The 117,483-nt window shown below is 41.7% G+C and overlaps 1 protein-coding gene across 1 annotated transcript; it reads right to left on the reverse strand.

Moving 5' to 3' along the window:
- Positions 1 to 36,142: 36,142 nt before the first annotated feature.
- On the reverse strand, positions 36,143 to 94,154 carry LOC124595833 (brachyurin-like). Its single transcript, XM_047134730.1, has 7 exons — positions 94,041 to 94,154; positions 91,032 to 91,098; positions 82,471 to 82,639; positions 72,678 to 72,823; positions 53,582 to 53,680; positions 42,103 to 42,239; positions 36,143 to 36,406 (listed from the first exon to the last, which is right to left on the reverse strand). Exons 1-7 carry the CDS (start codon positions 94,086 to 94,088, stop codon positions 36,236 to 36,238), a joined length of 837 nt encoding a protein of 278 aa, XP_046990686.1. The 5' UTR covers positions 94,089 to 94,154; the 3' UTR covers positions 36,143 to 36,235.
- Positions 94,155 to 117,483: the final 23,329 nt, after the last annotated feature.

A 117,483-nucleotide genomic window follows, 5' to 3' on the forward strand; every position in this document is an offset into this window, starting at 1 on the left:
TGTGATCATTGCTTGTACAGCCCTCTCGCAGTGTCCGGAGCAAGTATGGTGGGTCTGACACACCGGTGTCAATGTGTTCTTTTTTCCATTTCCAGGAGTGTATATTTATGCATTTATGTCGGTTTGTTTTGTGAATATTATTTGTATTTATACGCTGGGTCTGGCCTAGGGAAAACTATGCTATCGAACGAATACATCGATAGGTCGTGTGGTGAACCAAAGTGTTTAGGATATTTGGTAGTGTTAACTCTGTCGCGTGGAGCGCGGCCAGATGGTGAGTCTGCCTGGAGTAGCGAGTGGAGCAGGTGTGTTGTGGGACGCTCCCGCGAGTTGCCGCGCTTTCTGGGTTTGGCAGCATGTAATTGCGCTCGACTTGCGATGATAGTTTCTGACATGGTGTCGCGGACGGGAAGCATTAGCTGGCGCACATCAAGAGCCCGTTTCGTCTGGTGACCGTGTCGAGAAGAAGGCGCGCCAACATCCAGCGTCTGCAACAGCGACGGCCGACAATGAGTGACTGTCGCCACCTCCTCGATCGACGGCTTCAATCCTTCGATCAACCAACAAGGAAGACTGGAAGCACGTAAAGTTTTAGAACTGTATGGCAGACCTCAGCTTTTCAAACTTTTAAAATTGTTGCATCACAAAATTACAGCAACTTAGCATGAACGTTTGTTGCTCATTGTCCCAATTGCATTACCAAGCAGGGTCCCTTCCTTTTCCGGAATGAACCCGAGTGTCGTTGAAATTCAAACGCCAGCACCTTTCGATTTCACTGCTTTAATTTCAACGTTCAGTTAAGGTATTCATAGCTAGCTACAATATTTAGATTACACAAGCACAAATTAAGAGTGCGAGTTTTGTTACCGTCTTTTAGCTTACCTGTGACTACAGCTCAGCTTGGTACGTACTAAATTTTACTATTGTTAATTGTTCAGAATCATTTAATTCAAGATCAAAGTTAAATCTCTTATTTCTAAATTGCGTAGATTCAAGTAGCTTTTGAAATGATTGTTGAGGTAGTCCAAGACTAACCGTATTTTACTGAATTTCGATGTGCTTCAGAAAGAAAGCTCACTATTAACTTCAGTCACTAAACTAACTTTCAATTTTCCGGTTTTATTAATTCTCTTGCTAAATTAAGTCAGAGTGTAGCGAAATTTATTACTTCTGACAAACTTTCAATTTTCACACTACACGTGTCAACCTTCAGTTGCCACGCTTCTAGTGCTAATTATATGTGTAATAATCTTTCTTTTTCAGTTACTATAGTAATTGTCCTTAGGACTGGCGACCGTAATTTCCCCCAAATCTCAGATATGTAATTACCGCTAGTTAATTGTTAACGTAATGGCCGCACATTTATTTTCTTTATAAACTTTACCCCTTTTCAAAATTAATTTCCACCAGTTTCTTTTGCATTTTTCCTTTCATTTAGATGTAACCCTTTCCTCCCTCTTTACCAACAGATTAACTTCGGTGACGATTGCTTTTCCGAAATTTCCATCAGGTACACGCGGTTTAATTTTTCACTGTCATTAAGGACAGTCAGTGTCAGACAACAGCCCTCAGTTCCTCAAATGAATTTCAAATATTCTGTGAACACAGTGGCATACAGCATCTAATTAGTGCAATGTTCCAGCCACAGTCAAACGGCGCAGCTGAACAGTTTGTCAGAACATTCAAGCAGCAGAAGGCCAAACTTAGCATTGCACACACCACGGATCAGGCATTGCAACGGTTTCTTACCTTTCATTCATCGTTCGCATCCACGAGAGGGGCCATCGCCGGAGGAATTTCTTCACGGCCACCGCCATCGGACACTGCTCCGCCTGTAACCCCCCCCCCCCTCATTTATCGACCTTAATGACAGTGAAAAATTAAACCGCGTGCACCTGATGGAAATTTGGGAAAAGCAATCGTCACCGTAGTTAATCTGTCGGTAAAGAGGGAGGAAAGGGTTACATCTAAATGAAAGGAAAAATGCAAAAGAAACTGGTGGAAATTAATTTTGAAAAGGGGTAAAGTTTATAAAGAAAGTAAATGTGCGGCCATTACGTTAACAATTAACTAGCGGTAATTACATATCTGAGATTTGGGGGAAATTACGGTCGCCAGTCCTAAGGACAATTACTATAGTAACTGAAAAAGAAAGATTATTACACATATAATTAGCACTAGAAGCGTGGCAACTGAAGGTTGACACGTGTAGTGTGAAAATTGAAAGTTTGTCAGAAGTAATAAATTTCGCTACACTCTGACTTAATTTAGCAAAAGAATTAATAAAACCGGAAAATCGAAAGTTAGTTTAGTGACTGAAGTTAATAGTGAGCTTTCTTTCTGAAGCACATCGAAATTCAGTAAAATACGGTTAGTCTTGGACTACCTCAACAATCATTTCAAAAGCTACTCGAATCTACGCAATTTAGAAATAAGAGATTTAACTTTGATCTTGAATTAAATGATTCTGAACAATTAACAATAGTAAAATTTAGTACGTACCAAGCTGAGCTCTGACCTCTGACACAGGTAAGCTAAAAGACGGTAACAAAACTCGCACTCTTAATTTGTGCTTGTGTAATCTAAATATTGTAGCTAGCTATGAATACCTTAACTGAACTTTGAAATTAAAGCAGTGAAATCGAAAGGTGCTGGCGTTTGAATTTCAACGACACTTGGGTTCATTCCGGAAAAGGAAGGGACCCTGCTTGGTAATGCAATTGGGACAATGAGCAACAAACGTTCATGCTAAGTTGCTGTAATTTTGTGATGCAACAATTTTAAAAGTTTGAAAAGCTGAGGTCTGCCATACAGTTCTAGAACTTTACGTGCTTCCAGTCTTCCTTGTTGGTTGATCGATGGATTGAAGCCGTCGATCGAGGAGGTGGCGACAGTCACTCATTGTCGGCCGTCGCTGTTGCAGACGCTGGATGTTGGCGCGCCTTCTTCTCGACACGGTCACCAGACGAAACGGGCTCTTGATGTGCGCCAGCTAATGCTTCCCGTCCGCGACACCATGTCAGAAACTATCATCGCAAGTCGAGCGCAATTACATGCTGCCAAACCCAGAAAGCGCGGCAACTCGCGGGAGCGTCCCACAACACACCTGCTCCACTCGCTACTCCAGGCAGACTCACCATCTGGCCGCGCTCCACGCGACAGAGTTAACACTACCAAATATCCTAAACACTTTGGTTCACCACACGACCTATCGATGTATTCGTTCGATAGCATAGTTTTCCCTAGGCCAGACCCAGCGTATAAATACAAATAATATTCACAAAACAAACCAACATAAATGCATAAATATATATATACAAATAGTAAAACAATTACAATATATAAAGAGACAGAAATGTCATATCTTCAGGTGACAAAATAAGGAAAAAAATTTGCACTGCAATAGATGGAAATAGGAGGATATGCATTTCCGGCGTTACACGTGCCCCACATTGTCTGAGGATGTTCGTGTAACCTAAACAGACTCAGAAAATGTCCCAAAAAAGAAACAGCGGAAATGCATATGCTCAAAACATCAACAAAATTTAGCATTCGTCTAATTAACCATGAATCAATTTTCAGACCATAATAAATGAGTGGAGACACTCCTAATCTTATTCTACTCTGTCATCCTTCACAAAATAAAGCAGGTTGACAGCATATTAAAATTCATAGAAAACATTGGAAATGGTTCAGCTATTCAAAAAATCAAAATTCTTAATAGTATCAAGAAATGTACTACTATTTACAAAATTAATCAGAGTACATGGTCATAAAAAACAGGTATATCAAAATTCGCAAATCAATAATTAATTACATAGAATACGTATTTTATATACTTTTCATAAGTAATATTCTCGTCATGAGAGTCCACTTAACACTAAACAAGAAAATAATATACAGCAGATCGACAAAAAGTGGTGGGAGGGAGGGGTGGGGGGGAGGGGGGGGGGGGGGAAGGGGAGGAATGTTCCGGTGAAACGAACGTCAAGTGCCGGCACGTCGGCCAGGGACGTTACAGCAGAGAAGGCTGTGACCCGTCAGCCAATAGTACGCTGACGGACCCCTCTGTAGGACAACAGAGACAGGATTGGCCTCTACACGAAGAGAATATAAGCACCGCTCCGCCTGGTCGCGGTCCGAGTTGAAGACGAACCGTCTCCCGAACACTACGAACACACTTACGAACTGTATTGCTTGTATTGGAGTTGTATACACCGAAGGACATTGATTGATTGCTTGTCGCCCTTTGCTTGCGATACACCTCTGTGAATATGCGAAGTATTGTCATTTATCTTACTGTAATAAACTTTATTAATACGATTTGCTTGAATTGTTGTCTAGCGATCCGAGAAAACAGGTTTCCTAGGCACCCTATATTAGGCGAGTGGGCAGAACACAAGTCACAAACTCGTATTCATGCAGATATCGACGGAAAAAGCAAAATTGTGAACTTTGGAGGCCGATGGATGAATGTGTGACGTTGCGGGACAGTTTCACCACACAGCTGGCAGAGATAGTAAACAGGAGACAATTTGATATCAGTCCATAAAGACCTTGCTAATTTCATTGCATGTACCCAGCTGGACAGTACTATGCCTCGCAGACAGGGGTGTGAACAATGTATGCTGGTGTCAGCATTTGAGGGAGGACGTGTAGTTAGGCTCGTAGAAGCCAGCTGGAGTAATAGGGGAATCGCTCGACAGTTGCATAGGAGCGACGACACTATTCAACGATGTTGGAAGAAATGAGTAAACCATAGCCGAACACAGCATCAAGAAGGAAGCAGTCGACATAGAGAGACCACTGAACACGAACGCTGAGCGATCCCCAGAGAGACATTCAGAGCCCTGGATTCATCATTGTCATCGATCCGACTGAGCACGAGGACCATTAATAGGCGGCTCACACAAAGGGGCTGAGATCACGACGCCCCTTCCGCCGACTACCTTTGAACTCTATGCACCAACAAGCCAGTTTGCACTAGTGGTGGCCACATTTCGGCATGGAATCTCATGAGCGAAGTAGGATAGTTTTCAGCGATAAGACCCACTTCGAACTGAGCCCAGGTTACTAGCGAAGACGTGTCCGGAGACGCCCCAGGCAGTGATGGGATACCAACTTGACATTCGCCCGCCGTACGGCTCGACAACCAGGGACGATGGTCTGGGAAGCACTTCATGTCATAGGAGGTCCCCTGTCAGTGTCACCGCGGCGCCCTTAAAGCGCAGCGGTTTGTAGACGGTATTCTACTTTCCGTTTTGTTCCGATTCACGGCAAGTCATCCAGGACTTACATGTCAGTAAGCTAATGCCCGTCCTGGGACAGGGCGGGAACTTATACTGCTTCCCTTAGTGCTTGCCAAACCCTACATTGGTCAGATAGGTCCCCACTTGATAACATTAGGAGCATTATGCAAGGCCCCGCAGCCAGTTTGGGATTTTGACGATCCAACGCGCCAGTTGGGCAGAAATTGGCACGATAGCCCTCAGGAGGACATCCAAAAACTCTGTCGATTAATGCCAAGCTGAATAATTGCTTGAATGTGGGCCACAGGTGGACCAATGCGTTATTGGCTTTCTCAGTCCGACAAGCTCTTTCTCTTAATTAAATCATCCAGTATTTCTGAAACTGGAAGCATTTGTTTCTCTGTACATGTACATCACATCACCGATTTCCGTCCCATTCGGATAGTTTCGGCGTGGTGCGTCTTTCTGTTTTCCTCTCTTACGAGTTGTTCCGAGCCTCTCAAAATTAATATTCTGTTTTCAGTATTCGAAGATATTGATCGAAGAACAGTAAAGAAGGTCGAATGCAAAATTAGAAGCGAGGCGGTTAAATTAGAGACACGGAGCAAGCCTACATAATGTATGTTTAACGAACAGCAAAATAGTAGCTGCGAGAGAATAATCCGATAGTCGCGGAGGACGTAAATTACGTCACAATAAGACATCGCAGATTTTGATAGGGAACATTTGGGAGAGACAGTTACCGATTATACAAACGAGGTTTAAGCAAAAACTGAATAATTACACAATAAGGTATATGGTTGATGCACGATAATGTAGATATTTGAAACAGTGAGTACTGAATTGGCATATTCTTTAATGAAGCAGACAGAAAACACTAACATGTAAAACAATTTATTGAGCAGTTAACTTAATGTTAAGACCGATTCTCAGGACAAATTTGTGAACAATGAGATGAATAGTAAAATTAGATTCTCTGGATAAATAAATAAGCAGCAGACGATTTAAAGAAATTAGTGGATAATAAACTAGATTCTTTGAACAAATTAGTGGGCAGTAAAGTTAAGGAAACAAAAAAGAAAGCGTAGTCATATAGAAAGCCCGAAGAAGCTGTTTGTCATAACATTGAGAAGTTAATAGATCGTGAAAAACTAAAAATAGTAAGTAATGAAAATAGTTCTCAACTGAATTAGTCTGTAGATATTCTAAATGGACTGATTGTGCAAGTTAGACTAACACAAAGACGCTGTTACAAGATTTAGAAAAAGCAGTAGGTAACAAGCTGGTCGATACTCTAACAGCAATTATTGCAGTTCGCACAATGAAAACAAAAGCTTGGAGACTAAGATAAGCTAGCAAATCGCGGAGCTTAGTTATAAAGAGAAAGCAGCTTGAAATCCGCAACGAACTGAAAATAAGGAACGTATTGAAATTAACGAAAGTTAAAAGTTTAGGAAGTGTTAATAGGTTGGCCGCTACATTCAAATCAGGAGGGCATGACATTGAAAAAAGTGATTGCCGAATTGGAGAAGTTCAACCAGAAAGGAATGATCCGTCCTGTAACGTTCATGTATACTTTTAGAAAAGTGAGGAGAACCTGAGGAGAACCACGTATTCATGGCGGAAAGAAAACTCATCTCCGCACATATTTTGGGAGGTCACTCCACGTAAGGTTGAACACTCAATAACAATTTTTGAATATATGTGAAAACTAATTCTGATTACACAGTAAGCAGAGCAAAATGTTTCAGAAATTTCTGAACGCTTCTCCGTACTGACCCGGCAGAAATAAGCGTATGAGATCTGTGAGGGGATGTGCAGCAAAGATGATCACATAAAAGGTATCTTACCAGAAGAACATCTGGTACACGTGTTGCACAGGGAATCATCTTGGAACGGTTATATAGTATAGGAGAACGCGTCTGAGCAGGAAGGCGTGCCAGTGCCTGGCACGAATCTGCCAGCCAGTCTGTGGATGGATTTTAAGGCGGCGTTCCACCTACTTCGGCGAATGCGAGATGGTTCCCCTTACTCCGCCTCAGTTACACTGTGTCGGCGATTACTGCGCAAGCACCGTTTCCACGTACGCGTAGACCATAATTATTCTACCACGCAAACATTTGGGGTCACACTCGTCTGATATGAGACGTTCCCGGGAGGTGGTCAGGGGGGGGGGGGGGGGCACCATGAGCCGAACCGCACAATAAACCTGGGTTCGGTGAGGGGCGGCGATGGGGTGGGTGGACTGCTGTGGCCTATTGTGGTGCTATGGATCACTGAGGGCTATGACGGGACGAAGGCCCTTCGTCGTTTCTAGGTCTTCTGTTTAATACATACATACATAGGAGAATGCGGCAGAGCCACATTTCTGACAAGAATAGGCGCATTCGATGTCTGACATCGAGCAAACGGTATCCGATATAATAATAATAATGGCAATCATACTTAACAACAACAGAAAGACCTAATATGGTGTCAGATTTGCAATAGTATATAGAGATAGAGGAGGAGGAAGAGGCTCTGACCCTAGAAGGGGAAGCCATAACAGGCAATTTCAGAAGATAACTGTTCAGAAAAGGGAGATTCGCAGCAGTTGGGGGCCGGACTGGATCGGACAGATACTAGCGGCCCATCAAAAACGGCAATGTTGTTACTGCGATAACAATACGGCAATTAGCAACAAGAGAGATGATGAGATTACACGTGAAGAGCTTCACGCGCAAATAAATTTACGTTAAGATCAGTGTAGAGATAACAGATCTCGTATACCGTAAGATTAGATGTGGTATCGAAGACAGATTTAGGAGTTGTAGAAGCAAACACCGAACTGTGGTGCAGAAATGTTGCAGGTACGCCAATAACATTACAGTATCAGATAGCGACAGAGTAAGCTGCCAAAAAATAACGATGGATCGCTAGAAGTTAGAGGGTAGCAAAATATAACTTGGTCAGATACATTAAGGCTATAATAATGGATTTAGTAGAGACGGCGGTCAGAATATGGCGTTTCTCAACAAATGTGAAATTTGTTAAGTAAAGGAGCGAGAAGTTTGAAAGAGAGACGCTACACCACCACAATTAAATTGTGGAGTTTAGGAAGGTGGAGGATGAACACGAGGTACAGATGATTCTGCAAATGATTAATGCCACTCTCGTACGTAAGGAAGTTAATGATAATGTGCAGACAGGCAGAATCAGTAACATGCGACAAAAAAATGCAATCTTCGATAATCACGTCAAATTCATAAAAGGAAACGAAGATTAGTGTATACGAATTCGTAGCAGTCGCTGCTTATGTTTAGTTTCTATTTGTATAACTGAGGTGTTACGCCCTGTAAGCCTTCACTCCGCTGGAGGTATGGCGTGACATAGGATACTTATTACCTGAATCTAATGTATGTTATTCTTCAGAATAAAGATGGCTTTGAATCGAAGCACACAGCCAGCCTATATAATGTATATTTAACGGACAGCAAGGCATTAACTGCGAGAGAAATAATCCGATAGTCGCGGAGGACTAAATTACGTCACAATAAGACATCCCAGATTTCGATCGGGGACATTTGGGTGAGACAGTTACCGATTATACAAGCGAGGTTTAAGCAAAAACTGAATCATTAGACAATAAGGTATGTGGATGATGCACGATAATGTAGATATTTGAAACGGTGAATACTGAATTGGCATATTCTTTAATGAAGCAGACAGAAAATATGCAAATGTAAGATTAACAATTAATTGAGTAGTGAACTTAATGTTAAGACCGATTCTCTGGACAAATCGGTGAACAATGAGATGAATAGTAAAATTAGATTCTTCGGATAATAAATAAGAAATGGCTAATAAGCTAGATTCTTTGAAGAAATCAGTGGGCAGTGAAGTTAATGAGACAAACAAGAAACATTAGTCATATACAAAGCCAGAAGAAGCTGTTTGTCATAACCTTGAAAAGTTAATAGATAGTGAAAACTAAACAAAGTAAGTAATGAATTTCGTTCTGAACTGATTTAATCTGGAGATATTCTAAAAGGGCAGACTGTGCAAGTTAGACTAACACAAAGACGCTGTTACAAGATTTCGAAAAAGCTGTTGGTAACAAACTAATCGATACTCTAACAGGAAATAATGCAGATGTTCACAGTGAAAACAAAAGCTTGGAGACTAACATAAGCTAACCAATCGTGGAGCTTAGATACAAAGAGAAAGCAAGCTTGAAATCCGCAACGAACTGAAAATAACAAACGTATTGAAATTAACGAAAGTTAAAAGTTTAGGAACTGTCAATAGGTTGGCCGCTGCATTCACATTAGTGGGGAATGACATAACCTAAGCGATTGCCGAATTGGAGAAGTTCAACCAGAATGGAAAAAACCCGTTCTGTGACATTCGTGTACACGTTTAGAAAAGTGATTTCCTGGAACCCCCTGAGGAGAACCATGTGCTCTTTGCGAAAATTAAACTCACCTGAGTCGCACATATTTGGGCAGGTCGCTCCACGTAACGTTGAGACACTTTATAAGAATTTTTGTATGTTTGTGATAATTAATCCTGATTACACAATAAGCAGAGCAAAATATTTCAGTGCAAAATATTACCGACCGGGCAGAGATAAGCATACGAGAACTATGAGGGGATGTGCAGAAACTTTAATCACAAAAAAGGCATCTTGGCAGAATAACGTCTGGTACAAGTGCTGCACAAGGAATTATCTTGGAACGATTATATAGTATGGGAGAATGCGCCAGAGTTTTACGGCTGTTTTCCATCTACATCGGCGAATGCCTCGGTTACACTATGTCGGCGATTGCTGCGCAAACACCGTATCCACGTTCACATACACCATAATTATTCTACCACGTAAACATTTGGGGCTACACTCGTCTGATATGATACGTTCGCGGGGGGCCCACTGGGGGCCGAACTGCACAAAAAACCTGGGTACTGTGTGGGGTGGCGGTTGGGTTGGTGGACTGCTGTCTCCTGTTGCGGTGTTGTGAACCATTGAAGACTATTGCGGGACGAAGCCTCTCCGTCGTCTCTAGGTCCCCGGTTAAATACATACATACTTAGGAGAATGCGGCACAGCCACATTTCTGGATTTCTGGGAATAGGCGCATTTAATGTTTGACATTGAGCAAACGGTATTCGATATCATAATAGGAATAATTAAAATAATGACAATCATACCTAACAACAACAGAAACACCTGATATGGTGTCAGATTTGGAAGAGTAGGTAGAAAAGGAGGACGAGACTATAACAGGCAATTTCAGAAGATAACTGTTTGGAAAACGGAGATACGCAGCAGTTGCGGGGCGGTCTGGAGGAAACAGAAGCGAGCGGCCCATCAAAAAGGCCAATGTTATGAACTGCGATAACAATACGACAATTAGCAGCCAGAGAGATGATGGGTTTAATCATGAAGAGCTTCACTTGGAAATGTACATTAAGATTAGTGTAGAGATAACCAATCTCGTATATCGAAAGTCTAGATGTGGTGTCGAAGACAGATTTAGGAGTTGTAAACGCAAACACCAACCTGTCGTACAGAAATGGTGCCGGTACGCCAATAACATTACAGTATCAGATAGCGACAGAGTAAGCTGCCAAAAAATAACGATGGATCGGCAGAAGTTAGAGGGTGGCAAAATATAACTTGGTCAGCTACGTGAAAAGTTAGAATAACAGATAAAGAGAGAAGATTCAGTAGGGACGGCGGTCAGAATATGGCGTGTCTCAACAAATGTGAAGTTTGTAAAAGTAAAGGAGCGAGCAGTTTGAAAGACAGACGCTACACCACCACAATTAAATTGTGGAGTATAGGAAGGTGGACGATGAACACGAGGTACAGATGATTCTGCAAATGTTAAATGCCACTCTCGTACGTAAGGAAGTTAATGATAACGTTCAGTCAAGCGGAATCAGTAATATGCGACAAAAAAATTCAACCTTCGATAATCACGCCAAATTCATAAAAGGAAACGTAGATTAGTGTATACGAAATCGTAGCAGTCGGTGCACGTTCGAACTTGAGTGAGGAGGAATGTGAAAATAGTGCTGCTAATGTACAGCCGGTAACAGAATTTGGGAGACCCCTCACCCTGTCGGCACAGCTTTACTGTCTGTAACACAGCATGACATGCGAAAATACAACTGCTACCAACATGTTGCCTAAGTCATAAAACACCCGAGCATGGTCGGACTGTTTAGATGATTGACAGACTATATTACTGCTGATAAATTTATCTTTTATATTTATCTCTTGTGTTCAAAAGACTAACGAAAAACGATGTTTAGCTGTACTGTCCTAATACCAACTGAGTCAGCAATCTTTGCCTCCGCTGGTCCTTGGCGATATTTTCGCGCCTTGCTGTCTCTCTGCTGCGGTCGAGACACTCACGGATGACTAGAGGCGCCACGTTGTGTTCCCGGCGGTTAAGGCCCAAAGCTTGCTACAGGTGCCGCTACTGTCGGTCCGCCGTGTGTATGTGTGTGTGTGTGTGTGTGTGTGTGTGTCAAGTAATTGGAGACGTCTACGGATATCAGTTGTTGTAGGGAGGTCACTACACTCATGCGAGTGGTGGTCGAATCCTGCTGGTGCCGTATCAGCACTGCGAGGTGCGTTTATGCGGATGAGCCATCGTTCTGTTATACACATCAGATCTGAATGCTCACCAATCGGATCTACCAAAAAGCAGTGAGAAATTGGTCTATATTGAGAAACTAGCTCTTAGCGCCCTCTTAAATGGTATTTATGTGAAATCTCCGAAAGGTTCATTAATTACTTACGTAAGTGCCCAGTGTTCTAACTAGTGCTTAATTTTATAGTGACTTGGTTGCCGGTCACGTTATTTGTTGTTCTATTACAAACATATCAGTTGTGAATACAGCAGTACAGATAACTTAAGATCCTGTTTTAAACACTGGAGACGCCTGTAGATATCAATTGTAGAAGGGGCAGTCTTCACTGGTGCAAATGGTGGTCCAATACTGGTGTGCTCTGTCAATGCACCTTGGATGTTTTTGTGTACAGCTATCTGCTTGTAGTAATTGATTTAAGTCACAGGAGTTTGGTTATATACCTGTTTTTCTCTGTTGAAAATTTTGCATATTTAGGCTGAGCTGTAGGAAAAGTGAAAGACTCGCATGATGGTGGCCACTTTGACAGAGGAAGCCTCTTGTACTACGAATGGCTGAATAGGACACCGTCTGGGTAAGTTGAGTAATTTGTTTATTCTCTTCTTCGTTTATTCTCCTGCGAACTGCCTCAGTTCGAGAGGAGGTGTGAAAGAGGGAGGGTGTGGGAGAGGGGGGTGAAGAGTGGGAAAGAGGGGGGGGGAGAGATAGAACATACATCAGCACACATATAGTTACAGAAAAAACAATTGAAAGCAAAACCTTAGAAGGTTGGCAACACTTACAAAATCAAATGACACTATACACACAGAAAATGTGTGTATGTTGAAAACAGTGCACAAAAGGAAAACTGTAAACTTTCAACCAGTTTGTCACATGAAAGAAAGTTATTTAGCTTAATGATAATGAATCAGACGATCTCTTGTAGGTACTTTTCCATTTTATTATAAAAATATCGAAGAGCTGTTCTAAATTTATGACCTTTTTGTTCAAAAGGGAGACCTGTAACGCACAACAAAAAAGTTCCATAATTTTTCAGGACACTGAAATATTACACTGAAGATGCCTTGTAAAAAAGGCGAAACGCATGTGCGTGCACAAGATACATAAAAACATTAATATGCAGCATCCAGAAGGCACTTTTTCTTTTCTCTACTGCAGTTTATGTCTTTCAGAGATTTAAGCTAAGTGTGTAAATTTAAATTTGGTGTAGCTGAACAGCACACTCTTGAATTATTATTAGTTCAGGCTTTTATCAAAAATCGTAAAATCTAGAAATTTTACATAACTACAATTAAAATTAAGATTGGTTTTATAGAAACACATTTAAGTTTTAAGAGAATTTCATGATTTATTGATGGTCCATTAGTTTTCCATGCTGTGGTCTTAAGATCCACTCTGTGGTTGGTAACATTAAATTGGTTTTAATTTTTTATTTACTTTCTGAAAACTCCGTGTGGAGTTTGCTGGTCTCCCATCGGACGCCTCCCCAGGTGGCGGACAGGGGAATGCTCAGCAGATATGGTGGGTACTGAGGAAATAAGATACCCGGGGTGGACCAAAACTAGCAACTGCTGCCTTGTAGTATGATATTGGCTTATCAAAGGCTAAAAAAAGAAAACCTTCAGTAAAAATTACCTGATCCTCCGGGTTGGGGGTTGTGCAGTGGGCTAGCTCCTCACTCACATAAAAACATAAAAATGCTATAAAACCTAATAATATGACTCGGAAAATTGGGAACTTTGGACGACGAACTGGCGACGAGAAACGGAAAGTGATGTTTGGATGCTGGAATGTGCAAGGTATTTCCACTAAAAGAAATTTACTACCTGCAGAACTTGACATGTTCAACATGGATGTTGTCGTACTCTCTGAAACAAAGTAGAAGCCAAGGAGAAGAAGAACTGGATAATTATGTACATATCTGGAGTGTTGTATCAAAAGCAGTAAGAGCCAAAGCACGAGTCTCCATTATGATAAAGAAATCATGGAAAGAAAGAATCACAAATTGGACATTCATCAATCAACGTATTATAACTGCTGAAATGACATTATTTGCTAGGGAAGTTGTGATTATTGGCATATATGCACCCACGAACGACACAAAAGATAAGGAGAAAGATACATTCTGGGCCACCCTTAGGGAGACTAGAAAAAATCCCAAGAAGAATGGAGCTGATCATCATGGGAGATCTGAATGGAAGGGTAGGAATTAGAGAATCCTGTAGAATAGTAGGAAAACATGGAGAGGACGAATATAATGACAATGGGGAACGATTGATTGCAATTTGTGAACAATTTGATCTAAAAATTACCAACACATTTTTCAAACATAAGGACATTCATAAATATACTTGGCAACAGAACACTGAAGAACTTCGTTCTATGATAGATTATATTATCACTAGGCAAACAATTAGTTTCAAGGCAGTAGACGTCAGATCTTATAGAGGATCCCAGTGTGGATCAGACTACTATCTAGTAAAAATGAAGTCTTTCTGGCCATGGAAGAATACAAGGAATTATACAAGTAACATAAATAAAACAAACCAGACTGAGAAAGATGAAAATCTACCTTTTAATACTGACAGCCTACAAGACGAAAGTATCAGAACACTCTTTGCGGCTAGGATGGAAAGGAAAATGATGAATCATTTGAAGGAAGTACAGAGGAAATATATGACTACATAAAAACTAATGTGAAAATCATAGCAACAGAGGTGTTGGGTAAAAAACATAGCTACCACATCGGTGCAGCAGAGTGATGGTCAGAGGAACTAGAGGTCCTCGTTAGAGAAAAACGAAATTCGTTCCTAGAGTGGTTGAATGATAAACCAGAAGAAACAAGATCAATATACAAGGAAAAGAAGAATGAAGTGATAAAAAAAATGATGGCAAAAAATGAAGCATGGGAAAGAAAATGTGCCAAGGTGAATAGCAAATTAGGATTTGGGAGAGCAAACGAAGCATGGTCAGTATTAAAAGGGCTTCGACAGGATACAAGACGCAAAACTAATCTTCAGCTGATAACACAAAAGGAATGGGAAGAGTATTTCGAAAAATTATTAAATGAGGGCAGAGAAGAATATCTAGAACAAGGAAAAGTGGAAGAAAAAGGACATGAAGGTGATCAGATCCAGATTTTAGAAAGTGAAGTACTTCAGGCGTTGAGAACAGGAAACAATGGTAAATCACCAGCACCAGGCAATATCAATCTGGAGTGTCTGAAATATGGTGGTGACAAAATTGTGAAACTGATAACACAGCTCTTCAACAAAATGATACATGGAGGTTCAATACCCAACGAGATAAAGCTAGGTTACATACAATATTTAAGAAAGGGGATCGCAAAATTTGTTCAAACTATCGAAGAATTTGTGTTACAAACACATTAATGAGAATTTTTATGAAAGTAACTAAAAACAGAATGGAAAAAAAATTTAGAACCCAAGAAGAACAATGTGGATTCACAGCTGGTAGATCATGTGTAGACCATATTTTCACAATACGGCAGCTTTTGGAGAAACATAGGGAAAAATCAAAAAAATATAGAATTAATTTTCATAGATCTAGAAAAAGCGTATGATACTGTTCCAAGAAAATTACTTTGGAGAGCACTACATATGGCAAACATAAACCCTTCCTTGATTAAAATAATACAACAAATGTATAAAGATAACATTTGCCAAGTGAAAGTTGGTAATAAATTTTCACAGAAATTTAGAACAAGCAAAGGCCTTTCACAGGGTTGTCCCATGTCACCATCATTATTTAAAATCTATATAGATATTAGTCTTATAACATGGTCTCGTAAATATCATAGTATGGGATTAGAAATAAGAAATGGAGTTTACCTACTGTGGTGTCACCGCCAGACACCACACTTGCTAGGTGGTAGCTTTAAATCGGCCGCGGTCCATTAGTACATGTCGGACCCGCGTGTCGCCACTGTGTGATCGCAGACCGAGCGCCACCACAAGGCGGGTCTCGAGATACGGACTAGCACTCGCCCCAGTTGTACGGACGACGTAGCTAGCGACTACACTGACGAAGCCTCGCTCCTTTGCCGAGCAGATACTTAGAATAGCCTTCAGCTAAGTCAATGGCTACGACCTAGCAAGGCGCCATTAGTAACATTGCATGTATCTATGGAGTCTCACTTATATCGTCAATAGCAATGTACCAAGGATGGATTAAAGTTAAGTATTCCAGAAGCTACGTACTATTCTTTATAGCATTCATTACGTATCCTGTTACAGACCTATCTCTTGCCTGCGTGAACTAAACGCGTGCCTTTTGGCTACTTCCGTGGCGTGGCTGTCTTGCTACGCCACAACACCTACATCATTTATTGTTTGCTGATGATCAAGTAGTCGTAGGAAAAGATGGGGAGGATGCTAACTATATGTGCAATCAACTAGCAGCAGCATACAAAACTTGGAGTTTGAAGATTAATTACCAAAAAACAGAATACTTGACTAATGATTCAGATGAGCTATACAATGAAGGAAATAAAATCAAAAAGATAAACACTTTCTGTTATTTCGGATCCATTTTAGAAATCGAGGGAAAATCAGAGTCAGAAATCAATAAAAGAATTAGTAGCGGACGGAGGGTCATTGGGATGCTTAACTCAGTCTTATGGAGCAGGAATGTAATGAGCACAACCAAAAAATTAATATACAAATCCGTATTAGAGAGTGTGGTTCTGTATTGAACGGAGACCTGGACAATTAACATGAAGCACATTAAAAAATTACAAGCTCTACAGATGGACTTCTGGAGAAGATCGGCAAGAATCTCCAGGAAAGAAAAGATAAGGAACACCGAAATAGTAAGGAGGATGGAAATAAAAGAAAGAATATATGACGTAATGGATAGGAAGAAATTACAGTGCTACGGGCATGTACGACGAATGGAGAAAACCAGGATACCCAAATTGATACTGGAGTGGGAACCGGAGGGGAGAAGAAGAAGAGGACGACCTATGACCACCTGGCTCCAAAATGTACAGCACACAATGAGGAGAATGGGCCCAGAGGAAGAGGACACACAAGATGGAAACAGCTGGAGGAATATTTTGAAAATATAGTTTACGAACGTTGATTGTTTGTATTGTAATTTCCAAGTAAATTGTTATGTTGGAGATATGCCTCTACAATGAGAAAAAGCTCAAAATAATAAAAAATAAAACTTACTTACCTAAGAATAGTGTCCAAGTTTAACTTTGTACGGAAAATAACTTTAATGTTGAGGTCAGTGGTTACAATAGTCTTTGATCATTTTATGCAACTGTTTAGACCTCTCATCTTATAAGTTTCAGTAATTTCTTTGTTGTACTTTGAAACTGAATGTAATAAAATCTTTGTCAAAACGAATCATTTAATTTCGGCTCACCATCTTACCACTCCCTGCCCGCTCCGTACCACTACAAAAACAATGTTTTTTAATAAAACAAATTATCACGAGTTAGCAGGATAATACACACTTTCAGCTATGAAACGGTGTGTATATGTTCAGTTTGAAGCAGTGTTACAGGAAGAACTGCCAAAAGGTATGAAAAATGTAGCAGTAGGAGTAGATACATATCAAAATAGTTAAAAAATCATTCACAGTCACAATTAAGTCAATACAACTGACAAGAAGCAGAAAAGGCAGGCATTAACAAGTGTGCTGTCCTGCAAGTTTTCTCGCCTGTAGATCTTGCCGTTTCAGAATCAAAGTAGCGTCGGAACTTATAGAGGAGAAGTTGTTTTCAGATTTTTTTCCTGATAGTCGATCTGCCTGCTGGTAGTTCTTTCACAGAACAGGTAAAAATCTTGTCACCAGCGAGACTAGAACCGAAATCTAACGCAACGTTTCCCATGAAGACCGAACACTTTATCGCTAAGTTATCGTACAACTATAGCCGACATCACTCCCTTGTTATCACACAGTGGATAATACGGAGGGCTCGTATATGATGAAGTAAGCTGCAGATTCTGTTGCAACAAACTTGTTGGATTCAAAAACATGAAGATGCTACAACTGCGTCAACCATTTAGTAAGACTCATTCAGGATACTTAATTCAAATGTCAAAACAAAACTGAGGGAATTGGCCAGGATAATTCTGAATCGCTCCTGGAAGTAAAACAACAGTTATAGCTGCCAAGCTTATTCTAGAATGTTCCCAAATCAATGTCAGACTAGTGACAGGCAGAATACAGTTCCTCAGCTCATGTCTTGCTTGAGGTGTCTACTACTGGGAACTCTCGCGCTCAAAGACACGTTGACGCTGGATGAAATATAGCGAAGACTGCAAGGTGTTTCTCTCAGACTCGTTTCTCTTATGCATTACATTGATATTGGTGAAAAATTAAAGGGGAGAGAAATTCAAGTAACCTGCTGGCAAAGTAACTGTTAGTGCCAAAAGGACAAAACCGACCACTTTCCTCAGTGGAATAAGACTAGAGGAATATGCAAAATTTGCAGAAACAGAACACTTTTGTTTTATCTGTGTTTCAGAAGATTCCACTATTAAAAGAAATGTTTGTGAATAAATTGTCACATTATTAAATTTACTTTTGTAAGAAACTGATTCAGAACGCAGAAATATTATTATACGTTTGTTGCCATGCTGATACTGTTACCTCGAATCAAAATGTTACACATGTGTAACATATTGTAAAAAAGACTTAAAATTAAAAACAATTGTTCATTTGTCCTTAAATCAATAGATAAATCCTTAAATCGAAAGATGACTGTCTATAATACTTTGCTAACTACAACCTACAATGAATATTAATTTTTGTGGGCCTTGTCACGCTGGTATCCATTCATATCTAAGCCTGCAGTTAGAAAAACTCTATTACATGAGCAATGCAAGCTATAACATCCTAATTCATTGTCCAGTTTCAAATATATTTCCCATAAAAGGGTTTCGAAAGCAAGGAGCATCGGTAACCTACTCCATGCATATACAACTCTATAATTTTCTTTCCAAAAGCAAGATTGTGTAATCTCGAGCACCACTGAGTTTCTATTTATGTTATCTCGAAATATCTCTGTCGCATCCACTTCACAGTGAAGGCCACATCCACTTCACAGTGAAGGCCGGTTTCGTTATCACAACTTATGAGTTACTGGAAGTTCCAGTAAAACGATTAGGCTTGGGACCATCCAGAGTGATATATACTGGTGCATATATTAAATGTTTTAATTTTTGTCTTTTCATTCCTGTAAGCTACTAAAAATGTTAGCATATCTTAATGCTACTAAAACTAGTTTGGTCTTCGTATTTTTATGCTATTTTTATCATCAGATGGATTACTGGCACGTCGTCATACCCGTATTTAGGTTCCTAGCAAGCTATGCCATGAAAACGTCCACTCAGAAGTAATTGAGAATATCGACTGTCTGTCATTAACATGGCCAAAATCGGCATTACTAAGTGCAGTTTTCTGTTTTTCTTCCTACCGGCCATTTTTGTCACCATGGCAACCCAGCAACAGCATCCCGACTAGTGCTCCAAGTATCACTACAACATGGTATGTACCAGTTCCACAGCGTTCTGTAAAATGTATATTTCCGTTTTAGTACCTATTTTATCATTATATTTTATGCGCATTATTACGCCAACTCTTCAGCCATACGCCGCCATGTGGTAACGATAATTTCCAGCTCTTCCAACTACCTATATTATGAGTTGTCCGCACAATCGTCGTTGAAGACATCGACCTGGATCGTTACCACGACTACAGTCGGCGTCCCCGTGTGTACTTCTTTGGTTTCTGAGCTCCCATATTGGCTTCTACGTTACCATGGCTGTTTTCCTACTAACAATGTTGTCTAAATTTTAAGTAGTGGTAATAACGTACGTTCACTCGCAGTATCAACAGTAAAGAGACCGAGGGCGCGTGTTAGTGAAACTCACTTTATTTGAAATTTCTATCTCTACGAAGCTGATGGCGCTGGCAAGGGGTGTTTAATGTCATTCATTGTTTTACGATTATTTATTTATTTTGGGACAATAATTCAATTTGTTTTTCTGTAACTGTAACTAATTTTGGATATGAATATTACAAATAAGTTTAAACAACACTTAAAGATTGTCAGTATCTCTAATTTTGTACTTTTAAACATCGAGACTAACGTTTGTTAATGTCTTTTTCAGAAGGTAGATATATCATCTCCAATTCTGACAATGCAATATGTAGCATACACTTGTGAAATAATAAGGGATTTAAATACGATTCTTTGAAATAACCAATGCTGGTTAAGTCTAATTTTAAATACAGATTTTGAACTGGTGTTATGATCTATTTACATATTCATGATCACTTCATCATGTGTCAGGTCGCACATATTACATTCGCCTACGCTCTCTGGCAGTGGTAATGACAACCATCAAAAACGTTTTATATGTATTACTTCGAGATGTGGCAATGGCATGCTTCTCCACCGTCCACACTCTCTGGGCTCATCGTCTATGACTGGGTAAATTAAAATAAATGGTCCAAATGGCTCTGACCACTATGGGACTTAATATCTGAGGTCATCAGTGCCCTAGAACTTAGAACTACTGAAACCTAACTAACCAAAGGACATCACACACATCCGTGCCTGAGACAGGATTCGAACCTGCGGCCATAGCGGTCCCGCAGTTCCAGACTGAAGCGCCTAGAACGGCATGGCCACACCGGCTGACATTAAAATAAAGAGCTGAGCAGGTGCAAGCATACCTAGCACTATAGAAAACTTTGTTAAAGCTCGCGAAGGCCGCAACGTGATCCAAGTAACGGATCGTGAGATATTTAGGTTTCAGTTCAACTGGTCTATCTTTCACGAGTGGCCGACGCAAGCAGGCTCCGGCAGTGTCGCAAAGCGGGCCAGTGTTGGCTGACCATCGCAAGTCGTGTGGGCGCGGTCGCAGCCAGGGCTTCTGCATGGGACGAAGGCTGGCGGATGGATAGACATGTGTCACAAACTAAAATACTGCGTAGTTTTCAGCAGTGGACTCCCCCTCTTCCTCAACGGTTGGACGAGTTCAGAGTAACATAAAAAGTCGGAGACAAAGTAGCACCTGATGATCTACACATCTGTACTCTGCAAACCACCGTGATGTGCACGGCAGAGGGTACATCCCATTGCACCAGCTACTTGGGTTTATTTCCGTTGGATCGCGGGTAGAATGCTTGGTTGAATGGCTCTGTAATTACTCTAATCTTATTCTCACAGTCCGTATGTGAGCGGATCGTAGAGGGTTGCAGTACATTCCTAAAGTCATTGTCTAAACCCGGTTCTTGGAACTTTGCCATTAGTTTACGTCTATCATCAAGAATCTGCGAGTTCAGTTTCTTCATTATCTCTGCGACGCTCTCGCGTGGGTCACACAAACCTATGACCATTCCTGCTGCCATTCTCTGTATACGTTCAACATCACCTGTTAGTCCTATTTGGTACGTGTCTGATGCAGTTGAGCAGTTTTCTAGGACGGGTTGCATAAGTGCTTTGTAGGCAATCTCTTTTGAAGAACGATTTCATTCCGGCAGTATTCTACCTATAAACCAAGGTCTACCACCTTTTGTACCCACAACTGAAACAATCTGGTCATTCCATTTCATACCCCTACAAAGTGTTGCACCAAGAAGTTTGCTAACCGAATCCAGCTGTGACTCATTAATACTGTAGTCATAGGATACTGTGTTTTTTCGTTTGGTGAAGTGCACAAGTCAATTTTATGGACATTTAAAGCAAGTTACCAAACTTTTCACCATTTGGAAATCTTCTCAAAATCTGACTGAATATTTATGCAGTTTCTTTCAGGCAGTAGTTCATTATAGATAATTGCATCATCTTCCAAGACTGAGGTTATTGTTAATACATTCTGCAAGGGCATTAACATAGGCTACAACATGAACAGTAAGCGTTCCACACACTTCCCTCGGGCACACAAGAAGTTACCTCTCCATCTGACGTTAAATCTCCATCCAAGATAACACGCTGCATACTCCATATCAAAAATCCTCAATCCAGACACAAATTTCTCTTGATAGCCCAATGGTCTTATTTTTGACAATAAGCGTAAAGGTGGTACTGAGTCTCTGACACGTTCCGGAAATCAAGAAAACTGCATCTGACTTACTGCCTTGATCCAAAGCTTTCAGTATGTCATGTGAGAGAAATGCGAGTTGGGTTTCATACGATCGCTGTTTTCGGAATCCATGCTTGTTGTCATGGAGGAGGTCGTTCTGATCGACATACCTCATTATGTTTGAGCTCAGAATCTATTCTAAGATTCTACGAGTTCACCTCAGGAACATTGAACGGTAGTTTTGTGGGTCACTTCTACTAACCATCTTGTAGGCGACTGATACCTGTGCTTTTTCCCAACAGCTGGGCATAGGTTTTTGTTCGAGCGATCTGCGATAGATTATGGCTAGAAGAGGGACTAACTCAGCCGCAAGTTCAGTTCTGAATCTGATAGCGATGCAATCGGACCCCGTAACTTTGTTCAACTTTAACAAATTCAGTTGGTTCTCAACACCACTGACATTAATACTTGTTTCAGTCATATTTTTATTGGCACGAAGATTAAATTGAGGCAATTCTTTGTAAAAGGAATATTTGAAAATGTTGTGGATCGTAATAGTTAGGAGAGAGGTAAAATTCTTGTGGATATCATTCTGCAAGCATCTAACTTGGGGTATCGATGGGATGTATTCTAATATCAACCCAGTTGGGCAGCAGAGAGGAGGACGCGCCATTGTTTCAGGAGAACGTGACTCGAGCCTGGAGCTCATATACGTATAGAGCCGGTTCCGCAGTTATGGCAAAATAAGCTTTGTTTTTGTACACATTACATAAATAATGTTGTCGAAAGTCAAGTCGCGTAGGGAGTGAATTTGTTTGCTGATTACGAGTGTTTCTGCTTGGTGATATACGGACAGACCCAGAAAAGTCAGACAATGTGCAAAGCTTATGCCAGTCGAGTTGCTACAATCTAAATTCGTTGTCCTTACTGTTCCGATGAGTGCCATCTTAGTGTGGTGAAATTCTTATCGCTGATGACCATTTGGTTGTCGCAGGAAGATATTTCAGTCACTTTGTGTTCGTTGTGAAAGTGCCAGCTTTACTAAAACTGTGCTGGCGGTGTGTATGAGATGGCAAGACTCGCGTTGTTCCAAACAGAGTAGAATGGGTGGGAGGCAGTTACTGTGTGTTGTGGTTTCGGTAACTTCTCTTGTGTATCGGTAATGTCTGCCCACAGGCAAAAGCTACCTTTTCGACAGTACGGTGAATTCTGATAGATGCAGCTGGAACTGAGTTCCACCGCTTTAGCGTATGTACCCATACGAAATTGGAGGACACTGGACCCCGACAAAATATCAAGACTTTACCAAATTTGCCCGTCGTTTATTTACGAGGTTAAATACATCCCCAGAGTATTATTCTCGTTGTACGTTCGTATTCATAATTCACAGGCTGGTGTGCAACGTGCAGTTAGCCTGTGGCTAATGCAGGTACGTTTGACCCCTGTAGATGGCGCTTTTGGACTTAAAATTTGCAGAACGACATCGGTAAGTCTGCTAAGTAGTTCATCCAAGAAGCTGTGTTAGACTATAGCGAACTGATATAGGCAGTCGAGGTGAAACATGTGGCTAGTTAGAGTTTGCATCGTCACTGTTTCCTCCCACCACAAGTTGATGTTTCGTTTCACGAAAAAGAAAACAATCACGTAAAATACGAGAGAGAAGATCGAATAGGTTACAACATGTAGTTTGTCAGCTGATAGATAATTTTCGAACGCCATCTTTTCAGGTATGCCCTAGTTTCCCTTTTTTCGAACATAACGTATACATTTTGCAATATCATACGTCAGTAATCAGTATAATAAACTCAAGGTGATAATAGAAAAGCAAAGTACATGTAACTAAAACACGACAAGTGATGTTTGTTTTTGGTCTATGAAAGCGATAACATTATTAACGTTGAGCCAATCCTAAGTCTGAAGCTGATTGGCCTCCTGTATTGTCTTTGGCGTCGTACTTTGTGCAAGTAATTAATACTATTGAAATAATAATCGACTTGTTAAATATGTATCGTGTTACTGATTTAAAGTTACCCTCCACGTCACTAGAATGATTTTCTGAATAAATGTAAATGAGGCCGTTTTCATAAACGGTATCAATTCGTAATTTTAACGAAGTCATTGTTGAGCGCCAATTTGCTCCATTTTTACTTTCTTAGTACAGGGTGGGGCAAATAAAAGTGGCCCGAAGCACAGAATTCCAGGGTACAAAGGAAATACAGTACTAACCTGACTATAGCAGATGCTGAAAGTGATCACCATTCATCTCTTAGCTTTTTTAGGCCCTAGTCAGCAAGTTGCTGAAGGCGGATCGAAGATGGACTGGTGGAATTGCTGAAGTCTCATCCGAAATATTCTGCAGCAATTCTTGAAGACTGAGGGTTCTTGCTGTGACCCTAGACTTGAGGGCTCCCCACACAAAATAATAGCACACTGACAGATCAGGTGACCTGGGTGGCCAGCTACGGCAAAGATCAGACTGCCCTCTGCTAAAGACTCTGTCAGGAGTGACGATTGTGTAAATGTTCTCAAAATATCGGCTGGCTGTATGAGCAGTTGCTCCATCCTGTTGGAAGTAACTGTAGATGTTTTCTCCTCCGTTAACACTGCCACAAATGGTTTCAAAATGTTGGCAGTGCAACGCGCTGACGTCTGATGAAAGATGATGGGACCAAAAATGCGACGTGCAGACACTGCACTCTAAACTCCAACCTTCTGGTTATGCAGTGGCGTATCGTGGAAGTTACGTGTATACTCTGCTGCCTGGAATATCTGACTCTGTGAGTTATAATCACTCAGGTGAGACCAGGCTTCATCAGACATAAAGAACAGTGTAAGTAGGCTGTTTAGGTTTTCTTATTGGTAACGCCACGTAGCGTTCTGTATGAAAATCACTGGCTGTGCTGTGTGCAGTCTGTGGCTAGTTTGCATTGTTGTCTGCCATTGTAGTGTTGGGCAGCTGGATGTTAACAGCGCGTAGCGTTGCGCAGTTAGGGGTGAGCCGCCAGCAGTGGTGGATGTGGGGCAGTGAGATGGCGGATTTTTGAGAGCGGATGATCTGGACAGAGACAGTAAATTTGGAAGACTGGATGTCATGAACTGCTATATATATTATGACCTTTGAACACTATTAAGGTAAATACATTGTTTGTTCTCTATCAAAATCTTTCATTTGCTAACTATGCCTATCAGTAGTTAGGGCCTTCAGTAGTTTGAATCTTTTATTTAGCTGGCAGTAGTGGCGCTCGCTGTATTGCAGTAGTTCGAGTAACGAAGATTTTTTGTGAGGTAAGTGATTTGTGAAAGGTATAGGTTAATGATAGTCAGGGCCATTCTTTTGTAGGGATTTTTGAAAGTTTAGATTGCGTTGCGCTAAAAATATTGTGTGTCAGTTTAAGCACAGCTATGTATAATTTTTCTAAGGGGACGTTTCATACGTCGACCCTTAGCCGAGGATATCTCACTGGAATCTTCTGATTTTTTCTTGTAGTTTGTGTAATTAGTGCAGCCTTTGTTTATTGCTAGCGCGTAATTGTAGAGAGAATTTCCTTTGTAGTTGTGGTTTTTCATTCTTGTACAGTAAAACAGTTGTGGCATGTATGTAGATTTGCACCAAGTATTTCACAGCTGCGCTTGCAATTAACGAGATATTATTTTCAATGGTATGTTAATGTTTTTTCTTATTTTGCTCTTCAAATTGTGCTTTTCTGTGTTGTCGTGTGAAATATTGTGACAATAATGGCGTGTGAAAAACGTAATACTAGGCTCCAAAGTAAACTGAGAAATGACAGCGAAGACGAAAGCAGTGTGTTAGCGCCGCCGAGTAATGAATTAACTAATGTTCAAAGTAGTAATTTGGTAATTGTGCATAGGGAAATGGAGCGGGCTGCAAATAATGGTGTAGGCAGTGAAACAATTAGTGGACAGGGAAGCATTATCGATCGATCGGTTGGCAACAGCTTGCCTCAGGAATCCGAAATGACAGGTCACAATCTTGCAAATACTGTAGACTCAGGTTTTGCGTCCTCGCCGTTTTCTCAAATAAGTCAAGACACATTTTCTGCTTTTCAAAATGCGAATATTGCCGGTTCAAATGCATTGCCGAATACCACTGAGGAACATGTTTCAGACACCAGTGCATTGTTATTACAATTAATGCAACAAATGGGACAAAAGCTTCAAAAGTTAGACACAATGGAACAACACCAGAGACAAACACAGCAACAGTTAGACACAATGGAACAAAATCAGAGACAAACACAGCAAAAGCTTCAAAAGTTAGACACAATGGAACAAAATCTTCGGAAGTTAGACACCACACTTGAACAAACACGTAAAGATTTAACTACTGAGTTACATAACATTGAATCGAAATGTCAATAAGTCTGTAATGGTGTAAAAACACAAATTTGTGAGCATTTTCAACCAATTTTTTCGCGGCATGAAAATGCATTACAGAATCACGAAGCAGCCATAAAAGAACTGCAAACCATTGTCCATGAAAATCATAAGACCTTGTGGGCTAAAATTGACTCAGTTGCATCTACCGATTCGGTTACACAACTTGCAAAAACTCAGGAAAACTTAAAGGACACAGTAGATTCGATTTCAACACAAATGGACACTCTGAAACTTGGTTCAGAAAAACACACTGAGGAAATGTGTTCACTATCGGAGAAAGTAGTTGAACTTTCGGATCAGTTCACTAACTTATCTACAAAGGTAGACGATGATCTGAATGACACAAGACCTGTAACCTTCACTGACACAGAAGAGTATGAACAAATTAGAAAATTCAAACAAAATCAAAATCAAATCAATACACAGTACAAAAGAGAAATCCGGGAAGTACAAGATCAGTTGACACAGGTAATAAAAGAATTACATATTTCAGAGGACACTCGCGCTCCAATACAGGAAGAGGAACATAGAAATACGGAACAGCCACAAAATAATAACACGAGTCACTTCGGAAATTATGAAAGAAATTGGCAAGGTACACCGAATTTTGAGATGGAACCGCCGAAACGAAGTAACAATGACCGATATGCGACTTGCTGACATGATGATTTTGACTATAAGCTGTTCATTACTACATGTAAATTCAAAACATTTAATAATTCTGGCAACGACATTCATCCACAAGCGTGGCTCCATCAATTCTCTCATTGTTTTCCTCCCGACTTGTCATTAGAGCACAGATTAGAATTTATGTGTGGCTATTTAGAGAATGAACCAGCTGAAAGAATGCAATCGGTCATTCACGAATGTCACAGTGAAGGAGAATTATATCATGCCTTCCTCTCAGCATATTGGTCTCAAGCTACACAAGACCGAGTAAAACATAGCATCATAATGATGAAACATTTCGAACAATCTGTATTTTCCAGTCTTGTGAAATATTTTGAAGACATGTTGCACAAGAATCAGTACCTGTCAAACCCATACAGCCCCTCAGAACTCATCCTCATTTGCTTAATCAAATTACCTGAATATTTACGACATATTATTTTGGCAGGACGTTGCAAAGACGACATTGAAGCTTTTCAGGGACTCTTACAAGAATTAGAAATTGACACTGACAATCGTGGAACGCGAAAACAGGAACATAACAATTACAGGACACATCCGTCACAATTCCGCGATGACAGAAATAATAAATGGACACGACAAGGCTATTCTTACAACGCAAATCGTGACCGAAACAGACACCACACGTATGACAACCGTTGGCAGAGAAAAAATAGTTACAGAGAAAGATCGCATTTCCGTAGTAATGAATGTGACAGAGACAACCATAGAAACAGACAATATGGGAACCAAAACTATTATTATCAAGGGAGACAGAATAACTTCAGACGCAACAGTCTACCATGCAGTTACGATTCAGGGAGAAATTCTCCACCACGTGACCGACAAGAAAGAAACTGTCGAATCTACCGACATGACGACAGACGATATAATCGTAACGACAGACCGGAATTTCATCATAACTGGCGGAATTCAAACAGGGTAGGGCCCTCTCGACAAGGTGAATTTGTAGATGTTAGGTCTTCTAATCCCAGTAACGATGCGCGCCAACAAAGAGACAGACAATGACTCACACCACAGGCAGCCACGTGCTCCGGCTGGCTCAGAGAAAAATAACATAGACGCTAACCCTGAGAAAAATTTTAGCATTCCTTACCGATGTATACCGCATGATAATTGCATTCAAGTTCAAACTGAGAGTACTATGAAGAGTAAAGGATTGCACCACATTTCACATGTAAAACCGTTTATTGAAGATAATCTGCTTTTTAACTTTGTCTTTGCCATATAACTTTTCACTTTACATTACTAGTATGCTTTGTCAGACTTAGAATCTGTTAACATGCAACAATGTTTGAAGTTAAATATCCAGTCAAGAACCAAGAGAACTTATTTAAACAGAAATTACGAATGCATTGTTATTGTGAACAGACCTCACAGTGTTATTGTGTGTGTACATTCTTGCTTGTTAGTTGCACGATTACGTAACGACTATAAGGCTCACATACTTAGAACATTTACCAGTACTGCTAATGAGATTTTAATGCAACATTTTGGTTTGCTTGAAAATACATTCTGGATTTAAAGTACTTTCTGTGAGATACCAGATGACACAGTGGTTAGTTTATGTGACAGCTACACGATTTTATCACGATGCTACTAATGAGCGACAATTTACAATGTTGCTTTTGCGGTGTTTCTGTTTCATATTGGCACAAATTTTTCTCAATTCTTCTGGAAAGTAAAACATGTTTTAGTAGTAACTTTTATGGTATAGCTACAATGAGACAGCCTTTTTCCTAGCACAGCAATAAATTACAGTATAGTACTTTCTTGATCACGTAATAACTAAGATATCTCTACGCATAGCATTTCACTTTTGGTTATTACGATGTAAGTACATTGACTTCTACAGAACTTTGGTTACGGACGACGATAATTACTACACTTGGCACATTTTTACCGTTAAGTAATGACAGAGATTATCTTACAACAAGACGCACAGTTTAGCGCTACAGTACACGTATTTGAGTGATTATTTTTGTGCTTAAAACATTTATTTTTAAAGATATTTGAAGTACAATGATACAAAGGTTTTCCGTGATACATTTCATTCCATTGCTGTAATCTGTAACACCTGAGGGTATAATTACATAAATCCTCGGGGGGGTACAAGTTCACTTTGTGTACCATGTGTCTGGCAAACACAAGGAGCCCTAGCTAATATGGTATTTGCTTATACAACTTTACACATCGGTACCATATTTCTCTAACACATAAATTACACAGCTGTCTGATCATTTAACTGAGAGAGACAAACATTTTTTTTTACTACGTCAGTAACAGATGTTTACGTAATTACACAGCTGGATAACTTCACACTTATGAAATTGTATTTTGTCTGTACTGTGTGAACCCTTCATATTTTTCGGAACCATTGTGATACTATGAGAGCTTTGAATGATGTATTTGGTATGGGATCATGATTTTTAAAGTACGTTTGAGGTAGATAACAATATTGAAATGAGCAGAGAATTTTTTTTAGGTTTTGAAATTGTTGGAGGAAGCTACGACGATTTTGAGAATTGACTGAGATGTTATAATATTGTTACGACGGCGATGTGTATTATGCTGTTGAGATATGTTTATGATCAATAAGATGATGCAACTGTATATGAGGAATTTGATTATGCTACGTATTTCTTATGATGAAATATTGAAGAAGTGTCGACGAATATGTATATGTATAATAAGGTAAGGAATAATGAGTAGTGGTTAGGGACACTGATTTGCCGAAAAAGATGTTGGAAACCAAGAGTCGTACTTTAAGAATTATGAAATGTGTGTACATGCATGAATGTATTACAATGCTGTCGAAAATTTTTTGGATGCTGTTATATTTATAGGATTTTGTTTCTACACATTTGCAATGCAAATTCTCGACCTGTGAAATTTTTTATATGAGACTGTCACTGTAGTGCAAACTGATGTCGTAAATATTTCGGTAAGGAAGGTAGGTCACTGTAAGCACCCAGCTGCACGGCAGTCGCCTGGGAAAAAAGCCATTAGTGTGTGCCTTTCAGAGGCACAGGTGGAGAAAAAAAAGAGGCCATTTTCCTCGCTATTGACATTTCTTTGTAGAAAGCATCATAAATACGACATCATCAAACTTGAAAACACATGATTACACTGTGGAGCTCTTAATTTATGATATTTACAGAAATGTCTAGTTAAATGACAAGAAATATTTTTATGTCTATACACCTGATTATGACTACTGTCTTTCTAGTTGAGAGATTTTTTTACAACCTTATGAAATGCCATATGGCTAATGAATGATGTTTCATGCCTTCCTTTGTACATAATTGCTCATTTTCTTTAATATCTAGTTTCTAGCTGTACTGCAGCATTGGTAAAAATGAAATTTAATAGATGTACTAATATCACTATTTTCTGTCTACAGACCCAGTAAAGAATAATTTTATGATGTACTTTCGCAGAAAAGAGAGCACAAATAGACATTTCCCTTCACAGGAATTGCATAATTAATTTTTTTAATGACTTGGTAACTTTTTTGCAGAGTAAGTTTTTGTGAAGCATCACAAGCAAGATGTGACATAGGTATTAAACATGGTCATTTTTACTGTAATATTTTTTCTGCTTGAGCTTTGTCATGTTTAGATATAAGTTATTGCATTTGCTGCTGCTGTTTGCCAGGCATAATGTTACTGAATTTGACTTTCTATTACTCTGTTAAGCCAGTTTTACTACGGATTTATTTTCCCTTGTTTGCTGAACTTTGCCTTAGATTAGTTGTAATATTGCATTTGCTTTGCTAATTTATGCTGCTTGCTTTGCCAATTTGCATTTTTTATCATTGCTGTTTGTGTTAATTGTTTTGCACTGCTGCATTACCTCGTTCCTTAGTTTAGCATCTGAGCTCAGTAGTTTTAAGTTAGCTTAAGATGGGGTAGGCTATATAAGAGAACGAGTTGTGATGAATGGAAAGAAATGCATTGAGAAGCTATAAGAAAATGGTTTGGCCAAAAAAGTATTTAAAAGAGGATATGAACAAAAAAGTAGGATTTAGGGACAACAGGTTTAGGTCGGATTTTCTTGGAAATAAATGATGAGGTAAGATAATGGAAAATAAATAATGAGGTAAGAAATGTGTGAACATATAAATACAGACAGCACGCTTAGATAGAATTTTTTTGGTGGGAACAAATGATGAAATAAGAGGAAAGATATATGGAATGAAGTTTTGGGGTGGACTGCAGTACCAAATGTTACACTGAAAACAAACCCTGCCCTTTCCTCTTGTGTTATCCCACTATGTGTTTGTGTACCATTAGGTATTTGTGTTCTTCCTGTCTTTATGTGTTTATCTGATGAGAGCTACGTTGTGGAATTTTTCTGATAATATGTTATTTACTTTGTAAAGATGTTGAAAGGTGGCTGCACTGTGCCACTGCGCCAGAGATTGCGCCAAAGAGTACTATTAAGCCGCCTTCAGAGTGCTTGTTGGGAGTTCGTAGCAGGCAGTGTGTGTTTAGAGTCCATGGCAGTCAGTGCTTTTGAAGAGATCGTAGAAGTCTGTGCCTGTTGAGAGCTCATTGAAGACAGTGTGTGTTAAGAGCTCGTGGTTGTCGTGAAGTTGGAGTAAGATGTTGTAGTAAAGAGTGTTGTTCCATGTTTTATGCAGTTATTTGATGGGAGAGATAGCAGATGTTATTGTGTGCATTTCGTCAATATATATGAAGGTAAAAAAATACAATGTTCTTTTATTGATTGTGTGTCTGAAATAATGCGTCACTACAGGTTCAGTCAACAAAGCATCTGGCTTGTGTTCTTGTATTAGAGTGAATTTTGGTTTTCTTGCGTAATTATAGTTTTTCTAAATTTCTTTTGTCACGTCAGTATAGTTGGTATTTAGGAATTCTTGTCTTGTTGGAAAAGAACCGTGCCAGATGCGTACGTTGAGTCACACTCCACATACAGAACAGTTACATTTGTGCTTGGATTTTGTAGGTTTTATAGTTGCTGGGGACTTAATTAATTAACTGTGTTTACGAAAATCTTCTTACATTGTTTGTTGCAGTCAGATAGCGTAATAATACTAGTCAGGGCCAGCCGATTACGAGACACTGCGTAATCGGACATACAGCTACATAAATCATTTTCAATCAAATTTATTTAATTAAGCCCCCATGCACAGGGTCGCCACGTGCATGGGGGCTTAATTAAATAAATTTGATTGAAAATGATTTATGTAGCTGTATGTCCGATTACGCAGTGTCTCGTAATCGGCTGGCCCTGACTAGTATTATTACGCTATCTGACTGCAACAAACAATGTAAGAAGATTTTCGTAAACACAGTTAATTAATTAAGTCCCCAGCAACTATAAAACCTACAAAATCCAAGCACAAATGTAACTGTTCTGTATGTGGAGTGTGACTCAACGTACGCATCTGGCACGGTTCTTTTCCAACAAGACAAGAATTCTTAAATACCAACTATACTGACGTGACAAAAGAAATTTAGAAAAACTATAATTACGCAAGAAAACCAAAATTCACTCTAATACAAGAACACAAGCCAGATGCTTTGTTGACTGAACCTGTAGTGACGCATTATTTCAGACACACAATCAATAAAAGAACATTGTATTTTTTTACCTTCATATATATTGACGAAATGCACACAATAACATCTGCTATCTCTCCCATCAAATAACTGCATAAAACATGGAACAACACTCTTTACTACAACATCTTACTCCAACTTCACGACAACCACGAGCTCTTAACACACACTGTCTTCAACGAGCTCTCAACAGGCACAGACTTCTACGATCTCTTCACAAGCACTGACTGCCATGGACTCTAAACACACACTGCCTGCTACGAACTCCCAACAAGCACTCTGAAGGCGGCTTAATAGTACTCTTTGGCGCAATCTCTGGCGCAGTGGCACAGTGCAGCCACCATTCAATGTTTAGACATTATTTATTCTGTTTTGTTACTCATATGTGAAGGTGATGTTTCAAAAGTTATTCTGATCTTTATGTATGTACTTATGTCATAATTCCTGTAACACTGATGTATATGTTAGTTCAATTCTTTTGTAAAGCCCGTATTACCACAAATGTTATCTGTATGGTTATGTTCTTTAATGATATATTTTGTACCTTTGTTATTGTATTCTCATGTTATAATATTGTAATTGACACCAGTTCAGCAAATTAAGTAACTTGTAAGCATTCATTTCACTGCAAACATTTCTGTTGGTCATAGTATATGCACAATATGTTAAAAAAAAAAAAGAGGACTGTTAGTGCTCCCATGTGTGTTGATAAGTCAGCAAGGGACTGGTTAACAGAATTGCTGGTTCTAAGGACAATTCCAAAAACTTTGTGAGTACACAAGTGGTGGTTTATGGACTTACTATATTCTCTGCAAGACTCTTCGATGGTGACTGTGCAGCTGCACAGTCGCAACAGTTAGCTGCTGGCCGTCTCTACAAGGACTACAGTGGGTCTGCGTCTTTGGTGACTCACCAATACCATTATTTCTACAAGGACTGCACTGGGGCTGCACCTTTGATGACTCACCAATACCATACTCTCTACCAGAACTACAGTGGGTCTGCTCTTTGATGACCTACCTACCAATATTCTTCAAAACTTCGACTGACTCTGCTGTGGGTTTGCTCTGTTGTGGCCCATTACCTGTCTGCATGTCAAGAGACAGCACTGTCTTTCCGTTTGAAGGACAACACTACTTCTTCAAGACTGCATGGAAATCCACTACTACTGTGTGCATTTTCTTTTACTGCTCAGACTTTGAGAAAAAAAAAACACTGCAGTTTTACTGTGATGAATGATCAGGACTGTCTTTATGGACTGTGAGAAAATTTTAGCTTTTGACCAACATTGTATCAATAAGTGTGTGCATTTGATTTCTTTGTTATTGTAATTATGAAAAATTTTATCAAATCATTATTGGCCACTGCCCAAAACAATTTGTAAAATTTTTTGTGGGAAGCATGGGGGCTATGTAAGTAGGCTGTTTAGGTTTTTATATTGGTAATGCCACATAGCGCTCTGTATGAAAATCACTGGCTGTGCTGTGTGCTGTCTTTGGCTGGTTTGCATTGTTGTTGGCTATTGTAGTGTTGGGCAGCTGGATGTTAACAGCGCATAGCATTGCGCAGTTGGGGGTGAGCCGCCAGCACTGCTGGATGTGGGGAGAGAAATGGCAGAGTTTTGAAATTTGTAAGACTGGATGTCATGAACTGCTATATATTTATGACTTTTGAACACTATTAAGCTGGCAGTAGTGGCGCTCGCTGTATTGCAGTAGTTCTAGTAACAAAAATTTTTGGTGTGGTAAGTAGGGATTTTTGAAAGTCAGATTGCGTTGTGCTCAAAATATTGTGTGTCAGTTTAAGCACAGTCATGTATAATTTTTCTAAGGGGACGTTACAACATATACGAGGGTATTTCAGAAAGTAAAGATACACCGTACACCAGAGGAAAATAAGTGTTTTGGCGAGCAAGTTGGCAACTCTGGTGTTAACCTTGAACCGTTAGCTTTCTCCTCGCGGTCGTTTGGCAGTTGAACATTTCTTCTGGTTGGAGTACGTGGTGTTTAAAATGGCTGCGCCGATTCAGAATCCCACCAAATGCAAAGTGCGCTCCGTCATACGTTTTCTTCATGCAAAAGGTCAGCGACCAGTGGATATTCACAAAGAAATTATTTCTGTTTATGGGAACATTATGAATCGACAAAATGTAACGAAATGGTGTCGTCATTTCTCTGAAGGTAGGACCGATGTTCATGACGAACAAAGAACATGTCGACCATCTGTGATACCTGATACCGTTCTTCGGAGAACGGAGGAAGCAATTCGTGCGAATAGACGTCTGACATTGAAAGAATTGCATCAGATCATACCAGATGTGTCAATGACAACTCTTTATGATGTTGTGACTGTCAAGTTAGAGTACAGGAAATTGTGTGCCCGCTGGGTTCCAAACTTTTAACGGAAGAACACAAAAAGAAAAGGATGGGCTTTGCACTCGACTTCCTCACACGCTATGCTGAAGCAGGTGACGAGTTCCTTGATCACATTGTGACAGGTGACGAGACGTGGGTTTATCACCATACACCTTAAGCCAAGCAACAATCAATGCAATGGCGCCCTTCGAGTTCACCAAAAGCCAAGAAATGCAAAACGTCGATTTCAGCGAAGAAAGTCATGGCTTCTGTTTTTTGGGACAGACAAGGCATTCTTCTGTTGGAAATTATGCCTCCTGGAACGACAATTAATGCCGCTGCATATTGCCAGACTTTGAAACGTCTTCGAAGGGCAATTCAAAACAAATGCAGGGAAATGCTGACATGTGCAGTGCGCTTGCTTCATGATAACGCTCGGCCTCACACAGCGCTCGTAACCAAAGCACTACTTAAACAATTCAAATGGGACGTATTGGACCATCTGCCTTACAGCCCGAACCTTACGCTCACCAACTTCCATGTCTTCCGTTACCTGAAGTCACATCCTGGTGGAAAATCATTCCACGACGATGAAGAGATCAAAGGTGAAGTTGAAATGTGGTTCCGACAACAGGCGACAACCTTCTATGACTGTGGGATACAAAAGCTTGTGCACCAACTTAACAAATGTTTGGATATCGGGGGTGATTATGTCGAAAAATAACAAATAATCCAGTTAATAAGATGTCACTGACGTTTTCTAAATAAATTTTCTATTTAAGGACTGCGAGTCATTGAATCTTTACTTTTCGAAATGCTCTCGTACAACAGCAACAAACAAAACCGTTTCACAGTACGTACTTCATTTACGAAACTAGCAGGGAAGTATTACAATCGAGTTGCTTCTGCCTGCATCCAAGATTAGCTGTGTGTGATTGGTAATGACGAATAGTGTAAGGACTCTTTTTTTTTTTTTGGCATAATTTGCAGCTTTGAAACAACATGGCTGCCTTCTTAACTGCCGTTATCTATATGTTTCGTACATGGAACTGAAATAATGGAACTCATAAAGAAGTTTACAGATGAACTGTGTGTGTAATTGACGCATTCACACTCTGGTTAATTAAGGATCAAGAAATTAATAAATAAGACACTTCATATACTGAATTATTTATTTGGGGCTCTGTATTGTTCACAGTTTCTTCTGTCGAGGAATTTGGAAATAGCTGGCGATGAATGTGCTGCCTTTACGGAATGGTGATGCCGGCGGTACTTGAGATCCAGTCGAGGAAGTAGGTGACCCTGGTGAAGCCGGCCGGGTCTCCGCTCGCACAGCCATTGCCCGAACCCCAGCTGACGATCCCGATCTGCGTGTAGCTTCCCTGTGAGCCGACCACCAGCGCGCCGCCGCTGTCGCCCTGAAACGTGACCACAGTATAATCTCTGGCTGGTGGGAGCCCCAATCAGGTATTCCCCAACATAGTAAAGTGCCACTCACTCAAGATGTAGCGCTGAAGGTAAACACATACATTCTAAAATAGTAACTCCATAATTTCTTGAAATCCTTTTCCTCGAATGCAACTGCTATTGTGGCGGATATTCGCTATCTGTTCAAAAGTACCCGAGCGTGTCCGCCATGTCTTGAAACTGTGCTGGCACACTTTCAGTCAGGTGTCTGAACGTATGTGGAGGAATGCTAGCCCAAAACTATAGGAGATTGTGCTGTAGGACGCTGCAGTTTGAAGTAATGGAAGTCGACCAATAAGTGTTCCATTGTGTTCAGGAATGCTACTGTCCACAATCTATTGCCTCACAGCTACACTTTTATTATAAGGTCCATCGTCATGCTGAGACACTCATCGTCTGCTAACTGTTCTCCTACTCTATGAAGTACACGATGCTATAAAATACACTGACGAAAGGAATACTGCAACACGAAGGTGTTCTGCGACATACACGAAAACTGGTAGTCGTGTTTTTTCATCTGAAAAACGATGGCTACTCAAATTTCGATTTATTCACATAAGAGCGCCGCTAGTAGCGTCACTGTGAGCATGCAATTCAGGTTTGCTTTAATTACACGCTGTAAAGGTTGTGAGACTTAGTTACCTTTGAGATTGAATGTGAGTTGATTGCAGTCAGGGATGCCTTTAAGGCGATAAAGACGCCATATTGAACAGGGTCGTATAATAGGGCTGCGATAAGCTGAATGTTGCTTCTGCGATACTGTAGAAAGACGTGGTAAGATTGTAGCCACTGTGCATGATTACTGCCAGCGGTGATCACGAGAATGTACAGTCGCGAGAAGACCGGACTTGGGACGGCCACGTGGCACTACCGGGAAGGAAGACCATCGTCTTCGGCGTATGGCTCTGGCTCATTGTACTGCTCATACAGCAGCAAACTGAGCAGCAGTTGGCACCACAGTGACTCTACGAACTGTTACACATCAGTTACTTCAAGAACAGCCCCGAACCAGACGCCTTGTAGCGTGCGTTCCACTGACCACAAACCGCTGCCATTTGCAACTTCATTGGTATCAAGCGAGAGCTCATTGGAAGGCAGAGTGAGGTATGTTGTGTTTTCTGGTGAAAGCCAGTTCTGCCTTGGTGCCGGTGATGGCGCTGTGTTGGATTGGAGGAGGCGTGTTAAGTGCCTGCAACCAACCTGTCTGTGTGCTAGATACACTGGACCTACACTTAGAATTATGGTCTGGGGTACGATTTCGTATGACAGTCGTTATCCCAAGCTCCCTGACTGCAAATTTGTAGATTAGTTTGGTGATTTGGCCTGTTGTGCTGTCATTCAAGAACAGCATTCCAGAGTGTGTTTCCCGACAAGATGACCCTCACGCACATTCCGCCGTTGAAACTGAACACGCTCTGCAGAGTGTCGACATGCTACCTTGGTCTACTCGATCAATAGATCTGTTTCCAATAGTGCACATGTGGAACATCATCAGACGACAACTCCAGCGACATCTACTAACAGCACTAACATCCTGGTATTGGACGAACAAGTGCAGCAGGCATGGAACTCCATCCCACAATCTGACGTGCAGCACCTGTACAACACAATGCATGCACGTTTCCATGCTTGTATTCAAAATTGTGGCAGTTACACCGGTTATTAATGCTCCAGAATTTCACATTTACAATGGCTTATCTTGTGCTTACATTAACCTGCAATCTTGCAGTACTAATCTCTTACAGCTACTACCTAGACAAATGTGCTAGAAAAATTTCATTACACTACATAATTTGTTGGTGTTGCGATTTTTTTCTTCTCAGCCTATGTTCATATCCTTCCTATCTAGTGTTTTCTTAAGCACAATACGGGCATCACACCCTAACAAGACTCCAATACCATAACGCCACTTTCTCCGCACTCCACTGTCGGCGCAGACAGGTAACATTCTCCACGCATTTCTCAAAATAAAATACTCTTTCATCTGTTTGCTCCAGGGTACAAAGTGATTCAAGCACTCGTTTCCATTCGTACACTGCCCAGTGGCATCGCTGTATGCACCTCCACAAGCGTTGGTTAGCAATAACTACAGAAATGTGTCGCTTCTGAGGAGCTGCTCGATAATTGTGTGCTCTGAGTTCGTGCAATTTTTTACATCCTCCACAATGCTCGACCGTTCCTGTCCGTCAGCTCAGTAGCTCTATCTGGTTTGGTTCAGTTGTGGCTCTACCGTCACGCTTCCACTTTACAATGACGTCAACGACATTCGACTTGGGCAACTGGAGAAGCGTTCAGTATCTCCAATGGATCTTCTCAGGCAACATCCAATGACTATTCCATGCTCGATGTAACAGAGGTATTCTGACTAACCCATTCGTCTGTCATTGTTTCTCTGCTGGTAACACGATACTCTCCACCTCCTTTTATACACTCGCATCCACCTGACATCCAGCAGTCAGTCCCGCATTACGGAGGGGTGTCCGCATAATTGTCATCTGATGATGTGGAACTGTGCCGAGTCAACGTTGCCCAAGCAAACACCTCATTTCCCTTTTCGCACCGCTGTCATATCAAACCGCGTTCACACTGACAATCGTTTGTCTCCATGTACCTGAATGCCTTTGCTTGAGCTAGATACTCATTCCTTATTGTGAAGTGTTATGGCAGTCTGTAAATATCCTCTACAGGTTCTGACTGTGATGATGGTACAGATTACCAGTGAAGGGGATATGTAAGAATACTCGCTTCTTTGTGCAACAAAGTGATGCCAGCACAGAATCTGGGAGACCCCAAATTGTTATCATCGTCAGCAGACCATAATTGGTAAAATGAAATTTGGCATTTACACTTACGTCTTTTTCCTTAGTTGTTTCCGTACCGAAGTCCAATACCTGAAATTGATACATTTCTCTTACTTTACCACAGCTAACAGTACGCATCCTCATCAAAGAAATACAACCTTCCCTATCGTTAACTCTTAGACGAGCTTATTATTATGGAAGATCTGCAGTACGTTTAGCTTCTCACACAGTGTAGCCCATAAGGCAGGGCAAACTCCTACTGTGAGTAATATTAGCTCGGCATCGTGCGAACAAAAGTGTATCAGATTCGGAAATGTTGTTAATATCTTTGGACACCGAGGGCGCAGCATCAGCTTTTCATGAACGATGAATGTTGTGAAGTATTCCGAGGATCGTTAGTAATTCGGTTTGTGAATCATTCGGTGGAGAGGAACGATCTACATGATTTCAGACCATGAGTATAGTACAGATACAGAGTGCACTGTCTCCACTACTGTTCATCACTTTTATGGGCGATGGAATAATGAACAACCAGAAAAGTTTTATTGAAATTAATGCAATTGGGTTTGTAGGTGATATCATGATCTGAGGCAAATCAGAAGAAGGAGTTCAGAACAGATTCAACGTGTGGAAATCAGCTCCTAGAATACCCTCATATCAGCGAGATCAAGGCAGAGGCGACAGCATTCAATGTAGACGAGCATCACGCGATTGTGAGACTAGGACATCATGAGCTACAGTTTGTGGACCGTTTCCCGCACCTACACTCCTGGAAATTGAAATAAGAACACTGTGAATTCTTTGTCCCAGGAAGGGGAAACTTTATTGACACATTCCTGGGGTCAGATACATCACATGATCACACTGACAGAACCACAGGCACATAGACACAGGCAACAGAGCATGCACAATGTCGGCACTAGTACAGTTTATATCCACCTTTCGCAGCAATGCAGGCTGCTATTCTCCCATGGAGACGATCGTAGAGATGCTGGATGTAGTCCTGTGGAACGGCTTGCCATGCCATTTCCACCTGGCGCCTCAGTTGGACCAGCGTTCGTGCTGGACGTGCAGACCGCGTGAGACGACGCTTCATCCAGTCCCAAACATGCTCAATGGGGGACAGATCCGGAGATCTTGCTGGCCAGGGTAGTTGACTTACACCTTCTAGAGCACGTTGGGTGGCACGGGATACATGCGGATGTGCATTGTCCTGTTGGAACACCAAGTTCCCTTGCCGGTCTAGGAATGGTAGAACGATGGGTTCGATGACGGTTTGGATGTACCGTGCACTATTCAGTGTCCCCTCGACGATCACCAGTGGTGTACGGCCAGTGTAGGAGATCCCTCCCCACACCATGATGCCGGGTGTTGGCCCTGTGTGCCTCGGTCGTATGCAGTCCTGATTGTGGCGCTCACCTGCACGGCGCCAAACACGCATACGACCATCATTGGCACCAAGGCAGAAGCGACTCTCATCGCTGAAGACGACACGTCTCCATTCGTCCCTCCATTCACGCCTGTCGCGACACCACTGGAGGCGGGCTGCACGATGTTGGGGCGTGAGCGGAAGACGGCCTAACGGTGTGCGGGACCGTAGCCCAGCTTCATGGAGACGGTTGCGAATGGTCCTCGCCGATACCCCAGGAGCAACAGTGTCCCTAATTTGCTGGGAAGTGCCGGTGCGGTCCCCTACGGCACTGCGTAGGATCCTACGGTCTTGGCGTGCATCCGTGCGTCGCTGCGGTCCGGTCCCAGGTCGACGGGCACGTGCACCTTCCGCCGACCACTGGCGACAACATCGATGTACTGTGGAGACCTCACGCCCCACGTGTTGAGCAATTCTGCGGTACGTCCACCCGGCCTAACGCATGCCCACTGTACGCCCTCGCTCAAAGTCCGTCAACTGCACATACGGTTCACGTCCACGCTGTCGCGGCATGCTACCAGTGTTAAAGACTGCGATGGAGCTCCGTATGCCACGGCAAACTGGCTGACACTGACGGCGGCGGTGCACAAATGCTGCGCAGCTAGCGCCATTCGACGGCCAACACCGCGGTTCCTGGTGTGTCCGCTGTGCCTTGCGTGTGATCATTGCTTGTACAGTCCTCTCGCAGTGTCCGGAGCAAGTATGGTGGGTCTGACACACCGGTGTCAATGTGTTCTTTTTTCCATTTCCAGGAGTGTATATAGCATAATCTCCAGGGATAATTCGATGGATAGAAGACTACGAACAAAGTTCAAAACGGTGCTGAGTTCTACCAACAATAAAAATTTCGCCATTGAAGCATGTGCCCTCACAAAGAAAGGCATCGAGGTCCCTGGCAGCGACAGCGACGCAACCTTCGCCGCCCAGCCACCGGACGTACGAGTGCCACGCACCCTGAGCTTAGGTGCCACCGGCGCCGAAGATCACGTTAGTAAGAGACTGCCCGACCGTAGCTCTAGCCAGTACCTGCTGGGTTGTAGTCCAGTTCTGGCATAGTTGTCACCCAGTTGTCGAATAGCTCGGGTTAGCAGCAGTCGAGGATAGATATAGTGCAGTCGTAACTTTCTCTACGAAAGTAGTGCATCAAACTGGCACCAAGACTTTCAGTACGTATGTTTCTATGTAGTGAACTATTAACGTGATAACTTGTCCCTGCTTTGCTAAAGAATTTTATATGGATTTCAAGAAGGACACTTTGTTCCAAAGTTAAGTGTTCACTAGTTCTTTTGATTTCTGTCCCAGAATCCGCGCACTGTCGCGACTGGACATGGTACTCTTGGTGGTCAGACTATTCGGCCACTTCAGTTACCGTATGGAATCAATATCTGTTGCAGTGACAATGGCGGTAGGTACTTACGTTGCAGGTGCTCTGTCCGCTGGAACCGACGGCGCAGAGTGTGAAGTCGTAGATGGGACCGCCGTAGTACTGGCTGCACTGTGTGTTGGACATGACGTTCAGTGTCGTGTACTGCAGCGTGTCTGGGATGACACCGTCTGAAAACAAACAACACGGCCTCGTGTACCCCTCAATGCTTCCATGAGTGACAGCTTCACTAAATGTGCTGATGTTCAGTTTCCAATAATGTTCTTTATCATGATACGTTACGGAATTACACAGATAATGTAATGCAACTAGTAGACCGAACATTAAACATATTCTGTGTATTTTGTATTACATGTTTCTCTTCTCTCTTCGTTGTAAACTTTTATTAGGGTAACAAGTGCCACATAATATGTACTTTTATTGAGGCATGTACAGGGTGACAATTATTGAACTATATGAAAGAAACCATGTCCCATTGACCTTCCCGTGGGTAGGGTGGCTTGCGTGCCTCAGTGATACAGATAGCTGTACCGTAGGTGCAACCACAACGGAAGGGTATTTGTTGAGAGGCCATGCAAACGTGTGGTTTCTGAAGAGGGGCTGCAATCTTTTCAGTAGTAGCAGAGGCAAGTCTGGATGATTGACTCATCTGGCCTTTTAACACTAACCAAAACGGCCTTGCTGTGCTGGTACTGCGAACGGCTGAAAGCAAGGGGAAACTACAGCCGTAATTTTTCCCGAGGGCATGCAGCTTTACTGTGTGGTTCAATGATGGCGTCCTCTTGGGTAAAATATTCCAGAGTTAAAATAGTCCCATATTCGGATCTCCGGGCGGGGACTACTCGGGAGGACGTTGTTATCAGGAGAAAGAAAACTGGCGTTCTACGGATCGGAGCGTGGAATGTCAGATCCCTTAATCGGGCAGGTAGGTTAGAAAATTAAAAAAGGGAAATGGATAGGTTAAAGTTAGATACAGAGGAAATTAGTGAAGTTCGGTGGCAGGTGGAACAAGACTTCCGGTCAGGTGAATACAGAGTTATAAACAGAAAATCAAATAGGGGTAATGCAGGAGTAGGTTTAATAATGAATAGGGAAATAGGAACGCGGGTAAGCTACTACAAAGAGCAAAGTGAACGCATTATTATGGCCAAGATTGATTTGAAGCTCACGCCTACCACAGTAGTACAAGTTTATACCCCAACTAGTTCCGCAAATGACGAAGCGATTGATGAAATGTATGATGAAATAAATGAATTTATTCAGATAGTGAAGGGAGACGAAAATTTAATAGTCATGGGAACCTGGAACTAGATAGTAGGAAAAGGAAGAGAAGGAAACGTAGTAGGTGAATATGGAATAGGATTAAGGAATGAAAGAGAAAGCTGCCTGGTAGAATATTGCACAGAGCATAACTTAATCATAGCTAACATTTGGTTCAAGAATCATAAAAGGTTGTATAAATGGAAGAAGCCTGCAGATACTGGAAGGTCTCGGATTATAAAATGGTAAGACAGAGATTCAGGAACCAGATTTAAATTTTAAGACATTTCCAGGGGCAGGTGTGGATTCTGACCACAATATACTGGTTATGAACTGTAGCTTAAAACTGAAGAAACTGCAAAAACGTGGGTATTCAAGGATATGTGACCTGGATAAACTGAAAGAACCAGAGGTTGCAGAGAGCTTCAGGGAGAGCATAAGGGAACGATTGACAGGAATGGGGGCTAGAAATACAGCAGAAGAAGAATGGGTAGCTTTGAGACATGAAATAGTGAAGTTAGCAGAGGACCAAATTGGTAAAAACACGAGGGCTAATGGAAATCACTGGCTAACAGATAAGATATTGAATTTAACTGATGAAAGGAGAAAATATAAAAATGCAGTAAATGAAGCAGGCAAAAAGTAATACAAACGTCTCAAAAATGAGATCGACAGGAAGTGCAAAATGGCCAAGCAGGGATGGCTAGAGGACAAATGTAAGGATGTATAGGCGCAGATCAGTAGGGGTAAGATAGATACTCGCTACAGGAAAATTAAAGAGAACTTTGGAGAAAAGAGAACCTCTTGCATGAATATGAAGAGCTCATGTGCACGCTCAGTTCTAAGCAAAGAAGGGAAAGCAGAAAGGTGGAAGGAGTATATAGAGGGTCTATACAAGGGCGATGTTCTTGAGGACAATAAATTTAAATGTCAGAAAACTTACTGACGGTTGACACGCGTTTGGTCTTATACTTGTGTCTATTGTTTTCAAAAGACATCCCACGAAAAAGAAAATTTGGCGCTCTCCACAAAAATATTTTGGTGAATTTCAACTGGAATACGTCGCAATAGCTAAACGCGATGTTAGGGAAATAGGGAATGTAGAAGTCAGGAAATGTGGCAGTTTTAACCTATCACTTTCTGCCGCGCGGTGTAGCCGGGTGGTCTAGGGATCCTTGCCAGTGTTTGCGCGCCTCCTCCCATTGGAGGTTCGAGTTCTCCCTCGGGCATGAGTGTGTGTGCTGTCCTTAGAGTAAGTTACTCGAAGTTAGATTAAGTAGTGTGTATGCCTAGGGACCGATGACCTTAGCAGTTTGGTCCCAAAGGAACTTACCACAAATTTCCACATTATCACTTCCTGACCCGTGTAAGGATAGACTTCTATCATTAAATAAGAAAACACTGCCTGAGAATAAAGTTATAAGAAACGACGCTGAAAACCTCAGCATAGCTAATTTTCAAAAGCTGCTACAGCAAAGGAAAACAAGGATCTAGCTTGATACCTGAAAAAATACGTGCCTACAGAAAAGGAAATAACAGCGTTACAAAGGAGATGTAAACATGCTAGGTGGACTGAAGACTGTGAAAGACAGTCTGCCGAATGATAGTAGCTTGTAAAACATTGGAAATTGACAAAACAAGAGATAAGGTCTCAGAAAACGAAGAAGTGCTGAAGCAGATAGCAAAAATCCTCCGTAAAGCCAAAACTTCAAGAGGGCGATGGGAATCTGGCGGTGAAGAATTAAGAAAACTGAAAGACATTGGCTGTGTAGTGATCTTGTGGATATTGCAGTTCTAATTTGGGTGCTGGAAGAAAAACTGGAGACGAATTCCGCGTTATTCAAGACACTGCTTTATAGTTTTTTTACCAAAAATGTTTCAGCACTTTTGTGCTATCTTCAGTGGATAATTGTTTATTTTCTTTCTGAAAAACTGTTGTTTCATATTAACCTCTCAGATGGATTATTTGAACTTCTGGTACAAATGTATTTGGATTTGTAAAAGGAACGATTGTTAAGTGTCAGAGTTGAGACATGCACACATCAAAATAAGTTTTGCATCACCCCGGTTCCTAGAACTCCTGAAGACAGACGTTAACTGTGGATATTGTATCACAGACAGTCCCTTTAACTGTTCAGAGACGTCTCTAAACCCGCCCAAAGATGTAAACAACCATGCATCAGCAGCACCTATTAGACGGAGTAGGATCGACAGCCGATAAGTTCCAGTCATTCCACCAGGAAGGAAGTACACGGCTCGTGTTGTCTGTAGTTCAACCACGCCTAGACGGTCAATACCGTGCGTGATTCGATCGCGTCCGCATAGTTGCTTTGTGACAGGAGGGGGTCTCAACAAGGGAAGTGTCCAGGTGTCTCGGAGCGAACCAAAGCGATGTTGTTCGGACATGGAGGAGATACAGAGAGACAGGAACTGTTGATGACATGCCTCGCTCAGGTCGCACAAGACCTACTACTGCAGTGGATGACCGCTACCTACGGATTATGGCTCGGAGAAACCCTGACAGCAACGCCACCAAGTTGAATAATGCTTTTTGTGCAGCCACAGGACGTAATGTTAGACTCAAACTTTGCGCAATAGGCTGCATGATGCACACCTTCACTTCCGACGTCCATGGTGAGGTCCATCTTTGTAACCACGACACCATACAGCGCGGTACAGATGGGCTCAGCAACATGCCGAATGGACCGCTCAGGATAGGCATCACGTGCTCTTCATCGATGACTGTCGCAAATGCCTTCAGCCAGACAATCGACGGAGACGCGTTTGGAGACAACGCGGTCAGGCTGAATGCCTTAGACACACTATCTAGCGAGTGCAGCAAGGTGGAATTTCGCTGCTGTTTTGGGGTGGCATTATGTGGGGTCGACGTACGCCGCTGGTGGTCATGGAAGGTGCCGTAACGGTTTGTACGTTACGTGAACGCCATCCTCAGATAGTGCAACCACATCGGCAGCATACTGGCAAGGCATTCGTCTTCATGGACGACAATTGGCGCCCGTATCATGCACATCTTGTGAATAACTTCCTTCGCGATAACGACATCGCTCGAGTAGAGTGGCCAGCATGTTCTCCAGGTATGAAACCTATCGAACGTGCCACGAATAAATTAGAAATGGCTGTTTATGGACGACGTGACCCAGCAACCGTTCTAAGGGATCTACGCCGAATCGCCGTTGAGGAGTGGGACAATCTGGACCAACAGTGCCTTGAGGAACATGTCGATAGTATGCCATAACGAATACTGGCGCGCATAATGCAAGTGGTCGTCCTACTGGGTATTATAGGTACTGGTGTGTGCAGGAATCTGGACCACCACATCTGGAAGTCGCGCTGCATGGTGGTACAACGTGCAGTGTGTGCTTTTCATTAACAATAACAAGGGCGGAAATGTTGTTTATGTCGAGCACTATTCCAATCTTCTGTACAGGTTCCGGAACTCTCGGAACCGAGGTGGTGCAAAACCTTTTTTGATGTATGTATATCACAGAGCTGAGACTTTAGGAGTTGTTCTTTTACCGTATGCCTAAAGATTTTAGTTTTATAGTAAATTTGGAAATAACACAAATATGTACATGTGTTTACATACCGTGAGAGAGAGAGAGAGAGAGAGAGAGGTGGATTTGAGAGACTTATGGAGAGCTAGTAGAGTGAATGGTGTTGACTATGCGTAAAAGAATTTAAATTTACAAGGTGAGCGTATATATCTGATATAATTTGCCTAAAAGATGAATCACACTCGCGTAGGAAAGAACTTTAGAATGACAAACACTATTCAACCACAAATACGAATCACCATTGAAACGCAAACAAATGAAAAGCTTAATGTCTTAAACCTCTCGATACACAAGAGAAACAATAAGGCTGAGGTCGAAATTTATACGATACCTATAAGCACCAGCGCAAGCCTTCAAGACCAATCCAATCACTACATAACTTACACAGACTGAACAGTACATCTATGAACAAACGTGAGTACACAGAAGAACTGATCGTGATAAAATGAACTGCACAGGAGAATCGGTACGATGCAAAGTCAGCAGACAAAAGAAACAAGAAAATACAAAAACGGTGAACACGTAACACTATAGACAGAAACACACACACACACACACACACACACACACACACCAAGTGAGAGAGGGAGGGAGACAGAGAGAGAGAGAGAGAGAGAGAGAGAGAGAGAGAGAGAGAGAGAGATGGTGTGGCGGGAGGGAGTGAAGGAGATAGGCTTCATTATTAACATACTGTCAGCAGATAGTAAGTAACAAAAGGCACTTAATGTATTACAGCAACTGAGTAGGCAATATGCTAAAGATACCGAAAAAAACATAATACAGAGGAGACTTGGAAGACGTAATACCGACGCTGATAAATATAGTCGGTCTGGTATGTATCGGTTAACATGCAATTACAATCAAACTGCACATGTGGGTCAAACGTGCAGGAAGTTTGGAACCAGATATACAGAACATGATTGCATTTGCAATTGTAGTGATGTTTTGGCGACTTTTGGTTACTGATTACACCTTCTGTCCAACCGCCCACGAGCGCAATGACCATTTGGGATCCGTGCGCGGCTTGCGCTGCAGTCACTAAGCATGGAGCATGTACAACCACAAATCCAGGGTTTTATGCGATTGCCACCACGGTTACTGCAGAGGCCCAGAACAATATTAGATTTAGTGCCGTACAGGACTGTTTGCACTCCTGCATATGTTTTTAACCACATTTTTTATGACATTGCAACTGGGCAACACAACTCTACAGCTGTCCTTGCGGATTCGTCGAAACAGGACACCGTTGGTTGCCCTGTAGATCGAGTCCTCTAGGTCCGGCAGCCTCGGGACTTAACTGCCTTCGACGGGGAATTTCATACGTTCTTGCGGGCACTGGAGCAGATAAGATGCTGCTTCAAGTGCAAAATTCCTTGTCTATTCAGTTTCTCTGAGCGACCGTCATTCTCTATAATGCTTGTACCCAGAAGTGAAAGTGGGACAGAATATACAAGACACCTCCATTAAGTACAATGGCTGTGGAGGGAGGTCTTTCTTCTTGGTACCAAGGCACATGAATATTGCGGGGAACGAAAGCGCAGATGTAGCAGCGAAGGAGGCATGTCGTGATCCTCAGTTATTTCACTGCGCCGTCCCCTTGCACACTGTCGCCTCGCTGTTGAGGTACAGAGTCATGCCGCGATGGGAGTAACTGGATGTGACAGGTAATACGCTGCGTCTAGTAAAGCGCACTACGCGGTGGTGTTCGAGCCACGAAGACAGGGTGAGCTTCTCCTTTCTCGTCTTCGCGTGAGCCACAGTCCTCTCGCGCCTGGCTTCTTGCTCCAGCGCGGCGGCCCTCCAATGTGTGGTGCTTATGGTGTACAGATCACTGTACGCCACATTCTGTTAGACTGTGTTTTATCTTCGGGCCAGAGGGCGACGGAAAATTTACCAGCAGTTCTGCCCTCCGTTTTAAGTGACAATGAAACGAATGTGGTTAGAGTTGTAACGTTTTGTGGTCTGTCCACCTTGTTTCCCCAAATTTTAGGGAGATGTTCTTAATGTGTTAACAGTTTGGTACTTTATTGTGGCGCTGTTCGTATTGAGAAGTTTTCATTTACGTTCGTGCACTAGAGACACACTTGTGTTCCTGGCCAGTGTAGGCAAGCAGACTGCAGAGTCTCGTAAATGTCTGCGATAACTGAGTGTCTTCAATCATAGGAGTTTTCCGACTCAGTAATACGTCCATAGTCTAGCCGTATTTATTTTCTGGACGTCACACTGCATCTCCACGGCGCCGCCAGTCTTCTACGACGCGGAAGATTGACACTTTTCTGATCACTTGGGTGATATTTGCGAATCGAAGTAATATAGGGAAGAGTAAATTCACATAATTGCAGTGCCACTAATTCGTCTCTTAGTTTTTCGTTGTCTACTCCACCTTAGGTGGTGGTTAGAGCTTACAAAAGGGCTACAACATCAACCTTTGCCGTGTTCTTAACGAACTTAACAAGGGACGCGTTAAGACCGCTAGGTGTTGTGCCAGTCTTGGATAGGGTAGATAGTAGGATTTATGATTGTATATTTGTTAGGTTTCCATGTTGTGTATTTTGCACTTTCATTCTTATTTTATAGTCAAATATTCATTAATAGAATTCTCTTTTTCTCGTTTAACTAGGTTTTGTCCCTATTCTCACTCTGAATACATTAGATAAGGAATAGAAATAAAAGGAAGGATCAGAGCAAGGAATGTCAGAGCGCTGAATCGGCAGGTACGTTAGATAATTTAAAAAGGAATCGGTTGAAGTTAGATATACCGGGAATAAGTGAAGTACGGTGACAGGAGGCACAAGAATTCTGGTACGTTGAATACAGGGTTATAAATAAAAAAGTGAAATAATGATAATGCAGGAGTGGGTTTCACAGTGAATACGATAGTAGGAATTCGGGTAAACTACTATGAGCAGCATAGTGGACGCATTATTGTATCCAAGATAAAATGGTTCAAATGACTCTGAGCGCTATGGGACTTAACTTCTGAGGTCATCAGTCCCTTAGAACTTAGAACTACTTAAACCTAACTAACCTAAAGACATCACACACATCCATGCCCGAGGCAGGATTCGAACCTGCGACCGTAGCGGTCTCGCGGCTCCAGACTGTAGGGCCTAGATACGCTCGGCGGGTATCCAAGATAGACACGAAGCCCACACTCACCACTGTAGAACTTGTTTCCATATCGACTAGCTCAGCAGAAGATGGAGAAATTGAAGAAGTGTATGACGACATAAAAGAAGTTATTCAGACGAAAATTTAATAGTGATGGGGTACTCGAATTTGGTCTGGACTGGGGAAAAGGAATGAAAGAAGAAGCCGTTTGGTAGAGTTTTGTACAGAGCATAATTTAATCGTCGCTAAGACTTGGTTTAAGAATCACAAAAGAAGATTATTTACGTTGAAGAGACCTGGAGACACCGGAAGTTTTCAGATTGAGTATGTAATGACAAGACAGATTTAGGAATCAGGTTTTAATCTGTAAAACTTTTCCAGTTGCAGATGTAGATTCTGACCACAATAAATTGGCTACGAACTGTAGATTAAAACTGAAGGTACTGGAAAAAGGTAGGAAATGAAGGAGATGGGACCTGAATAAATTGAAAAAACCAAAGGTTGCTGAGAGTTTCAGAGGGAGTATTAGGCGACGGATGACTAGATCAGGGGAAAGGAATACAGAAGAAGACGAATGGGTAACATTAAGAGATGAAATAGCAGCAGAGAATCAAATACGTAAAAAGACAAGCCCTAGTGAAATCCATGGATAACACAAGAGATATTGAATATAATCGCTGAAGAAGAAAATATAAAAATACGGAAAATGCAGAAGGCGAAAGGGAATACAAAAGTCTAACATATCAGATTGGCAGGAAGTGCAAAATGGCTAAGCAGGAATAGCTAGAGGACAAATGTAAATATTTAGAAGCGTATTTCATTACGGGAAAAATAGATACCGTCTACAGGAAAGTTAAAGATGCCATTACGGATAAAAAGAAGCAGCTGTTCGAATATCAAGAGCTCAGATGGGAAACCAGTGCTAAGCATAAAAGGGAATGCTGGAAGATTGGTGGGGTACATAGAAGGTCTGTACAAGGGAGATAAACTTGAATGCAATGTTACAGAAATGGAAGTGGACGTAGTTGAAGTTGAGATTGGAGATATGATACTGCGAGAACTTGACACAACTCTGAAAGCCCTAAGTCGAAACAAGACCCTGGGAGTAGACGATATTTCGTCAGAACTTCTGATAGCCTTGGGACAGTCATCCATTAAAAAACTCTTCCATCTAGTGTTAAAGATGCAGGAGACAGACTTCAAGAAGAATGTAATAATTTGAGAGAAAGCAGTTACTAACAGGTGTGAAAATAACCGACCTATCAGTTTCATGTCATGACTGCAAAATACTAACACAAATTCCTTACACAGTAATGGAAAAACTGGTAGAAGCAGACTTCTGGAAAGATCAGTTTCGATCCCGGAGAATGTGGGAACACGCGAGGCAATACTGACCCTATGACGTACAAGAAGGATTAAGGAAAGACGAACCTACGATTATAGTATTTGTAGACTGAGACAAAGCTTTTGACGACATTGACTGGAATACTCTTTGAAATTCTGCAGGTAGCAGGGATAAAATACTGGGAGCGAAAGGCTATTTAAAAAAAAAACAGAGGGCAGTAATAAGAGTAGAGGGGCATGAAAGGGTAGCAGTGGTTGAGAAGGAAGTGAGACTGTTTTTTAGCCTACCCCCGACGGTATTCAATCTGTATACTGATAAAGCAGTAAAGGAAATAAAAGAAAAAATTGGAATAGGAATTAATATCCAGGCAGATGAAACACAAACCCTGAAGTTTGCCAGTAACATTGTAATTCTATCAGAGACAGCAAATTACGTGACCAGTTGAACGGTGTGGACATTGTCTTGAAAGGAGAATATGAAATGAACATCAAGAAAAGCAAAACAAGGTTAATGAAATGTTGTCGAAGTAAACCACGTGATGCTAAGGAAATAGGACTAGTAGGTGAGTTTTGCTATTTGGGAAGCAAAATAACTGAGGAATGCAGAAGTAAAGAGGATATAAAGTATACACTGGAAATGCCAAGGACAGGATTTCTGAAGAAGAGAAGTTTATTAACATCGAGTGTAGATTTAAACATCAGGAAGCCTTTTCTGAAAGTACTTGCCTTGAGTGTTGCCATGTGTGGAAGTGAATCATGGACGATAAGCAGTTTAGACAAAGAATGAATAGAAGTTTTCGAAATGTGGCGCTACAGAAAATTATTGGATATTGGATGGGTAGATAACGCAACTAATGAGTAGGTACTGAATATAATTGGGGAAACAAGAAATTTTTGACACAACTTGACCGAAAGAAGAGATCGGTTGAGAGGACAGTTTCTGAGACATCAAGGCATCACCAGTTTAGTATAGAAGGGGAGTGTGGAGGATAAATATCGTAGAGGGAGACCAGTGTTGCCACTGAAGATTAAAACAACAATAAGTCACATTTTCTGGAATTTTCTCGAAGCGTTTCGAAATTAAGCATTACATATCAATTTTGCCTAGTGCCACCTCTACTTCTAGGAGTCAACTGTCACTGGAAGTGTCACCATTCGGAAATCCCGAAAACTATGGACTAGATACTAATATAGATCATTTTCGGTTTTTTTTAATGTCCTTCCGTTAACCACCTAAGGCTCTGCCCTAGGGGTGTCTTACCCCACAGCAAATTCTTCTAAATGATAAATCACATGTAGCAAATCTGGTTCGAACTTTTTGCAGACGATCCAGTGCTAAGCATATGTCTTCATATTCAGACGGTAGTTGTCCCGTTGTACTAACTCATATGTACTAAGTCTTTATAAAGCACTGCAGGCCTTCCAGAGCTATGCTCGAACTGGACACAAGCGCAGTATGTGAAATATCTCGTAGGACAAGACTGCCATCCACGAACCTCATAAATGACACCTATATATTCTTAATTGGAACTTGCATTGAGGTTCGTCTTTCCCTTATCCACAAAAAATTTATGCTGCAATGTTAATGAGCTGTAGCACTCTTTTACAAACTATTTAACTTCAGTTAGCTTTATTCGGTTTCGATAGATATTATACTTAAGCGTCTCCCCTGTATTACATTTGGTTATCTACATAATTCTGAATATCTTGTTCAAGTTGACACATGACGATTTTTTAAAGATAGATATTCAAATGTAAATTTCGAATAGCTCGTGACTATCACTACCTGACGGATATTCTTTTCTATTCTTCACTGGGTGCATCCAGTCAGCAACATATGAAATTGCCGTGCCTTGTTGATCATGTGGTAGCTCTTAGGGTTATCTGCTTTTAATTTCTGCCGCAGTATGAGTACATTGCTTTCCTGGAAGCCTGACGGCGCGTTTCATATCTCATACGCCACTGATTTTAGTGATCCAGAAGATACTTCCATGAAACGAGTTGCGTTGAGAAGATTACTCAGTTTACATTAAATTTACTCAGATCGTGCAAAATTTGACGTATTGTATGACGAGACAACCTATACAATAAATGCAGGCTCACATTTTCAAACGTATTACCGCTAACAACATTCGGTACCCTTACACCAACTTTCAGGATGAGACGGAATCAATAAAAAGCATAAAACGTAGTCACCACCTACGTAGAACGCGTGTACTTACTGTCGGTATTGAGGCCCCAGCCGCTGACCGTAGCGGTCTGGCCCTCGAAGCTGTTGCTCGCCTGTGAGCGAGAAGGCAGGTTCACCAGTCCGATGTAATCTGTAAAAATAGAAACATATTTTTATATTTCTCGTTATATCCTTGGAACAATCAAGACGTAGGACTCTCTCGAAGAATGAAGTCACAGAAGCAATGAAAATACTCTCTGAACTACGATTCTAGTAATCAAGATACATATGGACGCATTTAGTACGTAAATGAACGGACGTCTCTATAACATAGTTGATCGGGATAATTGAGATGACTTCGAAAATATGAGCACTCGACCTACGGTTTCTGAGAAACCAAGTGTACTTGGAGGTAAAATTAAGACAGTTATGTGCGAACCACTCTGTGCGGTCCCTATCCGTTTGTAGAGAACTGCTTTTGCCGAAAATTTACCAAGGCATTTACTCAGATATTGTCAGTGAATCACAGAATATTATCAACAAAGACAAATGATGCCCCCAACGGACATTCGTTTTGGTATTCCTTATGACCGATCTCACTGCTAAAAATCAACATGAATATTCTGTTCTAAAAAGTAGCTTCATGTTTAGAGAAATTTTGTATAAATGTCTTTGGTCAGTCAAATAATTCAGAAATCTGCGCATAGAAAAGAATTCCAATAAGCAAGACATTATGCTAAAAATAGCCGTGGGGGAAGTGCTCAAGCAGGGAAACCGAAACTAATCGTACTGTTCAATTATATTGAAAACGAGCCGTTAAAATCGTCTGAAATATACATTATGCTCTCTGTAACTGTAGTTAATAATTATCAGAACATGATGAATGAGAATTTCACGACATTGGTTCAATATTCCACAAGATTGTAGTGAAATCGATTTTCGGCTGTTACTCTAACGCCAGGTACACGCGTAAATACGTGTGGTTGTGAAATTACTGCGCGGTCAAATATTTGAAGCTTGGTGTATCTAGCGAGTATCTAAGTTTGTTTTCAAAGATGACAGTTGGTGATATGTGCTTTATCACTAAAAACAGAGTTTTTCAGTAAAATGCAATGTAAAACTATTTAGCTTAGGTAAAATATGTGACAAATGAAATGATAACTACACGATAAATTACAACAATTGTTCTAAGACAAAAATTAGCTGCACAAAATATATTATCCGTAATTACTTTATACTTCAGAATACTTTTCGTTAAATACTGCGATCAGAGAGCAAGCAATGTACCCGCTGCAACGTTCAGTCTCATCCCACTCCATTGGTCGGCGACTGGCAGCAGTCGCACTAGGGAATTCTTGTCCCATGTGTAGGCTGCCATTAACACCACAACACAGACGCCTCGGTTTTGGAGTGGTGTCATGACCGGGTATCATGGACTGCTGATGAATGACGCCTCATTATGTTCAGCGTCGCATTGTGGTCATCCACTACCCAAGACAACCATTGCCGGTGAGTATGATTTTGACCTGGGCAGGGGACCCATTCTTCCAACATACTGGGGAACAAAGTGGTTTTACTTCTAGCGTCATGATGCGGGGAGCAATCACGTATGATTTCAGGACTCAGATGGTAGAGATCGAGGGAACTCTGGCGGCACAACGGTACGTCATGGACGTGTGTTACCGCTCATGCGACCTTATCGTGATACCCTTTCTTGCAACAGGACAATGCTCGTTCATGCATAGCCCGTATCTGTATGAACTATCTCAGTGATGTTGGGGTACTCCCGCGACCACCAATATCCCCAGATCTTCCCCCGATAGAACAGGTATGGGACGATCTCGGACGTCCACTCCGACCCAGTGGATATCAAGGACGAGTTACACTATGTGATCAAAAGTATCCGATGCATTGTGCTGCCACATACTGCCAGGCACTCCATATCAGCGACCTCAGTAGTTAGTAGACATCGTGAGAAAGCAGAATGGGACGCTCCGCGGAACTCACGGAGTTCGAATGTGGGTGTCACTTGTGTCATACGTCTGTACCGGAGATTTCCACACTCCTAAACATCCCTAGGTTTCCGATGTGATAGTGAAGTGGAAACGTGAAGGCACATGTACAGCACAAGATCGTGCGGGCGAAGAGGATAGTAACGTGTAATAGGCAGACATCTATCCAGACCTGCACATAGGAATTCCAAACTACATCAGGATCCACTGAAAGTACTATGGCAGTTAGACAGGAAGTGAGAAAACTTGGATTTTATGGTCGAGCGGCTGCTCGTAAGCCACACATCCCGCCGGTAAATGCCAAACGACGTCTCACTTGGTGTAAGGAGCGTAAACATTGGACGATTGACAAGGGGTAAAAACATAGTGTCGAGTGACGAACTACGGTACACAATGTAGCGATCCTATGGCAGGGTGTGGATATGGCGAATGCCCGGTGAACGTCATCTGCCACCGTGTGTAGTGCCAATAGCAAAATTTGGAGGCAGTTTTGTCATGACGTGGTCGTGTTTTTCATGGAGGGGGCTTGCACCACTTCTTGTTTTGCGTGGCACTATCACAGCACAGGCCTACATTGATGTTTTAAGCACCTTCACATTCTTGCTTCCCACTGTTGAAGAGCGATTCGGGGAAGGCGATTGCATCTTTCAACACTACCGAGTACCTCTTCATAGTGCACGGCCTGTGGCAGAGTGGTTACACGACAATAACCTCCCTCTAATGGACAGGCCTGCACAGGATCCTGACCCTTGGGGATGTTTTGGAACGCCGACTTCCTGCCATGCCATACCGACAGACATCGATACCTCTAGTCAGTGCAGCACTCAGTGAGGAATGGGCTGCCATTCCCCAAGAAACCCTCCAGCACCTGACTGAACGTATGCCTACGAGAATGGAAGCTGTCATCAAGGCTAAGAGTGGGCCAACACCATACTGAATTCCAGCATTACCGATGGAGGGCGCCACGAACTTTTAAGTCATTTTCAGCCAGGTGTCCGGATACTTTTTATCACATAGTGTACATCAGTTATGGGCCAGCTTACCCCACGGGGGGATACAACGGCTTCCCAAATGAATGAATGTGTGCAACCAGGACAAAGTAGGTGCAGCGTCATACTGTTGCGTAGCCTCGCACTTCTAAGTTTCTTGAAGACATGACTATTTTGTAATCACCGAAATAACGTCACACACTCTCTCGACCCGTGATGATTCATTTCGTTTGATGCTCCCCTTCTGGATGCATCACTTTTTTTGTCAGACATTGTAATAAATGCTATAGAACATCACATCACTGTATTGGGTTATTCCATTTATAATGTGTAAAACTGTCGTGTCCTGATACAGGATAGTGGGAAGGCGGGGGTTTGAGGTCGGTCTGCAATTTCCGAGCTAATGCAGTAAGACAAATTACCTGTGAAGGCAGGTTGATGCCTTGGATAAGCGCCAAACACTATCGCAGGGTATCTACGAGAGACGCTTGTGTTGTAGCTCGACAGGATACTTACAGCGGGAGACTCATGGAATTCAGGGGTCTTATTAGCACTATTTATTTGCTATCATACTAACTACTACACCGAAGACTAATTCCAAAGATTAGAAAAAGCGAAGAAGGAAATTTGTTGCACAGCACAGTCAGTGTCTGAAGCTCACGGGGGTGAAACGTGGGGTGGGGGTGTGGGGGAGGGGAGAGTACTAACACAGCTATGGAATAGTAGCAGCAAGGCAAGTACAAACTCGAGAGCAGCACTACAAGTGAGAGAAAGACATGTCAGAGCTTACCGAGGCACGGAGTCGGCGCCCCAGCGATTTGACTGAGAACTCCCTCTAAATACAAAAACGAAGCTTTTAAAAGAATCGTGGAGGAGCGCCATTTCTTCCTTCCTGTAGTCGACCTACCAGTTCACCAGCACTTAAGAAGCTTTGGTCAGTCTGGTGAGTCGTTCGGCACCTCCAGGATGCCTCTGGCCAACCACTTTTAGATTCCTCCCTTTCTCCTACTCGGTAGGTAGGGATGCTTCTGGATTTTACATTAACATACTCCAAAATGGTTCAAATGGCTCTGAGCACTATGGGACTTAACATCTATGGTCATCAGTCCCCTAGAACTTAGAACTACTTAAACCTAACTAACCTAAGGACAGCACACAACACCCAGCCATCACGAGGCAGAGAAAATCCCTGACCCCGCCGGGAATCGAACCCGGGAACCCGGGCGTGGGAAGCGAGAACGCTACCGCACGACCACGAGATGCGGGCGAACATACTCCAAGTTTGGTGTCAACAGCGTTCAGCTGACAGCTAAACGTCATTGCCACCCTATTAAATCCAGCAACTACGCTGTTTTACGTTACGTGGCCCCGTCCCCCGCCATTCTTTGGGTGGTGACTGCTGTAGTAGCTATCTAACCTGTGTAAACCCTCTGACGTTGCAGTTCTCAGGAGAAAATATCAAGCTTGCTGCCTCTGGTAAGATGTGCCTGAAATGCCCTGCTTAACCCGCAAGAAAGGATATATACAATAAATTGTGGAAAGGGGCCAAACTAAGGAGCTGTCAGTTACACTCGAACATACAACTATATTATTTGATCAAACATTACAAGACCCCAAAAACTTTTTTATACACACAGCTTTAATATTTGGGACTTAATTACCGGCTGAAAGCCACTTCAATTTAAAAACGGCTGAGGCCAATATCTTAAAACGCAAGCATAATCAGAAATTTTAAAAGGCAAGCCATATCTTAAAACAATTCTTTAGTTAGTCTGAAGTAAACAAGTTTAATTCAAATCTGCTGAATGCCAAAGACTTAAAAATTCAAAAATATTTTAAAATGCCAAAGGGCTTACTTGAAACAGTACTGTAAACTAGGCTGAAGGCCTTAAGAGTAAAACAACTGTAATTTAAAACACAAAACCGGGTACAAGCCATACAAGTACCAACAATAAGAACAATGAAAAGAAATAGGGCAGCACACACAAGGGCACCCAGATGTTCGAGGGTCAGCCTATAATTCAAACACTAACGCTCGCTTGGATAAGACAGGCAGTCGGGCCAACCATTCACGATCCGACGACAAACCAACCGACTGAAAGTCAGCTGGCCCAACGACAAGATAACTTCCACTTCACCCGACCAGGGCACAACAGGGAGTTGAACGGAACAACGTGGAAGATATTGACGCCCACAACCAATCATCCACAGAGCTGTCAAACTACTCACGTGCTGGACAGCAATAACACGATGAGGAAACTAAACTGCTTGAAATTTATGTCAACGCCCAGGGCAGGTAACCGCTGGTGCACTTCAGTTCAAATAACCGAATATAGTGAAACTCCACAGGAGGGTGTCTAGAATTCTCCAACTTGAAAACCACGTTGTTGCTCGCGGGAATATCCCAACAGCCGACAACGAACTCCAAACGACACAATGTGGACAATCTTGACTTGCTAGTACGTTAAATCAAAAGTCAACTTCCGTGTTTAGGTTCGATGAGCCACGGACCTCGTAGCAATGGGAACCGCGCCACACTCTCCGACACCGCGTAGAGACCGCCAGCGGGCCCCGGCCAAACTACGCCCCGCCGAGAATTCCTCACATGGTCCGCGCAAAGCGACCGACTCCTCAGAGCCAGTACGTTGAAAGCATTTAAAGTAATTTGTCAGTCAAAATCACACCAACTACACACGGCTTCACGAACACTTGCACGATGAACTAGACAATACTAACGGCAGTGACTGTACAGTAACATGGACGAAACACGAGTCGGCACACACAGCCAACCAATAAGCTATCGCCGGCCAAATACACGTCGTCCGGCAAGACGACCCACCGTCGGCCCACCAAAGTCGTCCCCACTCCAATCATGTGTGTTGGCAAATGTCGGTCGAGTCCTGGCGGTCCGGACCTCACTGCTGCCGCACCCCGACTGAACTTGTGCCGCGTGCCAACTCAAACACTGCCATGTCCGAACTAACTCAAAACACACGACGACCGGGAAGTAATAGCAGTCCAGCAAAGATAATACGGCAGGGCCTATATTGATAAGCGCTGCTGCTGCCGCTCACGGGCAAGCAAGACAGCACCTCGGTGACACCAGTAATTGAAAAGTAACATAACGAGGTGGCAGTACGGAAAAAACAAGATGTAAAATAAGAAACGGCACGAACACCAGCCACGCACGGCTCAGTGCCTTTTCGTGGCGATCTGCTACAGTGGCGCCTTACGACAGCGACCTTGAGGTCGTGGATGAAGTTACCTCTTAATTCTCTGAAGTGAAACTTCTCCCCAGAAACAGTTGCAATTTGCCATAGTGTTACTATTTATCTCCGGAAACCTAAATGCTACCACTTTTGATTGTTCTCCACTTTGTGTCTTTGATTTCCTATCTTAGAATGCCCTTGATGTCTCCATACAGCCTTAAGCGTAACAGTGTACAAGTCATTATGTCGTCAATATATGACAAAATAGTCTACCGAGAACAAAGAACGGTCAGTTAATGCAATTTCTCAGAAACTATAAATGTTGTTCAAGCCAATGCATTATCAGACCATCAAAAATAAAAGGATTATACCTCAAACGTTGCATTTCACTGGTTATACAGAACGACGGGAACAAAGATGCCAGAATTTTTCTTCAAAAAGTGTTTTTGGAATTTTTACACAGTAAAAACACAATAACCTCTGTCTTTAACAATCTTCACGTTTTAAACACTGGGAAATTATACACGAAAGCTATATGTCCTGCTGATACTTACAAAACGGAAATGGGAGTACGCTTAAGTTTCATCCAACTGTGGACGCTGCCAGAGTGGCAGAACTGTTGTGTTAACGTTCGAGAAAGGGAGACGTGGATGTGTAAATCATATGTGCTCCGGTACAAGCAAACGATGAGCGCCGAAAAGCGCGAATCGAGAACTGAGCGCCGATGTAACTGCCTGACATCTGTAAAAATTCAAAATAGCCTTTTCTTCTCTTTGCTGCTCACTTAGTAGCCATTTTCTGTAAAATGTCACGCTTTTAGTCATCTTGAAATATGTATCTGTTTGCAGTCATCCGAGCACCTATTACTTCTGTGATTATCTTTCAGATATGAACCACTTGTTGTTTATGAAATCCTTGTTTTGTCATCAGTCAGAATTTGCATAATCCAGCAACAGTCTCACAATAATAAAATTTACCGCTATAGACTTGATACAGCGCCATTAAAAGCACACGGCGTCGCTGGTAGTGTTGTGACTATGAAAAATTATTTGGAAGACTGCAAATACGATCAGCTGCATTTCACAGTAGTGTGAATGTATTTGAAAAGTTCAGATACAATGATGCGAAAATGCTTAAACCTGAAAATCAGCTTAGTTACCATAAACTGACACTGAGTTGGCGACAAAGTACGAAATAATTTCGTACATTCTCTTAACTCGAAAAGTTAAATTTTTATGATATGCTGACAGACTGTCTTCCTGCAATCGTGAGACCCAAATTAATTGACTCTTAAAATGAAGATGGCGCTGCTTAAGGCAGTTGATGAAGAACGGAATTCGAAAACGTCTTGTTAAGGTAGTTATCAGCTTGTAAAAACTTAATAAAATGCATGACACACAAATGTTGGCTTATTTATATTTTACTCCAACGGTTTCGAACATAAACTACGTTCACAGTCGTCGAAAAACTAATCTGCAGTTTTTATATGTAATATTGAGTACAGATTAATTTTTCGACGACCATGAACTTGGTTTTTTTCCGGTTGAGCGCACAATTTCGAGTCAGAGACATGTATGAAGTGTAGACTGCGTTGCTTGTTGGTTCAAATAAGCTAGGTCGCAGAATGCTCCTGTACCAGGATCGTTTTGAGTGGAAAAACTGTTGAACTGGAGAAAAACAAATGTATATCGAATTTTCCGCAAATAAAGTCTGATTACAACGTTCATGAAAACGAACAGCATAGAGTTTAAAATGTCTGGAGTGAAGCTAACCAAGGTTTATCGACTACGACTACAGATATGACGCGGCAGATGTTTTCAACACCAACGGAACTACGTCAATTTGCGCCTGCATACCCAATAAAACTGTATCGCTTAGGGGTCAATCATTTTCAGGTAGGCTAACCTGTTAGGAGAGATTTACGTCAATGGTAACGTACATGTCAGATGGATCTCATTAACGATCCTTATTTGTCATCGGGACCAGTTTAAAGCCATTATGTTTTAAAAATATACGGCCACGAAATAAACGTGGCTGCTGACTGATATGTTTACCGACTGGATTCTCAAATTCAGATTACGAGAAAAGCATTAAGCGTAGTTATTCTTGATAATTTTTCGCTACCCCGCAATAATAAATTTAAATCTATAAAGCATACAAATTTCCCTAGGAACACCACAAATGTATTGCAACCGTGAGATTGAAGTATCACACAAAGCTTGAAATTTCACTATCAAAAGAACTTACTTGCAATCGTAGCAAATAGAAGCACGCGGGGAATTCTCCCCAGTCTTTTAGATGCATTACATAAGTTGAGATTACGGACGTTGCGATCTGTATGGAAGTTAGTGACGCCAGTGCCATTTAATGAAATGTTTGGGAAAGTTTTTACATTATTGAGTGGTTTTACACCGTCATTATTACACTCACCTACACTCTATAAATTCACGACACACCACCCACATTTAGTATTCTTTAAGAATTTTATAATACAACGCGGCAGTGCAAACAAAATGGATTTTAAATGGACGACGACGAATATGGCGATTGAATAAACACTGCAGTTTCTGTCCCTAGATGCGAAACACCATTCAAAACACTCGCAGCTATTGAAATGCTCATTCGAGTGGTGACGTGAATAAAATGGTGGACGATATCGAGCAGTTTGTCGAAAATTATTTGTTTAGAAAGACTTTGCAAAATACAACAACAGATTTTTTCCGAAAAAAAACGAAAACATATTGCTTACGGACTTCCAGTCTTCAGTTTTTATGTACAAGGATAAATGTCAGCAGGAGATCGAATTCTCTAACAAAATTTGACGAGATCGAAACTACAGCATTATTGGACTTTTCTGCGTGCACCATTGACACGGAATTCTATTAACACTAAAAACAATTTCGGTCCTCTCAGTTTCGTGGTATGAATTTATCATCATACTCTTCTTAGAAAGTGTCCTTGTGCTTTCTAAAATGCACAGAACTAGTTACATTTATCATACGTTGCCTGGTACAAATAAATAATTTTCCTTTACCGACACTCATTCAGCGCATAATGTGTATTGTGTGAATGCACATTTCAACCGAGAAATCCATTTTTGGTTTGAAGTTTAATTTTTTGTTTTATTCGTAAAAGTTCAGTTTAGCAGTTACTTTCTGTTTTCAGCACTTGGTCACAGCTCTATTTTCGCACCATTTAAAACATTAGCTCACTGGGAAAATAATTTTTGTATGTGCTGTTGAGGGTGCAAGCTTACATTGTGATGGCAAGTGCGAAAATGGAACTTTTTTTCTTTTTTCTTAGTCATCAGTCTTTTAACTGGTTTGATGCTGCCCGCAACGAAATCCTCTCCTGTCCCAAACTCTTCATCTTAGCGTAGCACATGCAACCTACGTTCTTAATTATTTGCTGGATGTTTCCAATCTCTGTCTTCCTCTACAGTTTTTACCCTCTACAGCTTCCTCTAGTAACATGGAAGTCATTCCCAGATGTCTTAACAGATGTTCTATCATCCTACCCCTTCTCCTTGCCAGTGTTTTCCACATATTCCTTTCCTCTCCGATTCTGCGCAGAATCTCTTCATCCCTCATTTCATCGGTGCACCTAATTACCAACATTCGTCTGTAGCACCACATGTCTAATGCTTCGATTTTCTTCTGTTCCAGTTTTCCTACAGCCCATGTTTCACTACCACACTATGCTGTGCTCCAAACGTACATTCTCACAAATTTCTTCCTAAAAGTAAGGCTAATGGTAGATACTAGCAAACTTCTGTTGGCCTGGAATGCTATTTTCGCAATTGTAAATCTGCTTTGATATTCTCCTTGCTCCGTCCGTCATGGGCTGTTTTGCTGCCTCGATAGCAGAATTCCTTTACCTCATCTACTTCGTGACCATCAATTCTCATGCTTAGTTTCTTGCAGTTCTTATTTTTGCTACTTTCTTCGATTTACTCGCAATCCATATTCTGTACTCATTAGACTGTCATTCCATTCAGTAGATCATGTAATTCTTCTTCACTTTCACACAGGATTACAATGTCATCAGCAAATCGTATCATCATATCCTTTCACCTTGAATTTCAGTTCCACTCTTGAAACTTTCTTTTCTTTCCATCACTGCTTCTTCGATGTATAGATTGAACAGTAGGGCGAAAGACTAGATCCCTAGGATACACCCTTTTTAATCCGAGCACCTCGTTCTTGGTCCTCGATTCTTATTATTCTCTCTTGGCTGTTGTACATGTTGTACATTACTCGTTTTTCTCTATAGCTTATCACTATTTTTTTCTTAGTTTCGAACATCTTGCACCATTTCATATTGTTGAAAGCTTTTTACAGGTTGAAGAATCCTATGTACGTTTCTTGATTTTTCTTTAGTCTTGCTTCCATGATAACTGCAACGTCAGAACTGCTTCTCTCATGCCTTTATCTTTCCTAAAGCCAAACTGGTCGTCATCTAACACATCCTCACGTTTTATCACCGACACGTATGTCGTCCCATATGATAATATACAGAATGATGGAAAAGGAAATTAAAGGTAAAACTACAATGTAATAAAAGTATTTGACAGTCTAATCACAACACAGCCTGGTTCCAGCAGAACTAATCTATGCTCTGCATTTACCCAGAACCCTGAATACTGTTTACAGTAACAACACTAACAAATGTTTACTGCACACTGTATCCAGGACAGTAACATAGGAGTGTCTCCTCATTTGTTCACTGCGTTCTATACATTATTCGTAGTAACAAAGAGCTTGCAATACAAGAGATGTGTTTCGCACTAGCGAAGAAAAGCAAATGGTCATAGCTCTTAAGGTACGCATTTTGGAGCCTGTATTTGGTGGACTTTTTGTCTTGTTTTCGTTCATATACCACCTCTCAAAAGATTTTTAACACCCCATGTATCCTCTTTTCCAATGACATACAATTAGCGCATAAGGCGTTATTTTGGCAATGTCATACAGTCCAGGTTGTGAAGTTACGTCCTGATGTGTTAATTTGCAAAGACTCACTATTCACCCTCACCCCCCCCCCCCCCTCCACACACCGCAACCACCGAACCCCCCCCCTCAATCTCTCCTCGTATGATGGCGTTAGTCGGAACACAAGCTCCCATATCTCAGAAAACCTGCAATGGCTTTGTCAATGATTCATAACATTCCCAAGTTAGCGTTTAATGATTAAAGGATTGAGGTTAGATCCTCGATCCTCCCGAATCCCAGGCCATTGCCTCCATAGGAGGAACTTGCCCGTCCATTGCCTCCATATGAGAATCTTCCTCGCTGAAAGATGTGTGCACTAATCAACATTCCTTGATTCCATGAGTGAACTAAAACAACCGCCAATAGCTTCTTCAGATCAGTAACCGGAGATTTTTTGACTGGAATGCGTTAATGTTTTTCGAACGTATATTTATTGTTGCTTTTGTTGTCCTCAGTCCAAAGATTATAATCAAGAACAGCGGCCAAGATGAGAAACATAGAAGTAGATATCCTCGGTGTAGAAAAACAGCTTAAATCACTTAATAAAGGCAAGGCTTCCGTTCCAAAATGTATGCCAGTCAGGTTCCTTTCAGAGTATGCTGATGCAATATCTCCATATTTAGAAATTATATACAACCGCTGGTTCACAGAAAAATCCGTATCTAAAGACTAGAAAATTCTCAAGTCACACCAACAAGAAAAAAGGACGAAGGAATAATCCACTGAATTACAGGACCATATCACTAACGTCGATTCGCAGTAGGGTTTTAGAACATATACTGTGTTCGAACATTATGAAGTATCTCGAAGAAAACGATTTATTGACACAAAGCACGGATTCAGAAAACATTATTCTTGTGAAACACAACTAGCTCTTCATACTCATGAAGTAATGAGTACTATCGACAGGGGATGTCAAACTGATTCTATATTTTTAGATTTCCATAAGGCTTCTGACACCGTTCCTCACAAGCGTCTTCTAACCAAACTGCGTGCCTGTGGAATAATGCCTCTTGTGCGGCTGGATTCGTGGTTTCCTGTCAGAAAGGTCACAGTTCGTAGTAATAGACGGAAAGTCATCAAGTAAAAGAGAAGTAATATCCGGCTTTCATCAAGGAAGTGTTATAGGCCCTCTGTTGTTCCTGATCTATGTTAACGACATAGGAAACAATCACAGTAGCTGTCTTAGATTGTTTGCAGATGATGCTGTCATTTACCGTCTTGTAAAGTCATCAGATGAGCAAAACGATTTAGATAAGATATTTTTATGGTGCGAAGAGTGCTAAAAGAAATCAGCTAAATTTCGATTACGCGATAAGCCACACAAATCTGAAGGCTGTAAATTCAGTTAAATTCTTAGGGATTACAATTACAAGTAACCTAACTTGGAACGATCACATAGATAATGTTGTGGGTAGAGCAAACCAAAGACTGCGATTCAATGGCAGAACACTTAGAAGGTGCACCAAGTCTACTAAAGAGACTGTTTACACCATGCTCGTCCACCTTATTCTGGAGTATGCTGTATGGTGTGGGATCCGCATCGGGTGGCACTGACGGATGACATCGAAAAACCTCAAAGAAGGGCAGTTCGTTTTGTATTAGCGCGAAATAGGGGAGGTAGTGGCACAGACATGATTCGTGAATTTGAGTCGCAGTCACTATTTTTGTCGTCCATCTTTCACTTCCATACGTGGATGCACTCCATACAAATACTAGCACAAAAAACCTCCTCACACTTAAATCTGTACTCGATGTTTACAAATTTCTCTTCTTCAGAAACGCTTAACTTGCCATCGCCAGTCTATGTTTTGTATCCTCTCTACTTCGACCATCATCAATTATTTTGCTGTCCAAATAGCAAAACTCATCTACTATTTTAAAAGTGTCTCATTTCTTAATCTAATTCCCCCAGCATCACCTGATTTAATTCGACTACATTCCATTATCCTGATCTTGCTATCGTTGATCTTCATCTAGTATCCTACCTTCAAGACACTGTCCATTCCGCTCAACTGCTCTTCCATGTCCTTTGCTGTCTCTGACAGAATTGCAGTGTCGTCAGCAAATCTCAAAGATTTTATTTCTTCTGCCTGGATTTTAATTCCCACTTTGTTTCCTTTACTGCTTGCTCAGTATGTAATGCCAGAAATGCATATCCTCCTATTTCCATCTATTGTACTGTAAATTTTTTCCTTATTTTGTTATCTGAAGATAAGACATTTCTGTGTTTTTACATATTGTCATTGTTTTAAAATTTGTAAATATATACTTATGCATTGATGTCGATGTGTAATTGGTTTGGTTTGTAAATATTATTTGTATTTTTACGCTGTATCTTGCCTAGGGAAAACTATGCTATCGAATGATTACATCGATAGGTCGGGTGGAGAACCAAAGTGTTTAGGATTTTGGAGAGTGTTATCCCTGGCGCGTGGAGCGCGGGCAGAGCAGAGTCTGGTTGGAGTAGGGCGGTTGGAGCAGGTGTGTTGAGTGACGCTCGCGCGAGTTCCCGCGCTTTCGGGATTTGGCAGCACGTAATTGCGCTCGACTTGCTATGATAGTTTCTGGCACGGTGTCGCGGACGGAACACATTAGCTGGCACACATCAAGAGCCCGTTTCGCCTGGTAACCGTGTCGATAAGAAGGCGCGCCAACATCCAGCTTCTGCAACAGCGACGGCCGACAATAAGTGATCGTCGCCACTTCCTCGATTGACGACTTCAAACCTTCAATCAACCAACAAAGAAGACTGAAAGCACGTAAAGTTTTAGAACTGTATGGCAGACCTCAGCTTTTCAAACTGTTCCATTGCATCACTAAAATACAGCAACTTAGCATGAACCTTTGTTGCTCACTGTCCCAACTGCATTACCAAGCAGGGACCCTTTCTTTTCCGAAATGAACCCGAGTGTCGTTGAAATTCAAACGCCAGCATTAAAGTAATATCATTCCAGTTCACTGCTTTAATTTCAAAGATCAGTTAAGGTACTCATAGCTGGCTACAATAACCAAACTGAACCATATTTAGATTACACAAGCACAAATTAAGAGTGCGAATTTTGTTACCATGTTTTAGCTTACCTGTGACTGCAGCTCAGCTTGGTGCATACTAAATTTTATTATTGTTAATTGTTCAAAATCATTTAATTCGAGCTCAAAGTTAAATCTCTTATTTCTAAATTGTGTAGATTCAAGTTGCTTTTGAGATGATTGTTGAGGTAGCCCAAGACTAACCTTATTTAATTTAATTTCGTAGTGCTTCAGAAAGAAAGTTCTCTATTAATTTCAGACACTAAATGAACTTTCAATTTTCCGGTTTTATTAATTCTTTTGCTACATTAAGTGCGAGTGTAGCGAAATTTATTACTTCTGACAAACATTAAGTTTTCACACGACACGTGTCAACCTTTACTTGTCACGCTTTTAGTGCTAATTATGTGTGGCTTAACCTTTCTTTTTCAGTTATTATAGTAGTTGTCCATAGGACTGGCGACCGCAATTTTCCCCAAATCTCAAATATCTCATTAACGCCAGTTAATTGTTAACGTAACGACCGCACATTTACTTTCTTTATTAACTTTACCCTTTTTCAAAATTAATTTCCACCAATTTCATTCGCATTTTTCCTTTCATTTAGATGTAACCCTTCCTCCCTCTTTAACGACAGATTAACATTGGTGACGATTGCTTTTCCCAAATTTCCATTAGGTACACACGGTTTAATTTTTCACTGTCATTAAGGTCGATAAGTGACGGGGGAGGTTACAAGTATACAGATTGAGTAACATTGGGGATAATCTACAACCCTGCCTCACTCCCTTCTCAGCCACTGCTTCCCTTTCATGCCCCTCGACTCTTATAACTGGCATATGGTTCCTGAACAAATAGTAAATAGCCTTTCGCTCCCTGTATTTTACCCCAGCCACCTTCAGAATTTGAAAGAGAGTATTCCAGGCAACATTGTTAAAAACCTTCCATAAGTCTACAAATGCTAGAAACGTAGGTTTGCCTTTCCTTAATCTATCTTCTAAGATAAGTCGTAGGGTCAGTATTGCCTCAGGTGTTCAAGCATTTCTACGGAATCCAAACTGACTTTCCCTTCTACCAATTTTACCATTGTTCTCTAAAGAATTCGTATTAGTATTTTGCAACTGTGACTTATTAAACTAATAGTTCGGTTACTTCACACCCGTCAGACCCTCCTTCCTTTGGAATTGGAGTTATCATATTTTTCTTGATGTATGATGGTATTTTGCCTGTCTCATACATCATGCTCGCCATATGGAAGAGTTTTGCTATGGCTTGCTCTCCCGAGGCTATCAGTAGTTCTAACGGGATGTGGTCTTCTCCCCATGGCTTTGTTTCGACTCAGGCCTTACAGTGCTCTATCAAATTCTTCACGCGGTATCATATCTCCCATCTCATCGTTATCTGCGTCCTCTTCTATTTCTGTAATATTGCCATCACTTACAGGGAGCCGGAAAGATGCATCTCTTCCATGTTAATTTTAGCAAATAGAAGGAACATTTTTTCTAAAACCATTAAACATATTGCTCTGAAATTTGGACTACATGTTCAGTGACTATTTCTCTACAAACTTATAATGCCATGTTAAGAAATATTTATTAGTTTTTGTTTTACAATTTTTTAAGCAGATGCTCATTTTTTCTCTAAAATTTTGCACTTTTTCTTCTATAACTCTTTAATTATACAATATTTTTTTACAAATTGATATAAAAATGAAGGAAAGGAAGCAAACATTATTGTTATATATTTTATTGATATAGTGTTTGCAGTATTTGAGAAAATGTTCCTCAAAGATGAAAATTTTAAAGTTACAGGAAATGGCTTCCAAAGTTTTTTAATACATTCCTGCCCCATATGATGGATTATCAGTATCCTCGTCTTTTTCCAGTGTTAATTTCCTTTCATTGGGACTTTCTTCCCTTTTGCTTCATGTTGTGGGCTTTTGTCTCTTCTTCCTCCACCTCTTAGTCTTTCTTCATCAATTAGGCGCATTGTGTAAATGGTGTTGTGTCATGGTTGTAAATCTAAACGTTTCAACACATCACATTTGACAATGTTTCGTTCATTGTATGTTGTCACTGCATCATACACTCCAAAGGGCAATGTTTTTATCTGTAGAAACACTTTTTGGGAGTCCAAATAGAAATTAAATTACTTACACTTTCATTTGGATTTTGTGTTTTCCCTTGCAAACACTTTTCCAATAAACTCGGCTGTGATGAATCTCTGAATATGGGCTTAATTACAGCATTTGTGAAACTGTTTTTATGGGAATATTCCTTTCCTGATTGGTACTTACACCATGAGTCATCACCTGTGGGGCACAGTGCATGTTATGGGTGCTCATTTGTTGATGCAGTACGAGAAAATAATGCCCATACTGCTCTCCTCATATGCTCAATGCTTCTTGTATTTTCCTAATAGGACACTCGTAATACCTCTGCAATCTATCAATTGCTTCATCTGTCAATCTTCCTCTTCCTCCAAGGGTCTTACCATCACTAAGCTTCTGGGATCCTAATGTCTGCTTTAGTTTGAACAAGTGAACCCCCATGCACTTCTGCACATGTCGAGTGCACTCCTGTTTTTTAATGTGAATTTCATTGCCATAAGGTTTGAGTTCCTCTACAGCTTTATATCCCTTAGAATCACCATCTCCTAGATAGTTAGTGTATCATACATTGTACCTCTCCTGTGATCTGGAAAAAATTGCTTTCACTCCCTCCACTTCCATTGCACCACTTGTGCCATGAAAATTTGCTTCACGACATTCACTCTCTTCGGCCTTGGTATTGCCCTTACATCTACAATGTTTTGAGAGAACAGCAACATCAATTACTTTGCAGCTGTCTCCACTGGTAGCTGTCACAACTCTATTTAGAAATTTATGACATCTACATTGCCATGATCCATCTAAAGCAACAGTTAAATCTCTGCAATTCCCATTGTCTGTCACAACTTCTTCAACTGCTTTCTTCATTGCTGCTTGAGCAATATCTTCAGCAGAAGATTCTATCAATTCATTAGAAATTCGACACTTGGTTGGGGATTTTGGCAAGTTCATAATTCCACATAACATTGTACCTGCAGCACTGCCCTTGCCAATGCAACGCAAGCCATGCACTAGCTTAACATTTATATCATACACCTTCTTTCCACTATTACCACTCCGAGGAATACTGTTAGAATTAGAAAACGAAACTTCTGCAGCACATTCGTTACACTTCAATAACATTTTACATGCAAAACCAATGTGTGAAGTTATTTTCAATTCCAGTCCTCTTTCTTTGCAAACTTGGCATAATAAGTTATGTTTCAAAAATTAGAGAGCAAGAAATTGTAAATTATTTCATTCACATCATTACTGTCACTTTCATAGTTCTCAAATTTTTCTTTGCTGTCACAAAGTTTCTTGCTGGAAGAAGTTATATCACATTCATTTGGAGTAGTCGGTGAAGCAGTCTGAGCAGCATCTCCCTTCGAAACAACAACACTCGATTGCTGAAACGTGGCATATTGATATCCACAATCCAAATACGTAAAACAAGTACGAGCAAAATTCATCAAATACGCAAAATTGAACAGCTAAACAACAAAAAGCAAACTCCACAAGTCAATGCACACAGTATAGCGTTTATGTTTAGTGATATGAACAGTCACTTGTCACAGAGACAAATCCATACAACGTTGGAAAACAAAACACTGTCTAATTCCGCAAAGTTACCCTGCTTGCAGCCAGCGAGCGGCGCCGTCAGAGGTGGCACACCAAGTCGCTACAACCGTTTACGCGGCGCGTCAACTTTGCAGCTATAAAAAACACACTTAGAATTCACTTATAAGGGTGAAACTTGATTTGTTTTATTCAGAAAACTCCAAATCATTTTATAATGAAAAAACCAAAAAACGTCAGTTTTGTCATTTCCAACGTTCCGGCTCCCCTTACGTCTCCCTCGTGTAGACCTTCTACATACTCCTTCCAGCTTTCTGCTTTCCCTTCTTTACTTATGACTTGTTTTCCATCTGATCTCTAGATATTCATGTAGGTGGTTCTCTTTTCTCCAAAGGTCTCTTTAGTTTTCTTGTATGCGGTATCTACTTTATCCCTATGATATATGCTCCTACATTCTTAAATATATCCTCTAAGCATTGCTGCATATCCATTTTGCACTTCATGTCGATCTCAATTTTGAGGGTTTTGTGTTTCTTTTCGCCTGTTCATTTACCGAATTTTTATATTTTCGCCTTTCGTCAATTAAATTCAATATCTCTTCTGTTACCGAAGGTTCTCTACTAGCTCTCGTCTTTTTACCTACTTGATCCGCTGCTGCCATCACTATTTAATCTCTCAGAGCTACCCATTCTTCTTTTACTAAATTCCTTTCCCCTGTTCTTGTCGATCATTCCCTCATGCTTCCTCTGAACCTCCTTACAACCTCTGCTTCTTTCAGTTTATTTAGGTCCGATCGCCTTGAATTACTATCTTTTTGCAGTTCCTTCATTTTTAATCAACAGTTGATGACCAACAAATTGTGGTCAGAATGCACATCTGTCCCTGGGAATGTCTTACAATTTTAAACCTGGTTCCTAAATCTCTGTCTTACCATTATATACTCTGTCTGAAGCCTTCTGTTGTTTACAGGTCTCTTCCACGCATACAGCCTTCTTGCATGATTATTAAACCAAGTGTTAGCTATGATTGGGTTATGCTCTGCGCAAAATTCTACCAGGTGGCTTCCTATTTCATTCCTTACCCCCAGTCCATATTCACTTACAATTTTTCCTTGTCTTCCTTTTCCTAATGTCGAATTCCAGTCCGCCACGACTATTCTATTTATACAGTGTATACAGTGGTAAATTTTTAGATAGTGTTCGAAACTATTTGTCTATATGATAATGTATCCACATATGCGTTGGACTTACTGTTTAGCGGGACGTTGGTACCCAGGAAGACGACGGCAATGTCGTATTCGGAGTGCACCGACGCCGACGTGGTGACGATGGTCACGCGGCTAGGCTCAATAATGCTGAGACTGGTGAGTCCAAGCCTCACCTCCCACGTGCTAAACCTGTCGCAGCAAAAGAAGGTTACAGCACAGGTTAGCGTAATGGAGTAATAATATACTGACTTAATAGTATTCAGTAGAATTTTCTTCCTTCTTCTTCTTTTAGACAGTGTTCATCTATACTATTATAGGCTCTGCTGTACTCAAACTTTCACAATTTTGCGTCTGTTTTACTTTTGTGGCCCAATACTCTTCCTGTCGCCGAAGTTGTTTGTTACCTCAGGGAGGGAGTCGTGTGCTCATCTTGTCTGTGGATCGTGTATTTTGTGTCTGCACAGGGCGTAAAAACGACGCGAACCGTAACTGTTGGCACAAATGTAAACTGTGCTAGCTGGCGGTGGCTCGACTACATATTCAAGGAGCTGAACCTCGGAAGAGGGAAAGGAAATTCGACATTCGAGTGGATCTACTGGGGATGCAAAGAGTCTGAACAATGCGTAGAGATAAGCATAGAGAAAAACACAAAACGTGACCAACACGAGGTACTGAACAACCAAGCACCAGAAACAAAGCACATTGCGAGGTGAACGCCCCAGTCAAGGAAGTGTAAATCAGCTTAAAAACGCAGCGCCGGTCTATCGCTGCCGACAGGTAAACTCCTGGGTCAGTGACTCTGCCTATAAAATGCTTTGAGCGCGCCTTCAGTGGCAGCGTGGTGCACTATTCTGCAACGAATCCTACGCCATATCTGTGTCCACATCGATGTCCACAGGCGGGAATACTGTCACCCCTGAAAAGGCCACGGAGCGGCGGGAGAAGTGTAGGCTGGAGTAACGGATGGTCCGTCTGCATCAGTGGGAATGAGAACAAATCCACGGGAGAGCGGCAAAAGGAAGGCAGTGGTTCCAATTCCATGTAGTCCGAAGTGGGAGTCACGGGAGCAACACCACACTACCCTATTCTGTGGGTGAAAGGATGGCAAAGGAAACGGTGAGGGCGGTATGCACACTGTAACAATTTAGTCTACTGGTAGGAATATGCCATGACTGACACCGTCGCCCTGCTGACACGTAAACCGATTTATGCAAAGCAAGAGCTTTTGAGGGCTCTGTGGAGTGGGCGGGCAAAGGTGGAGGGGAGGCTTCTCCCTAGGCACTTGGCCCGCCTTCAGAGCAGAGTGTGAAAGCAGAGTTACTGCGCATTCTGTTTGAGCAGTTTTGGCGTCTGCTCGTGCTGCAGCTTTTGCTGCTGTTCCTGGAGGCGCAACTGCTCCTACTAGCACTGCAAAAATGCCATCTCCGTGATGGCCACCAATTAAAACTACAAAGGAAAGAAATGGAAAAGCGTCACATGCATAACAATATCGTACCTCTCCACTTTTGCATCTGCACAGGGGTGACAGATCTGCAAAACCACCACGCACAGCACAAATTGTTGCAAACTACACTAGCCGACTAGAAAGCCCATGACCTGAATCCCCAAGAGAAGGAATGAAAATTTGACATGTGAGTTGATCTATTGGGTGAACAGAGTCTGAACACTGCTTATAGACAAACGTGGAGGAAAACACAAAACGCGTGATGTAAATAGCACTGAACATATAAGTAAACGGAAATAATGTAAGAACTGACGGACATGGCTTATCGCCACCGACAGGAAAACACATGGATCAGTGGATCTGTAAAATTGTGAACTTTGTATGATCTACATCTACATCTATATGATTACTCTTCAATTAACATTTAAGTGCTTGGCAGAGGGTTCATCGAACCACAATCATACTGTCTCTACCATTCCACTCCCGGACAGTGTGCAGGAAAAATGAACACCTAAACCTTTCTGTTCGAGCTCTGATTTCACTTATTTTATTTCGATGATCATTCCTACCTATGTAGGTTGGGCTCAACAAAATATTTTTGCATTCGGAAGAGAAAGTTGGTAACTGAAATTTCGTAAATATATCTCGCCGCGACGAAAAACGTCTTTGCTTTAATGACTTCCATCCCAACTCGTGTATCATATCTGCCACACTCTCCCCCCTATTACGTGATAATACAAAACGAGCTGCCCTTTTTTTGCACCCTTTCTATGTTCTCTGTCAATCCCACCTGGTAAGGATCCCACACTGCGCAGCAATATCCTAACAGAGGACGAACGAGTGTAGTGTAAGCTGTCTCGTTAGTAGACTTGTTGCATCTTCTAAGTGTGCTGCCAATGAAACGCAACCTTTGGCTCACCTTCCCCACAATATTATCTATGTGGTCTTTCCAACTGAAGTTGTTCGTAATTTTAACACTCAGGTACTTAGTTGAGTTGACAGCCTTGAGAATTGTACTATTTATCGAGTAATCGAATTCCAACGGGTTTCTTTTGGATCTCATGTGGATAACCTCACTCTTTTCGTTATTTAGCGTCAACTGCCACCTGCCACACCATACATCAATCTTTTCTAAATCGCTTTGCAACTGATATTGGTCTTCGGATGACCTTACTAGACGGTAAATTACAGCATCATCTGCGAACAACCTAAGAGAACTGCTCAGATTGTCACCCAGGTCATTTACATAGATCAGGAACAGCAGAGGTCCCAGGACGCTTCCCTGGGGAACACCTGATATCACTTCAGTTTTACTCGATGATCTGCCGTCTATTACTACGAACTGCGACCTTCCTGACAGGAAATCACGAATCCAGTCGCACAACTGAGACGATAGGCCCGCAGCTTGATTAGAAGTCGATTGTGAGGAATGGTGTCAAAAGCTTTCCGGAAATCTAGAAATACGGAATCAACTTGAGATCCCCTGTCGATAGCGGCCATTACTTCGTGCGAATAAAGAGCTAGCTGCATTGCACAAGAACGATGTTTTCTGAAACCATGCTGATTACGTATCAATAGGTCGTTCCCTTCGAGGTGATCCATAATGTTTGAATACAGTATATGCTGCAAAACCCTACTGCAAACCGACGTCAATGATATAGGTCTGTAGTTCGATGGATTACTCCTACTACCCTTCTTAAACACTGGCGCGACCTGCGCAATTTTCCAGTCTGTAGGTACAGATCTATCGGTGAGCGAGCGGTTGTATATGATTGCTAAGTAGGGAGCTATTGTATCAGCGTAATCTGAAAGGAACCTAATGGTATACAATCTGGACCTGAAGATTTGCCCGTTTAATTTGAGTTGCTTCGCAACCCCTAAGGTATCTACTTCTAAGAAACTCATGCCAGCAGCTGTTCATGTTTCAAATTCTGGAATATTTCATTCGTCTTCCCTGGTGAAGGAATTTCGGTAAACTGCGTTCAATAACTCTGCTTTAGCGGCACAGCCGTCGGTAACAGTACCATCGGCACTGCGCAGCGAAGGTATTGACTGCATCTTGCCGCTTGTGTACTTCACATGCGACCAGAATTATTTCGGATTTTCTACCAAATTTCGAGACAATGTTTCGTTGTGGAACCTATTAAAGGCATCTCGCATTGAAGTCCGAGCCAAATTTCGCGCGTCTGTAAATTTTAGCCAATCTTCGGGATTTCGTGTTCTTCTGAACTTCGCATGCTTTTTCCGTTGCCTCTGCAACAGTGTTCGGGTCTGTTTTGTGCTCCATGGGGGATCAGTTCTATCTCTTACCAATTTATGAGGTATGAATCTCTCAATTGCGGTTGCTACTATATCTTTGAATTTGAGCCACATCTCGTCTACATTTTCATAGTCGGTTCGGAAGGAATGGAGATTGTCTCTTAGGAAGGCTTCTAGTGACACTTTATCCACTTTTTTAAATAAAATTATTTTGCGTTTGTTTCTGGTGGATTTGGAAGAAACGGTATTGAGCCTAGCTACAACGACCTTGTGATCACTAATCCCTGTATCAGTCAATGATGCTTTCTATTAGCTCTGGATTGGCTCTGAGCACTATGGGACTCAACTGCTGAGGTCATTAGTCCCTAGAACTTAGAACTAGTTAAACCTAACTAACCTAAGGACATCATAAACATCCATGCCCGAGGCAGGATTCGAACCTGCGACTGTAGCGGTCTTGCGGTTCCAGACTGCAACACCTTTAACCGCACGGCCACTTAGGCCGGCATATATTAGCTCTGGATTGTTTGTGGCTAAGAGGTCAAGTGTGTTTTCACAACCATTTACAATTCGCGTGGGTTCGTGGACTAACTGCTCGAAATAATTTTCGGAGAAAGCATTTAGGACAATCTAGGATGGTGTTTTCTGCCTACCACCGGTTTTGAACGAGTATTTTTGCTAACATATCGAGGGAAGGTTGAAGTCCGCACCAACTATAACCGTATGAGTGAGGTATTTATTTGTTACGAGACTCAAATTTTCTCTGAACTGTTCACCAACTATATCATCGGAGTCTGGGGGTCGGTAGAAGGAGCCAATTATTAACTTAGTTCGGCTTTTAAGTATAACCTCCACCCATACCAATTCACATAGAGTATCTACTTAGACTTCACTACAAGATAAACCTCTACTGACAGACACAAACACTCCACCACCAATTCTGCCTAATCTATCTTTCCTGAACACCTTCTGAGACTTCGTAAAAATTTCGGCAGAACTTATTTCAGGCTTTAGCCAGCTTTCTGTACCTATAACGCCGGCCGAAGTGGCCGTGCGGTTAAAGGCGCTGCAGTCTGGAACCGCAAGACCGCTACGGTCGCAAGTTCGAATCCTGCCTCGGGCATGGATGTTTGTAATGTCCTTAGGTTAGTTAGGTTTAACTGGTTCTAAGTTCTAGGGGACTAATGACCACGGCAGTTGAGTCCCACAGTGCTCAGAGCCATTTGAACCATTTTTTGTACCTATAACGATTTCAGCTTCTGTGCTTTCTATTAGCGCTTGAAGCTCAGGGACTTTCCCAGCACAACTACAACAATTTACAACTACAATTCCGACTGTTCCTTGATCCAAGCACGTCCTGTATTTGCCATGCACCCTTTGAGATTGCAGCTCACCCTGTACTTTCCCGAGGCCTTCTAACCTAAAAAACCGCCCAGTCCACGCCACACAGCCTCCGCTACCCATGTAGCCGCCAGCTGAGTGTAGTGAACTCCTGACCTATTCAGCAGAACCCGAAACCCCACCACCCTATGGCGGAAGTCTAGGAATCTGCAGCCAACACGGTCGCAAAACCGTCTGAGCCTCTGATTCAGACCCTCCACTTGGCTCTGCACCAAAGGTCCGCAGTCGGTTCTGTCAACGATGCTGCAGATAGTGAGCTCTGCCTTCATCTCGTAAGCAAGACCGGCAGCCTTCACCAAATCAGATAGCCGCTGGAATCCAGAGAGAATTTCCTCAGATCCAAAGCGACACACGTCATTAGTGCCAACATGTGCCACCACCTGCAGCTGGCTGCACCCTGTGCTCTTCATGGCATCTGGAAGGACCCTTTCCACATCAGGAATGACTCCACATGGAATGCACATGGAGTGCACACTGGATTATTCCCCTCTTTAGCCGCCATATCCCTAAGGGGCCCCATTACACGCCTGACGTTGGAGCTCCCAACTACCAATAAGCCCACCCTCTGCGATTGCCCAGACCTTGAAGTCTGAGAATCATCCTGTGAAACAGGGCAGGCAGGTGCATCTGGCTCAGCCAGAGACAGTACCGGAAACCTGTTTGTCAGACGCACCGGGGAGGCTTTCTGATCAGCCTCCGGGGACGTCTTTCGCTGCCTGCCACACCTTGGAACAACCTCCCAATCAACCACAGGCGAGGGCTCAGCCCCACTGTGGGCAGCAACCGGGGCAACCACAGCAGCAGACCAATCTGGGGACAGAAGGGACAAGTTTGACATTCCCATGATACCCAAGTCTGGCTCCCCACAGTGATGCCCATTGGCAACAGCCTCAAGCTGCGCGATCGAAGTCAGCGCCGCCTGCAGCTGTGAGTGAAGGGATGCCAACTGAGCCCTCATCCGAACACAGAATGGACAGGGACGTCCATTCTAATCGATGTTGAACAACAGTTACTGAAACACGAGTCCGTGCCTAAATAACGCAAGGGAAACACCCAAAGAATGTATGAACTAACCTGTACAAATGCCTAACGACTGCGCTACAATCTGCCTGAATTTACGATTACAGTAACTAAAACTCGAAATTATACCTCCTATACCAAACTCACAAGCAATTTAAGTAAGAATCTACGAAGTAAACACAGAAAAGAAGCTATATACGTATCTTTCTGCGCTGTTGCTGTGCACGAACTGGGAGCTCAGGCATCGCTGAAGCGCAATTTCATCTTACAAACGGCAAGGGTAGTAAACATGAGACATTTCGTTACCAGGACATAAAGGTCTTTGTGAATTTCATTCCGTGTACTCACTTGGACCGTAAAGACGCCTCGCACACAGACACGAGAACATCATATACACATGTCTGCATTTGAGAAAGGGCGCGTAGACGGGCTCAAAGAAGACGGTTGGAGTAATCGACGCACTGTTGGACATTTGAATAGGAGCGATGCTATTATTCGATGACGGTAACAGGAATTGGTGAACTAAGGCTGAACTGCGTGCTAGGTGGGTAACCTTAATTAAGTCTGTAAGTTGTCTTAGTGTCCTGTGGTTAAGTACAGAAAATATAAATATATAGTGCCATGTATTGTAATTATTATTGTGTCTCCCAGACTTTAGTTATGTTTGATTGTGTCGAAATCATTTAATTGTTAATTTCTTGTTTGAGCTCTGCTTGTAGAACTAAATTGGGGAAAAAACTAAGTTCTGTTTAACTGTTATTGACCTATTGCTAGAAATTTTATGTATATTTGTTAAGCTGAACTTACGAATGCACAACCCCCAGTCGTCCTCCAACGCCACTCAAATGCTACGTATCCATATCTAAATAGTGGCAACTAGAATAGCGACACTGGAAATGATAGCAAATAATGAAACTTCCGACAGGTTTTTGAGATAGTAGGGTGGTGGTGGTGGTGGTTAGTGTTTAACGTCCCGTCGACAACGAGGTCATTAGAGACGGAGCGCAAGCTCGGGTTAGGGAAGGATTGGGAAGGAAATCGGCCGTGCCCTTTCAAAGGAACCATCCCGGCATTTGCCTGAAACGATTTAGGGAAATCACGGAAAACCTAAATCAGGATGGCCGGAGACGGGATTGAATCGTCGTCCTCCCGAATGCGAGTCCAGTGTGCTAACCACTGCGCCACCTCGCTCGGTAGATAGTAGGGGACTGGACGTAGAGCTAGGGGCTGGTAGTCCAAAAAGCCTGCTGCCAGCGCCGTTCTGTCGAGGCAGTTCTTGCCGAATGACTGTGGGAAACCTGAATGAAAACTGTTGTCTCGCTTGACAAGAGCATTGTTGTTGTTGCGACCTTAAGTCCTGAGACTGGTTTGATGCAGCTCTCCATGCTACTCTATCCTGTGAAAGCTTCTTCATCTCCCAGTACCTACTGCAACCTACATCCTTCTGAATCCAAGTTCCACCCCCTCCCAAAAAGCGAGATACATAGAAACAAATACCAAGTAGGTAGACTACACATCTCGTCTATGGCGATGTCGTCAGAGTCTGAACACAAGCTTTGATGAGACAGTAAATGTGTGATGGCATTGTCAAGGAACGATTTAGTTCCAGAATTCACATGTAATGATTTAAGGATAAAGACCAGACCCTTACTCCTGCCAAATTGCTGTCGACTGTCTCCGTATGAGGTACTTTCTCGTTCAGGGATGTGTGTAGCGCACAACATTCCTCGACTTCAGCAGTGGAGTAAAACATTTACCAGAAGTTTGTTCAGAATAGTAATGTGTTGATTTCAGTGGAGAGTTCTAGGAATGTGCTACAGTTTCTCGCACGTTCTTATCCGGTGTCAAAACGATTTGTTTTTATATGTGAATTAGCAACACATCCCAGCTTCATACGGTTATTTACGACGGACGAGTTGTCGGGGTTTGCGGTAATGCCGCCACCGCGCATGACTATGAATAAAAATCAGAGAACAACTTAGACCATTTAAGCAGTGCACGCCAGGAGGCCTGAATGTTGTCAGGAGGCCTGAATGTTGTCTGTTCCGTAGTTAATGGCGCTTGGAGTGATTTCTCAGTGTAATGAAGGGAGAACATCATGGTCTAATTAAAATGTTGATAACCAATGCTAATAGGATCTACCTGAGAGAGAGAGAGAGAGAGAGAGAGAGAGAGAGAGAGAGAGAGAGAGAGAGAGAGTATGTGTGTGTGATTGGATATGGCTGGGCGGATTATGGTTTAAGGCGACAAATGAAGTAAAATAAAAGCAAGCTTGCCCAATGTACATTTGTAGCACGTGACGGCTGAAAGCTCATTTACAGCTCCGCTGAAACAACCTAAATAAACGAATCAAAGCTGCATTCGTGGCTGAAGTACTTTTTTGGAAAAGTTTTACATTTAGCACAAAAAATTAAAAACCTTAGTTTTAGGACTCTCGGGTTTTTTTTTGCTATGCAGGCTTTTTCAGGGAAAATACTCAGTATAATTATTTGATTCGCCCGCAATTTATAGTTTTGCATCGCAGCTTGATAGTTAAGTGACTATGTTTTCGTCATTGCGTATGTTTATTGTGATACTTCCCAGTCAAATAACTCACTGTTCGTTCTTCAAAGAATCTGCAGTGAACTATAAGAGCGAATTGCGATTGCCAATCTAAGCACAAACTGGCAGTCTGAACTGCTCTCCTTTTTACGAAATGCGTCCCCGAACATCTATAGTAATATCCTATGCAAGGGTTTTCTGAATCCTATTCCGTCCTTTATGTTTAAGGAATCAATAAGATAATGCCCATGTCTTTTTCCTTCTACAAGACGCCATCAATGTTTATGAACATTTCAGTTGGTGCACTTTGGATTACATACCAGGTATTGCTGTCCACAAAATGTAGTTAACATATCGTTTGTGTGTGTGTGTGTGTGTGTGGGTGAGAGAGAGAGAGAGAGAGAGAGAGATCGTCAGAGACTTACATCTCTTTTTCTTTCTCTTAATGCGTGAATGCACATCCACAATAAGCATTCTGCGCCAATCTTTCCGCATGGTGGTACATCAAAGAAAGCAGAACGCACGCACTCTATTTGAGTGGAATGCTTCGCACTTTGCAGAACTCTGCTTCCAAAGAGTTCTTCCATTCACCACTAGATGTCAATGACATTCAACATGCTTTTCATTGCAGCGGTGGTGTTTAATTCGTCGTAGTTGAATGAAGTATTTAAAAATTATATACCCATTCCTTCCTCATAAGTCAGTCTATCTATCAGTGAAAACCATATCAATATCCCCCCCCCCCTACAATAGATCCTGATAGAACAGCGCCTAGGCACTTCATTTTGTGTGTGGATAGATAGATGATAGAAGAGAGAGAGAGAAGATAGAACGCAGAAGACGGATAAATGATAAGTAGGATAATACGGTAGATCGTGTTGCGCTGTGTCAGATGAAGCCAACTGCCGGTCCCTCAAGGCAGGAAGAGTGCAATTCATAGTATATTGAAGATGACTTCATTCAGGATACCAGTTCCTCTCCTGAAGTTGATAAGTAGGGAGCTAGTCGAAACGTTGCTTCAAGGCAGTATTATTTTAAGGTAATAACACAGGAAGATTTAGTCCGTGCAATTCGACTTCAAGTCTTACAATAGCAAATGAACGTAGTCTTTTTTCGAATAAGCATGAGACCACCTTCTGGATCTTGGCGTTGGTACATTGATTTTACTCACCCGGAGGCGCAGTGCCCCGCTGTTAGGACGACAGAGGCGGAGATCAGCGACCCGCCACACATGTAGGAGTTATCCATGATGATGGACGCCTGGTGTGGAAACTGGCCGAGTGAGGCTGGGGCGCCATTTACAATGCGGCCAGCAGCCTTTTCAGCCTTTGGGTGTCCAGCTGAAACAGGCGGAAACTGGTCATGGGTTGGCAGTTTAGTTAAACACTGAAGGAGGGATTTGGGAATATGACAAATTTTTGTCCTGGTCGTATCTATATATTCAGATCAAACTTACACAAGTCACACAAAATGTACACTGCCCAACTTAAAAAATGAAATATCATGAAGAGATGGTGGGATGACAATATAGCTTCATACACATAGAAACTATCGGCATGTATGTAAATGACAAGTGGAATGAAGTGAATTAGTGTTCTTCGTGTTTGGTATTGTTGGTAGGGTATACAAGAATCGGGATCAGCATCAGATGCTGAGTGATCACTAAGAAGAACACTGAGATGCTATATACTCGCGTGAGACGCCATTATGAACAGCTGAAAGAGTTTGAAAGTGGCGTCATTGTTGGTCTCCATTTGGCCGGCTGGTCGAATCGTGTAATGTCTAAATTTGTGGGGCATTGAGGTATGACAGTGACCCGAAATTGGCCTGCAAAGGAAATGTAAGGGTAGGCATACTTGTCTTCAGTCCTCTGGTCGACGACATCTGGCCATCTCAAGCGAGGACTAACTTGTGAACCGAGCTTATTGAAACGCCTTCGTATCAGCGCCTGCCATCTGAGCACAGGTAATAGACCCCCTCCAACATTCTGTGTCATCCCAGAGGTTTGGTCAGTGACCAGCGATGACCACAACATAGTCATTTGCGTCTGGAGGCGAACCATGCCCAGGAACACCACTTCGTTCAAAATGCTTCAAATGGCCCTAAGCACTATGGGACTTATCTTCTGAGGTCACCAGTCCCCTAGAACTTAGAACAACTTAAACCTAACTAACCTAAGGACATCACATACACCCATGCCCCAGGCAGGATTCGAACCTGCGAGCGTAGCGGTCGCGCGGTTCCAGACTGTAGCGCCTAGAACCGCTCGGCCACTCCGGGCACCCCACTTCGTCTTCATGGGTTATCTCTCATACGACAGTTGCTTGGTGCCAGCTGTCAACAAGACAATGCTCGTTTAAATGTGCGGACCAGCTTGTCTCTCGGAGTGAATACAATGGTTTTATGCAACCTTCCTAACAGATTCACTGCTTGCATCGAGGCGAGAGGGGGTGCAACGTCACACTGATACGCGGGCCATACTGACAAGTTCTTTATAAATTTGACTTGAAATTGTAATCACTGCAATAACATCACAAACCCTCTCAACCCATGAAGTTTGTGCTTGTGTCATTTTCTCATGCAGTGTAATTCACTGTTACCGACTTTAGGATCAATGTTTTTCGTGGGTCCAGGACTTATGTGCGGTACATTTTTGTTTGATGTTTTCCCACCGCGCCTAATTGGTTGTAATTTCCGGCGTTAATCTGTTTTTCCAATGAACACTTTATTCTCAGTCTTTAAAAGAGAAATAGAGACAGTTCGTTATTCATTACAAATGTACCAAAAGTAAAAGCTACTTATTCTTTCTTTAATGGTACCTGCAGAAGAATCTCTCTTCCTTTATTTTGTTCCCATTTTCCGTCTCTTATATTCTATGTAATGGATTTTCATCTTCATCGTCTTCTTCCTCATTTGGGGAAAAATAGGGATCCTCATGACTGTAATCGGAATTCCAATGTTTTACAACCCCGTCTTGCTTTTCTTCTTGTAATTCCCTCATTCTCAAATCCTCTAACACGAATTCATTGACAATCTGACACATACTGTCTTCTTCATCATTGGATGGCCCTTTCCATTATTCTGAAAATACGATAACGCTTAGCCCACTGTTTCTCAAGGCTTACAAAAATAGTTTGCCACGTTCATAGAGCAAACGTATACAGTGAAAAGTTTCACGTATTTTTTCAGTGCACGAAAATGCTAAAGCACCTAAGCAATGCATATAATCTCTAACACCCGTTGATACTGATGATGCATATTCTTTGCATAGACAGATTTCTTTAAACTCTAACCATACGCTTATTTGGAGCAGTTCACTTGCTTTCAACTGCGTTGTTGACACTCCAACGAGTATCCACGTGCGTTCCCTCTGGATTCCTCTTCCTTGCTGCAATCTTGAAGCACTTTGTGCGACCCGGTCATTCAGTGTCGCCGGATATGGAACAATTATTTGTAACTTACCACTACAGTATATATTACATATCATTAGTGTTCTAATTAACAGCCATCAACGTCTTTCTTAATCACCCTTCCGCTATGTAGCTTTTATTTAAGAAAACATCTACGGTCGCCGTGCACCTAAACGCCACTTGGACTCTGATTGTCGAGCTGTTAACACGTACTGTGGAAATGGCTGAAGCCGCTTCCTGCTACCTAGTGAAGCACGTGCGTGGTGCACGGAAAATAGCGAGAAACTAGTTGTTCTCCACATTTTTCACAACATTACAGAAAAAAATCGGCTATTAAGTTTCTCAAGAAATTGTATTTACTGACGTTGAGGGCTTGAGATAAGCGAAATGTTTGGCTTAATCGGTGGCGCGGAAGAACGGTAATTGGATATTGTGTAGACCTTTGTTCCAGTCTTTGAGAAGTCTCCTTTTCGTTATCTTTCTTTTTTGTTTAGTTCGAATATCTACATCTTTTAAATATAAAATGCGTCAAATGTATGCTACCTACAACATATCTAATCATCATTTTTTATAAGTAATGCCAGTCTTCTTCTTTCTAATTACATATCACACGCAAAATTCCAGTTTTCATTGCAAATGTAATTTCTTAACCATCGACACTTTATAAAGAATTGTTAAGCAGGATTGTTTATATTAAGAAAACATTACAAACTAAATTTTTGCAAAAAAGTTAAATATGCTCTTTATCTAGACTATCTTCATTGTTTTATATCACAAATGTGGTCTCACATGAGCCACAGTGATAAGCGCTGTAGAAACATGGAAAATATTTTTCGTGGCATCGAGCACACCGTACAAATGCTGCTTTTTTACAGTTTCTGTCGTACAACTGCAGTTTAAGCCAGATAGAATGGATCTGAAACCTAATTAAGTGATTTGTTGCGAGAAATAACAATCCATTTAAGCTGCCAGGCGTACTAGAACTAATGCACGAAGCTTTGCCGTAGGTCACTCGCGAATGTTGGTGGAAACTAGAACGATATATCATAAAAGACCAGGAGAAAATGTGGCACTTGGGTGGCTTTGAGGATTTTGTTGTTGCTCGCCTCGTTATCAACGTAGCAGATGTCCGCTCCAGCACTGAAATTTATACGACCGATAATAAATAATACCTTGTGTGGCTTCAACATTCAACAATTCTGTGAAATCCCTGCGGTTTGCTTTTACGTCATAGCTCACTCAGAAAGACTGCTCGTAGTTTAAATTAGCAATTTTCATCACTCTTGTTTTTAATTACAGTACTATGCCAGTTAAAAACGAGGTCATGTTTTGTTTTCAGTCTAGTCCCCTTAGGAGCATAGTTACAGAGTTTTGCCGAAAATTTTTTTCATTCGGTTTAAAAATTAAATAACCTTCGAAGCTATATGGTTTCTCTGTCGTCTGGTTTTAGGTCTTAACTGCAACTGTTCACATCACATTACGTTAGAGGGACAAGCTGGCTAGCCAGTGCTGTAGAAGTTAAATGTACAAATGGCTCAAATGGTTCTGAGCATTATGGGACTCAACTTCTGAGGTCATTAGTCCCGTAGAACTTAGAACTAGTTAAACCTAACTAACCTAAGGACATCACACACATCCATGCCCGAGGCAGGATTCGAACCTGCGACCGTAGCGGTCTCGCGGTTCCAGACTGCAGCGCCAGAACCGCACGGCCACTTCGGCCGGCTTTAAATGTACAGGCAAAACTGATGTCCCGTTTTATCGCTGAGTCGATGTTCGCATAATGTACAGCATAAAACGTACATATCCTTATTATCGTGTCTGACTGTACTGCAGACAGCTTGGCTTCCCCTCCACGTGAAATGAAATCTAATGAGATGCCGGCAAACACGGAAGAATACATACTGCAATGTTTGCATCAGGATCAATCAAGGTGAACGCAGTATAGGCGTTACACCTGATGATGTAACTAACGTTACGAAACTGGTCGTGCATTTGAAGTAAGGCAACCATGCAACTGCAGATGTGCTTTCATTCGTCAAACAAATCCAATACAGACTTGATTCTCTATCCGACACAACCAACAGGCATTCGTACATTAATGCCAGAGGCAGGATTCGAACCTGCGACCGTAGCAGCAGCGCGGTTCCGGATCGAAGCACCTACAACCACTCGGTCATTAGGAAGTGCAGTGAGGTGATACAAGTCATGCGACAGCGATGTGCACATATATACAGATGGCGGTAGTACAGCGTGCAGAAGGTATTGGGGGAGATGTCATTTACACTCAAGCGATTCATGTGAAAAGGCTTCCGACGTGATTATGGCCGCATGACAGAAGTAACAAATTTCGAAAGAGGAATGTTAGTTGCAGCTAGACGGATCGGACTTTCCATTCCTGAAAACGTCAGGGAAGTAAATATTACGAGATCCACAGTGTTAAAGCATGACGAGAATACCAAACTTCAGGCATTGGCTCTCACCATGGACAGCGCAGTGGCTGACGGCCTTCACTTAAGGACCGAGAACAGTAGTATTTGCATAGAGTGATCAGTGCTAGCAGACAAGCAACAATGTGTGAAATAAGCGCAGAAATCAATGTGGGACGTACGACGAACGTGTCTGTTAGGACAGTGAAGCGAAATGTAGCGTTATTGGGTTATGGCAGCAGTCGACCGATTCGAGAGCCTTCTCCAACAGTGTGACATCGCCTGCAGCGCCTCTCCAGGGCTCGTCATCATATAGGTTGGTGCGGTTCGAGTATGGTACAGGCTGGACGAAACCATGGACCCAGGTTGTCAATAAGGCACAGTGGAAGCGATGGTGGCTCCATAGTGGTATAGGCTGTGTTTGCATGGGGTGGACTGCGTCCTCTGCCGCAACTGAATCTATCGTTGACTATAAATGGTTATATTCCCCTACTTGGAGACCACTTGCAGCCATACATATACTTCACGTTCCCAAAGAACGCTGGAATTTTCATGGACGACAATGCCCTACGTCACCGGGCCACAGTTGTTCACGACTGGTGTGAAGAACATTCTGGACAACTCGGGCGAATGATTTGGCCACTTAGAATTCCCGACATGAACCCCATAGAATATTTATACCATAATAGAGAGGTCAGTACGTGGACAAAATCCTGCACTGTCATCTCTTTCGCAATTATGAATGGCTATGGAGCCAGTATAGCTCAATATTTATTTATTGGACTTACAACGACTTGTTGCTTCACTATCCCGGGTAACACGATATTAGGAGGTATCGAATGAGTCACCTCACTGTAGAGACACATTAGGAGAATGTCCAAGTGTACGTGCAAGTGCCATTTCATCGCGCAATAATTAATTTCTGCTCGGAAGACGACCAGAAACCGTCGATATGTAGTAACAACGTGACATTTATGGCAGAACCAGCAGAATGAATGATAGCTTTGATAACAATGTGAGTCTCCCACCAAGAGCAAGCTGTGGGACTGGGCTGGCGGATCCGTTAAATCCCACTGGTTAATCTCAGAGGGACTGCTGATGATGCCGATAGCTCGCCCGTCATCCATTCTAATGGCTAACGCATGTGGATGCGGAATTGTTAGGGGCTGCTATGGGTTGCTTAGAACTCCGGTCCTAGAGATTTGGCGGTGTCGCGATTCACTACCGTAGGTCATAGACATATAATTCTGCCACATTGCCTGACAGAAGTACATAACTTCCTTAACCCTGAGCTGCCCTAGTGGTAAAGATGAAAAACTGCCAGTAAGTCATCTGTTGCGAGACTAGTGTAGATGATCAACAAATGAAGGACCATCCTGTAAGAGTTTTGAGTGTTTTTCTTTCTTATATGACATTTAATTTAAGCAGTTATCGAAAATACTTGAACTGCCTTACATATCTTGAGGCCAATACTTAGTTCCAGTTGTATACAGCTTCCTGTTGCTTTGTGAAAATACGACCCGCAATGCATTACAAGTGGCTGATACTCCTTCTCAAACCTATCTGATATTGGTCCGACACACATGAGTGATATCGCAGGATGGGTTGCATTACGAGTGTTCTGCAAGTAATATACTTCGTGGGCTAATTGCAGTTACCCTATATTCTATCAATGAACTGAAGTCTGATACCTGTTTTACTTACAACTGAGCCTATACGATGATTTTATTTAACAACTCGCAAACTGTTACGCCCATATATTTGTATGCGTTTATTGGTTCCGATCATGAGTCATTGTACAGGATCTGTTAAAAAGTCCTCCCGTATTTTAAAAGGTAGTTACAAATAAAGAAAGAAGTTAGTACGTGTTGTCTTCCATTGCTGACACATTGAGGAAGCCTTTTTCAGGAGCTGTCCGTTTTCGTGTCATTTCCGGTGTAATGGTAGCCACTTCCTGGGTTATTGCCTCCTACTGTGCTTGCAGAGTTGTGGGTATATGTTTGTCCACAAAGAAAAAAAAAAAAAGAATCAGAACGTAATAAATCAGGTGACGTAGGGGGCAGGCGATTTCTCCTCAAGAAGAGAGAAGGCGCCTGCTGAAAATGGCATGTACGCTGCTGATCGATACCTCGTCCACATCAGTAACCCCATGACAACTCACACAGTGGCCTCTGCAAAAACAGGAGGTCTTTTTGCCGTACTCTATATTTATACTACCTGTTCCCATTTTGTGAAATTCCCAATTTCAACGTTCTGAACATTTAAGGTTCCGATTTTAGCACAGCTTTGAAGTCTTATTAATATCTGACATGGTTTTGTGCGACATTTTCCACACTGTACTGCATTAAAGGTAAGTATATCATCTACAGAAATCTGAGATAACTATTAAATTTGACAGCCAGGTAATTAATATAACAATATTAACAGTAATGGTTTCCACGCACTCCCCTGCGGTATGCTTGGAGTTCTACGTCTATAGATGACTGTCTTGTTAAGGTAAGATGCTGTGCCATCCATACTAACAAATTCTCAAAAAATGTTCAGATGTGTGTGAAGTCTTATGAGACTTAACTGCTAACGTCATTAGTCCCTACGCTTACACACTACTTAACCTACATTATCCTAAGGACAAACACACAAACACACACACCCATGCCCCAGGGAGGACTCGAACCTCCGCCGTGACCAGCCGCACAGTCCATGAGTGCCGCGCCTTAGACCAACAAATTCTCAAACAAGATACGAGTTTCACTTTATATCCTATACAATAGCAATTTCGTTAGTAACTGTTTGTGTAGTAATGAGTAAGAAGCATTTCTGAAGTCAAGAAACACTGCATTTACCTTCATACATGGCTATCAGCATGTTATGTAAGAAGGGCACATTCCGAGTTGACGAAGATGGCACCTGTATTAATCGGTAACTAATAGAAACATTTAACCTAACAGCCAAATAAGCACAGAGTTTTCGCTTTATGGTGGATAATAGATCAATACTCTCGGAGGGATCAGACGATCTAGTTCCTGATGGAGATGGATTTTTTCCGTTCTGAATAAGCGAACTGGCTTACTACGTCATACCACAGCGTCAAGTACGTAGCAAAACAATAGTACCACTTATCCAGTCCCATTCACTTCTTACATTATCATGTTGTTGGCGTTGTCCAGAGTTTGTTTTCTTTTTGTCAGTTGCTTCTTACATATGTCGCAGAAAATCCTTGCTCCACATTGTGTTCACTTTTGTACTTTTGTTTCCATCAAGGGCCTGTCATCATACCATATGACTGTTGTTGTGAGGGTAGCGCCCCCAGCTTTTACTTATAGTACTATAGGCACCAGGATACTACACACGTGCCACAGAGGTATGACACACTGTGTTTCCCGCTCAGAGGACTTGGCGGAAATAACAATTGATCGATAACGTAGGGAGGTAGGTAGCACCATGCGAAGATTCTACAGTTATTTCACGGGTACTTCGTATAATACCTTGGACATGAATATCACATATGCAAAGAATGTTTGCTAGAATGACCAGGCAGAAAAGACTTAAAGGAGATTTTATGTACTGAACTAGTGTATGCGCAGTTAATTTCAAAATTTATGTTAGTTTCAATAAATATGATTTAGAACAACGTATCATTTCAGAACAGAAAGATGTACAAGAGCTAAATAGTGATAGACAGAACTATGGCGATACGCAATGGCACCAATTTGCGACGTATGACTCTGCTGCTACGAGAAATGCGTATTCTGTGATAAGCCGATTTAAAGGTCGCCAATAAGCAAGCAACTAGTTATAAAATGTCACGGATTCGAGGATTAAGTAAGAGTGATTTAAATACTGCTGTGAAACATAAGTTTTCTCTGGTACTCGTACATTATAGAGATACTTACGCACAAGTGGCTTTGTCTTTACCATAGGTGTAAGATTGCGGTGTAGCGTCGCATACTGGGGCAGCGCCTGTCAACAAAGGAATTTTATACATTTTTGTTGATATCGTGTTCAGCAAAACCATACGACGAAAATACGTCATCTTCTATATCTTTATCTATACTAATAATGACGCTGTAAGACCGTTGTGGTTGTCTCTCTACTTTAAAGACGAATTTTAGTGGGGTTTTCACAGGTAACTTGAGCGTAGACTGTGGCAACATACAAGCTGTGTTCTGTCAAATTGGATCAATAAAAAATATCGTAATTTAAGGTTCTGTAAATGCGAAAGGGTGTTTGTCTGTTACTTTTCCACAACTTGAGCGCTGAATCGATTTTGATGATATTTGGTATAGAGATAGCTTGAACGCTATGGAAGAACGCAGGATACTATAAAAAAGTGTGTAATTTAAGAAATTTATTGATTTGAAAAATATTAAGCAAATTAGGAGAAAATATTTGCTCTTTGAAAAAGCTGTTTATACTTTGACTTATGAACTTCATCGTACTTGAGAAAATGTTTTTTTGGTTGGTATGTTTTACGAAATACGATTCAATATAACGTAGACAATGCTTACAGAATCCTCAATGTTTTTAATCCGTGCTGTACCATAATATGAGCAAAAGTGTCTGAGTTATGGTTTTACGACTAAACTGCTGAACCATAAAATGTGATATAGAGATAGCTTTAATTCCGAGGAAGAACATAGGATATTTAAGAAATTAAAAAATTTTCTGCACCTAAAATCATGAAATAACGGGAAATAACAGATGGAACACGCTTGCACCACTTAGCAACAACGTTGTGTGCGTGCAGCCTTGTTGTGAACTGGAGTAGGGGATGTGATGGAGGGAGGGGGAGGGTGTGCGGCGTGTATGGCACACATCCTGAGCTAAACTTACCCAAACAAGCAGACACGTGAGGGCAGCTGAGGTTATTTCATGTACAGTAGCTTACTCTCCATCACTCATCCTAACAGAACTACTGATATGCAAGCACAGGCAGAGGAAACAGCTAGTTTACAAACAATCAACTAAGGTAGGAAATTATTTGGTATATTAATACTGAACTAGAATAGAGCAGGATAGCGTCTGTGGTGACAAATTGTTTTACAAATTGTTGCGAGTTACATGCATTACCACTCTACATATTCATAAACAACCAGAATTTATGAAGTCAAAACACTATGAGTAAATTGTTTACGCAAAATCATTAAAATTGATGTGGTTGTATGACCAGGTAAATCTTTAAAGGATGTGAAGCTCAACACAAACATGAGGGAACCTAAATTTAGTGAAATTAATACCGTACTGAACCTGTCATGAAGTAATAACAGCAGATCTAATGTACAAAAGGTATTAACAAGTGCGGAATCGCAGTGACTGTGGATATCCAGTCGATACTTTGTCTCACTATGGTGCAAAGGATCTGCAATGCTCAGAACATTTCCTTCAGGCTCTTGATTGATGGCGGTCATGAAATGTAATTAAACAGAATTACTCGACAATAAAATGGGAGAGTGGGGGTTGCACTTTTGCCAGTTAGGACATATGCTTCAATAGAAACAAAGCATTCGTTAATCAGGTGTTCTGTTGTGAAAATTATGGCAATATATGAAATGGTTTACATTACAAATGTTGTTAGTGTGCATATAAAGTCTGTAAGCTTTCATTCAGTTCTCTTAGAACTGATGTGCTACTAAAGTTATTCAACTACCTGAATCACTATATTCTAACAAATTATTTAAGATAGAATACATAGTGTATTCACACAATTTGCTCCTAAGAAACAGTGAAATTTATTGGAGAAATTTGAAAAATTGAAACAATAATAATAATAAAATTTTCGGAAATTATTGAACATGTTAAAAATTGTGCCACATTCAGAAAAACTCGTTGAATGGCGATAATTACATATTACATTGCCGCTGCAGATTCACCCTTGTTTCCATTCTTTATCATAGATATTGATTCTGGACTTTGTACACAACAAAGTCTGCTCTCTTCATATGATGTGGTATTTTAATATTTAGAATGTGAGTTACTTCAGGAAGTTGGAGAAAAAAGATAAAAAAATTGCATTATATGTCACCAAACTAGAAAAAAGACAATACTTTCGTAAGATAAGCTACATTTTCTCTTACTCGTGGATTAAATTCGTAAAGTATAGATCAGAATTTGTAGTTCCGGCTTAGATGAACAAAATTCTATAGTCATAGATGTTTCCTAGCAAGCACACTAGCATTTGACAAATTTATATCATTTGATGCTCTGTGTCTCTTTGAACTCTGTGTTTCTATGGAACTGCGTATTTTGCATATTTTTGACAGAAGTAAAGCTGTGAGTACCGGGCGTGAGTCGTGCTTCGGTAGCTCAGTTGGTAGAGCACTTGCCCGCGAAAGGCAAAGGTCACGAGTTCGAGTCTCGGTCGGGCGCACAGTTTTAATCTGCCAGGAAGTTTCATATCAGCTACACTCCGCTGCAGAGTGAAAATCTCATTCTGGAGATTCTTATTATGATTATCATGTAAGTATGATTTGTGTGATATTAACCAATGAACCTCAATGTAGTTCTATTAAAATTCCATGAGATTATCAATTAGGATAGCTACTAAATAACTTGGGAGTATAAATCAAACCCTGTTATAAAAAATATACCAGCTATAACCTTAACCATAGTCAAATCGACGTATTTCAGCACAGCCGATCAGTACACAACTGGCTTTTTGACTACAGTTCCGCTCTACGATGCACACTGACATCCCTTAGAAGTGCAATGTTCTATTGTGTAATTGTTTGAACCAGTCTACATAAGCTCTGATGTAAGTCGGGTGGTAAGATTGCTTAAACGTAGTGAATGCATTGACGGTAGCCTCAGAATATTCTACACAATGTTCAAAATCGCCATTTAATGACTCAGTCTGTTTGCTGCACTTATAGTATATGTGCTAACGTGACTGCAACACATTTTACCTGAACGGCAGCGGCCACGGCAAAAAGCAATATAGCCAACGCGTTCATTGTTGTCTTCCACCCGCACCTATGAGTATCAGACGCATCGCTCCGTTTTATACTCGATATTGTGCAGACTTGTTGACAAATGAGTTATCAAATTCAGATTCAGAATTCAAGATAAAGCTAACAAAACGGACTTTGAAACGCTCAGAGAGCTCTGATATCTGTAAAATTGGAAAGATAACAGTGATTTCCAAATAACAGGTCGTGGTACAGGATCGAAAGAACAAGGAGTGATTTACTGGTTTAGCACACAGTCGACAGCATTGTTATTTGATATGCATTTGCTATGATTGAGAGAAACCGTGGAGCATCCTGATCGGGGCAGCCCGATGGGGACTTGAAACCGGCTCCTCCCTAATAAGAAAACAATGCATTAAGCAGCCGAATCTACGTGTAGAAACCATTTACATTACCTAACAATGAAGTGAAGTTGGCAAGAGTGGCAGGAGCATAAGAATGAGGGTATGTGACAGAATATGTGATGTTATGTTAGTGATTACAAACGCTAGAGAAGTTTACAAAACATGTGGGAGTGTGAGACTAATAATCAGCTTGACACTGGACCTCTCTCTTGCCTGGATGTAAGAAAAAGATTCGACTGGGGAAAGTGTCATAAAGCCTTTTTATCCTTTCCTGAGGCAAGTTGGCCCTCAACTGTTGTAACTTCTTCTTGATATGGAGGCTATTGGCACTAGGACAATGTAGACCCGCGAGGCGGTCTCCCACATGTTCTATCGGGGACAGATTTTGGGAACTCGCTGGCCATAGTAATACCTCAACAACAAACAGATAGCTCAAAGAGACACATGACACTGTAGGCGTATTGTCATATTGCTGGCTTAGTTGCGGAGTATCTTTGCGGGCAGCGCGATTGCAGAGTCGAGCACGGGACACGGAACTGTTGTGTTGGGGTAACTCTGCATGTGAGAGGCATAGTTATTATGGGAGTTCAAGTGTTACTACAAGTGCTATTACAGTAAGGTGATGAAATATGGATGTGATTCAGAGGAAAGTGCGTAATGACGTAATACAAAATGAGCAGTGCAGCCGATAACGTATTTGAGTATCCTCCCGTTGCGTGTCGCACAGCATCAATCATCCGCGCCGTTTCCGGGCTCTGACAATGAACTAATGTGAATCTGTAAAAATTAGTTACCATAAAAGAGTGCAATCAAGTGCCAGTGTCTTGCAGCGAGTGTGACAACGTGGGTTCGGTCATCGCGTTTCCGCATCATCAACAATCAGCCCTGCCCGCATCTCGTGGTCGTGCGGTAGCGTTCTCGCTTCCCACGCCCGGGTTCCCGGGTTCGATTCCCGGCGGGGTCAGGGATTTTCTCTGCCTCGTGATGGCTGGGTGTTGTGTGATGTCCTTAGGTTAGTTAGGTTTAAGTAGTTCTAAGATCTAGGGGACTGATGACCATAGATGTTAAGTCCCATAGTGCTCAGAGCCATTTGAACCAACAATCAGCCGCGCCGCGACGGTTACGCTCACGCTCGTACGATTGTGAACTGTGAACAGTAGTTTAACTTTATGAGCAGTGTTATATCATTACTAGTGACAAGGAAGACTGGAACCGAAAGTGCGTGACGAGCGTAAGAACTAACGTTCGATCATAAGGCTTCCGCATCATTAACAGTCACACGCTTCGCGTCGGTTTCGCGTACGCTCGTCCAAGTGATATTGTGGACAGATAAACATCAAGACCGTTAATTGGGTTATGCAGTTATGACTCAGAATGTAAACAGTGCAACCTGTGATTTTCATATCGTCTCAGAATATACACTACTGGCCATTAAAATTACTACATCAAGAAGAAATGCAGATGATAAACGGGTATTCATTGGACAATAATATTATTCTAAAACTGACAGGTGATTACATTTTCACGCAATTTGGGTGCATAGATACTGAGAAATCAGTACCCAGAACAACCACCTCTGGCCGTAATAATGGCCTTGATACACCTCGGCATTGAGTCAAACAGAGCTTGGGTGGCGTGTACAGGTACAGCTGCCCATGCAGCTTCAACACGATACCACAGTTCTTCAAGTGTATTGACTGGCTTATTATGACGAGCCAGTTGCTCGACCGCCATTGACCACACTTTTCAATTGGTGAGAGATTTGGAGAATGTGCTGGCCAGGGCAGCGGTCGAGGATTTTCTGTATCCAGAAAGGCCCCTCTAGGACCTGCATCTTGCGGTCGTGCATTATCCTGCTGAAATGTAGGGTTTCGCACGGATCGAATAAAGAGTAGAGCCACGGGTGGTAACACTTCTGAAATGTAACGTCCACTGTTCAAAGTGCCGTCAATGCGAAGTAGAGGTGACCGAGACGTGTAACCAATGGCACCCCATACCATCACGCCGGGTGATGCGCCAGTATGGCGAGGGCGTATACACGCTTCCAATGTGCGTTCATCTCGATGTCGCCATACACGAATGCGACCATCACAATGCTGTAAACAGAACCTGGATTCATCCGAAAAAATGAAGTTTTGCCATTCGTGCACCCAGGTGCGCCGTTGAGTACACCATCGAAGGCGCTCCTGTCTGTGATGTAGCGTCAAGGGTAATCGCAGCCATGGTCTCCAAGCTGATAGTCCATGCTGCTGCAAACGTTGTCGAACTGTTCGTGCAGATGGTTGTTGTCTTGCAAACGTCCCCATCTGTTGACTCAGGGATCGAGACGTGGCTGCACGATCCGTTACAGCCATGAGGATACGATGCCTGTCATCTCCACTGTTAGCGATACAAGGCCGTTGGGGTCCAGCACGGTGTTCTGTATTACCCTCCTGAACCCACCGATTCCATATTCTGCTAACAGTCATTGGATCTCGACCAACGCGATCAGCAATGTCGCGATACGATAAACCGCAATCGCGATAGGCTACAATCCGACCTTTATGAAAGTCGGAAACGTGATGGTACGCATCTCTCCTCCTTACACGAAGCATCACAACAACGTTTCACCAGGCAACGCCGGTCAACTGCTGTTTTGTGCATGAAAAATCGTTTGGAAGCTTTCCTCTTGTCAGCACGTTGTAGGTGTCGCCACCGGCGCCAACCTTGTGTGAGTGCTTTAAAACACAAATCATTTGCATATCACAGCATCTGCTTCCTGTCGGTTACATTTCGCGTCTGTAGCACGTCATCTTCATGGTGTAGAAATTTTAATGGCCAGCAGTGTAGATGTTCATACCAGACGCAGAACAGTGTTGCGCTTAACGTTGAGTGGCTCTCCTAAATCCGCTTGCATATTTAAATACATAATTTCAGGCAAGCCAGCGGCAGTGTGAAGCAGAACAATACGACCGTCGCGGGATTATCAGGTACGTGGTGAGGACAGGGCGCGCGGTCACAAAACGAAAAACGACTACCAGGTAAGGAGACCCCTCCGCCATTTGTACCCACGGGCGTGTTATAATATGTGTGGACGAGCATTGTCGAGTTAAAAAATTGTGTGGCAGTACTATTGCGTGGGAGGTAACACCTGAGGGCGCAGTATGTCCGTGTGACATACTATTTTGTCTTCAGAGTTCTCTCAATCAATACCAGCTGCAACGTGAAGTCATACCCGATGCCTCCTCACACCGTGACACCAGGTGTAACACCGCTGTGCTTTTCCAAAGCATCGCAAGAATGGGACCTCCTCGAATAATCGTCCACGGAAGTGCAGGCAGTGATTCGTCGCCGAACGCTTTGGAGCCGCGCAATGCAGTTGCGCCAGTGATTAGCAGTCCATTCTTCCCGATCGCGGCACTGCAATCAGGTCCCTTTCAGACTCTGTCAGGTGCTGTTAACTTTGTCTCAAATGAGCACGCTGCACCTACACGTTCTTCGTAGTTGTCAACCAACGTCTGACTCTGTTCACGCCTCTTATGTGCGCTACCAGGCCTGGCTACAACGCTAAACTCATACAACACTCCTTCTGGCAGCAGTTCTCCTGTACGAAGAGTTGCAGCTCTAATTATTTACATATCAGCAGATGGTGTGCAAATGTAAAAATTACACTCTTTGTCCTTGTCTTCAAAGTGCGTCATTGTTTTTCTCAGATAATATAATCAGCAAGTAATTAAATAGCTGTCACTCGCTTCACTGCTTTTCTTTACAACAAATTTATTTCGATCTCACAGATAAACTGAACAACCTAAGTAATCTTGATTAGTCTGCAAATGTAATCTAATCTAAAGTGGACGACACCTATAGCTAAAGGCGTTATATGTCTTGCTGCTGGCTCCCACCGTGGGATAAGCAAGCCGTTTAAGTGATTCACACTGACGCCGGCGGCTCTCCTCCATCACCAGACTCCTAATCTCTTTTGATAAACAGTTGTTTACTACTTGCCACAAATGAACGCTCAGCTGAGATGATGATTTCTCGATCTTCATGTTCAGTCGTCTGTCTAAGTCGATTGCTTCCTTCTTGCACCGTGTTCGGCAATGGTTTACCAACTACTTCCAACATCATCGAATATTGGCATCGCTCCCATTCAAATGTCGAGCGATTCGCTGATTACTCCACCCGGCTTCTATGAGTCCAACTACACATCGTTTCTCAAATTCTGACATCAGACCGTCTGCGAGGCATAGTTACTGACCAACCGAGTACAAGGAACGACGTTTACCGAGACTTTATGGCATGGTATCGACATGTCCCCTGTTTACTATCTTTGCCAGCTGTACGGTGAAACTGAGCTCACACATTCATCCATCGACCACCAAAGTTTACAACATACGTGTATGAACATCAGTTTATGAGCAATTTGCATAACTACTTTGTGGTGCCTCTATTCTTTTCGTCTTGGATTGTATTTAAGAGTGCTTTTCTCGGTCAAACTAACAGCTCCTTCTGTCTCGGTTCCAAAGGACCCTGCGTTCCGCGAGCAACGCTGCAGCTTAGTCGTGGATTAGATCAGGTGAAAGAGACCCTGATTCCGATATTAAGAAAATTTGTCATTTGTGTGTTCTTTATTAGCTCTCTAGATCAATCTTATTTAGGTTAGAAAACGGATCGGCAAATGAAACAGAAAGAATTGCCTTGCTGTAGTCCTGAGGGATAACGAGAGAGAAATGTAGAACTGGGGCCACAGCCACAGCATGTTAACTTCGACCTTGAACTCTACTTGTGCGCTATATGGTGCATGAGATAGTTCGAGCAGCGTCGTTTTGATCAAGTAGGATTTGCTCTAGAGTCTCCACCTTTTCTCTGAATGTTATCTATGTTTTTTGGGCTGTGAACCTAGTGACGAGAGGAACTCACTCTGACCTGCACCGTCTGCCTACAAACATAGACCTGAAGCGCATGCTTTTAATTCTCTGCTGTTGCAGACGTAAGTAGACCACATTCTTGAAACAAGACACAGGAGATTCTATAAAGAAACGAAGTGACAGATTTTTGTACGTAGAAAAGAATGTGACTCACAGTTGGTAAGTTGCTGAATATAGCTCTGATTGCTGTCAATCGATCAGCATACGCAGTGACAGGGTGTAATGGGATGGCTAGCGACATACGTGTACCAAAGATACTCCAAGTATCCTCTCCCGTGGACACTGTATTCTCTACATGAAGTGCAACATCTGTCAGCACTCGTCCGTTTGACTGTCAACGAACAGTGTGTCAGTGGGGTAGGTCGAAGGAATTTGTATGTGAACTCGACACGGAAAGGGATCCTAACTGTTTAAAGTTTTTCTAAATAAGGGGACGCAAGAAAACACTACTTTAAGGTATAATAACAGCTTGTAGTATAACCCAGCGTACCTTACACGACACATACGTAAAACTCTACGTTTCCTAATTTTAACGTGTTTTCCAAGGAATGCTTACACATTTCCCGTTCTTCCTATAACCACTCGCTATAATAACCGGTCTTTTTTTAAACTAAAATTTATTCGAACTGGCATGAACAATTCCAAAATTTTATACAAAATCATGAATTCCAGTTTTAACATAGAGAAAATTAAACAAACGAATAATAAGAGCCAATTGAATTGAGTGTTACACGCAAAATAGCAAGGGGCTCTATTGAAAGAGATTCTAATGAACGTCCCTTTTGTTTTACAACTACTATATAAACCCAGCGCACTTATCGTTAACGTCTTTAGCGTCTGGGAGTCTTAAGCGTCTGAGGATCTCTGGCGTATGGGGGTCTTCAGAATCTGAAAGTCTTTGTGTTCGAGATTTTAGTGTCCGAGCTTCTAGCATTTGAGTCATGAGTATTCGTGGCTCTCATGTTCGTGCGCCACTGTGTCAGATAGCTAAGTTTATTGGAAGCCGGGCTAATTGAAAGTAAATGTCTGTTCGTTTAATTTATTGTCAAAGGTACGAAAACTGACAGAAATGAGATAAAGCTAACATACAGCGAACATCTCAGTCGATAAAAGATCGAAATCATTGCCGGCCGATGTGGCCGTGCGGTTCTAGGCGCTTCAGTCTGGAACCGCGTGACCGCCTCCGTCGCAGGTTTGAATCCTGCCTTGGGCATGGATCTGTGTGATGTCCTTAGGTTAGTTAGGTTTAGGTAGTTCTAAGTTCTAGGGGACTGGTGACCTCAGATGATAAGTCCCATAGTGCTCAGAGCCATTCGAACCAGCCGATATCATTAACCTCAGTTTAAGAACATCAGTTGTTGCCGAAGCTACTATTCAAACAGCGCGTCGAAACTTGAATTTTCATTGTACAACCTGTTTTGACATTTATTATCGAACTGATGTGTGACCATTCATAGTAGCGAATCATATCGAAGGAATTATGTTAATAAAAGCCAATTTAAGGAAAAACTACAGTCTGCTACCATTTCGAACAGAGTATCAAGAGAATTGATCCATGTATTGGATTATCTCTGGACAATAATAATAATAACAATAGTTTATTCCACATTCATATAAAACGGAATAATTTTAAACGGATAAAACGTTGTGCTTTGTTAAATGAAACCTGTGTCTTTTGTGGAATTAATTCGGTGTACATGCGCTACGCTAATCGAAGATATCAGTTCATCTGGAAACGCGAATCGGTCGCCTTGTAACTGTTAATAAGGATCTTTGGTGGCAACCGCTAAACAACGTAGCTAGGCGACAGTATTAATTAGAATCTAAGTTTATCAACGAAAGAGACATTAAAAGATTTTGTGAAACCTCAGTTAGCCCAAAGATCGGACATTAGCAACAAATATTGACTGCTAACAGATAGTGTTGTGTCACCTCGCTTTCACATATATCGACGAGCTGAAGAATAATGGCTGGGCGTAGAAGAAGGACGTTATACTTCCGATGGTCGTGGAAGTGCCAGTAGGCAGAAATAGGAGGCGTCACAAATGGCGCCCAACGTGGGTTTTGAAGGTAATAAATTAACAATATAGAGTTCATTCATGCTAATTTGTCAATTATTTACTGACTGTATACGAACGGAACAACCAATCGTGTTAACTTGCTCATGTTACACGTTCACTGTCTTCGACAAACTACGCCAGGAGTGACAGGAAGAAAGTACTACAACAAACTGAAAGCGATAGACGTCGTGCCTGTGGGAGGCACACATACAGGTGTTATAAAAGACACAAAACCGAAGTACGTATAGAAATAATTGATACGACGATATTTAAAGTTTGAGTCATAGCTCATTGTGCTTCAGTTAAATATATTGTAGCTGGCGAACCACTGCGGCAAGTTCGTCGCGTTGTTGAATTGATTTCGTAGCTTAGACAGTATTTGTGTGTTGTGTATCTGTAGTTGTGTTAGTGTTGGTTGGTTGTAATTTGTAGTATTTGACCATGTCAAAGAAGTCCTAAGGTTGAGATCTAATGTAGAGGATGTGAACGATGACATGAATAGGGAGGAGGGAACAGAAATGGATGATAGTAGGGTAGGAGAATTAGAATCATCGTACGCGACTCTTTGCGACAGAAACGACTGAAAGTAATAATGTCGGAATGTCGATACCCAATAGTGATTCAACTTATTGGAATTCGCGCAGCTGAATAAGTATTAAGGATAAAAAAAGGACATTTTACTAATTACTATGTTTGCACATTCAAGAACAAATAAGAATTTACAGCGAACACAACAGAATAATTAGCGCACACAAAGAGTGTTAGACAATGCCAAAGAGGTCTATTTTACGCAGTGCACTTTGCGCCGTCACACACGAAATGTATTGTTCACACAATTCCAACACCCCTCCTTGAACTTATATTTTGTGTGTTGCTTCCACAAGATAAACCAAATAGTCCCACAATCTTCTCAAACTTCTCCCTTTCCAAGGGTTTTGTCAGAAGGTCAGCTAACATGTCTTCTGTGCGCAGATAGTCCACGGCAATGATCTGTCGCTCTATGTGGTCCCGAATGAACTGGTGCCGTATATAAATATGCTTTGTCCTAGCACTAGTAATATCATTTTTAGCTAGGTTTATGGTTCCCTTATTGTCACAGAAGATGGTTGTAGGTTCCTCAATTAAATTGGGTTCTATTTCACTTATTAATGTTCGTAGCCATAATGCTTCCTGTGTGGTGTAAGATAGTGCCATATACTCGGCCTCCACGGTGCTCAATGCAACAGTTTTTTGCTTTTGACAGGACCATGATGTGAGGCCCCCCATTAATTTAAAACAGCAGCCAGTGGTGGAGTATCTGTCTCCCAATTCACTCCCCCAGTCCGCATCTCTATATCCCTCTAGTTTTGCGTTACCATCTCTATGGTACTTTAACTCATAGTTTGAGGTTCCTCTTAGGTATCGGAATATCCTCTTTACAGCTTTCCAGTGCTTTTCCTTTGGGTCTCTGCAATATCTGCTCACTGCATTGGTGCCAAAAGCAATGTCGGGTCGTGACGTTTGAGACAAATATAACAGACTCCCTACTGCTTATAAATAAGGAACATTCTTGTCACATTCCACATCAGTCTCATTTACACTTAACTTCACTCCTACTTCCATTGGAGTACTTATGGGTTTTCAATCACTCATGCCAAATTTCTTTAATATTTTTTCCGTGTATGATGATTGACTTATGCTCAATTCTTGTCTTTCTTCATCCTTAGTAATCTGCATACCTAAATAACGTTTGACTTCTCCCAAATCATGCACCTTAAACTTGGTTTGCAGCTGTTTCTTGAAAATTCCCATTTGGCCTTCACTTTCAGTCAGGATAAAGAAATTGTCCACCCATATCGCCATTATTATTATTTCTTCTTTTCTCCCCTTATAGTAAATGCTGGGATCTGCCTTGGATTGCTTCATATTCGTATTTATTAGAGTTTCATGTAGACATCGATTCCAGCAACGTCCACTTTGTTTAAGTCCATAAATACTTTTCTCAAACGCCAAATCTTTTTACTTTCTGATCTGGTTTTTATGGCTTCCCTTGGTGGAATGACATATATCTCCTCCTCCAATTTCTCATTTAAATATGCCGTTTTAACATCCATATGATGAATTATTAAATTTCGGTTTACTGCCAAGGCTAAAAGATATCTCAATGATGCATACTTGACTACAGGTGAAAAAGTTTCTTCGTAATCTACCCCTTATTTTTGTGAATATCCTTTTACCACAAGTCTTGCTTTGTATTTTGGTGATGACCTTTCAGGGTTCTTCAAATTGAATACCCATCTTGCCTGCAGTGGTTTCTTATCTCCTGGCATATCTACCCATTCAAAGGTTTCGTTCTGATATAAAGATTCTAATTCTCTCTTCATCGCTTCTTTACATTCTTGAGAGTTTCAGCCACTCATTGCTTCTTCTGCTGTTCTTGGCTCATCATTAAAAGACTGTGCTGTATACATCTCAAAATCCGGATATTCCTTCGGTTATGGTACACGAGAAGAACGCCTTACATTGTTTTCTTCATTTTTTTCATCCTCTAACTCATTGTCGTCATAAATTGTATCCATTTGTCCTTGGCTGTCGTCTTCCTCTTCTTCACTTTCTATTTCCTCACTCAAGGTTTCACCTTCTGAACTAGGTGCAGTTGACTTAGTGGTTTTGCTCTCTTTTGAGTCCTTTCTATTTTCAAAGAATATTACATCTCTACTTATGACAATCTTTTTAGTCAATAGATCCATTAATCGGTAGCCCTTTGAATTTTCACAATAGCCTACAAAAATATACTTTTTAGCTTTCGGATCCCATTTTCCTCTTAGCTGTTTTGGAATATGTGCCATTGCATCTCACCCAAAAACCCTTATATTGCTTAGATCAGGTTTCTTTCCTATCCATATCTCATAAGGGATTCTATTCTTTAATGCTTTTGTAGGTGATCTATTGTTCAAATATACAGCTGTTGACACTGCCTCTGCCCAAAAATCTTTGGATAATTCAGCGTCAGTAATCATGCTCCTTGCTTTCTCAACAATGGTCCTATTAGCCCTCTCAGCAACCCCATTTTGAGATGGGCTGTACCTTAAGGTAGTTTGATGCCTGATTCCCTTTTCTGCCAGAAGTTTCTTCAATTTCTGGTTAATATATTCTCTCCCATTATAAGACCTGATGATCTTGATCTTCTTTCCCGTCCACCTTTCAACCATATTGCAATATTCCTCAAAGATATCTCTCACTTGGTCTTTAGAACTAAGAAAATAAACATGGGTATATCGTGAGTAATCATCAATAAACGTAAGAAAATAATTACTCCCACCTACGGATTCACACTCCATCGGGACACATACATCTGTGTGGATTAACTGTAAGACTTCTGTGGATTTACTCTTACTAGTCTTGAAGGGTAACCTTGCTTGTTTTCCCTTTATACATGTCTCACAAGGATCCTTGGACACACTAAAATTCTGTATTCCTTTTACTATATCCTTTATTATAGACATACTCTTTCTATTTAGATGTCCAAGCCTCCGGTGCCATAAAAAACCTTCTGCTGAATATACTGAATCACTAACATTTTTATGTTTACTGTCAATGCTATCCTACTTAAAAATGCCCCTTTCGTTACTTGCTCTAGCTATAACTTCACCACTTTCACTGATTTCTCTTGCACCCTGCATGTCAAAAGTGACTGTATTTCCTTTCTTGACAATTTCCCCTACAGACAGCAGGTTAGTTGCCACATTTTTCATATAATGAACATTGTGTGCTGTAACCGTATCTGATTCACCATTTACACTTACATATGGATCTAGTTTCCCAGCCAGGTGACACTGGAGCTTGTTGCCATCAACAGTAGATATTCCCATATGAGTCTTATCTTTGATGTCATAAAGAAGTGATTTATCTTTAACAATACGCACAGATGCACCTGAGTCTAAAATCCATTCCATATCACGATTACTCATCCCACCAAAAGAATAAAAACATGAGAGTGCCTTACCTTTGTTGTTGGTCCTTCTCTATGGGCCCATAACCTATTGGAATTTGTGCCGCACTCATTCTTACCGGTAACTTGCTTTTTATTGCCGTAAAGAACACCGAAAAATAATGCGGAAAAAAAATTCCGATCGTCTTGTAAGGATAACTCGCACTTCACGTAAATTGGAACTTTTCCAATAATTTCACCCTACTATTTTATTGATATACTTATTCCAAACGCAGCCTGGGCCCATAACCTATTGGAATTTGCGCAGCTGAATAAGTATTAAGGAGAAAAAAAGGACATTTTACTAATAACTGTATTTGCACATTCAAGAATAAATAAGAATTTACAGCGAACACAACAGAATAATTAGCGCACACAAAGAGTGTTAGGTCTATTTTACACAGTGCACCTTGCGCCGTTACACACGAAATGTATTGTTCACTCAATTCCAACACAACTGTAGGACCTAGTAGAATGGTTAAACCTACAAATGAAATGGGTGTGGGTGTATTGTTTGACTATTTAATTAAATTCTAGAAGGAATTATTGGAAGCTAATCGTCAACGGGATCAAAAAGACCGAGAATACAGGGAAGAAAGGAATCAGAAAGACCTAGAATTTAAGGGGAAAATCAAACAAGCGATTGAATCGTTAGAGGCTCAAACTAAGGAAAGAGAAGATAGACTGGCTAAGGAACTCGAGAAACTGAGACTGGACTTAAATTCAGCAAATAGTAAACGTGCTACTTTACAAGGATCGATAAGTACTTTACAGAAGGATGTGGAATAGATACGTTAAGAGCAATCTGTCGTGTCGGATGAATAGATGATCTGCCGATCAAATAAGAAGCCTACATTTAAGAAGTTAAAAGTATATTGAAGATTATTTAATGGGTCAGGCGAAAACGATTGAGGCAGGAGGACATATTCCAGTAATAGACATAGAGTAAATATTTAACTTGTGTCTAGTATCTAAAATGAAATTTTACTAGCTACCTTTGAACTGGCGTATTCAGTATGGACATTAAATGAATGAAATCTTTAATTAATGTTAGAAAAAATAGAAATATCTGATATTGAGATAATACTTTGAAATACTTTAGTCCGTATTGAAGAACCTAGTATTTGTGACGTCTCCCATTGTTACCTACTGGCCCTTCCACTATCAGCGGAAGTGAATGTCCATTTTCTATGCCCAGCCAGTGTTCTTCACTTCATCGAGATACGTGAAAGCGCAGTGACACAATGCTGTATGTTATTGCAGTCAATATTTGTTGGTAACGTCCGCTTTTTGTACCAACTGGAATCTATATTCGGGGTTGCACAAATCTTTTAAAGTCTCTTTCGTTAATAAACTTAGATTCTAATTGTTACTGTCGTCTGGCTATGTTGTTTAGCGGTTGCCACCAAAGATGCACATTAACAGTTACTAGGCAGCCGATTCGTGTTTCCAGATGAACTGGCATCTTTGATTAGCTTAGCAGATGTACACCGAATTAATTCCTACGAAAGACACAGATTTCAATTAACAAAGCACGATGTTTTATCCGTTGAATATTATTCTCCTTAATATTAATGTAGAATAAAGTATTATTATTATTAGTGTTGTCCAGAGATAATCCAATACAGGAATCAATTCTCTTGATACTCTCTTCGAAATCGTAGCAGACTGTAGTTTTTCCTTAACTTGGCTTTTATTAACATAGTTCCTTCGATGTGACAAACGGTCGTTTACTTTTAATTAAAAAATGGCTCTGAGCACTATGGGACTCAACTTCTGAATTTAGAACTAGTTAAACCTAACTAACCTAAGGACATCACACACATCCATGCCCGAGGCAGGATTCGAACCTGCGACCGTAGCGGTCTAGCGGTTCCAGACTGCAGTGCCTAGAACCGCACGGGCACTCCGGCCGGCTTACTTTTAATTAACCTGGCTTCCAATAGTGTTAGCTATCTCACACAGTGGCGCATGAACATAAGAGACACAAATACTGATGACTCAAATGCTAGAAGCTCGGACACTAAAATCTCGAACACAAAGACTCTCAAATTCTAAAGACCCCCAAATTCTAAAGATCCTCAGACGCTTAAGACTCCCAGATGCTAAAGATGTTAACAGTATGTGCGTGGGGTTTATGTAGTAGTTGTGAAACAAAAGGGCCGTTCATTAGAAACTCTGTGAATAGAGCCCCTTGTTACTTTGCGCGTAATACTCTTTTCAGTTGGCTCTTATCGTTCTTTTATTTAATTTTTCCTACGTTTATACTGGAATTCATTATTTTGAATGAAATTTGGGAATTGTTCAAGCCAGTTCGGATAAAGTTCAATTTAAAAAAAGACCAGATATGTAACGACAGGCTACATGCTGCACTTACAGGCCAGAGTGGGATAAGGAAATTTTTTGTTAAATTGTGTCGTAAACGTCGAAAATACTGCATAAACGTTGAAATTACAAGCTTTAACTGTCTCAAAGGTTTTTTCTCGTCTGACTTCCCTGTCCTGGTATTTTTCACCTCTTTTTGCCCTCTTTATTTCTTTTCCGTGCTTTATTCTCGTGACGAGAATGTGTTAATACGTCATTTAGTCTGCACTATACGGGTTTTTAAGTTCATCTTGATCATTAAGCTCTAATTTTCTCAAAGAGTTCTTTGTAGCTGATTTCTCAGTATTGGAATTTTTGACCTTTTATGCAAATCTTTCTTTCTTTTCTGTGTTTGCAACAGCAATCTGTAGTTCATTCGTATAACGAGAATCTGTTAATAAGACATTTCTTCTGCAGTGAACTAAAAACTAAATTCCGTCCGAACAGAATTCGGAAGGCTCAACAGTACCGACCGACAGCCCAGTCGTAGGCATCACAGGATGCAGATCTGAAGGGCCATGTGGTCATCACACCGCTCTGCTGGCCGTTGCCAGCTTTTGTGACCAGTTCTGCAGTCTACAGTGAACACATTTTTCAATTTCCCATCTGATTAGTTAGGCCTGTATTCAGGATTATTCTTAAATTTAAGAACATATCTTTCCACCACAGATTTCGTTACGTCAACAAACTCCTTAGATGGTTCTAAAAATTCCATTTCAGAAGATGAAATTGCTGAATCTGACATTTCCACTAATCTGACATCCCATTGCTGTATATAAGTTTTTGTAATGTAAGTCCGCATCTTCTGGAAACATAAGAAGAAGAAAAAGAAATATATAGTTTGAAATCTATTCGCATGCAAGAGCTAAGGGGTGGAACAGGACACTGTTTACAGTTTATACTGTTTCAGTGGTTTATCGACAACAACGTTATGGTACAGTAACTGCACACACGCAAACAAAGGTGACACTCGGCGCGGTGCCTGATGGGAGCGACCGTAATGTCATTTCCCATTTACAGTTGCTCCCATCAGCCACTGCGCCAAGTGCCTACTTCGTTTGCACGATTCTCCTCTTTGCGCGCAACACGTTACTTTTATTTACGTCCACGATCAACGGCCAGTCTGTGCACCAGTCGTCGGTCCCCCGAAAGTCTTTATGAAATCTGCTACCGTTTTCCGGCAATTCAGTCTTCACGTGAGCAATAGCATCACCTGCGAATAGCCACATGCAACTTCCAACGTTACACACGAGATTGTATGAGTAGGGTGTCTCTCCTAAGAGCCGTCAGGAGCACTTTCACTGGTGTTTCGGCAGATATTTGCCATTTTGTTTTTTCAAAGTGCAGCTGGAGTCAGCCCAATCAAGTGCCGCCCATCACGCATTTCATGTAACGTCCAGCGTTGACGGAAAGCGCCGGCTTGCTTCCAGTGACAAACAAAGCGATTTTTAAACTGGAATTTTACGTACTCATTCGATAGTGCGCTACTGCATTAGTCTAGTGCTATATTTGTTTTACCGGTAAGTATTAACAAGAACAGTTCTACACAAAGAACAACCAGAACTCTAGCAGCAACTGCACCGCAGTCCGGAACCGCGCGACTGTTACGGTCGCAGGTTCGAATCCTGCCTGGGGCATGGATGTGTGTGATGTCTTTAGGTTAGTTAGGGGACTGATGACCTCAGAAGTTAAGTCCCGTAGTGCTCAAAGCCATTTGAACCATTTGAACTGCACCGCCCTGGCCGGCGCTGATTACAACGGCCATGCAGAAGCGCGCTGCTCAGTTGCTGCTGCAGTACTGGTTATTCTTCGTGTAGAACTGTTCCTGTTAATACTTACCGGTAAAACGAATATACCCCTAGACTAATCTAGTAGCGCACTATCGAATGAGCACGTACAATTCCAGTTTAAAAAAGCCGACGCATTCCGTCGAAGCTGGGCGTCGTATGAGAGACGTGATGAGCAGCATTTGTTGGGCTGACTCCAGTTAGACGTTGTAAAAAACGAAACTGCAAATATCTGGCGAAACACGAGAGCAAGCAAACAACTCTTAGAACAGATACCATATATATATTGATAGTGATCGGGCCAAATATCTCACGAAATAAGCATCAAACGAAAGAACTACAAAGAACGAAACTTGTCTAGCTTGAAGGGGGAAATCCGATGGTGCTATGGTTGGCCCACTAGATGACACTGCCATATGTCAAACGGATATCAACTGCGTTTTTTTTAAAATAGGAACCCCCATTTTTTATTGCATATTTGTGTAGTAAGTAAGGAAATATGAATGTTTTAGTTGGACCACTTATTTTGCTTTGTGACAGATAATGTTTACAGTCAGAATTTAAGACGTTGTTGGTTAGATGAATTAAAAAATGTATTACAGGCAAAGTAAAAACGCAATTAAATCACTACAGCAGCTCAGCTTGAAATTCTAGTAACTCACAACTGCCCAGCAAACTACATAACCCCATTTGACAATAAATTAATTTAATTTTGATGTGACAAGTGTGTGAATTTCTGAGAAATAATACGACTGAAAAGCCTGTTAATATTTCGACAGTTTCTTTCGATAAATGATAAATGTTACCCTTACACTCTCAGCTTAGAATTAATTTGATATTAATTTGATATCTTTCATGCTCAGAACCAAAAATGACTTACGGTACCTACATCAGTTTCGTAGCACTAATGTTAACGTTTTGTTGATGTGCCATTTGTTCTCAACGACAGGTTATAATATGAAGAGATTTTTTTTAATTGTAGGATTCCCCAAAGTAATATTTCCGCACATCAGTTGCGTCTGTTCACTGCCACCGTATATTTTCACTAGTGACGAGTAGCTTGTACTTTCAATGATATTTCTAACACCGTACCTAAGTTTATTGAGCTTTCCACCTGGATTGTTAAGCTGCATCTCCCACCGCAAATCGTGTTAAATTATATGCACTCACATTTGAGGCAATTTCTTCCTCAACGATAACAGGATCTGCAGGATGGAGGTTTTACGTGGTGCGGAAGTTAAGTGTCGTATTTTTTTTTTTTTTTTCAAATTTTGTGATGAGGTCGTTGGTTCTGAGCTAAACTATGCTTTACCGATGCTGAAATTTCCTGCAGATTTCCTCCACAGTTTGATATAATTTGATAATTAGTGACATCTGCAAATAGTACCTTGGTTCCGTCAGTTAGATTTTCGCACAACTATTTTACACATAGTAAAAATGGCTGACATCAGAAGTGACACTTATGGACCGCCACACTTTTTTTTCTCATTATTGTATATCTAGAAATTCTGTGTTTCACTGTCTTTGTATTTTACTTCTGTGACCTGTTGGCGCCCGTCAAGGTATATGCAGGTCAACCCTTTTCGTTGGGCTCTATTCTATATTTATTTAACTTACGCAAGTGAACATCATGATAAATAAGCCCGAAGGCTTTACTAACATCGGGAGTACATATACTGGTCCATCAATCCGTGCTGCTTGAAATCTCTGCTAGAGAGTCCATGTCTCATGGTGACTGGCGAGTGGTGGCATGCCGCTCTGTCGGCGATGTGCACTGAGGCGACAGAAGTCGTGGGATAGCGATACGCGCTTGTACAGATGGCGGCGGTATCGCGTACACAAGGTATAAAAGAGCAGCATTGGTGGAGATGTTATTTGTACACAGGTGTTTCATGTGAATAGGTTTCCGACGTGATTATACACGTACGACAGGAATTAACTGACTTTAACCGCGGAATGGTAGTTGAAGCTAGACGCATTTGGGAAATCAATATTCTGAGATCCACAGCCTCAAGAGTGTGCCGAGAGTGCCAAATTTCAGACATTACCTCTCACCACGGACAATCCATTGGCCGACGGCCGTCAATTAACGACCGAGAGCAGCGGTGTTTGCGTAGAGCTAGCAGACAAGGAAAACTGTATGAAATAACCACAAAAATTAATGTGGCACGTAAGAGGAACGTATCCTTTAGGGCAGAGCGGCGAAGTTTGCGTTAATGGACTATGGCATCAGACGACCGGCGCAGGGGCCTTTGCTAACAGAACGACATCGCATGCAGCGTATCTCTTGGGCTCGTCACGATATTGGTTTGACCCTACACCACTTGGAAACCGTGGTGTGATCAGATGAGTCCCAATTTCAATTGGTAAGAGTTGATGGTAGGGTATGAGTGTGGTGCAAACCCCTCAAAGCTATGGACCCAAGTTGTCAACAAGGCAATGTGCAAGCTGGTGGTGGTGGCTCCATAATGGTGTGGGCTGTGCTTGCGTGGAATGGAACGGGTCTTCTGGTCCAACCGAACCGATAATTGACTGGAAGAGATTATGTTTGACTACTTGGAAACCATCTGCAGCCAAACAACGATGGAATTTTTTATGGATGACAATACGCCATGTCACCGGGCTACAGTTGTTCGCCGTTGGTTTGAAGAACATTCTGGGTAGTTCTAGCGAATGATGTGGCCACTCGGATCGACCGACATGTCTCCCATCGAACATTCGTGGAACATAATTGAGAGGTCAGTTCGTGCCGAAAACCCTGCACTGGCAACACATATGCAATTGTGGAAGGATACAGAGACGGCATGGCTCAGTATTTCCGTAGGGGACTTGTCGAGTCCACGCCACGTCGATTTGTTGTACTACGCCAGCAAAAGGTGGTCCGACACGATACTGCGAGGTATCCCACGACTTTCATCACCTCGTTGTATGACATGATGTTTCCAATCGATGAGACATGTTGCAGCCTCCCTTCGCCTATGGTTTTTACTCTTGCTTCATTTCAGCAGTTGCTTGTGGCGATCGGAATTGAGTAGTGGATTGTGGGGATGTGCGTCATAACTAAATGATCATTACTTCATTATGCTACAATGAAAAGACTGTGTCAGCTTTCCACCAAACTTCGACATGTACAAGAACTTTAGATTGTTTTTGCTGCAGCTAGAAAGCGATGGAGAACTTACTGACGATAATTTCCATTCAGGAATTCCACATTACTCTTTGTGCTCACCGAAAGAAAATGGTCCTACTAGCTATTTACTATGAAGGATCAAGAATCATGACTATAAATAAAAGTTTAGATTTAGCTTATTAATGTATATAATATGCAAAAGTTCATACGCAGCGGACCGCCAAATGGAACATCTGCTATTAACCACCCTAGACACAGGCAGCATTATCTAAATGCCCCTTTCTCGGACACATTAATTAATAGCTCTATCATTTAACAATTTACAATCTTCTTAAAATTTATGTAAATAGACCTACGTTTGCCCTAGTTACTGAAAAAGCTGTTGCTCGGCAGCATTGCCGGCTAGAATTTTTAGGATGGAAACGGTAATAGAACATGACCTCTGAACTGCCCGTGTAACGATCCTTGTAAACATTGTTATTTACAATACAGTCTTGAACCTTGGTACAGCTGTGTTATTGCATGAATGTAATCGACTGCTGTACATAGAACTTTCTGTTACAAATGCAAATGGTAACTAATCTACCCATCACCAACCTCTTTTACGTTCCAAGTTTGGTTTTTAGTAAATAACTTGAAAACTAATAGAGGTAGCTCATTGGTGACACATATTTAATGTCTTTACATGAAACTGAGGCTCCATACCAATTTTCAGCTTTCCATGTTTAATATACAGGGTGATTTTTTCCACAAACTCTAGGGGTTGATCGATGAAAGGTTACGGAACAAAAAAGGTCTAATGAACTTACGACGGAAATGCATAGTTTCCACGCTAGAGACCATTTATTCAATCATACTTTGTTACACAGACTGCGGTCTAATATGCGCTGTGCCATGCACCCGCAGTTATAGTATGCACGGTTTCCTTCTAGAGGGCAGTACTGATCCTTATTCGTCATGCCCTAGCGCCCTCTCCTGCTTAGTAATTAGCAATGTTTTACATCTACATATATACTCCGCTAGCTGCCAAGCGGTGTGTCCCGTTCACTTCTCTTTCTGATTCATCTTGTGGATGTGATACAGCGTTACACACAATGGCTCCCTATTCTAATCGAGAGCTTGCCGACTTGGAGCATACTTACGGAAAGGCAAATGGCAGCGGGCGGCGGGCAGCAGGATTGTATCAGGAGATCTATCCCCGCCGACAACAACGAAAGCATTCATGTTCGCACTAGTGTTTCGCCGTTCGTCTGAGATAGAGTCGTTTCAGGAAGCAGGAAATCATGAAGGACGTACCCCAAAAGTTCGGCCACCAGACTTCTAGGAAAATGGATTAACATTGTGGACGTGCGACCGCCTTGTCAATACCAGGCAGTTGGTCCACCTGTACAGGGCAATCCAGACGACCGTGTGGAACACTGTTCGTGATACTTGTTACTACCCTTATCAGTTACAGCGTGTACAAAGTTTACTAGTGACAGAATTTCCACATGGGAAGCAGTTTCGTCACTGGTTTCTTCACCAGGCAACAACGATTCCTGGATTGGTGTTATCCATCCTAGTCACAGATGAGGCCTCCTTTACGCGGAGAGGTGTCTTCAACTTTCATAACAGTCATCGGTGGGATAGTATGCAGAACTCTCATGGTATGGTGACAGTGAAACAGCATCAGTGCAGCCGGAATGTGTGGACTGGGATTACTGGCGATCGTATTTTGGGACAAGACTTCCTCTTAAGTTTCCTAACAGGCCGGAAATATCGGTGTTCCTGGCGGGTGACTTTGCCTCTCCTGCTGAAAGATGTGCCACTGATGATTCGAAGGGATGTGGAACTGCTGCATGGTGGTGGTCCAACCCACTTCGCCGTTAACGCCTGGACGCATCTCAGTCATGTCTTCCCTGGCCGATGGGTAGGGCGAGGGGGTCCAGGCATGGCCTGCTCATTCACAACCCGTGCGATTTCTGGTTATCGGGCCATCTCAAAAGTATCCTGTATGCAGAGCCCATTTCAGATGTGGATACAATGGAGTAGCGTATTCATGCTGCCTGGGACTGTTCAGATGCAGCCTGGCCGATGAGAACGTGTCAGACAGAACATGCTACGACACGTACACGCATACGTTGAGGCACGTGGAAACCATTTACAGCACAAAAAAAAAATGGTTCAAATGGCTCTGAGCAGTATGGGACTTAACTTCTGAGGTCATCAGTCCCCTAGAACTTAGAACTACTTAAACCTAAGGACATCACACACATCCATGCCCGAGGCAGGATTCGAACCTGCGACCGTAACGGTCACGCGGTTCCAGACTGTAGCGCCTAGAACCGCTCGGCCACGACGGCCGGCTCTTCAGCACATACTGTATCTGTGGCTGCATAGTGAAGTGGAAAAATGATGCTTTCAGAGGATAACGGTACACACCATTTTCCTTCATTTATTGGTTTCGCAAGTAATACATTTCCTAAGTTTGTGTGGAGCCAACCAAGTTCGAATTAACATTTGAAGTTAGTGCACGTTCACAATGAGTTTTGCCACCGCTGGATTGCTTTTGCAGATTAATATACGCACTCTTATGACAGTCCACGATAACGTTTCTAACCATATAAATACAGGGTGTCCTTACAGGTATGACCCGATTTTAACTTGTAATAATATTGAGACAAATATCACAAGTTAACTGAAACAGCGCTAGATGTAATCGGCATGCTCTAGAGTTTAAGAAAAAAATCCAATAGATGTCGCAAAGAGCACTGACCTAGAGCGTGCAGCCAGTCTCGCGCAAATTAAATGTTTTTTGTCCTGTTTCGCAAAGCAAGGTTTACGGACCCTACATTTTGAGGAAGAAATCGTAACAGGACCATCATATCTTGCAATGCTACTGAACTGGTTATTCCCACAACTTGACGCTGACAATTTCATCTATCAGCAAGATGGAGCACCACCGCACTGGGACAATAACGTGCGTAGTTTCCTCAATGCCAACGTGCCTCAACATTGGATAGGGCTTACAGGACCGAGTGACCAGGCTTTACACTCTTGGCCTCCTAGGTCCCCTGGCTTAACACCATGTGATTTCTTCTTGTGGGGATATGTTAAACAATGTGTTTACGTTCCTCCCCTACCTCGTGACATTGATGAACTAAAAACCAGAATATCAGCTGCTATAGCATCAGTGACAGAAGACACCTTCGGCTATCGACTAGATGTCGTCCGTGCTGCCAATGGAGGACATATTGAACATTTTTGATGGATTTTTATTAACTTCTGTCTTTTATGAGTATTTTAGTATGCAATTTGTTTGTGTTAAGCCCATCTTCCCAATAAATAATTCTATTTAAAATTGAGTAATTCTTTTTGGGACACCCTGTAGTAATGTTTCTCACGAACGGATACTTCTTGTAGAACGACGATACTGATTTGTCCGCTGATTTCATATGTAATTAATTACGCACACGAAAAAACGGAATAATTACTCACTACTGATCTATTAATCGGCGAAAACACTTGCAAACCCGTATATCATAACAACTGCAAACCAGTTATCGTGCCACTCAGCTGCACGCCACCTTTCCTACCGAAACCCGAATAGCGACACCTAGTTCGTTTCCTGGCGCTTGATCGGTAGCACTTAGGCATTGTTGAACGAAGACAGCAAAACAGTCCTAAATCTCCATCTACATATATATCAACACTCTGCAAACAAATGTGAAGTTCATGCGAGAGGGCAAGTTTCATTGTAACATTTATTAGGGTTCTTTCAATTCCGTTCAAGTATGGAGTGCGGGAAGGACGATTGTTTAAATGCCTCCTTGCGTGCTGTATTAATCTAATCTTGTCCTCATGATCCCTATGTCAGCGATACAAAGGGGTTTGTAATATATTCTTAGACTCATCATTCAAAAATGGTTCCTGAAAATTTGTAGGCAGGCATTCTAGGGAAAGTTTACGTTTGTCTTAAAGAGTCTCCTTATCCATTTTCTTCAGCATTTCTGTGACACTCTCCCACGCGCCAAACAAACCTGTAACCATTTGTTGTGTCTAGACAAGACAGCCTAGACACAATGAGAGGAAGCCGAAAGGCACGCGCTTAAACTCACGCAGGCTGGCGTGAGGTCTGAAACAGGATACGTAATGAATGCTATAAAGAAATGTACGTAGCTGCTGGAATACTTAACTTTAATCCACAGTTGGTGAACATTGGTCTTGTTGATACAGTATTATCATCTCAATATAACTTGGTGATGGCGCCTTGCTAGGTCGTAGCAATTGACTTAGCTGAAGGCTATGCTAACTATCGTCTCGGCAAATGAGAGCGTATTTGTCAGTGTGGCGTCGCTAGCAAAGTCGGCTGTACAATTGGGGCGAGTGCTAGTACGTCTCTCTAGACCTGCCGTGTGGTGGCGCTCGGTCTGCGATCACTGACAGTGGCGACACGCGGGTCCGACGTATACTACCGGACCGCGGCCGATTTAAAAGCTACCACCTAGCAAGCGTGGTGTCTGGCGGTCACACCACACCATTTGTGCTGCTCTCCTCTGTACACGTTCGACATCCCCTGTTAGTCGTATTTAGTATGCGTGTGACTCACCTGTGCAGTATACTAGAATGGGTCGGACGAGTGATCTTTAAGCAATTATGTTTGTAGACTGATTGCTTTTCCTGAGTATTGTATCAATGAAACGAAGTCTACCACCTACTTTATCCACGACTGAGCCTATATGATCGCTCCATTTCACATCCCTTAAAAGTGTTACAACCAGGTATTTGTATGAGTTGACTGATTCCAACAGTGACTCCTTGAAGTTTTTCTCGTTTTTT

Source organism: Schistocerca americana, chromosome 2, assembly GCF_021461395.2.
Source record: "Schistocerca americana isolate TAMUIC-IGC-003095 chromosome 2, iqSchAmer2.1, whole genome shotgun sequence".
Lineage (NCBI taxonomy): Eukaryota > Metazoa > Arthropoda > Insecta > Orthoptera > Acrididae > Schistocerca > Schistocerca americana.

Excerpts from the sequence above, each read along its gene's own strand:
- LOC124595833 (XM_047134730.1), bottom strand. The coding sequence starts at position 94,088 with ATGAACGCGTTGGCTATATTGCTTTTTGCCGTGGCCGCTGCCGTTCAG. Across the intron at positions 91,099-94,040 it reads CCGTGGCCGCTGCCGTTCAG|GCGCTGCCCCAGTATGCGAC; the intron begins GTAAAATGTGTT and ends CTTTGTTGACAG. Across the intron at positions 36,407-42,102 it reads GCGGACAGAGCACCTGCAAC|GGCGACAGCGGCGGCGCGCT; the intron begins GTAAGTACCTAC and ends GTCACGTTTCAG.